The sequence below is a fragment of the Corella eumyota genome, chromosome 2, assembly GCF_963082875.1.
Source record: "Corella eumyota chromosome 2, kaCorEumy4.1, whole genome shotgun sequence".
NCBI lineage: Eukaryota > Metazoa > Chordata > Ascidiacea > Phlebobranchia > Corellidae > Corella > Corella eumyota.
The window spans coordinates 730,461-867,995 of NC_137491.1; the positions used below are offsets into that span (position 1 = coordinate 730,461).

General features: G+C 27.2%; 20 protein-coding genes and 9 non-coding genes across 37 annotated transcripts in view; 14 read left to right on the forward strand and 15 right to left on the reverse strand.

The window, feature by feature from the left end:
- Positions 1–1,366: 1,366 nt before the first annotated feature.
- On the reverse strand, positions 1,367–1,456 carry Trnai-uau (transfer RNA isoleucine (anticodon UAU)). The gene is given in 2 exon segments: positions 1,367–1,402; positions 1,419–1,456. It is a non-coding gene; the product is annotated as a tRNA-Ile (tRNA).
- Positions 1,457–1,757: 301 nt separating this feature from the next.
- On the reverse strand, positions 1,758–1,847 carry Trnai-uau (transfer RNA isoleucine (anticodon UAU)). The gene is given in 2 exon segments: positions 1,758–1,793; positions 1,810–1,847. It is a non-coding gene; the product is annotated as a tRNA-Ile (tRNA).
- Positions 1,848–2,652: 805 nt separating this feature from the next.
- Trnai-uau (transfer RNA isoleucine (anticodon UAU)) lies at positions 2,653–2,742 on the reverse strand. Its single transcript is given in 2 exon segments — positions 2,653–2,688; positions 2,705–2,742. It is a non-coding gene; the product is annotated as a tRNA-Ile (tRNA).
- A 72-nt stretch (positions 2,743–2,814) lies between these two features.
- Positions 2,815–8,555, forward strand: LOC145741866 (acetylcholine receptor subunit alpha-1-A-like). Its single transcript, XM_082559534.1, has 11 exons — positions 2,815–2,876; positions 4,031–4,203; positions 4,604–4,758; positions 5,182–5,290; positions 5,516–5,619; positions 5,857–5,966; positions 6,111–6,305; positions 6,784–6,944; positions 7,105–7,222; positions 7,497–7,618; positions 8,177–8,555. The coding sequence occupies exons 1-11, from the start codon at positions 2,861–2,863 to the stop codon at positions 8,354–8,356; spliced, it is 1,443 nt and encodes a 480-aa protein (XP_082415660.1). The 5' UTR covers positions 2,815–2,860; the 3' UTR covers positions 8,357–8,555.
- Trnai-uau (transfer RNA isoleucine (anticodon UAU)) lies at positions 3,532–3,621 on the reverse strand. Its single transcript is given in 2 exon segments — positions 3,532–3,567; positions 3,584–3,621. It is a non-coding gene; the product is annotated as a tRNA-Ile (tRNA).
- On the reverse strand, positions 4,962–5,051 carry Trnai-uau (transfer RNA isoleucine (anticodon UAU)). The gene is given in 2 exon segments: positions 4,962–4,997; positions 5,014–5,051. It is a non-coding gene; the product is annotated as a tRNA-Ile (tRNA).
- A 1,057-nt stretch (positions 8,556–9,612) lies between the features above and the next one.
- LOC145744121 (uncharacterized) lies at positions 9,613–19,662 on the reverse strand. The gene is made up of 24 exons (XM_082562233.1): positions 19,596–19,662; positions 18,922–19,110; positions 18,369–18,491; positions 17,851–17,979; positions 17,630–17,752; positions 17,198–17,346; positions 16,729–16,827; positions 15,924–16,635; positions 15,406–15,573; positions 15,140–15,250; positions 14,745–14,866; positions 14,321–14,402; positions 13,944–14,168; positions 13,398–13,688; positions 13,079–13,168; positions 12,613–12,712; positions 12,408–12,482; positions 11,871–11,947; positions 11,588–11,685; positions 11,141–11,228; positions 10,704–10,852; positions 10,456–10,557; positions 10,175–10,241; positions 9,613–9,720 (listed from the first exon to the last, which is right to left on the reverse strand). The coding sequence occupies exons 1-24, from the start codon at positions 19,660–19,662 to the stop codon at positions 9,692–9,694; spliced, it is 3,465 nt and encodes a 1,154-aa protein (XP_082418359.1). The 3' UTR covers positions 9,613–9,691.
- Positions 19,663–23,065: 3,403 nt separating this feature from the next.
- LOC145743525 (uncharacterized) lies at positions 23,066–24,350 on the reverse strand. Its single transcript, XM_082561511.1, has 5 exons — positions 24,246–24,350; positions 23,948–24,065; positions 23,642–23,680; positions 23,534–23,569; positions 23,066–23,199 (listed from the first exon to the last, which is right to left on the reverse strand). Exons 1-5 carry the CDS (start codon positions 24,316–24,318, stop codon positions 23,118–23,120), a joined length of 348 nt encoding a protein of 115 aa, XP_082417637.1. The 5' UTR covers positions 24,319–24,350; the 3' UTR covers positions 23,066–23,117.
- Positions 24,351–27,481: 3,131 nt separating this feature from the next.
- LOC145744122 (arylamine N-acetyltransferase 2-like) lies at positions 27,482–29,146 on the forward strand. Its single transcript, XM_082562234.1, has 3 exons — positions 27,482–27,838; positions 27,963–28,146; positions 28,749–29,146. The coding sequence occupies exons 1-3, from the start codon at positions 27,506–27,508 to the stop codon at positions 29,144–29,146; spliced, it is 915 nt and encodes a 304-aa protein (XP_082418360.1). The 5' UTR covers positions 27,482–27,505.
- An 892-nt stretch (positions 29,147–30,038) lies between these two features.
- On the forward strand, positions 30,039–31,918 carry LOC145743376 (uncharacterized). Its single transcript, XM_082561321.1, has 3 exons — positions 30,039–30,452; positions 30,657–30,840; positions 31,382–31,918. The coding sequence occupies exons 1-3, from the start codon at positions 30,120–30,122 to the stop codon at positions 31,777–31,779; spliced, it is 915 nt and encodes a 304-aa protein (XP_082417447.1). The 5' UTR covers positions 30,039–30,119; the 3' UTR covers positions 31,780–31,918.
- A 717-nt stretch (positions 31,919–32,635) lies between these two features.
- On the forward strand, positions 32,636–34,101 carry LOC145743139 (arylamine N-acetyltransferase, pineal gland isozyme NAT-10-like). 2 transcript variants are annotated; one of them, XM_082561044.1, is made up of 3 exons: positions 32,636–32,981; positions 33,092–33,275; positions 33,590–34,101. In XM_082561044.1, exons 1-3 carry the CDS (start codon positions 32,649–32,651, stop codon positions 33,985–33,987), a joined length of 915 nt encoding a protein of 304 aa, XP_082417170.1. In that variant the 5' UTR covers positions 32,636–32,648; the 3' UTR covers positions 33,988–34,101. The 2 variants fall into 2 exon arrangements, with proteins under 2 accessions (XP_082417170.1, XP_082417171.1); XM_082561045.1 differs by having other exon boundaries at positions 33,155–33,275.
- Positions 34,102–34,489: 388 nt separating this feature from the next.
- On the forward strand, positions 34,490–36,526 carry LOC145743137 (uncharacterized). Its single transcript, XM_082561043.1, has 4 exons — positions 34,490–34,581; positions 34,667–35,020; positions 35,224–35,407; positions 36,019–36,526. The coding sequence occupies exons 2-4, from the start codon at positions 34,688–34,690 to the stop codon at positions 36,414–36,416; spliced, it is 915 nt and encodes a 304-aa protein (XP_082417169.1). The 5' UTR covers positions 34,490–34,581; positions 34,667–34,687; the 3' UTR covers positions 36,417–36,526.
- A 745-nt stretch (positions 36,527–37,271) lies between these two features.
- On the forward strand, positions 37,272–38,634 carry LOC145744126 (arylamine N-acetyltransferase / N-hydroxyarylamine O-acetyltransferase-like). Its single transcript, XM_082562239.1, has 3 exons — positions 37,272–37,612; positions 37,867–38,050; positions 38,237–38,634. The coding sequence occupies exons 1-3, from the start codon at positions 37,280–37,282 to the stop codon at positions 38,632–38,634; spliced, it is 915 nt and encodes a 304-aa protein (XP_082418365.1). The 5' UTR covers positions 37,272–37,279.
- Positions 38,635–39,537: 903 nt separating this feature from the next.
- LOC145743423 (arylamine N-acetyltransferase 1-like) lies at positions 39,538–41,001 on the forward strand. The gene is made up of 3 exons (XM_082561380.1): positions 39,538–39,879; positions 40,154–40,337; positions 40,483–41,001. Exons 1-3 carry the CDS (start codon positions 39,547–39,549, stop codon positions 40,878–40,880), a joined length of 915 nt encoding a protein of 304 aa, XP_082417506.1. The 5' UTR covers positions 39,538–39,546; the 3' UTR covers positions 40,881–41,001.
- Positions 41,002–42,178: 1,177 nt separating this feature from the next.
- LOC145744128 (arylamine N-acetyltransferase, liver isozyme-like) lies at positions 42,179–43,712 on the reverse strand. The gene is made up of 3 exons (XM_082562240.1): positions 43,377–43,712; positions 43,026–43,212; positions 42,179–42,904 (listed from the first exon to the last, which is right to left on the reverse strand). The coding sequence occupies exons 1-3, from the start codon at positions 43,710–43,712 to the stop codon at positions 42,504–42,506; spliced, it is 924 nt and encodes a 307-aa protein (XP_082418366.1). The 3' UTR covers positions 42,179–42,503.
- A 1,971-nt stretch (positions 43,713–45,683) lies between these two features.
- LOC145741310 (beta-1,3-galactosyltransferase 1-like) lies at positions 45,684–53,514 on the reverse strand. The gene is made up of 5 exons (XM_082558879.1): positions 53,422–53,514; positions 52,272–52,647; positions 50,848–51,026; positions 49,548–49,731; positions 45,684–47,325 (listed from the first exon to the last, which is right to left on the reverse strand). The coding sequence occupies exons 2-5, from the start codon at positions 52,563–52,565 to the stop codon at positions 46,837–46,839; spliced, it is 1,146 nt and encodes a 381-aa protein (XP_082415005.1). The 5' UTR covers positions 52,566–52,647; positions 53,422–53,514; the 3' UTR covers positions 45,684–46,836.
- Positions 53,515–53,991: 477 nt separating this feature from the next.
- On the forward strand, positions 53,992–57,423 carry LOC145741311 (uncharacterized). Its single transcript, XM_082558880.1, has 7 exons — positions 53,992–54,241; positions 54,365–54,490; positions 54,753–54,927; positions 55,407–55,518; positions 55,889–56,031; positions 56,710–56,908; positions 57,314–57,423. The coding sequence occupies exons 1-7, from the start codon at positions 54,098–54,100 to the stop codon at positions 57,399–57,401; spliced, it is 987 nt and encodes a 328-aa protein (XP_082415006.1). The 5' UTR covers positions 53,992–54,097; the 3' UTR covers positions 57,402–57,423.
- Positions 57,424–57,490: 67 nt separating this feature from the next.
- LOC145742140 (WD repeat, SAM and U-box domain-containing protein 1-like) lies at positions 57,491–64,460 on the reverse strand. The gene is made up of 15 exons (XM_082559908.1): positions 64,165–64,460; positions 63,538–63,716; positions 62,842–62,978; positions 62,505–62,631; positions 62,222–62,315; positions 61,916–61,999; positions 61,309–61,436; positions 60,681–60,819; positions 60,503–60,546; positions 60,067–60,124; positions 59,738–59,905; positions 59,490–59,669; positions 58,949–59,047; positions 58,613–58,687; positions 57,491–58,405 (listed from the first exon to the last, which is right to left on the reverse strand). The coding sequence occupies exons 1-15, from the start codon at positions 64,247–64,249 to the stop codon at positions 58,215–58,217; spliced, it is 1,788 nt and encodes a 595-aa protein (XP_082416034.1). The 5' UTR covers positions 64,250–64,460; the 3' UTR covers positions 57,491–58,214.
- A 38,592-nt stretch (positions 64,461–103,052) lies between these two features.
- On the reverse strand, positions 103,053–113,516 carry LOC145741803 (uncharacterized). 7 transcript variants are annotated; one of them, XM_082559458.1, is made up of 16 exons: positions 112,368–113,516; positions 112,210–112,282; positions 111,685–111,768; positions 109,118–109,298; positions 108,957–109,029; positions 108,605–108,660; positions 106,856–106,983; positions 106,668–106,704; positions 106,426–106,604; positions 106,121–106,273; positions 105,846–105,891; positions 105,576–105,729; positions 105,196–105,243; positions 105,025–105,132; positions 104,834–104,923; positions 103,053–103,531 (listed from the first exon to the last, which is right to left on the reverse strand). In XM_082559458.1, exons 4-16 carry the CDS (start codon positions 109,123–109,125, stop codon positions 103,391–103,393), a joined length of 1,221 nt encoding a protein of 406 aa, XP_082415584.1. In that variant the 5' UTR covers positions 109,126–109,298; positions 111,685–111,768; positions 112,210–112,282; positions 112,368–113,516; the 3' UTR covers positions 103,053–103,390. The 7 variants fall into 7 exon arrangements, with proteins under 7 accessions (XP_082415584.1, XP_082415583.1, XP_082415582.1 ...); XM_082559457.1 differs by having other exon boundaries at positions 112,210–113,516; XM_082559456.1 differs by having other exon boundaries at positions 111,995–113,516.
- Positions 113,517–115,629: 2,113 nt separating this feature from the next.
- Positions 115,630–117,640, forward strand: LOC145744132 (sialate:O-sulfotransferase 1-like). Its single transcript, XM_082562246.1, has 5 exons — positions 115,630–115,672; positions 115,827–116,034; positions 116,372–116,625; positions 116,680–116,880; positions 117,279–117,640. Exons 1-5 carry the CDS (start codon positions 115,630–115,632, stop codon positions 117,638–117,640), a joined length of 1,068 nt encoding a protein of 355 aa, XP_082418372.1.
- Positions 117,641–117,842: 202 nt separating this feature from the next.
- On the forward strand, positions 117,843–119,382 carry LOC145743746 (Golgi apparatus membrane protein TVP23 homolog B-like). The gene is made up of 2 exons (XM_082561782.1): positions 117,843–118,302; positions 118,628–119,382. Exons 1-2 carry the CDS (start codon positions 117,956–117,958, stop codon positions 118,899–118,901), a joined length of 621 nt encoding a protein of 206 aa, XP_082417908.1. The 5' UTR covers positions 117,843–117,955; the 3' UTR covers positions 118,902–119,382.
- Positions 119,383–119,422: 40 nt separating this feature from the next.
- LOC145743745 (zinc finger protein ZPR1-like) lies at positions 119,423–124,847 on the reverse strand. Its single transcript, XM_082561781.1, has 10 exons — positions 124,718–124,847; positions 124,339–124,500; positions 123,917–124,078; positions 123,567–123,653; positions 123,278–123,399; positions 122,695–122,824; positions 122,282–122,403; positions 121,695–121,851; positions 121,498–121,615; positions 119,423–120,557 (listed from the first exon to the last, which is right to left on the reverse strand). Exons 1-10 carry the CDS (start codon positions 124,829–124,831, stop codon positions 120,409–120,411), a joined length of 1,323 nt encoding a protein of 440 aa, XP_082417907.1. The 5' UTR covers positions 124,832–124,847; the 3' UTR covers positions 119,423–120,408.
- A 1,058-nt stretch (positions 124,848–125,905) lies between these two features.
- Positions 125,906–125,977, reverse strand: Trnaa-ugc (transfer RNA alanine (anticodon UGC)). Its single transcript has one exon. It is a non-coding gene; the product is annotated as a tRNA-Ala (tRNA).
- A 372-nt stretch (positions 125,978–126,349) lies between these two features.
- Positions 126,350–126,431, forward strand: Trnas-gcu (transfer RNA serine (anticodon GCU)). The gene has a single exon. It is a non-coding gene; the product is annotated as a tRNA-Ser (tRNA).
- Positions 126,432–126,434: 3 nt separating this feature from the next.
- Positions 126,435–126,506, forward strand: Trnaa-cgc (transfer RNA alanine (anticodon CGC)). Its single transcript has one exon. It is a non-coding gene; the product is annotated as a tRNA-Ala (tRNA).
- Positions 126,507–126,987: 481 nt separating this feature from the next.
- Positions 126,988–127,075, forward strand: Trnay-gua (transfer RNA tyrosine (anticodon GUA)). Its single transcript is given in 2 exon segments — positions 126,988–127,024; positions 127,040–127,075. It is a non-coding gene; the product is annotated as a tRNA-Tyr (tRNA).
- Positions 127,076–128,055: 980 nt separating this feature from the next.
- Positions 128,056–131,735, reverse strand: LOC145741465 (serine protease HTRA2, mitochondrial-like). The gene is made up of 8 exons (XM_082559059.1): positions 131,422–131,735; positions 131,075–131,189; positions 130,787–130,901; positions 130,342–130,428; positions 129,970–130,173; positions 129,503–129,647; positions 129,211–129,391; positions 128,056–128,762 (listed from the first exon to the last, which is right to left on the reverse strand). Exons 1-8 carry the CDS (start codon positions 131,693–131,695, stop codon positions 128,594–128,596), a joined length of 1,290 nt encoding a protein of 429 aa, XP_082415185.1. The 5' UTR covers positions 131,696–131,735; the 3' UTR covers positions 128,056–128,593.
- Positions 131,736–131,743: 8 nt separating this feature from the next.
- On the reverse strand, positions 131,744–133,613 carry LOC145741466 (box C/D snoRNA protein 1-like). Its single transcript, XM_082559060.1, has 2 exons — positions 133,491–133,613; positions 131,744–133,118 (listed from the first exon to the last, which is right to left on the reverse strand). The coding sequence occupies exon 2, from the start codon at positions 133,079–133,081 to the stop codon at positions 131,999–132,001; it is 1,083 nt and encodes a 360-aa protein (XP_082415186.1). The 5' UTR covers positions 133,082–133,118; positions 133,491–133,613; the 3' UTR covers positions 131,744–131,998.
- A 219-nt stretch (positions 133,614–133,832) lies between these two features.
- Positions 133,833–137,535, forward strand: part of LOC145742861 (tetraspanin-13-like) — a 4,145-nt gene continuing 442 nt past the window's right edge. Inside the window, exons 1-8 of one of the 2 annotated variants that reach the window (XM_082560689.1) lie at positions 133,833–133,941; positions 134,474–134,557; positions 134,944–135,022; positions 135,322–135,410; positions 135,626–135,706; positions 136,047–136,184; positions 136,538–136,669; positions 136,994–137,535. The exon at positions 136,994–137,535 is cut by the window's right edge and continues 442 nt beyond it. In XM_082560689.1, the coding sequence (XP_082416815.1) occupies positions 134,498–134,557; positions 134,944–135,022; positions 135,322–135,410; positions 135,626–135,706; positions 136,047–136,184; positions 136,538–136,669; positions 136,994–137,068 (654 nt within the window). In that variant the 5' untranslated portion in view covers positions 133,833–133,941; positions 134,474–134,497 and the 3' untranslated portion in view covers positions 137,069–137,535. Of the gene's footprint in view, positions 133,942–134,272; positions 134,374–134,473; positions 134,558–134,943; positions 135,023–135,321; positions 135,411–135,625; positions 135,707–136,046; positions 136,185–136,537; positions 136,670–136,993 lie in introns of those variants that run through there. The other variant, XM_082560691.1, reaches the window with a different exon arrangement.

Consider the following 137,535-nt stretch of genomic DNA (forward strand, 5'->3'; position numbering starts at 1 on the left):
TAACAAACATAACCAGATTTGTTTTATGTTAGTCTCTAATTGTATTTTATATTTCAAGTTTTCAATTTTAAACACAGTCTACCATTTCAAATGCTAAGCCACAAGTGAACAATTTTATAAAATCCAAAACAAACGCAAACACGTTACTTTGTTTACAGTTTGAAGCAAAAGTTACTTCAGGTCATATTTCAACTCGAGTTAATCGAATAAGTTTGTAAACGTAATCTTTGTGTTGCATTTTTATTCCAAAATTAAATTTTAAATTTTTTTGAAATCGCATGCAATACTTTATAGTTTTATATGTTTCGCTACATCCTAAACCATTTCAATACTAAAAAAATACAATATAATACTACTTTATATGAGTTTAATAAATATCGGAGTCATATTTTTTTGTTATTATACCCAAGCGAAACTTTTAAATACCAAATCCCTGGAGACGATATACAATTTTAGCAGCTGTTTTATAAAGCGTAAGTTAATATACTAATAACATTCATAAATATGGTGAAAACATATTTTTGGTATTATCTATTTGAAAGGAAAGTTATGATTTAAAAAAATTAGACAACAAATATGTTTCTATTTTTTTTTACTAAATTTTAATCAGTTTAGGCAGGCTGTCGTTTTAAAATATAATTATTTTAGGTAGAGAATTAATTTTAAAACATAACTAAAACTTTAAAATTTTATAATTTAAAGCAGAGTTTTAAGAAGTTAATCTTTGTGCTTAGCGTTATCAACTTAAACTAAGGGTAATATATGAAACGTAAAAGTAGTAAGAAGAAACAAAAACCAAAAAAGTAACAGAATCGATTTCAATTGTTTTTGCGATTTTTGCCATCAACGTTTTGACAATTTACGTAAAGTTAGATTATACTTAAACTGCTGTAAAGTATTTAAATAAAACGAACAACTTCGTAAAATTTACTTATTTAAAAATTGCGATATCCGTTTTACTAATCAAAGTAAAAGTTCAAACACTTTACAGAAGTGTTAATTATCTGCTAGAATTTATTAATTTTTGACACTTAAAATGCCATCTGGTATTGTTTGATGTTAAGTGGTTGTGATGTCATAATATGGTATTGTCTTATCAGTTGTTTAGTGATAGGGTCTGTTCCATGAAGTTGTGGGTTTGATATATATATAACTGGCAAAAGTTAAAGTGCTTAAACTTTGAAAAGAAAAATATTTTAGATGTTTAGTCAAGTTTTTTTGTTTTAAAGCTTTAGACATTGTACATAGTGTTTTAAAAGTAAAATAAGTTTATTTTTTATATGTAAGATAAATTAATTTATCATTAATTTTTTTATACTTTGGTGGAAATAGCTAAACAATAATTATTAAAAAAAATCAAAAAGTTTGCTCCAGGTGAGGCTCGAACTCACAACCTCCGCATTACTCCGTAACTGTTATATAAGTACGGCGCGCTAACCGATTGCGCCACTGGAGCTGATGTTTAGAACGATTTAGTTTTTTAAAACATTACCAATGCGCCATTTATTCAGTTTTAAAAAAATTTAACGATTATAATCAAAGTTTTAATTCGTTAAATATCTACAAAACAAAATATTTTTTAAAATAATTATAATCAAAAATGAAAAGGTTAAATAACTGTATTTATTTCGAGAAAATTTTGGCCTAATTAATGTTATAATTATTTAATTAGCAAAAAATAATTATTTAAATCCTATAAAGATGTTAATTTAAAGTTAATTTATATAAATCAAGTCAAAAAATTAATTTAAAAAGTTTGCTCCAGGTGAGGCTCGAACTCACAACCTCCGCATTACTCCGTAACTGTCATATAAGTACGGCGCGCTAACCGATTGCGCCACTGGAGCTGTTACTAACAATAATTTATATTTTAGAAAATTACGAGTTTTAGAAAGACTTAAATTTTATTTTCTTTTTAGAATTGTTTAAATATTAAGTAAATTCGGGGTAAAAATTTGGACCAGAATGAATTTGTATTTATGTAAAGAAATAAATTATTTTCTTATTTTTTCTAGCATTAGAAATATTTTTTACCGATTTAAATATTTAAAAGTAAAATACCATAAAAGTACAAGTCGACTGCTACGTCAAAATAACCAAATTATGACAATTTCGGTCTTTTCATTAGTTATAAAGTACCTTTAGCAGAAATGTAATAAAAACGAAATAATTTTAAAATTGTGAACACATATTCGCCTATAGTGACGTCATATTAGACTTAAACTTATTCATATAAACGTAAATGCAAGCTTTTTGAACGAATATAAACTGCTGGTAGTTATTTTAAATCAAAAAATTTAAAATAATGATATCTAAAACCTATTGAATTTGATTACTAAGTTATAAAAAAAAATTTCAAAAAAAAGTTATTAATTTTGGGTTTATTTTTACATTAAAAGTTCTTATAATAACTTATACGGTTTTACACAAAGTTTTAATTCGTAAAATACTTACAAAAAAAATAAAATGTTATTTTAAATTAGTAAAAGTAAAGGTAAAAGTGTTTAATAACTGTATTTAATTCGAAAAAATTTTGGCCTAATTAGTGTTATAATAATTTTATTAGCAGAAATTATTTATTTAAATTAATTAAAAATTGTTAATTTGAGGTTAATTAATAAAAATCCAGTCGAAAAAAAAATTTAAAAAGTTTGCTCCAGGTGAGGCTCGAACTCACAACCTCCGCATTACTCCGTAACTGTCATATAAGTACGGCGCGCTAACCGATTGCGCCACTGGAGCTGATATTCTGAACTAATTTTATTTTTAACGAAATTACGAGTTTTAGAAAGAGTTAAATTTTACTTTTTTTTTAGATTTGTTTTAATATTAAGTTAATTTTGGGTAAAAATTTAACGAAATGAATTTGTATTTATGTAAGTAAAGAAATTATTTTCAAATTTTTTTGTAACATTTTAAATTTTTTTTATTAATCTATTTTCAAAGTATAAAATAAAACAACAGTACATATCGACTGTTACGTCATAATACTCGAATAATGACAATGCAACACTTTTTATTATGTGGTAAGTACATCTAGCAAAAATATGACAAAAACGAAATAATTTTAAATTTGTGAACGCATATTCGCCTATAGTGACGTCATATTAGACTTAAACTGATTCATATCAACGTCAATAAACCCATTTAAACAAATATAAACTGTTGGTAATTATTTTAAATCGAAAAATTCTAGATACAAAAATTTAAAATATAATTAATTTGATTACGAAAATATCAAAAATATTTGTCATTAAAAAAGCATTTTGATTTAGAGTTTATTTTAACATTAAAATTTATTTGTAACCCTAAGTTTTTACACGAAGTTTACAAAATTAAATAAAATGTATTTTTAAATAAATATAACTAAAAGTAAAATGGTTTAATAACTGTATTTAATTCAGCAAAAATCTGGCACTATTAATGTTATAATTATTTAATTAGCGAAAATTAATCATTTAAATTAATTAAAAATTTTTAATTTAATGTTAATTAATAAAAATCAAATAAAAAAAAATAAATAAAAAAGTTTGCTCCAGGTGAGGCTCGAACTCACAACCTCCGCATTACTCCGTAACTGTCATATAAGTACGGCGCGCTAACCGATTGCGCCACTGGAGCTGGCGACAAACGCTAACAAAAATGCGGCTTTGTTCGGCAAGCAACAGATGCGTCATATTACGAGCTGGTTTCATAATATCGCGGAAATATATTGTGACGTAAGAATTGCAAACATGAATAGTTGTAAAACGTGCATTAAATTCTTGCGCGTCATTTTATAAATAATAAATTTTAACAGACAAAAATAAATTGATATTAGTTTAAAATTATATCAAAATATTGCTTTGAAAAAAATTAATGAAAAATTAATTAATTTAATTATTACTTAATTGATTTTTTATTTAAGCGTAAAATTAGATAACATTTTCTTTTAAAATTATATTTATTATATTAAAATTTAGTTTTATATTTTATTTTTAGTAAAAACGCGCATAATTTTTTATATTCTAACCCTTTTTTTTCTTTTTAGGTTTCGCATGCTTTATTTTGATTGTTCCATATTGTTACGTCACAGCCAAAAGTCGTTATGCGCTAACAGAGGACCTTATGTCGACATATGACAGCAAAGTTCGGCCTAGTTATAGTTATAACGACAGTGTCCGAGTTGTTTTTAAATTGTTTTTGAATCAACTAATAGATGTGGTAATTTCGGTTTACATTTTTTTCACATTTTTAAGAATTTTGTTATAATAATACAATACATATTGATATACTTAATTTTGGTTATTTTTTCTACATAATTAAGCTTTAATTTTTACCTAAAAATGAAATTTAACATTTTTTTAGGTAAATTGTGACTTATTATCCCCAAATTTTACTATTTTGAAATATCCTTATAAGTTCCTAATGTTCTATAAAGTGAATTAAAATTAAAATTTATAAATTTTTTTGCAAAACGCTCTGTATTTTTAAAATTATTTAAACTTTCGATTTTAAAATTTTCATTTTTTTATGGCGAAATAAATAATTAAATATGTAAAGTTTTCTATGGAGCGAAGTATTTTTATCCAATTATTTAAATTTTAATTTTAATATTTTTTAGAGCGAAGTAAACCAAAAAATTGAGACTAAAATGTGGGTTCTGCATATCTGGGAGGACCCCAGGTTAGTATGGGACCCAGCCCAATATGAGGGAATGGAATATATTTATTTACCCACCACTGAGTTATGGTTTCCTGAGCTCGTACTATATAATAAGTAAGCTGGGTTTTAAATGAATTTCTTTTTTTGATTTAAATACCTAAAAATTTAATAAGTTTGTTAAATTTAATTTGCAATTAAGTAACCAAAATTATAAAAATCAAATCTTATTTTTTATTTTAGTTTTTACATTCACAATCATACAAAAGTTTATTCTTATTTTATTTTAAATTTTCGACGAAAAAATAAATTAAAAAGTTTGCTCCAGGTGAGGCTCGAACTCACAACCTCCGCATTACTCCGTAACTGTCATATAAGTACGGCGCGCTAACCGATTGCGCCACTGGAGCTGATGTTTAATTCCAGCAATTTACACGTTTTAGCCAAAATTAAACCGATTAAAAAAATTAATCTAAAAAACACGCCAACACTTGAGCCAATTTTAATAAAAAAAAAACAATTAACCTTATGACGTCACAGTGCTGATGGCGACTTCGCGATCTCTCAGTTCACAAAAGCGAAAGTTAGTTACAAGGGGAAAGTTGAATGGAAACCTCCTGCAATCTTTAAAAGCTTTTGTGAGATTCAGGTTCGACCTGCAAATAAAATTTTATTACACTTGTGTTTAAAATATTTTGCTAATGACGTCATAATTTGACGTCAATAGGTGCTAACGTCATCATAATTCGTATTAAGTAACGTAATAGTTTAAACCCATAAAATTCTGTATTTAAAAATCAAGTTAAGCTAAATCCCGCAATATTTACATTTTTAAGTCATATTACGTCATAGTTTAATTTTCATGACGTCACAGGTGGCGCAGTTTCCGTTCGACACCCAGAATTGCACGATGAAGATCGGACCTTGGTCTCAAGGTCAAGATTTACTCGACATGGTTAACGCCGATGGAAAAGTGACGTGAGTAAATTTAGTGTGATGTAACAGGGTTTACTTATGACGTCAATAGTATACGTGTGACGTAATTCGGCCGAAAGTAGGTTAAAATAAAATTAATGTAAACATCTAAGTCTAATTATTTGTGACGTTCGTCGGGTTATTTGTGACGTAGGTAAATGATTTTTGATGTAGTTAGATTTCATTGTTACGCTTTTTTAAATATCACGCAAGTTATGACGTATGTGATGACGTATTTAGGGATCACAAATGCGATTTGCCGGATCTAACGAGTTATGAACCGAGTGGGGAATGGATCATCCTTAAAGTTGGATGCCACAAACATTATATCAAATACGACTGCTGTAGAGGTAAACACTTTTAGTAGATACTTTTTAATGTTTATCCTCGATCGTGTTTAATTTTTGAAGTTTTTATATTCAAATTTAAGTTATTTAGTTTATTTGATTTTTTTTTAAATTTTGTTAATTTTCTTAATTAAATATTCTATTCAGGTCCCTACGTAGACATGACGTATTATTTCGTCATACAACGTCGTCCCTTGTATCTCGTCATCAACATTTTATTTCCCACAATGCTCTTTTCGTTTCTCACTTGCGCTGTCTTTTATCTTCCTTCGGACGCTGGTGAAAAAATGACTTTAAGTATCTCTCTCCTGCTGTCACTCATCGTTTTCTTGCTCGTGATTGGTGGGTCTAAACCACGCCCCTTTTAGTTTTTCCTTAACCTTTATTTTTGTTTATAACTTCATCTTTAAATATTCTTGATAGATCCAATAAAATTAAAACATATTGTAAGGTTTAAAAGAAATATTTAAAACTTTGTCTAGCTGTTTCTAGGGTTTGAAAAAGACGTCTCTTTTTATAATTTCTGTTTATCATTCTGTTAAAATACTTATACAAAATGGTAAATCAATTAAGGAGTTACCTTAGACTTAACATTTAAGCTGTACCTAATGCAAAAGCTTAATTCTACCTTATTTGCCCATCTACAGAAATTTCAACATACATTTATCATACATTTTATGCTACAAGTAACTGTTATTAAATTTTTTTCATTAAAACCAAACTGTATGGCATTGATGCGAATCGAACCCTAGATATCTGATCAACTATAATTTGATACTATAGCCTATATCATCTAACTTAACATTTTAATTTATATTAGTTGAAGCGATCCCCTCAACAGCTAAAGGTGTCCCGTTATTATGTCAGTACATTGTATTCACTATGTTGTTGGTCTGCCTGTCTATTATGATTACTGTTGCTGTGCTGAACGTCCACTACAGAGGTCCTGCTACTCATGTGATGTCGGATCGGACAAAAAAGGTAAATTTCGTATTTATTTAAGCATTGTGAGTACTCACTTTTTTAAGGAATTGTTATAATGTATAAAATCTAATTTGTGATATCTTTACAGTTAAGAAAAATGTATAAAAACTATCTAAAAATTAAAATCTTAAATTTATTTTTAAATTTTTTTTCCTAGATATTTATGGTCTGGCTTCCCAAGCTAATGTTTAGTTCAACAGTTAAACGAATGGATCCCTATGCTGATAAGGCGGCAAAGAAACTACAACCAAGTCTTAATTTCCCCGATATAACAGGTAAGTATTTAATTATTTACAATTTTTGTGTTTTAACTTCTGCGTAAATAAATTTTTTTATACCAAGCACTTTTTTTAAATTTTTCCCACGCTAATGACGTCATTGAAACGCAGTACAATAAGTACTAGTTAGTATGCGATTAATGCAACATATTCTACGAATTCAGAACGTTAAAATACCATTAACATTAACCAGAAAGCCTATTTTTATTTTAATTAAAGTTTCGATATTTCGTACAAGAGATCCTTTAAATTTTTTAATATTTTTATTTAGATTTATCAGGTCGGGAGCCAAGTTTAGACGAGCCAAGAGTAATGAGTGGTGACGTCAAAGCTGTGGTGGATGGGGTAAAGTTTGTGGCCGAATATTTTAAAGATCAGGACGACAGCCAAAAGGTAAATATTATTTATCAGTTATTTTGTCAAGAGATTTAATAATTGAAAATTAGGGCATTTTGTCGTTGTAATTTTAAGCAAAAAAGATATCGCAGTATAACGTTATATATTTTAAAATATCCAAAATTTGTAAGCCTTTAAACAAACTATTTAAAAACAAATTCTCTTATTTAAGCTTCACCTTAAATTAAGTAAATTTTGTACACTGTCAAAGTATTAACATCAACTTTTTAAAATAACTGAAAAAGTATTGTTATCGCATAACTCAAAACTAAAACCGCACAGTGGGAATCAAACACAGACCCTAACATAGTAATCGCTAGAACCTTAATTATTAATTGCACAATGCGTTTCGTTATAAAAAATTTGAGTAAATTTTTCTTAAACGCTTTCACTCAAATTTTACTTAAGTGCACTAACCGTATATTTAAATGCTTATATTTTAACGCGACGCATATACACTTATTTAAAGTTCACTCAAATGCTTTAACTTAAACTTCACTCAAATGCTTTTGATTAAAGTTTACTCAAATAACAAAATTTTGACTCAACTCACAGAAGGAAGATGAGTGGAAGTATGTTGCTATGATCCTGGATCACTTTCTTCTCTACATCTTCATCTTGGCTTGCTTGGTTGGAACAGTTGGGATCTTCGGAGGAAGATTAATCGAGATGAGCAAGGAAGAGGATAAATTCGGAAGCTCCTCCGATCAATGTCTTCTCGGATGCGGAACTTAATCTGGAAAAAAATTTTAAAAAAATTAATAAAACAACTTTTTATAATTTTGTTGGGAAAAAATGTAATTAAAATATTTTTTTACATTTCATTAATTTTTTTTCAAAATTTATAAATTTTCTTAAAGATTAACTTTTCTGTTGGTTTATTCTTACTATATTGTTTGTGTAATATTAAATAAACTCACCAAGCAGGATCAAAGGTAAAATTTAATTCACTTTAATTGCTCTAATTTTAATAAAATATTAAAAACTATTAAACGAAAATTAAACAAATTTAAAAACTTTATATTGCAATAAATCCTTCAGCAACCTAACTTTTTTTGTTAAGGAATCTTTGGCAGCGTGATGAAGTAGTCAGAACACTTGGCCTCACTACATGAGGTTCGATTTTTATTGCTTTCGTGCTTTAGTGCCCTTAAGTAAGGTTCTATAAACGATATTAACTTTATAACAAAAATAAAACCTAACATCATTAATCTTTATAACTACATAGTAACGTAAAAATACTTAATACTCAAAGCTATACTCGTTATAAACACACAAAGTAATTAAAAATTTTGCGCTTTAAAACATCAAAATATACAAAATACTTTATTAAACTACTTCTTATTCTAATATTAATTGACAATTAATATATTGAAGTAACTACATCTAAATAACGATATATTAACGTTATTGTTTACTTCATATACCTATTAACTCCATATAGCTGTATCTATACTAAAGCACAAACCCTTCACAACAGACTAGTTTATAAAATCCTATGCTGAGGTTAAAAAGAGAAAAAAGTTAAATCTTGCCTAAAACTTAAAGTAAAGAACGTTTGTGACGTCACAGACTGTGATTGACTTAAACAATGAAAAGAAATCTAATCATGATAACAATTACTTAACAGATATCTTATTATGACATCATAGCTGATTATTGTGTAGATTTTAATAACTAAAATAAAATAAACAAAATATGGTAAATAATCCTTTATTAATAATTCAATAAAACCAAAAATATTTTTGATTTTTAAATTTCATTATTAAAACAATGGAACAAAAATAAAAGAAAATAAAGAAAAAAAAATTTTTTATTTAAATTAAAATATTAAGAAAATTAAAACTTATTAAATTTAGTTTTTTATATCCTAAGAAGTTATAAAAGTTTAGTAAATATATGCAAATAATAATAAATATTTACAAATATCTTTATAAATTAGATTCAAAATATCAAATAATTTTAAATTTTGAAAGAAATGTAAATTTGTTGTCAGGGTATAGCATTGTGATGTCATAGAAGAATAAATTGTGACGTCATAGGTAAAAATTTCAATAAAAATTGAGGTTTTTATTTTTTTCCTCTTCCACCAAGTACAGCTAAAAATAAAATTTTAAAAAATGTAAATTTTTATTTTTTATGGATATCAAATTTAACAAATGTTTTACTAAAAACTATTAGTCCAAAAATGCTATTTTTTTTCTATTTTTGATCCTCGATGTGGTAAGGTCAACTTCACGACGTAAACATAGAGTAACATCAGTTACTCCGACCCAGTCTCGAGTTGCCTGTGGCAGTTTGAGATATTATAGATTATAATTGCCCGATAATTTTGCTGCTGATTAAGTGTGAGCAGGAGTTCATACCATTTATAGCACCTTACCTAAGGGCGCTGCAGCATAAGAGCAGTGAGGATCGAACCTAGGACCTTATGTAATACAGCCAAAGGTTCTGACTACTACACCACACTGCTGGCGTTTTTAATGATTAAATAAATTTTATTTTTATAGCCAAGTAAAAAACAGTTATAAAGCAAAATAATTTATAACTTACTACAACATTGATTCGTTGTTCTTCTGATCCAACCAATAAATACTGCTGTGTCCAAAAATACAAGGGGCTAAAAAAATTTAGTTAATTAATTAAAAACTGCAACAATAATGTTTTATAATTTAAATTTAATATAATTAAATATGAAATCTTTTTTAAATTCTAAAACAATTAAAAAAAAAAGTTTTTTGGTTTGTCAATAATAAAAAAAAGTGTTTCCCCAAATTAAAAAGTGATTTTTTTTTCTAAAAACATAAAACTTTTAAAATTGAGGATAAACTAACCTTGGAACCATCACAGTTTTCACTTCCAGCAAAATTGATCCCAACCAGTGTGAAAGTATCAGAAGTTGCGTCATATTCTAAAGCTGGACTCCCACTATCGCCCTGTTAACATTAATTAATTAATTAGGTAATTAATTAGTTACACAATTTAGAATTTTCAATTAATAATTAAAATGTATACAAAGTTTTAACAATTTTTAATTAGTTTTATTTTTAATTTAAATATTTTTTATTAGTTTAAAACTTACCAAACAGGTGTCTTGACCAGTGGTTGTAAAAGTTGGCTCGGCACAGAAAACTCCACTAATTGGCAAACTAGTTTGATAAATAATCCGACACAAATCAGTGCTGTAAGTTTTCAGTTGGATTTCTGATAAAGTTCCTTGTACCACTCCAGCTAAACAAAAAATAATTAAAATTTAAAAAAGAGAAACTTTACAAAGAGTTTAAACATTTGTCTTTATTATAATTATCTTAATTTATTACTTGTAATGTTTAAATTTTGTTTAAATTTTAACATTTAAGTGCTGGTAACAATTTAAGTAGTGTAAAAATGGCCAATATGTAACAATAAACAATTATAATGTCACCACTAACAGACCTTTTGGTTTCTTATTTAATTAATGTTAATTGCTAAGGTCTGGTTTAATTTTAAAATATTAAATCTTGTTAATTTTTTACTCACGAGCTTGTTGACCATACCCAGCTACATAAATATCCGTTCCATCAGAAACTGGGTCAGCTCGCAATGCTGGCAGGCATATAGGTTGGATCTAACAATTAACAATAAATAATACAGAATTTTTATTCGATACATTTAAAAAGAAATCAATTTTTTGGAGATTTTACACATTTGGTTTATACTAGTAAATCAATTATTACATGCTACTAGGTGATAGCCCTATGGTCAGAATTTTAATTGTAACAATATGGTTGCAACTTGAAATTAATATTTGCTTGCAATGATAACTTAGGTACCACAAACGGCAGTTTTATTTATTTGTAGGTCTACAAGTTTGACCTTAATTTATAGATTGTTCACTAAGCAACATTATATAATAATCCACAATATTTTAAAGGTAAAGTGATCCATTTTACATGAACCTTAAAAAAATGAAGTTGTAATACTTACATTAGATTGAAAGGTCAGTTGGTTAACTTGTATAAGAGCAACGTCGTTGTAGTTTTGAGTTACGACATATTGTGGATGGGGAACTATGGCATTTACAGCTAAGTAAAAAAATTAGAATTTAAACAAAAAATATTTTCAGCTAGAAAAAAATTCCTTTTTTTGTTTTAATTTGATTTTTTGATTTTTTCCAAGGTAAAATAAATGACCTAAACATAGAGTAACATTTGTAACCCCAATTCAGTTTTACATGAATTTTTAGTAAAAGTTAAAAATAAATATTTACTTGTCCTAATTCCTGATGATAATGGATTAAATGGATTAATTGTTCCAACATAAACTTCGAGTGAGGCTGGGTTGAGACTAAAAAATATTGAGGATAAATTTTATTCACTTTTGTTTTTAGAATCAAATTCTTGGAAAATAAATTAAAAGTTATTCATAAATTATTGTAATCCATAAAAGTAAATATTTTAGTATTTTTTATCCTCGATGTGGGAAATTCGATTGCACGACCTTAACATAGAGTATTATTAGTTACTCCGACCAAGTCTCAAGTTGACTCTTACAGTTTGAGATATTGTAGATTATAATTGCCTGATAATTAAGCTGCTGATAAGGAACCGACTCAGCAGGAGTTAATAAAGTTTAAAACCCCTTACTTAAGGACACTACAGCCTAAAAGCAGTGGGAATTAAACCCAGAACCTTTTAAACCGTATAAAACCAGGTGTTTTTATTAATACACCATGCCACAAGTACTTTGAATCATTTTGAGTTACATCAAAAAAATAAAAAGTTTTGTAAGATACTTAAAAACTTACTTAAGTGAAAACCTGAGTGGATCCAAATCGTTTTGAATTTTGAGTAAACAGGAGGCAGTTGTTAGAATCCATTGTCTAAAAAAAATAGTTTAAAATTAAATAAAATATTCTTTTAAGGAAAACTTGCGAAAAATGAAAAAAAATAAGAAAAATGTTAAAAATAATTAAATTTAATAAATAATAAAAAAAATTGAGGTTAACATACTGGCAAACAATTGTTCCGGTACAGCGCACTTCACTTGCCCCAGTAGGTCGGATAAGTGCTTGCCAAGGTCGATCAACACTAGAGGTCGCTGGTATGCCACCTAATGGAAGAAAAGTTTTAATTTTAAAATCTTTTCTTTTATTATAATTTAAACCTTAATTTAAAAAGACTTTATTTAGAATCTATTAACAACTTTTGATGAAAGATATTATATATTACTGAATTATAAAGTTATCATTCATATATAATGAAGCCTAGTTAACATTGTATATATATCTATGTGGATGTTCAATTTAAATGCATTTAAAATAAAATAAAACAGTTGTTTGTGGTGTGCATGTAAATTTTGCAAGCAAATATTAGTTGAGGGTTGTCACCATATTATGACAATTAAAATGCTATAGAACGGGCTATGGACAAGTTTTACTAAAGAACTTGAAAGAGGACAGAAGTTGGGATAACTTACTAATCACTCTTCTTAAGATCCCAGCACTGGATTTCCCACAAGTTATACTCGCTGAACAATCCTCTCCTGTGTCTGTTGTTTTCGGGAATTCTAGAAACAACAACAATTAGAAATTTAACTCAAATAATAATATTTAAAATGAATAATAGAAGTATTTTAACTTATATATATATATGTTTATGTGGTACTTAATACAAGTTAGTTAATTCTTTTAAAATATGTAAAAAAATTGTAGAAAAACTGCAAACAGAATAGAATTAAAATTTAACAAAAAATAAACCCATAGAAATATAAAGATTGAGGACAAACATAAATTTACCTTTCTGATAACAGGAGTCAGCAGCAGTGAAAACATTATTACTAGCATCCCAGCAACAACCTAAATCCTCGCATCTATTCTGCAACAAACTGTTCGAAAAACCTCCCCCTAGACCCCCAAAACCACCCCCTAATCCTCCTAAGCCCCCAAGTCCTCCTAAACTACCAAGTCCTCCTAAACCACCAAGACCCCCCAAACCTCCAAGACCCCCTAAAGCCCCCAAACCCCCTAAAGGATTGTTTCCCCCACTAAAACTTCCAAGACCATTAATAGCAGCAAGACTTCCCAAATCTAGAAAAAAATAAAAATATTTTTAATTTAAAAATGGAAGAGTTAAAATAGAAGAGTTTTTAGCCCTATGATAACTAAGTTTACATAATTTTATTTGTAATTTATTAGTTTTTTTATACTTTAAACAAAAAAATATTAAAATTTAAAATATAAAGTTAACAATATTTTTATCTTAAACAACTTAACATTGTGTTAGCAATAAAAATAAATTTATTTTAAGGTTAAAAAACATAAAAAAAAATGTTAAAACCTCACCTAATTGTCTGGGGACAGCCGCCCTCGAAGCTAACCCATTATTTTGGTATGCAGCAGGTACATCCCCTAAATTGGAAGTGGGGTTTGAGTTTGAATTTACGGGTGAGGTGGTGTCACTTCGTGATTGAATGCCCCCTAAACCCCCTGAGAGTAGGGTACTGATAAGGTAGGTGGATTGGAAACCCTCGCAATTGACCCGGTCATCCCTGTCCACTTGGCAGGTCCCTAAGTGAGGATAAAGAATAAATTGAGAATAAACTTTACTAAAAAATCACTATTTTAAAAAAGCTAAAAAACCTTTAAAATTGAGTTGTAAATGTTACATTAAGTTTTGTAACATTATTTGTACATCTAAAAACCAAAACTATTTCACTTACTGACTGCACGCTGGTTAAGTTGAGATGAAGTTGTAATCAAGGGACATCGAAAACATTGAAAACCTTCAGCAAATATGCAACCCTGCAACAAAAATATTTATTTAAATTAATTTATCCTCGATGTGTAAAGGTCAACTTCACAGTCCAAACATAGAGTAACATTCGCTACCCCAACCCAGTCTCGAATTGATTTCAGTAGTTTGAGATATTTTTGATTATAATTGCCCGATAAGAAAGCTGCTGATTGGTTGATTTCTTGCTCAGCAGGAGTTTGTACAGTTTAAAATGCTCTACTTAAGAGCATTTTAAAACATGGAATAATCAGGAATTAAACCCAGGTCCGCATGAAGTAAAGTCAAGTGTTCTAATCACAACATCACATCCAAAAAAATCATTGAAAAATAAACTAAACTTGATCACATACCACATTAAGACATTCAGCTTCCGTTCTTATGTTTGCATGTATTCCAACCTTACAATTATATTGACTGTTAAACTCATTCCTTCTGTTCATACACTCCTGCAATACACCAGATGGAATCAAACCTAAAAACACATTTGTAAGTTTATTTAAAGTTCACAAAAAAATAAAAAACTTTTGAATATATAACGTGGCTTGGTGGATGTTGTATAGACCAATTTATAAGACTACAAAACAAATAAACTACCATTTGTGGTGTGTAGGTTAATTATCACCAGCAAATATTAGTTAATAGTTGCAACCATATTATGATCACTATATATGATAAAAATATCAAATAATATATATATAGGGATTAAAAATAATGAAAATCAAGGGTAAACAAAAATAAAACAAACTTGGATCTAAACTTCCGAACGCTTGGTCTCCTGTGCTCTCCTCGTTTGTAGAACTTGTGAGTCCGAGAAGAGGACCCAAGGAGTCTCTGATCGCATCAATTCCACCCCCACCTAGTGGTGAAAACATTATCTTTAGAAAAGTTGTTTTACTTTAAGAATAAAGTTTTTATTTCGGGGATAAAGTTATTTTTCATTTTGTAGATAAAGTTTTCATTTTAAAAATAAAAATAGCAAATATGAAATGAAAATGTAATGTAAAAACTTACCAGACAACAGAAGCAATGGGTTACTGAGCAGGCTAGTAAGACAACCGTTCTGGCTCAATAAAGAAGTTTTAAGTAACCCACTAATCGAGCTATCATCCCCGTTATCACCCAACAAAAATTGGCAAAGAAGTGGGTTTGATGTTGGTCTTGAAACTTGCCCGACAAAATCTACAAATAAAATATTTTGTTATTAAAAATTTGTGTTATTTTTTAAGTTAATAAAATATATTATGGCAATCTATGTATAATAAAGCCTGGTGAACAATATATACATTTATATCTAATTTACAAGAGTACAAAATAAATAAAACTGTTGTCTGTGGTGTGCGGGTAAATTATTGCTGGCAAATTTTAGTTAAAATCCCCCCAAAAAAACAATAAAAATCCCAACACTAAGGTAGGCTTGACTAGTTTGTATAAAGTATTTAAATTTTTTAACCCAAGTTAAATATAATTCCTTAAAATATATTTACCATAAAGTAGTTTTAAATTAAAAGTATTTACTTCAAAGTGCCTACCTGGTAATTGTGATCCAACGACAGTATTCACCGGAACCTGAGGTCTTGCACTTTGACTTAACAGCAAACTGTTCAACAAACTACTCGTACCCCCACCCCCATTGTTACCACCCCCCAGAAGTGACCCCAATAAGTTAGTAGTCTGGGTATTACTCCCCCCTCCAAGAAGACTTGAGATTAGGCTGTTCGAATTTCCGCCACTTCCTAGAAGGCTAGTTAGTGCATTGTTGTTATTTCCACCCCCTAGAAGGCTAGTTAGGGCATTATTGTTATTTCCACCCCCCAGAAGAGATGTCAAAGCGTTGTTGTTATTTCCACCCCCTAGAAGGCTGGTTAAAGCGTTGTTGTTATTTCCACCCCCTAGAAGACTGGTTAAAGCGTTGTTGTTATTTCCACCCCCCAGAAGACTGGTTAAAGCGTTGTTGTTATTTCCACCCCCTAGAAGACTGGATAAAGCGTTGTTGTTATTCCCACCCCCCAAAAGACTTGAAAGGGCATTGTTGTTGCTGCCACCTAGCAAGCTCGTAAGTGGGTTGTTGTTGTTATTGTTGTTATTGTTACCCAGTAAACTCAACAATGGGTTTGTTGACCCCTGGCTACCCCCCAATAAAGATAAAAGAGGGTTAGGGGTGTTTACTACAGGTGGTCGAGTGGGGAGTGCCCCTCCTACTGAGTTTGATGGGGTGGTTACCCCGTTTGAAGACAGGATATTCTGGAAAAAACAAATTATCAATTTAGAATACAAAAACTTTTATATAAATCTAAACCTTTCAAAACAAAACAAGATTTATCAGTCACAACTCACATTAATTTCTTGTTGAAGGAAAGCCGAGGCAACAGCAGGAGAAACTGTCGCAGTTACTCCTTTGCATCTTTCAATTTGGTCGGCAAAAACTTGGGCAACCTGAAATAAAATAAAACTTATTTAAAAAGCAAAGTTTTTGCAAATAAATGCTTTTGTTATCTTCTCTATGTGGAAAAGACTGGACAAATTTAGAGCTAGTTTATTAGTAGCTATAATATACTATATATTGAAGCAATTGATTAAATGGTTATCAAATGGACCAAATGGATTACTTGTATCAAGTGTGTTCTAAACAGGTAAGGGTATAAGTTAGAATTTAATTTGTGCAACATTTTTTCTTTTATTTAAACCTTGCCATTTATTTAAACCATTTGATATACACTAACCCATTCGATTCAGAATATTGTATGTAAACAGTTTATATTTTAAAAATTTAATCTTGAAAATAAAATAAAATTAAAATACTGACCTCTGCTGACAACATGTTCTGGTTGAGTGCAGAACAAAGAGCAATATCACGATCTACTCCTGTAAGGTCAACACTAGAGGTCACTCCTGTTGCAGGTCGTTGAGTTGCCTGGATGTTGGTTCCCAAGGCTCCTCCACCTCCTCCAGTACCTGGGCCAAAAAATTAAATTTTAAAATATTTCTTAATTGTTAATTAATAAAAATTGTAAGTTTAGACACAGTCATCATTTTTTGCGTTTACTTGTTGTTTTATTGTAACATGGATGTAATTTAACATTATATATAACCAAGCCTAACTTAACCACTTCTTTATCATTATGAACAAAAACTTGGGCACTTTGCAGTTCTTACAACTTTTTACTTTTGCCATCTAAATTTTATTTTCAATTTTTCATTTATTATTTATTTCGAGAAATTTAAAAATAAAGCTCACCGGTTTCTTCAACAGAGACTTCAATACCCAAGCTATCAAGCAAGTTATTTAAGTTGTTGCTTGATCCAGAAGAGGGAGCTCTTGTGACATCCGGACTTGGAGGAGCTATCGTGTTAGAAGACCCTATAATTAAAAGTTAATTAATAATTAATTTAAAACATTTTTTTATATCAAAAATTTTATTATTTGATTTTAATTTTAATAAATAATAAACCACCCACCAGGGGGAGCAACACCAGGAAAACGATTGTTAAAATTTGACGCAGGTCTGGTTGATTGTGTCGGAAAGATTGCACCAGTAGGAACCTCGTTACCAAGAACACCGATCGTTACAATGTGACCCAACTCACCTATTTATATTTCATTTTAGCATTTTTTCATTTTTTTTAACTAAATGTTTGATTATTTCTTTTTTTGTATCACCCTAAAATGACAGAGTTTTGTGTAGTTTTATTTTAAAAGAGTGTGCTTTAGTGGTGTGTTTGAGCTATCTATAAATGCAGGGCTTGAGGGCAAAAAGTGTGGCATTAGTGCGACTTGAACACGAAACCTTTCGACTTGAATCCAATGCCACGACCAGTATACTACACTACCTTTTATTTATTCTTTTTTATACATTTTTATAAAATGTTTGGTACTATTTTTAATAACTCTTTATATCTTTTAGATATTTGTTCACAGAATTTGTAAAAAGAACTATCACCAGTTTAAAGCAAGCAATAATTAAGTTAAAACTTACGTCTTTCAGTTGTGGTTTGTGCAGGGGGTGGTTGGGTGAATGGGTTTGGGGTTGCTGGGGCTTGTGTGAACACAATGCCTGGGTTAAAGTTTCCATAATCATTATCAAAAACTGATTCGTCAGCTGAAAAAATAGATTTTAAATTAACTAAAATCTTAAAAAAATAAAACTTTAGAAACCTACCCTAAAATTCCTTTATAGCTAATATTTAAAGTAACATTTTTTACCCACACACAGTCTTAAGTTACCTAACAATTAATTTTTTTTGGCCCAGCAGAAGTTTGAACCGCTAATTTTACATCGCTTTAAAACCACTAATAAGCAGTGGGAATCAAACGCACAACCCTGACAACCTTAATCTGTTAATAATCGAAAAAAATAAGCATTTTACCAAGTGTACTTTTTTACTAAAAACAACATTTCACCAATAAAAAGACATTTTTTATTATCCCCCTTCTCCCTAATCCTCAGAAAAATGATTTATTTGCAAAAAAAACATTTCGTGAAACTGATTTTTGTTATAAGAGTGAATTCTACTGCAAATTTACTATACCTATAAAGCAGAAGGGCGGTGGTCGAGCCACAGAATAAACTGAATCATCGAAACAGCAAGGATAACCAGTAGCTGGGTTGTAAGCTGTAGTTTCGCAAGTACTTCGGTCAATTCCTGGGAATCCACAATTTTGTCGATTTTCAATCGGAACCGCGGTGCAGTCGAGCGAATCGGTGAAACCTTCGAAGCCTGGAAAATAATATTTTGATTTTATAAATATTTTTGTTTATCCTCGATGTGGAAAAGTCAGCTTTACGACCTAAACATAGAGTAACAACAGTTATCCCAACCCAGTCTTAAGTTAACTTCAACAGTTTAAGATTATTAATTATTATTTTTGCTAATTAAAAGCTGCTAATTAAGTATTGGGTCAGAAAGAGTTTATACTGTTTATAGCACCTCGTTCAAGAATGCTACAGCATGAGAGCAGTGGGAATTTAACCCAGAATCTCATGTAGGGAAGCCAAGTGTTCTGACCAATACACCACCTGCCGGTTTATTTAACTTTGTTAAAAACCTCTGTGCTTAAAGTTAGTAAAACAAAGTACTATTACCAATACACTTAAAATAAAGATGGAACACTGGACGCCAAGTATATAGCCAAGTACCTAACCCTTACACGACAGCGGGCGCTAAAACACGTTTTTAACAACTTTGATTAATATTAAACTTACCAGCTTGTGCAGTAATTTGTTGAGTTGTAACTAAAAGAATTAGTATTGTGACGACATAATTCGCCATTTTTAACTGTCGTCTGCTTAGTTTATTTTCTTATTGTTGCAGCTATTGTCTAAAAACAAATCAGAATACTTTTCATATAACTTAATTTTTGATTGAATTTAAACAAAGTGTTAACAAAAAATATATGTTCTAAAATTTTTGACTTCATCTATTTTACTTAATTTCGCCTATATATCTGCAGTTTAAATAATTAAACTAAATATAATCTAAACAATGTTTAAATAAATATTTTTTTTCTTATTTTTGAAATTAATTTAGCATATAATCTCAATTAATCGCTGTTACTTTAGTTTATATATTGCCGCCTTTTTCTATTTAAATAATTGACAATCAAATTTTATTACCTTTGAACAATACCGAATAAAAGAAACGAATTTAAAATAAAAATTACAAAATGTCATAAAATCTAGAACCGATCATTATCAAAATTTTACAACTTTAAGAAAGAAAAATTCGCGAATACTCGATTTCCAGAATGTTTGTGTTACGTCATAATAGAAATGCGTTTCTAATAGAATTTGGTTTCGCACAAAATGTTGAATATTTTTGCGTAAATATTTAAGTTAACAAAACATTAAAAGATAAGTTGGTTTTAAATTTTAGAAATTTGAGAATTCTACGATTTTATTTACAAAAAAAATTAAATAAAACTTTGAAATATTTCCTTTTTTTCAATAAAAACAAATGTAAAACATTATTTAAAATTATAAATATTAATCTTTTTTTTTTCAAATAAATAAATATTTAACAATTTTTTTATTTTTTAATTATTTATTTATTAAATTATTTACTTGTTTAATCACCACAAACATGTGTTAACAATTGAACCCCCGTGTGTGATGTCATAAATACAAATGTAACGTCACATTAAACGAATTTACCGCAATATGTAATCGAATAAAAGAATATAGAACAATGGTATAACAATGCTTCTAATTATAACGTCATAAAATGTTTGTTAACAAACAATTGAAATTCGATTAACGCGATAAATTCTCGAATTTTTAATTGTGTTTATAATCGACGTAAACTTTTGACTTTAATTCTCGAGTAATTCGTGATGTCAGAAAAAATTATAGAATGTAAATTGTGACGTCATAACATTTGTATTATATTGTTAAGAAAATGAGACACTGTTAACTATAACGTCATATTTAATATGGTAACACAGCTCTGAAAACCAAATTAACTTCTAAAGTCGTCGATAATTTTTTAAAAGATTTTTTTTCGGTAATTTAAAGCAAAAAGGAAATTTAAGTCAATAATTGTAAAAGTTTTCTAAATCTGTGACTAAAATTAAACCGGTTAAACATTTACCACGTTTCGTTTTATTTAAATTTAGAAGTGTTAAAACTTATTTGCATATTAAAGCGAGGTCTAATTACTCCGGTTTGTTAGGTTTAAAGATGACATTAAAGAAATCACCAAACACCTTAAAACCTTGGTCACGTGGTCTTTGGATTATTAATTAAAAAAATAATAAATTGATAAGTTTTGTTATTCAGATTAAAATAAAAAATGTTGCGACCTTCATCGGTAATTACAAAAAAATGTTTAAAACGATTTTATTTTTAACTTAAAGTATTTCAGTAATTAATTATTCGCAATTAATTCGTATTCCTAATTGAGGTATTTTAGTAATAAATTTTTTAATTTTTGCGGTTACCCAACTTCTTGGGAACAAAATTTTTAATATTTTGAGATAAAATCAAAAATTAATTTTTTGTTTATTTTTACTAAAACCGAATCCGGTCGCACCTATCACCAACCAATGTGACGTCACAATTAAACATATAACCCCAGGCATTGTCACGTCACAATGGTTTGCCGCCAAAATAAAGCGGATACCAGACCACGTGATTAACTTAATAATTATTAGTTTATTCATTTTGAGGAACCTACGAAGTTGTAATTTAATTGTGAACACATTTAAGATAATAATTAATTATTTAATTATTAGAATTTGCAATTAATTTTTACTTAACTATTAATTTATAATTTAAATTATAAAATTAAAAAAAACTTATTAAAAATTTACAAATTCTTAATAAAAAAATTTTTTTAAATTAATTTTACGTTTTTATTAATTAGTTTTATTTTAATTAACTAAATATAAAGAATTAATTAAAAAGTTTAAAATTTCACCTTTATTGAAATTCCCCGAATTACCCTTTCTTCACCTTTTGTCTACAAACTAATATAGCCTATAGCACTAAACAAAAAAAATTTCGAGTGAAAAAATATTTATTTTTTGAGCAAAATTTTATAAAATTATTTTAAATTTAATTTTAAATTGCAAAACATTAAAAAAATTTAAAAAAAAATTAAAACAATAATTAGTTTAGGCACTATCTTAAAAGTTTACATTTAATTAGGTTTTGCAAAAAAATAGTAATATTTAAAAACATTTTTTTCAAATTTAACAAAAAACTGACAAAATTTTATTTAATTGTTTTTTATTTAAAAAAATGTGCCAAAAAATGTAAATCTTTGCATTCAATAAAATTAAATCTTGCAAGTTAAAATCTTTATAATAAATTAAAAACTTCAAGTTTAAATTCTTAAAAGTTTTAACCTTTTAAATTCATTTTTACCTAACCTTAACATTCTAATAAAATTAGCAAGTTTGAGTAAGATTTTGCAAAATATTTTCTTTTATAAACTCAGGTTCAAAGGCACGGACTTACACTGTCGCCCAAGGCCCCGGATCTAAAATCCCAAACAATCACGCCTATATGACGTCACAATTCACATTGTGTTCGAGTAACTTTAGGTGATAATTGGCACCAGTAAGGTAAAATTAAACATACAAAAATATTCTCGTTTTAAATTCGGTTTGCGACGTCGCGCGGTTGTTTATTGTTACGTAAAAATAACGATTGTGACGTCATCAGTTTGTTTAAAAACATTTTGTTTCAATTTTCCGGTTTTTAGTTTAAAAATGCACATAACCCTTTCGCGACAAAATTCTAAATTTTTTAATCAAATTTAACGTAAAAAATGTTCATTCGTTCGGAAAGAGTTAAAACAAAAAATGCTTTTAAATAGAACGATATTTCCAATATGCATTGTTTTGGTATTATGACGTCACAATATAACCGGCTGTTCTATTATGCTTGTTAGACATCACTTTACTTGTCAAAATCGATTTTTAAAAACAAACAAAAATAGGAAAAAGTAAATAAACTAAAATTGTTTTAAATATTTATTTTTTGCGTAAAAATATAATTTCTAATCACAAAAAGTGTAATGCGGAGTAATATTTGTTTAAAAATAGAATCATTCTGCTTGAAAATAGATCCCATCATTGTAGTTAATTAAAATTGTGATAAATTAATTAGCATCTCTAATTAATTAAGAAAATAAAATTAAATAATTTCTACAAATTATAATTTTAAGTGATTGCGCGTTTAATTTTTTTAACAAATAACATCATAGTTGATGACGTCACAACGTTAGAGTTGAGTGACTTCTACGTCATCAGGTTTAAAACTATTGTTGACGTAATGATTTTCGGGTTCTTCAACATATTCGTTGCTTTAAAAAATAAATTTAAAATTTTATATTTTTAAATTTAAATTTTTTTTATTAAAAAAAATATAGTTTTAGAACGTAGTTTACTAAAGTTGAACCATTTAAATATAAAGTAGCTTAATGGACTATACTATATTACATCTATGCCCAATTTATGAGCCTGCAAAATAGTTTTAAAAAGAAGTCTGTGGTGCGCAGGTAAATTATTGCAGGCAAACATTAGTTGAGGGTTGTGACAATATTATGACAATTAAAATGCCAACCATAGAGCGAGGGGCAATCATTTTGTTTAGATAGACACTAAAACTTCAAAAACAACTTAAACAGTTATACTTACACACTCAGCCCTTTAAGGTAACTACTTCTTGGTTCTCTGAAAAACAAAAAAGTTTAAAAATTAAATAAATTTAAAGTTTATTTAAATTAAAGTCGATATTTAACTTACCCCCCGTTTACATCTTCTATCATATCTTCGTCGTAATCACTAAAAATATTCAAAATTTTAAATAAAAAAGTAGTTAAAGCTGAAAAATTTAATTTTTTTGTTTTTTAATTTATATTTTTTAATTATATTACACCCGTTATTGATTGAGTATATAATAACGTTTTGACGTAACAATACACATTGTGACGTTATAGTCACGTGACAAATCTTGGTACTATTACTAATAAAGCTTAACGTCGACATATAAAGTTAGTTTGACAGTGGTGTCTATGACGTAAATTTAGATATTTATGACGTCATACTTACTAGAATTTCTCGCACACGTAATGATTGAAAAGAAGAAACACGAAAGCCAGCACCAAGAAAACCGCTACAGCGATTATTCCAACCAACCAGGGTTGCAAGTACACCGTACCACCACTTTCTACGTAACAATATAACAATTGTGACGTCATTATTTGATTAGGTAAAAAATATTTCTTTGTGACGTCACTTGACTTAAGTATTTTCTCGTTTTAACTAATTATTATATTAGTATGAATAGTATTGTAACTTTAAGCCTTACGTCATGTTAGTTTATACTATGACGTAATAAATAACTTACCAGCTGCTGAAACAGTTTCTGGACATCCAAAAAATGCAAAAATCAAAACCAGGAAAATAATTTTTAAATTCATTTTGATATTTTTATTTTAAATTTAAGTTAATCTGTTAAAAAAACATTTAAAACAAAAATAACAACTTATATTTCTTATTGTTTTATTTGTAAAAAATTTATAAAAAAATTAGTTAAAACTGTTTAGTAATTAAATTGCCACAGTTTAAATAGTAGACTAGATTCCTAAAGGTAATAGAGAAAAATATATGAATATTGAGTTTTAACAGCTTAAACTTAGATAAATGATCACACATACTATATATAAGCTGTAAAGAGCATAAAACCTTAATTAATATATTAAACTAGAGTTTGTTTAGTAAAGCGTGCACGTGACTTATGGAGTATTTGTTCAACTTTTATGCTAAAGTACTTGACCATATTTCTAATAAACACTTTATAATATCAAAATTTTAAATAACTTTTTAACTGGCCTCAGGTTTATGCTGATATTATGATATTTTACTGTTTTTAGTTTTATTCAAAACTTTAACTTTAGTTCTATTTACCTATTAATAAAGCTTGCAACTTTAATAAGACTTCTTTTTTTAAACTACAGTAAGTTAAACAAAACGTTATTGATGAAATACTAGACTTCATATTTTTTTAATGAATCTTTTTATAAACATTTAATTTTTTTAAATGTTTGACTTTAACTTGCTCACTTTAATAAGTTGTATTATAACTCTTCAAACCTAGAATTTAATTGTTTTAGATCTTTAAAACTAAGGTCGGTTTAAGTTTTCTGCATCAACAAATATCATTTTTATACTTTTTACTTTATCTTTTTTACCATCTGTGACTTCAACTTAATAAACTTCGCCCTACAAATAAGGCTACCTGCAAACCCATCAACTAATATAAAGGAAATTCAGTTGTGTAAATACACATACTGCACCACTTCGCTCTAACTCCCAATAAAACAAACAATATTTCTTGGTTTAACCTTTATGTTATGTTTGCTTTGATTAATGTTTAACTTAATTCTTATGCTTTATGTTAGGCTCTTACACAATAATAAATAAGTCGTTATAAAGTGTTAACAAAATAACCCCTTTTCACTTTTTAAGTCAATCAGCAGGTTAATTAAAAAATTCTTATTATATATAAATTATTAAAACGCTAATATATTTTTTTTTTACATTTCACAACACCAATCCTATTTAGATATAGTCTTATATATACTTTCTTAATAGGTTATATATTTTATTGGGAAAAAGTGTGCTGTTGTGACGTGTTTAAGATATCTATAAAACCTGGGCTCAAGGGTAAATAGTGTGGCATTGGTGCAGTTCGAACCCAAAACCCTTGGGTCGTATTCTGATGACATAACCGCTATTACACACTACAGGACCTTTTAACGACCCCAAAACGCTTTGTATATTTAATTTTATGTGATTCAAGTAACGTTATTGTAGGTATAGAATGACTTTACAAATTTTGCGTACGTGATATTTTGTGCGGCCAAGAATATGCTGATGTCAGCAAAAATGTAATATTCGGCAAAACGTAGAAAATCCCCTTTTTCAAACTCTCTCATTTTTAACAACCGAGAGAGTTTTGCTTCGGTTAACGAGCGAATAGCTTGCTGCATTTTTACACTCTAAATAGTTAAGTTTAGCTTAAAAAGTTTTATTATACAGCCATTATAGTAAAGACACAACATACTTGCATATTATGTTAGATACCATCTAAAGTTTAAATATAGGTAGACAGTTGAACGCTTTTAAGTAACGTATTTACGTTGCGTAGCCAAAGATAAACAGGAGGTTGGGTAACTACAATTTCAACTATTTTTTTTTGCATTAATCAACCTTTTATTTTGCAAATAAATTAAACAATAAGTTAACAAAATGAATGTTGATGACTACTTGTCAAGAATAAACTGCAAGGCCTGTTCACACGACAAGGTGAACAGGCCTGCGCTTTCCTTACGTAACTTTACGAACTGTAAGGATTTTTTTAAAATTTCAATAAAAAATATCTAGTAAAAGTATACCGCTTACGAAATCTTGCGTAAATTTCGCTCCAGCCATAAAACTTTACGAAATCTTACGTAACTTTCGCAAACTTTCGTACGTATAAACAACTTTGTTCATTTTAAATTGTTGCGAAATCTTACATTACGTTACGTTGCGTTCGCCGTGTGAACGGGCCTTTATAATACAGTTTTTGCAAATTTTTTTTTTAAATTTAATCATTATTTACATTTGCTTTAGAAACATTTTAAAAGAGGGACCGTGTAAAACTGGATTTAAAGATTGTCAAAAAAATCCAGAATGCCAAAAAGAAGAATCTAGCCACTGGGGGGCGATGTTGGTTATAGATCCCACACCAAGAGAGTTGAAAGACTTTGATGCAGTTTGGCATGACCTTGAAACCTACCCAACGAGCGAACTAAGAAAAGGGATAGTTCTTTTCTTTACATGTTAAAACCAAAACCTTACTTATGTATAGTTTTTGGTGAAACATTCGACAAAAAGTTGGCAGTTGACCCAATAATTGATCAAATTGTTTATTCTAAAGAGTTAAAAACAAATTCTGATGTTGAAAATCTTGTTAAGGAGGTTTACAAGTTTAAAATTGGGCATCCAGTTAAATATTTTAAAGAGTAAATACCTTATGAAATATGGTTAAATTTATTTGTATATAAATGAGACTTTTCGTTTTTAAATTTAATGTTGTTGGTTGGATTTGTAAATTAATTTGATAACAAATCGCAAAAATTTAAAAATATAATCTGTACAGAATCGTTGTTGTTTTTTGGGCTTAATTCAAACCACAAAAACATGAAGTGCAAGCATAACCTAGCCGCAAGCTATAAGTCTTACTAATACATTGTGTAAAAAGCACAACAAATTTGATAAGTCAACTTGTAAATTGTTAAAACGAGCAACGTTAATGTTAAAAATGAGATGGAAGTAGATATTATAGTAGGTTGTATAAAGCAAAAAATATTACAATGCTATTAACAATCACTATTTAAAAATTTAATTAAGATGTAAACTTTAAAGAGAAGGGCCTTGAAAACATTGGAAACAGAATAATAGTTTAAACTGGCAAAAAAAATGTAAACAGGAAATAATTAATAAAAACCTTGTCAACAAACTAAAAATCAGTTTTCTTACAACAACAAATATTTAACATAAATGTTGTTACTGTTTTTGTCAGCAAAATATGTCTTTATTTAATATAGGATAACCAAGAACATGAATATTGATGACTACTTGGCAAGAATAAACTACAAAGGTTCAAAAGAACCGAATTTAGAAAACTTAAAAGCATTACTTGCAGCTCATAAAACAGAATTGTGTTTTTCTAACTTACGACTACATGGAGCTGATGACGACAACAAAATACAGCTTGATTTAAAGAAGATGTACGATCACTTGGTCAACAAAAAAGGCGGGGGAATATGTTATGAGCTGAATGCCTTGTTTGTATGGGCGTTACAACAATTAGGTTATGATGCTTATTACACTTTCTCAGCCTTTAAGGACGAAACAGGCTTAACCCGAGATGATTTGCACATGGCACCATTTGTAAGTTGTTTAACATACACTTATGTTACTTGAAATCTATTTGCTCCGCTTTACCCAATTTGGCTTAAAAGCAATTTCTGTAAATGTTTCTGTGTATTTGAAACTTCTTATTTAATATTTTAAGGTTAAAATTGATGGTGAGTTGTACTTCGTTGACATTGGTTTTCCCACTTTTGGAACTTTCAAGGTTAAACATATGGAGGTTACTGCAGGTACATTCAATGCACATCGGTTCAGGGTAATCCCCTCTAAGAACGGGTCAAAGTTCATTTTTGAGCGACATTCAAAAACAGTTTTTGACGCTGATGGTAAATATTTGTTAAAATTTATTTAAACTATTTGTATTTAACGCAATTTCGGTATTTTCACATATCGTTATATTAGTTTAAGTTAATAACACTACAGCAAGATGGCAAATGACATAAGTTTAGTTTAGGCTGTAATAAAGTATATAGAGCCTTTAAATACAAACCCAGCGCCCTCTATATAGGTAAAGTCAGATTAAAACGTGGTATTCTTATATAAAAGTCTAACTTAATCGTACGACAATTCAATTTTAAAATAAATTTAAAGAAACGTAAAAATATCATCAGTTACAATCTGACATTAGTGTAGAAATTATAGGCTAAAACAAAAATCTTAGGCTAACAAAAACACAAAATTTAATTTATTTTAAAGTAAATTTAACTTTTATGTAATTTAATCGTGGTTCTTCAACACAGCAACCAGTATAACAGGAAAACTTTAAACTTTGTATCGAGTCTAACTTTAGGCTGGCCAGTCGCATTTTGCATTTGTTTGTTACCATAACAACCAGATTTTGCTGATTTGTGTTAATAATTTCGCTGTAGCGAATTTTTTTGTTTTAAATATAACTTTTGAAAAAATTTTTAAATTTTTCTTTTTTTAGGAAACATTTTAAAAAAGGGATCGTGTAAATCTGGATTTGAAGATTGTCAAAAAAATCCAGAATGCCAAAAAGAAGAATCTAGCCACTGGGGGACGATGTTGGTTATAGATCCAACACCAAGAAAATTAGAAGATTTTAATGCAGTTTGGCATGACCTTGAAACTGACCCAACAAGCGATCTTAGAAAAAGAATAATTCTGGATCTTTACATATTAGAACCAAAACCTTATTTTTGTGTAGTATTCGGTGAAACATTCGATAAAAAGTTGGCAGTTGACCCAATAATTGATCAAATTGTTTATTCTAAAGAGTTAAAAACAAATTATGATGTTGAAAATCTTGTTAAAGAGGTTTACAAGTTTAAGATTGGGCATCCAGTTAAATATTTTAAAGAATAAATCCTGTTTTTTTACGTTAGTAAAATTTCGTTCGAGTAACGAATAATATGTATTGGTAAAACTTTATTTTTTGTTCAACTTAATTGTTATTCTTTCTATTAGGTTCTTACACAATAAAAAAACGTTATAATTCGTTCACAATAATAAATTAACCCCTTTAATTTGAAGTGTTTTAGACCGTAAAGGCCCGTTCACACGGCGTACGAAACGCAACGTAACATAATGTAAGATTTCGCAACCATTTAAAATGAACAGAGTGGTTCACACGTACGAAAGTTTGCGTAAGTTAGGTAAGATTTCGTAAAGTTTTGTAGCCGAAGCGAAATTTACGCAAGATTTCGTAAACGGTATACTTTTATTAAATATTTTGTATTTGTTAACCCCTAGAACTCGTAAAGTTACATAACGCAACGCAGCGCAACGCAAGCTTGTCGTGTTAACAGGCCGTTAGTTGGATAACTAATATATCGTGCAACACTCATGTTATATTTGAATATTGTCTGTAAATATAATAAGGTATTGAAAATGCTTTAATTAAAAAAAAATACATAGAGTTTAATATGTTATGTTGATACATTTATTAACACCTGATTTTAAAATAATAGTTTTATTTTTAATGTGTATAAGGTAAAATTAAAGCTAAATGTTATAAGAGTAACTAATTAACAACTTTAATTTTAAATGCTTTATATGAACAGCGTTATTTTAAAGTCACGTTGTAATCTGTATAAGATAACGTTGTTAAATTTGGCATTTTGTGAGAAAGAGGAAATGCTGACGTCAGCAAGAACCACGAGACATGCTCGACTTACTTTACCACAAAGAAAAGAGAAGAAAGCAATAAACTTGTTCAACATTACTGCATTTGTAAGTTTAATTTGTATATTGTAACTCTATTTAACAAAATTGTTGCATATAGAGTATGTAAATTCATCAGTATTTAAACAAATAAGTAAAACAATAAGTAAACAAAATGAATGTTGATGACTACTTGTCAAGAATAAACTACAAAGGTTCTAAAGAACCGAATTTAGAAAACCTAAAAGCAATACTTGAAGCTCATAAAACAACGATTGGTTTCTCTAATCTACGACTACATGGAGCTGATGACGACAACAAAATACAGCTTGATTTAAAGAAAATGTATGATCACGTGGTCAACAAAAAAGGCGCGGGAATATGCTACGAGATAAATGCATTGTTCGTATGGGCGTTACAACAATTAGGTTATGACGCTTATTACACTTACGCAGCTTTTGATTTTGAAGATGTACTTTCCCGCGAAGAATATCATATGGTACCATTTGTAAGTTGTTTCTATTTACTGTTTAAATCATCGCAGCCGACTTTATTAATGTTATACAGCACTTAAATACGATCGAACCTATTGTTTTAATTATACAAGGCACCTTCAGGCTAAAACGTCAATAACACTATTCTAAGCGTATAAACTCTCTTGTATCTAAATTAAACCAAATCGGTTTTCTCTAATAAAATAAACTACTTTTAGGTAAAAATAGAGAACGAGTTGTACTTCGTTGACCTCAGTTTTTACGTTTATGGAACTTATAAAGTTAAACATATGGAAGTTACTGCATGTCCTTTTAATGCATATCGGTTTAGGGAGATGCCCTTCGAGAACGGGTCAAAGTTCATCCTTGAGCGACATTTGAAAACAGTTTTGGATGCTGATGGTAAATATTTGTTTATTTTATCTTTAATTAACCTCACAAGTTAAAGTATTGCCAGAACTACAGGTCTTGCCTGACTGCATAATGACATATTAGTATAGCCTACTAGTACTAGATATAAACGGCTGTGTTTTCGCCAGATGGAATTGTTTTAAGATTAAATTGGCTTTTTTTCTAGTCATTACAGTTTGTCGGCAGTCGGCAAAAGTCGGCAACTAAGTACTTAGGCAGTAGACTGCTTTTACTGTATCGTTACAAAACACTTTTTTATTTAGGCTGACGAACATTGACAATATTTTACTCTTTTATCAATATAAAGGTTTTAAAATTAATTTATTTTATTGTTTATTTTAAACTTTTTAGCATAGTTTTCTGTAGCATAATTTTAGGCTACCGGTTGTATTTTAAGGTTTGTTTGTTACTATAACAACGACAACAAAGATTTTACTAATTTGAGTGGCGCTAAAAAAATTTGTTTCAAAGAATTTTTGGACAATTTTTGCACGGATTATCAAAGATTTAAATTTATAATTATTTTTTTCAGGAAACATTTTAAAAGAGGGTCCGAGTAAAACTGGATTCGAGGATTGTCAAAAAGATCCTGAATGTCAAAAAGAGGTATCTAGCCACTGGGGAAGACTGTTAGTCATAGATCCAACACCAAGGAAATTGGAAGACTACGATGCAGTTTGGCATGATATTGAAAGCGACACGAAGAGCGATCTTAGAAGAAGGATAATTCTCACACATTATATATTAGTTCCAAAACCTTATTTCTGTTTAATATTAGGTAAAGAATTTGACAAAAAGCTGGCAGTTGACCCAATAATTGATCAAATTGTTTATTCTAAAGAGTTAAAAACAAATTCTGATGTTGAAAATCTTGTTAAAGAGGTTTTTAAATTTGAGATTGGGCACCCAGTTAAATATTTTGAAGACTAATTTCTCTTTAAATGTAAATAAATTGTGTTTGGGGTACCATGTTGAAGCATAACTTTACAAAGCATCATAAAATAAAATGGAAGCTAACTGTTAATAAATTTAGTTATAAAACATGAATATGCAGAAGAATTTTCAAAATAACGAAGTTTATTTGTTTGCGTTAACTCAATAAAAGTTTCCTATTTTAAAAATAAAATTAATTATTTTTTTATATTAGCTTAAAAAAATGCCAATAAGAACAAGTAATTTTAGAGTTTCATAAATAGGTTTTGCTTCTTTGGTAAGGACATTAAAATTGCTGACGTCAGCACAAAATGAGTTATACTTCATGGTTCAGCAGCGATAAGAAAAAGGGGATACGAAGTACTAACAGGAAATAGTTTGTTAATTCTACATTCACAGTTGAATGTTTAAAGTATTTTTATTTTGTTTAGCAATAGATTTGTAGAGTAAGCTCGGTATTTCATTTTTATCAAGGTTTTAAACAAAACATTTTGAGTAGAAGATGAAATGTTTACGGTAAATCACACGAACCTAATACATATTTTGTTGTATCATACTATAGAATGGTAATGTAACTTTAAAAATACCAGTTTAAGAATTGTTATTTATGTAAAGGGTTAGTTCGAGATTTTGCACAAAAATGATAGAATTTTATGAATGCGAAGCTAATTCTAAGTAAATAATGCCTTAGGGTAATGTGTTGTTTAACAAATGTATTTGCAAAACCGCATGTAAGTTATTGATTAACAACTTATTAAGAATGCCTATCCGAGATTAGATGAATCACAATCTAAGTTTTTATTTTACCTTTAAACTTACGTATAATTTGTTTTTTAAGTAAATAAGGAAAACAATAAAGTGATAAAATGAATGTTGATGACTACTTGGCAAGAATAAACTACAAAGGTTCTAAAGAACCAAATTTAGGAAACTTAAAAGCAATACTTGCAGCTCATAAAACAGAATTATGTTTTTCTAACTTACGACTACATGGAGCTGATGACGACAACAAAATACAGCTTGATTTAAAGAAGATGTACGATCACGTGGTCACCGAAAAAGGCGGGGGAATATGTTATGAGCTGAATGCATTGTTTGTATGGGCGTTACAACAATTAGGTTATGACGCTTATTACACTTACTCAGCATTTAAGGACGAAACAGGCTTAACCCGAGATGATTTGCACATGGCACCATTTGTAAGTTGTTTTTAATTTGGTGTTTAAAATAATATGAACCACATAAGTTTGTCTCTATTTAAATTTTGCTACAACCTGAAGCGTACATAACTGCAAAAAAATGTTTTTAGGTGAAAGTAAAAGATAAATTATATTTTGTTGATGCTGCTATGTTTGTTTATGGAACTTTCAAGGTTAAACATATGGAGGTTACTGCATGTCCCTTTAACGCATATCGGTTCCGGGTAATACCCTCCGAAAACGGGTCAAAATTTATTTTTGAGCGGCATTCGAAAACAGTTTTAGATGTTGATGGTAAGTTGATGGTTCATGACACAATTATTATTTTGTTCAATAACATTAGTTTTACTATTCACTAGTTAGTCTAAAAAGTCAAAACAAAGGTAAATTTAAGATAACAAAGGCTTACTAGTAATTTCATAAAACGTTTTTTCAATTTTTTGTAAACACAAAGTAAGACCACAGTTAACTAGTTTATTGATTGCGCCAGCCTAACTTTCCAACCAGAATCCTATTTTGATTCGATTGTTACTATAACAACAATAAATAGTGCGCTGTTTTCGCTGTAGCGAAGTTTTTGTAAACATTATCTTAATTAAACTTTAAAGGAAACATTTTAAAAGAAGGACCATGTAAAACTGGATTTAAAGATTGTCAAAAAAATCCAGAATGTCAAAAAGAAGAATCAAGCCACTGGGGGGCGATGTTGGTTATAGACCCAACACCAAGAACATTAGAAGACTTTGATGCAGCTTGGTACTATAATAAATCCGAACCAACAAGCGATTTAAGAAAAAGGATTTTTCTCACCCGGTATATGTTAAAGCCAAAACCTTATTTATGTTTAGCGTTTAACGAAACGTTTGATAAAAAGCTGGCAGTTGACCCAATAATTGATCAAATTGTTTATTCTAAAGAGTTAAAAACAAATTCTGATGTTGAAAATCTTGTTAAAGAGGTCTACAAGTTCAAGATTGGGCATCCAGTAAAATATTTTAAAGAGTAAATTCTGTTTTTTGTTACTAAAATTGTGCTAAGTAACAACTATTATGTATTGGTAAAACTTTATTTTTTGTTCAACTTAATTGTTATTCTTTCTATTAGGTTCTTACACAATAAAAAAACGTTATAATTCGTTCACAATAATAAATTAACCCCTTTAATTTGAAGTGTTTTAGACCGTTAAGTTGGATAATTAATATATCGTGCAACACTCGTGTTATATTTAAATATGGTCTGTAAATATAATAATGGTATGGAAATGCTTAAATTAAAAAAAAATTCATAGAGTTTAATATGTTATGTTAATACATTTATTAACACTTGATTTTAAAATAATTTTATTTTTAATGTGTATAAGTTAAAATTAAAGCTAAATGTTATAAGAGTAACTAATTAACAACTTCAATGTTAAATGTTTTATATGAACAGCGTTATTTTAATGTCACGTTGTAATCTATATAAGATAACGTTGTTAAATTTGGCATTTTAAGTGCAAGAGGAAATGCTGACGTCAGCAAGAACCACGAGACATGCTCGACTTACTTTACCACAAAGAAAAGAGAAGAAAGCAAAAAACTTGTTCAACATTACTGCATTTGTAAGTTCAATTTGTATATTGTAACTCTGTTTAACAAAACTTTTGCATATAGAGTATGTAAATTTATCTGTATTTAAACAAATAGGTAAAACAATAAGTTAACAAAATGAATGTTGATGACTACTTGTCAAGAATAAACTATAAAGGGTCTAAAGAACCGAATTTAGAAAATTTAAAGGCAATTGTTCAAGCTCATAAAACAACAATTGGTTTCTCTAATCTACGACTTCATGGAGCTGATGACGACAACAAAATACAGCTTGATTTAAAGAAGATGTACGATCACGTGGTCACTAGAAATGGCGGGGGAATATGTTATGAAATAAACGCGTTGTTCGTATGGGCGTTACAACAATTAGGTTATGACGCTTATTACACTTACGCAGCTTTTGATTTTGAAGATGTACTTTCCCGCGAAGAATATCATATGGTGCCATTCGTAAGTTGTCAATTTACTGTTTAAATTATTGCAGTCGACTTTGTTAATGTTATACAGCACTTAAATACGATTGAACCTTTTGTTTCAATTATACAAGGCCCGTTTAAGCTAAAACGTCAATAACACTATTCTAAACGTAAACTCCCTTGTATCTAAATTAAACCAAATCGGAAAAATTTTCTAATAAAATGAACTACTTTTAGGTAAAAATAGAGAACGAGTTGTACTTCGTTGATCCCAGTTTTTACGTTTATGGAACTTATAAAGTTAAACATATGGAGGTGACTGCATGCCCTTTTAATGCATATCGGTTTAGGGAGATGCCCTTCGAGAACGGGTCAAAGATCATTCTTGAGCGACATTTGAAAACAGTTTTGGATGCTGATGGTAAATATTTGTTCATTTTATCTTTAATTAACCTCACAAGTTTAAAGTATTGCCTAAACTACAAGTCTCACCTGGCTGCATAATGACATATTAGTATAGCCTACTAGATATAAACGGATGTGTTTTCGCCAGATGGGATTGTTTTAGGATTAAATTGGCCTTTTTTCTGGTCATTACAGTTTGTTAGTAGTTACAATTAAACCGTTACATTTAAACAAAACTAAAGATTAACATGCTTTTGGTCTAACAAATACCGCCTTTGTTTATTTAAAATTTAAAAAGTCGGCAACTAAGTACTTAGACTGCTTTTACTTTATCGTTACAAAACACTTTTTTATTTAGGCTGACGAACATTGACAATATTTTACTCTTTTATCAATATAAAGGTTTTAAAATTAATTTATTTTATTGTTTATTTTAAACTTTTTAGCATAGTTTTCTGTAGCATAATTTTAGGCTACCGGTTGTATTTTGAGGTTTGTTTGTTACTATAACAACGACAACAAAGATTTTACTTATTTGAGTGGCGCTAAAAAAATTTGTTTCAAAGAATTTTTGGACAATTTTTGCACGGATTATCAAAGATTTAATTTTATAATTATTTTTTTCAGGAAACATCTTAAAAGAGGGTCCGAGTAAAACTGGATTCAAGGATTGTCAAAAAGATCCTGAATGTCAAAAAGAGGAATCTAGCCACTGGGGAAGACTGTTAGTAATAGACAAAACTCCAAGGAAATTGGAAGACTACGATGCAGTTTGGCATGATATTGAAAGCGACCCGAAGAGCGATCTTAGAAGAAGAATAATTCTCACACATTATATATTAGATCCAAAACCTTATTTCTGTTTAATATTAGGTAAAGAATTTGACAAAAAGCTGGCAGTTGACCCAATAATTGATCAAATTGTTTATTCTAAAGAGTTAAAAACAAATTCTGATGTTGAAAATCTTGTTAAAGAGGTTTTTAAGTTTGAGATTGGGCACCCAGTTAAATATTTTGAAGACTAATTTCTCTTTAAATGTAAATAAATTGTGTTTGGGGTACCATGTTGAAGCATCACTTTATAAAAGCATTATAAAATAAAATGGAAACTAACTGTTAATAAATTTAGTTATAAAACATGAATATGCAGAAGAATTTTAAAAATAACGAAGTTTATTTGTTTGCGTTAACTCAATAAAAGTTTCCTATTTTAAAAATAAAATTAATTATTTTTTTATATTAGCTTAAAAAAATGCCAATAAGAACAAGTAATTTTAGAGTTTCATAAATAGGTTTTGCTTCTTTGGTAAGGACATTAAAATTGCTGACGTCAGCACAAAATGAGTGATACTTCATGGTTCAGCAACGATAAGAAAAGGGAGATACGAAGTACTAACAGGAAATAGTTTGTTTATTCTACATTCACAGTTGAATGTTTAAAGTATTTTACTTTTGTTTAGCAATTCATTTGTAGAGTAAGCTCGGTATTTCATTTTTATCAAGGTTTTAAACAAAACATTTTGAGTAGAAGATGAAATGTTTACGGTAAATCACACGAACTTAATACATATTTTGTTGTATCATACTATAGAATGGTAATGTAACTTTAAAAATATCAGTTTAAGAATTGTTATTTATGTTAAGGGTTAGTTCGAGATTTTGCACAAAAATGATAGAATTTTATGAATGCGAAGCTAATTCTTAGTAAATAATGCCTTAGGATAATGTGTTGTTTAACAAGTGTATTTGAAAAATCGCATGTGAGTAATTAATTAACAATTTATTAAGAATGCCTGTCCGAGATTAGATGAATAACAATCTAAGTTTTTATTTTACTTTATGTACAATTAGTTTTTCAAGTAAATAAGGTAAACAATAAGTTGACAAAATGAATGTTGACGACTACTTGAAAAGAATAAATTACAAAGGGTCAAAAGAACCGAATTTAGAAAGCCTAAAAGCAATCATTCAAGCTCATAAAACAGAATTATGTTTTTCTAACTTACGACTACATGGAGCTGATGACGACAACAAAATACAGCTTGATTTAAAGAAGATGTATGATCACGTGGTCACCAAAAAAGGCGGGGGAATATGTTACGAGCTGAATGCCTTGTTTGTATGGGCGTTACAACAGTTAGGTTATGACGCTTACTTCGTTTACTCAGCATTCAATTTCGAAACGGGACTTTCCCGACCTGATATGCATATGTCACCACTAGTAAGAACTGTTTTGTTATTTAAAACTAAAGGTTTTAAGTTCAATTACCCCTGTTAGCATTCTGTGACCCAATTCGTCAAAGTTTAAAAAAAGATCTGGGTTTAATTAACAAGTTAAAACATGGATTTATTGGTCATATTTTGTAACCAAAACGTTGTTAGTAATCCCTACAAAGTCTTATTGGGTAAAACTTAATGCAAAGTTAACTTTCTTGCATCTGATTTGCACTTAAACAACAACATATTTGTTTTTAGGTGAAAGTAGAAGGTGAGTTTTTTTACATTGACCCTGGCTTATTTGTTTATGGACCCATTAAGGTTAAACATATGGAGGTTACTGCATGCCCTTTTAACGCATATCGGTTCAGGGTAATATCCTCTAAAAACGGGTCAAAGTTCATTTTTGAGCGACATTCGAAAACAATTTTGAATGCTGATGGTAAATTATTACAAAAAAACTTTAAATTATTGTTTATTAACTTTATATTTACTACATTAGTTCAATGAAAGCTAAAAAGAAGGTTGATTGTTTTCATAACAACAACAACAAAATTTTTGCTGATTTGTGATGAAAAATTCACTGCAGAAAATTAATATGTAAAAAATTTTAAATTTATTTGTTAAGGAAACATTCTGAAAGAGGGACCCTGTAAATCTGGATTTGAGGAATGTCAAAAAAATCCAGAATGTCAAAAAGAAGAATCTAGCCACTGGGGGACGATGTTAGTCATAGATCCCACAACAAGGAAATTGGAAGAATTTGATAACGCTTGGCTTAGCCTTGAAAGCGATCAAATGAGCGAACTAAGAAAAAGAATAATTCTCAAACGCTACATTTCACAACCAAAACCTTATCTCTGTTTAGCGTTTAATGAAACGTTTGACAAAAAGTTGGCAGTTGACCCAATAATTGATCAAATTGTTTATTCTAAAGAGCTAAAAACAAATTCTGATGTTGAAAATCTTGTTAAAGAGGTTTACAAGTTTAAGATTGGGCATCCAGTTAAATATTTTAAAGAATAAATTCTGTTTTTTTTTTGTTACTGAAATTGCATTGAAGGCATTACGTAAAAACTTCGTATTATTATAAACGCATAATTTTAAAAGAAGTATTAGATTAATATATAAACGATTAGTGTTTTATTATAATTTAAAGCTAATTGTTACCTTTTATTATAAAAAATAAATGCAATAAAAGCATTTTGTGAGACGGTTTTATCTGTATGGGTTAAGTCAATAAAAATATCGTATATTAAACTCATACAATTAAATTCCTTTTTTATTATTACTAATAAATATAAAATTTTCTGAGAAGGATTTTAATAATAGCTATAAAAAAGGTAAGTATCAACATATATGTACGGCCTTAAGGGCATTTAGAATGCTAATATAGAATTAAAAATGCTGACGTCAGCACGAAAAGGATCTTTTATGGTTCGCTGACGATAAGTAAAAGGGGATACGAATTGCTGATAGGAAGTACTCGGTTTATTTAATGTTTGCAGTTTAATGTTTAAAGTATTTTAGTTTTGTTCAGTAACAAATTTGTAGAGTTAGCTTGGTTTTAAATTTTAACTAAAGTTTTAAAAACAAACGTTAAACAGAAGGTCTTAAATTCAGTAAAAGATAGAATTTTTGCCATAAACCAACAATAAAAAACATATTTTGTTCCATCATAAAATAGAATCTACTTCAGTTTGTAATTGTAAAAAGATAAGCCTGAGTATTAAATTTAACTTAAAAATAAGATATAATAATATGAAGCCAACTCTTAGTAAGTGAAGTCTTAAGGTAATATTGACCTAGGTTTGTTGTAGATGGGTATGTCGAAAACCGCAGATAAGTAAATGATTAACGACTTATTAAGTTTAGAAAGTCTATCTGAGATTGGTTTATAAATTTATAAATAATTTTTTCAGCAAATAAGTAAACAAAATGAATGTTGATGACTACTTGGCAAGAATAAACTACAAAGGTTCTAAAGAACCGAATTTAGAAAACCTAAAAGCAATTATTCAAGCTCATAAAACAGAATTATGTTTTTCTAATCTACGACTACATGGAGCTGATGACGACAACAAAATACAGCTTGATTTAAAGAAGATGTTCGATCACGTGGTCACCAAAAAAAGCGGGGGAATATGTTATGAGCTGAATGCATTGTTCGTATGGGCGTTACAACAGTTAGGTTATGACGCTTACTTCGTTTACTCAGCATTCAACTTTGAAACGGGACTTTCCCGACCTGATATGCATATGTCACCACTAGTAAGTAATTCTTTTGTTATTTAATACTGAAGGTTCTAGGTTCAATTACCTTCGTTGGCATTCTAAAATAAACTTGTCAAAGTTTAAAAAATACTTCTGGTTCAAAACTTTGTAAAGCATGCTACTAACTGGTTTTAATTCCCACTGTAACTTAATCTTAACATTCTTGACGTTAAGAACAAAAACTTGGATGTTATGTTGAGTCCCATTTGGTAAAAACAAGTGTAACGTTTGTTAACTTGCATCTCTAAAACTTTAAAATAACTGTTTTTAGGTGAAAGTAGAAGATCAGTTATATTTCAGCGATCCTGGCTTATTTGTTTATGGACTCATTAAGGTTAAACATATGGAGGTTACCGCATGCCCTTTTAACGCATATCGGTTCAGGGTAATACCTTCTGAAGACGGGTCAAAGTTCATTTTCGAGAGACATTCAAAAACAATTTTGGACGCTGATGGTAAATTATCACAACAAAACTTAAAGTTCTAGTTTAATAACATTACAAAAAGGTCGATTGTTACCATGACGACAATAAAAGTTTAACTGATTTGTGATAAAAAGTTTGCTGCAGAAAGTTTTTTTTAATTTGTGATTTTTTTAAGGAAACATTCTGAAAGAGGGACCGTGTAAAACTGGATTTAAAGATTGTCAAAAAAATCCAGAATGCCAAAAAGAAGAATCTAGCCACTGGGGGACAATGTTGGTTATAGATCCAACACCAAGAAAATTGAAAGATTTTAATTCAGTTTGGCATGACCTTGAAACTGACCCAACAAGCGATCTTAGAAACAGAATAATTCTAGATCTTTACATATTAGAACCAAAACCTTACTTATGTATAGTATTTGGTGAAACATTCGACAAAAAGTTGGCAGTTGACCCAATAATTGATCAAATTGTTTATTCTAAAGAGCTAAAAACAAATTCTGATGTTGAAAATCTTGTTAAAGAGGTTTTTAAGATTGAGATTGGGCATCCAGTTAAATATTTTAAAGAGTAAATATCTAATAACAAATCGGGCAAATTTAAATGTAAATAAATAAGACTTTGTGTTGTTAATTTTAAAGGTTAATGTTATTAATTAGTTTTGTAAATAAATTTCTAAAAAATTGAAAATAAAATCTGCACAATATACTTTTTGTTTTTGCTACAACATAAAACTTTAACATTAAGAACATAAAACGCAAACATATTAGGATTAAAAACTACGAACCCAGCTTCATTCAATGAACCAAAAAACTAAGGTTGCTATTTTTGTATTGCTAGAGTAAACAAAACGTAATTACGCTTCACTAATGTTACACTGAACTGCAATTTGTAGTTGATTTATAACTTAAGTTTTGCAGAGTAGCAAAAAACTTGGCATTAAAAACTTAAAAATGTTGTTCGGTTAACTTTAAACATATAGAGGTTACTGCATGCCCTTTTAACGCATATCGGTTCCGGGTAATTCCCTCCGAAAACGGGTCAAAGTTTATTTTTGAGCGACATTTGAAAACAGTTTTGGATGCTGATGGTAAAAATAACATGACACAATTAATATTTTTGTTCAACAACATTAGTTTTACTATTCACTAGTTAGTCTAAAAAGTCAAAACGAAGGTAAATTCAAGGATAACAATGGCTTATTAGTAATTTGATAATACATTTTTACAATTTTTTGTAAATGTAAAGTAAGACCACAGTTAACTAGTTTATTGATTGCGCCAGCCTAACTTTCCAACCAGAATCCTATTTTGATTCGATTGTTACCATAACAACAATAAATGGTGCGCTGTTTTCGCTGTAGTGAAGTTGTAAACTTTTATAGACACTGGGGGACGATGTTAGTTATAGATCCAACACCAAGAAAATTGAAAGACTTTGATGCAGTTTGGCACTATAATAAATCCGAACCAACAAGCGATTTAAGAAAAAGGATTTTTCTTACCCGGTATATGTTAAAGCCAAAACCTTATTTATGTTTAATATTTGGTGAAACGTTTGATAAAAAGTTGGCAGTTGACCCAATAATTGATCAAATTGTTTATTCTAAAGAGTTAAAAACAAATTCTGATGTTGAAAATCTTGTTAAAGAGGTCTACAAGTTCGAGATTGGACATTCAGTTAAATATTTTAAAGAGTAATGTTTTACTAATTATGTTTGTGTTGAAGTTAAAGTGTTAAGATAAAAAATTGTTAAGTTGTAATCAAACGTAAGTGTATTTGACCTTTTCGTAAATAAACGTCGTGTATAAAACAAGTTTGAAAGGAAATTTGATTTCTTATATATTGTAAAAAGTAAAAAAAAACGCCAAACAGTTAACTTTTATGGGTAAAGGCCTGTGCACATGACAAGGTAACGTTGCGTTACGTAACTTTACGAGTTCTAGGGATTAACAAATACAAAATATTTAATAAAAGTATACAGCTCACGAAATCTTGCGTAAATTTCGCTTCGGCCACAAAACTTTACGAAATCTTACGTAACTTTCGTACGTGTGAACGACTCTGTTCATTTTAAATGATTGCAAAATCTTGCATTACGTTGAGCTGCGTACGTCCTGTGACCGGGCCTTAATGAAAACTTGTTTTTGTTTCCAATTTCTAAAATTTAGCAGTTTCTTTTTTAAGAATCTATTTTTTAATTTTCTTTAAAATATTTGACCGGGTGTGTAATATTAAAATGAAATATTTCTTCCACAACATTTTCTACGTCTTCGTTTGTCCTCAATTTCCTGGTAACCGCAATTTTGTCGATTATCGGATCCACAGCTTCTTTACGTTCATAACACTCTCCAAACACGCTATGCAAAACCGGGACCGGTTCTAAATCGTATCGGATTAAAATAACTCTTCTCAACAAATCACTTAATGGACAGGTTTGTAGAAAATCCCAAACATTTTCGAAGTCTTCGAGCTTTCTTGGTGTGGTGTTAAAGTTGATGTATTTAACCCAGTGGGTGGAGTCTTCTTTCTGGCAATCTTCGGTTTTTGAGCAAGAGTTGTAACCAATCGTGGAAGGACCTTTCTTTAAATAATTACCTAAAATAACAATAAGTATCACACCGTTTATGTTCGTTAGTAAATAACAACGCTAATCAACTAATAAAAGTTTAACAGTTTTAAAAACCGTTTTTTTTTGGCTGTTTACAAAAACTTTTACCTTCAGCATCTAAAACCGTTTTTAAATGTCGTTCAAATATAATTTCCTTTTCGCCATTTTCCTTGGGATAAACTTTAAAACGAAACACGTTGAAGGGTGTCACTACTGCCACCATGTGTTTAATTTCAGCCACACCAAATTGATAAAATCCCGGATCAACAAAATATCTTGAACCATCAATTTTGATCTAAAAAAATAAATATTGGTTTATTACTGTTCGAAAAGAAAAAAGAATAAATAGTTAATGGAAAACAGCATGTATTTTATTTTAAAGTGTTTGGCAAAAATAGGCACTTTTTTCTATACAAAATGCCTTCCTTTTATTACAAAAATACATTTAAAAGTACTTACTACTGGATTCATATGCAAATCTTCTCTACTCAAACCTTGGCCAGGAATATAAACTCCTGAATGTGAGTAACAAGCGTCATAACCTAATTGTTGTAACGCCCATACAAACAATGCGTTTAACTCATAACACATCCCCCCGCCATTTCTAGTGACCACGTGATTGTATATCTTCTTTAAATCAAGCTGTATTTTGTTGTCGTCATCAGCTCCATGTAGTCGTAGGTTAGAGTAAGCCAAATTAATTTTGTGAGCTTGAATAATTGCTTTAAGGTTTTCCAAATTCGGTTCTTTAGAACCTTTGTAATTTATTCTTTTCAAGTAGTCGTCAACATTCATTTCGTTAACTTATTTTACTAGACTTTTGCTTAAAAGGGAATTTTTAAACTTAAAATCTTTTTATAAAATACAAAAACACTTTTTCCAAATTCTGTTGCTACCCCTTTGTTCATAAAAAAACCTTTATGCACTTTCTTACTATCTTCTGTGTTAGATTTATCGTCCGACATAAAGAATATAACTTGTTAATTTTATCCCTGCTAGCTACTTCCTTATGTTTAGAATACAAATTCAGGGCCATTTCTTTTATAAATAAACTATTTTTATCTAATTGTGATCTTTATTCGGCTACTTTTTCGTACAAGGTAATTTATTGCCCCAAGGCCTTGCATGATTAAAAAAATTCGGAGGAAGTTATTGAAAGCAATTGGTCACCACAAATGACGTCATATTTAAAAAGTTGGTTAAATAATCTCATTTCTTAAAAGTTGGTCTATGTACAGAAATAAAAAATAAGCTAAAGTGCCTTAAGCATCAAAAAAACTTTATACAATCAATGGCTTGAAAAGCGATTTTTTTAAAATAAATACCACCTTTTTTTTTTGATTTAGCTACCTTGGGATTTCTTTAATTCAACGACTTAGCTACCTTGGGATGATTTAGCTACCTTGGGATTTCTTTAAAAAAACATCTTTTTGTTGTTTGTTAAAAATCATTGTAACAACAAACAAGCTATTGTTTTGTAGATAATACTCGCTTTATGTCACTAATTAACCGAGTAATTAATCTATTTCAACTGTATACCGGAATAACTTGTAATTAATTTTAAAATTTTGTATAATTCCACATGGAAGCAATACATGTAACGATTTATAACACGAGTATGGGTAACATGGGACCCAACATTACTTTAGGCTGATTGGGGTATTATTTTTGTGGGTAAAAGGCTGTGACGTCATGCCCATGGGTCACGAGAAAAAAGGGGCACTACCCTCCCCAGAAATGACATTTCTTAGTTTTTATCAATATATTATTAAAAAATCCTTTTTCATAAAATTACAAAAAAATACAAAATTAAATAATTTTTAACGGTCTATCACTATATGAAAGTGCATATACATTTAACTATGTACATATCACCTATATTAACAAGTTATATTTCACTTTAAAAGCTCTTTTATTATCCCAGCGTTAAGTGTATTTTTGACATTAGTGCGACTCGAACCCATATGCTCGATAACCCAACTCCACAAGCAGGATTCCGTACTACCCATGGGTTAAACGGTATTCTTAGTGTTGTCGTATTCTTATTGCACCAATAAAAGTCGTTATATAGTTTGACGTTTTTCGTGCGCGTGCAAAAAATTAAAAAAAAGATAATAATGTTTAAACTTGAACTTGTTTTCCAGGTTTTAAAATTATATTTTGGGATAAATACGTTAAACCCTTATTCCCCAAATATATTATAATTTTATAATAATTATTCACCATAATTGTTTAAGGTTTAAATTCTTAACACAGCACATTTATATATAAATTGGTTAATATTGGTAATTTTATAACGCAAAAAATCAAAATAAATTTAATTCTTTTAAAAACTATTTCTTAGTTTTAAAACCAAACAAAAATTTAAATTAGTTTATATTAAAGTTTACTGCCAATAAAAACTTTTGACAAAAAGCAATAAAAGATAAACATAAGTAACAAGAGCTAGTTAAACTAATGACAGCAATTAGTATAAAATAAAAAGCTGCCAAATAATTAAAATCATTTTATTTATTATTATATCATAAATATTGTTAGCAAGATAAGACATTAGGTAAAAATGTCGTTGGAATAATTACTATTAAAACTACATCTACAAGTTATATAAAACTTTGTTAACAATAATTTCAAGAAGTGTATTAGTTAAACAACTGCAAAATAAAATGGAATGACTGCAAATTCTAAAAAAATGGATTTTCTAATTAGTTATAATATATAAATAATAATATAAATAACAATATAATATGTTTATTATTATATGGGATTATTATATATTTTTTTAAAATACACACAAAAAATAAATAAAAGAAAGTTGACTTAAAAGAAGGATAAAAACAAAAAAAGGATTTCTTAAAACAATATTTAAAATTTCATTTTTGTACATTATTTTACAGTTTTTTTTGTGAATTTATGTTTGAAATTTTAATATTTAAGGAACTAATAATACACCATTTAAAAGAACCAAAATGGACCATTTAAAAGAACCAAAATGAACCATTTAAAAGAACCAAAATGTACCACTTTAAGAGATCAAATCGGCCATTTTGAGGAACCAAAATGAACCATTTTAAGGAACCAAAATGGACCATTTTAAGAAACCAAAATGAACCATTTAAAGAAACCAAAATGGACCACTTTAAGGAACTAAAATGGACCATTTAAAGAAACCAAAATGGATCACTTTAAGGAACTAATAATAAACCATTTAAAAAAAAAAATTAACCATTTTAAGAAACCAAAATGAACCATTTTAAAGAAACCAAAATAGACCTATTTACCTAACATAAATCAAATTATAAGAACATTAAAGATTTGATTTAAGTTTTAGCCAAAAAATATTTTAGACTAAATACAATAAACCATTTACAGAATAATGTTACTACAGAAAAAAAATTATTTAAAGTTTAAGAAAAAGTTCAAAGATTATTTTAAACTTTTTCTGGACTTTGTTTTAAAATAGAATTAAAATCAAATCTTTTAGATCAATAAACTTAACTACATACAAACCACCAGTATGCACCTTTACAGTTAGTTTCGGATTCAAAGTTCTAATTATTTGAAAACTAAACATTGCTAACATTTTTGGGTTTGTGAAATAGCTGTTAAAGTTATAAATTGGTATCGGATTATTTTATATTCATTTAGTTTAAATATTGGGCAGTTTGTTGAATTAATCAATAAACGTGCAAAAAAAATAAGAAAGAAATTGAAGATATGTTAATTTTTTGGGGAAGATTTTAGGAACTCAAATAAAGGACGATTTTAAACAAGATTTACTTGTTTTTACCAGGAATCATAAAAAGTTTTTTAATTGTTTTGTAATCTCGTTTATTTAATATATATTTAAAAATAAAATTTGTAACAACATATACATTCTAATAAATATTTAACCTAATTTTATATTAGTTGGATGTTCATTTTAAGTTTTAACTTTAAATGCGGTGGCACAGTCGGAAAATTTTGAAGTATGCAATTCCTTCCACATAGTAACCATTTCTTCGCTGTTTAATTTATGCAAAGTCATAATTTCTCGATAAATACAAATATCCTTAGGTCTCTTAATTCCCCAACTTTTAAAACCTTTATGATTTTGTGGCTTCATGCCAAGTTTCTTTAAACAAACCCCGAGAAACGCATCGTCGATCGGAATTATCGGCGTTACCTTAGTAACCTCAAATATTTTCTTAGAAACGAGTGATGACATCACAAACCCCCCTCCTGAGACATAGGGGGGGTAATATTTTTCGTTCCAAAGGTTCGTTGAAACATAGTATTTACTTTTTGGGTCAGTTATGCGGGGTGAGGGGTACAAAACTGACCCCGCAAATAAGTTTTTAGCTTCCTCCGAGTTTAAGGAGAGGAGATAGTCGACGATGTTGTGGATGTTGACGAAAACGTCGTCGTCGCCCTGGGTAACAAAATTGGGGTTAAAAATATTTGAATTTTTATAAATTTCGCACGAAAATTTTGGGATTATTTAATATTGACAAAAAACCTGTTTTTAACTGAAGCAAAAAATTGGGGATTTTTGAATTAAAAATCTGTATTAAAATGGATTTAAAATTAGGTTTAGAATGTTTTAAAAATCTTCTTAAATGGGTAAAAAAATTGGGGCCAAAAATTTTGACATTTATTATTGTATAATTAGGATAATAATTTAGATGATCTTCTGTAAAAAAAAATTTTCTCTGTTTTTCTACATTAATACAAGACAAATATTGCTTATTTCCGTTTTAAATATTAATTTAAATAGAAAGGAAGTATTAGTGTTAATGTATTTTATAGTAAATTGTATATATAAAATTTTTTCATCAAATTTAAAATTTAATATAGTGTTTTTTATGTTAATTTAACATTTTGCAAATTTAAATGTGATTTATTTTGGTAATTAATTTAAAATAATAAAATAACAACATTGTTAATAACACAATGTTTTTATTATTAGATCATAACTTTTTTTTAAATTAGTCAAAAAATAAAACATTTTAAATTCAAAACATAATCAAAAACTGGCCATTTAATAAATGGTTTTATAAATATGTTTATAATTCTAAAAAAATGTAGACTGTATCAAAATAAAACTATTCAATTATAAAATATTGTAAAACTGAGTAAAAAGGGTTTTAATAAGCCTAAAAATTATATAAATTAAACCAATTTAAAATAAAACAAGACTTTAAAGTTACAACTTTAATTTTCAAATTGTTAGAAATAAAGTTTTTCAAGTTCTAACGCCCAAACTACAAAACCAAAATAAAATTCACGTTTTAGTTCAACCACAAAATCCACAATTCCCAGAATCTTAAAATCACAAAAAATTGACATTTCATGCTACTTGGGTTGTGTAATTCTTTAATAAAAACAAACTTAACTTAAATACACTTCACGTATTGTTATAACTAATATAGAAAGTGTTTAAAACTTCAAATAATTTTGTCTTTATAACATATAAACCAATGTTTAAAATATACTAATTATGGGATGTTTTAATTATGTTATTTTGTCATTTTCTTAATAACTATATTATGTACACATTGTTAGGTTGCTTATATTGCTTATAGTGTTAATATTAAGTTTAGAAAACAAGAAAAGAATTGACAAAGTTGTTTAAAATAGAAATAAAACAAGAGGGGCCACTAAAACTAAAACATACTTAGTATAAATTTAAACAATAAGACTGTTTTGTAGTTTGAACAGAATACTGTATGGAGATTGGAGACAATAAACCACTTCCCGCTATTATTCTGCCGATATATATTAAATATAAAACCTATTGTAAATCATATTTTTGTTTAAATATTTAACAGCTCATAGGCAAAATTAAACAAAAATTTGCACCATTGTGCTAATACCACAAAAATAAGTTAAAAGTAAAAGAACTAAAAAAGTAAAGATATTAAAACTGAATTCTTTTTTAAATTTAGGTAAAGAAAAAATATTTTCTATTTAGCCCTCTTAAAATATAGGTTTAACTTTTACTGAAGGTTTACGTGGAACCACTTAATACGTAATGGTTCTATAACATATAAAATCTCTGTTTTAAGTTGTTTTTAACATTTTACTTTTACTGACATTTAACCTACTGTAACATTAGTTTATCATTATTCATTAGTTTTTTACATTGTTTTTAAAATATATGTGGGAGTTTGTTACACATTAAACTAACTTTTTAGTTATAAATAAAACATAGTTTTAATGATTATTTTAGCTAGATGGTCCCACTCAATTAGAACAAAATACAAAAACTCATTCATAATCTATATACCAATAACTATAATATATATAGTAAAGAAATTTCAAAAATATTTAAATATGAGTACAAATTGTATAATTACTATTTGTGGTGCACGGACAATTATTAATTGCCAATATATTATGACAGTTAATTAATAGTAACCAGGCAAATGGGGTAAAATACAACCTATAGGAGGTTTTTACAGCCTATAACATAGCCTATAATACAGCCTACAAAATACAGACCAAAATATATTAATTATAAGTATACATAAACTAAATAATAAAATAACTTAAAAGTATAAAATACTAGTTTTTATCTTTTAAAAACTAATATTAAAAAAAATATTTGTATTTAAAATTAATTTAGTCATAAGTTTAATATTAAAAACTTACTTTAAATATAAATCTAGTTTGAGGACAGTAAGTGGTCATCCACTTCATAAACATAATATCTTTGATGGTGAGGTTTCGAAACGAGTCATGGAAATCCCCTTGTATGATGTCATGATACTCCTCAACTTCTCGCTCCAGGAGGAACTGTTTCTTGTCATCCGGACCCACAGCTACAAGGAATATTCTGAAGAAGATTTAGGAAGGAATTATTTCAATTTAATATTTTTTAGGTTGACTGTTTTTTTTACTTTATTTTAACTATTCGATAGCCTGCCTTATAGTCGGTATTTTAATTCTTGTAATATGGTCGCAACTCTCAACTAATTTTCGCATGTGATAATTTACCCACGAACCACAAACTGCAGTTCAATTTATTTTGTAGGATTAATAATTGGACTTACAGAATCATCCCCTAAACTCTATTATATATTTATAGATTAAATATTTAAACAATTCTAATAAAATTTTCTTTTTACACCCACACAAATAATTAAGATCAAACTTCATTGAAATCCATTACTCAACATTTAAATTTATTTTAAACAAAACAAAAAACTAAGCACTATAATGCTTTCAATGGACAAAAAACATAAATATATGTGTGTTTAATAACTTAGAATTAATACTGTAAGTAGACTAGCAAAATAATAGTAAAAAATATTCCGTAAACAGGCTTTCAACTAGTTGTTTAATAAAAATTGAATGTTTTTATTAACCTTTTTTTCCAGTCAAGGAATCTTATGTTTTTACTATAACATTTATTTAATTGAAGTTGTTAATCATCCATTTAGGGGTATAACTAAAATATTTAGAACTATAACTATATTCTCCTAATGGTGATAAAAAAGCTTTTAAAAATGTTACTATGATTTTCAATACAAAAATAAATCTAATTATAGCAATTATAAACTTTTATAAACCATTCAACTTTGAAAAATCTTATTGACTATTTTATTACCTTTTCTAAAAAACACAAATTTAATAAAACCTAATTATAGGTCATTAGGAAACTGTAATGCTTATATCGCTTTTTCTAAACAAACTTTTCTTACAACACAATACAACAAAAACTTTAGAATATATTAATAATAAAAATTCTTTATTTAACCTTATCTTGAAGTTTACTACAGGCATTATATATTTTAAACAATTAAGAAACAATACCCAAAATTAACTGCAAATTATGATAATAATTCCTTCATAAAATTACTAACATTATAAAGTAATTATATCATACACTTCAAAAGCAATAGAACCCTTAAAACCACTTTAAGTAAAATCTACTTAAAAAACTACCAACCTTCTGATGATAATTCCTTCCACGTTACTTTCATTCCCCCATGTTTCCCTGATTGATTTTCTTCTGTCGAACTGGGAGGTGGTTGATTTGATGACAATAAGTAGAAACACAGGTAGGGGGTTTAAGTCTTCACCCCTGCATTTGTCTGGTTCATTGTAGATATATGGGTAATATTTTTGCTGGAGATATAATAAAAATTGTGGTTATAACTAGGGATGGGCTGAAATCCAAATTACTCGGATTCGACGAACCCGAGTATTTTGTCGCGATACTCGGCCGAGTCCGAGTACTCGGTTATGATGTCATTTAAACGTATATAACTGTTCACGAGAACCTTTCCCGCATAATTTTAAAACTGCAAAATTTGCCAAAAAACACGTATTTATGGATTATAAAAGGTTTAACGTTGGCAAAACTACTTACCGCTGATAGCAATATCATTTTAAGTCCAAACGAAAATGTTAAAGTCTCAAATTTATTATGCGTAAAATTTAGTAAAAATAGTGTAGTAAAAAGTGTATTAGTTGCGCAATTGTTGCTTAAATAACGTAATATAATTAAGAGTAGATTATAAATTATTAGAAAAAGGCAAACCTCGTGTTTTTTTATGTTTAGTAAATCGTATACGATCTTAAATGACAAATTATTACTCGGCGTCCGAGTACTAAAAAATGCTGCTCGACGAGCACGAGTATTAAAATATGCTTAATACTCGGGCCAAGTACTCGGACTCGGATTCGATTGGCCCATCCCTAGTTATAACTAACATATTTATTTTTTTTATAAAGCTTGAATCACAAAAAAAATTGGGCAACAAGAATACAGCCTTTAAAGAAAAGAATATTCGTTGTTTTTTATCCTTTACCTTAAAAGGTTAACTTTACGACGTAAACATAAAGTAACATTTATTACCCCAACCTAGTTTTAAATTGACTTTGGCAGTTTTGGATATTAAAGATTAGAAATGCTCAACAATAAAAATGTATTGTTACGTCTTAATTAAGGGGGCTACAGCATAAGATCAAAGGAGATAGAACCCAGGGTCTTATGTAGTCCAGTCTGAAAAGTAGGGCAGTTTTCGATGAGATCTCGAGCATGCAAGCATAAAAAATGGCGTGACCATGCGCGCCGCGTACTACAATTTTCGGTCTACGCATGCATGCATGATTTATGTTGGCGTGTTTTACTTAAATCTAGCTTAAATATACAAGGAGTCAGTATTGCGCAAATGTAAATTTTTTTAAAAACCAAACGTGTAAAACGTTAATTTCGGGCGTGCATTTTTTCACCGAAAAAAATGTTGTGTGTGCACGCTGCCCTACTTTCCAGACTGGCATGTAGTGATGCCAAGTGTTTCAACTACTATATTATGCCACCTGTAATTCTTATAAATATAAATTGGAAATTTTTAATTTAAATAATACCTGAGAATATTCTAATTGTTTTTCTGGAGTTGCTTCTTTTTCTTTTTTCTCAGATTCTACTTCACGCGTCACCGATTTCTCGGCATTTCTTAAATACTCAACTTTTTCTGATTCCAGTCGACGAACAGTGTTCGTTAATTCAATAAATCGAGCCGCAAAATAAAACATATTAAGTAAAAAAATAACAACAATAAATCCCTTCACGAAATTAACTCGATGCTTCCATAAACAATTTGCAACTGAAAGTGAATTATTGCTCGAGTAAGTCCAGTTGGCACCATTTTTTACAGCCATTTAAAGTCTTTTTAAGCACCTTGGTTGTTTTGGAACAATATCATAAAGAAGTGGTGCACCAATACCTGAGATTGTTGATAATCTAAAATAGAAAAAATATTAAGTTTATTATTGTAGTCTTAAGTGGACAGCGTGATGTAGTGGTAAGAACTTTTGCTACACCACACATGAGGTCGTGGGTTCAATCCCCACTGCTCTCATGCTGCAGCACCCTTGAGTAAGGTGCTATAAATGGTATAAACTTCTGCTGAGCCAACACTTAATCAGCAGCTTAATTACCGGGCAGTTATAATTTATAATATCCCAAACTATCAAAGGCAACTCGAGACTGGGTTGGGATAACTGTTGTTACTCTGTATTTAGGTCGCGCATTTGACTTTTCCACATGGAGGACAAAGATATATACAAAACAAGTTCAGGTCAGTAGTGTGGTGTAGTGGTCAAAACACTCGGCTTTTATGTTGAACTGAACTTAATAAGGCGTTATAAATGATGTAAACTCCCACTTAGTCAACACTTATTTAACAGTAAAATTATCGACGAATTTTAATCTATATTATCCAAAACCGACAAAGGGAGGCTGGGTTGGGGTAACTAACAGAACTAATGTTACTCTAAGTTAATGTCATTAAGTTGCCAGTTTACATATATTATAAGTATCAAAGTACCTAAAATTAAACTTAGGATTTATACTATCCAGCTATCCGACTATCATTTCTTTACTTTTTACGTTAAAAAAATTATAATAAAGACAAAAAAAACAAAAAAATATCGAAAAAAAATATTTAGATTAAAATTACAAAATTTAACATCTTAATTTAATAATGACTAGTTAGCTAAATTATAAAATACTCACCATTAATTCTTTAAATCAAATAAATCTTGTATTTCATGAATAAAAATGTAAAAAGGTTCAACTTTTTCCCATTCCTAACACCGGTGTTAAGAAATACGTCATAATTAAACAACAATAGTATTTAATTTTTGTTTATCCTCAATATATTAATGCATTTTAGGATTTAAATTTAATAAAACAAAACTAAATTTGATTACTTAAATTTATTAATTATATTGTAAATAATATTTAATTTATCAACTTATAAACTTTTAAAACTAGTAAATTAAATAAACACTAAGATTCTGTTAAAAATAATTAATGGCAAAGTGATTGATAATCGCATTTCCGTTGTTTGTGTTTACATTTCACAAAAATCAAATTTCCTGAACAAAAATAAAACCTGTTGCATCAAATTCTAAAATATTTTTAAACAAAAAATAAATTAAAGTCTTAGACCAGTCATGGGTAAAATAAAAGTTTTTCGTATGTAATAGACAGGTTTTTGTGACGTCATACTACTATCCTGTTTAGTCATTATGTATGTGTGGTTTCGTTAACATAAAAACATATGTAAGCTAAGATTAAAGATTGAAAGTCAAAAACGAAAAAATATTTGAATATTTAGCATAATCTGTAAAATAGTAGAAATATTTATATTCAAACTAAAAAGAATTTAAGTAAAAACTTGAAGTAGATGTCTACACGTTCTAGTATTCAATTAAACCCAGTTGTTACAAGGCAAAACAATGATAATGAACAAACAATGAATCAACAATCAACAAGTGACAATACAACAACAATCACAATCGAACAAGAACAAACGACCATTGTTCCAAACGTAATTTAAATAAGAAATAACTTAAAATTCATTTTGAGAAAATAAATCTCATATCATAAGAATTAATATTGTCTATGACGCCATAGTTATTATTAACATTTAACAATGGTTTATTGTTGACAGAGACATCTGAAAGTGTTTTGGGGATTGTTTGGATTCTTCAGACGATGTTTAATTTTTTTTTTAATAATTATTTTGACAAATTCTAAAATTCTTGTCATACCAGGAATCGTGAAATCGATTTTCAAGGTATGTGACGTCATAAGTAAATGAAACTTTTTGTGACGTAATATCCGGTTAAAATATTTATTTTTAAATGTCTTAACTTAAAAATTAGTAATTTTTTAAAAGCATTTTTTAAGTAATTAAGTTTTTATTTTTTTGTATTTTTATTGTAAATTTATTTTATGTATTTAACTTTTACAATTTTATTTATTGTTACGTTTACGTAGTTCAAAATTAAAGCTTTTATTGTTACGTCATATAAGCCTTTAAACCTGTTGTTGTTTAGTGCCTCCCTATTATTACGTTGCAAGTATTCGTCTCGAAACGAAACAAAACAATTAGAAATTTCTGGAAAAATAAATTCGCGGTTTTTGTTTTCGCTGGATTGTTGATTTCCTGGCTTTCCGATGCTTTTCTAGAATTTAAAGACAACGAAGACACACAAGTTCTTTTTACAATCGGTGGGTTTGTGATGTCATTACACTTTATTATAACGTCATAATTTTTTTAAATTCTGATTGGTTAATTTTAACAAACTTTTTATTTATTTATTATAAATTAATTGCGGTAATTAATTAAATAACCTATTTTTTTTAATTAATTAACTTTTTTATTTAAATAATTATTGTTGAACCGGCAGCGTGGTGTAGTAGTCAGAACACTTGCTACACCACACATGAGGTCGTGGGTTTAATCCCCACTGATCTTATGCTGTAGCGCCCTTGGGTAAGGCGCTATAAACGGTATGAACTCCTGCTGAGCCAGCACTTAATCAGCAGCTTAATTATCGGGCAATTATAGTCTCTATAATATCCCAAACTGCCACAGACAACTCGAGACTGGGTCGGAGTATAGTTGTTACTGTATGTTAAAGCTGTGAATTTGTCCGACATCGAGGATAAAGTTATATACCAAAATAAATAAATAATTTTTTTTCTAGGATTATTTATCGCAAGTTTGGGTTTATTTTTTTACTCCTGCGCTTTCGGTTGGAAACCGTTTAAGTCAAGGTTATTATGGAGGAGTTGTATCGCCACTGCGTTGAGTTTAGCGTGAGTATTATGACGTCATAGTTAGTGTTATTCTACTTTATTGTATTAGTGTAAGTAGTGACTTTTTAATCTTATTTGCAAAAAGAGATAAAAAAACTAAAAAAAAGTTTTGTGACGTCATAAACATTTTATTACAACATAATATAACTAAAAGGCATCTGCATACTTTTTGAAAACTATGATTCCGAAGACGGCTTTTTACTGAAATTTAAGTTTATATGTATTTTAAAAAATTAAGGGCATTCAGGGTAGGGTTGGGGTAAGCTAGGATTAATAAAAAATGTATAAATAAAAGTTAAATCGTGTTTTTGGACATTTTCGGAGAACCGTCCATTTAGTAACAAAAATTTCGGTAAACTACATTTTCTAGTTTTGTATACACGACAAGTAGTGCAGGATCACTTAAAGATAGAGGATTAGAAGTTCAAATTGGGATTGGATTTTATGTTGTTGGATTATTCTTGGTACAGTGGAGAGGGTGGGCCAGAATCTCACTTTACGATTTTGTGGATGGTAAGTTTTAAGGTTTTTATTAGTACGAAAAATTTAATATAAAAAATAATAGTTGAAGGCCAGCTTGTGGTCGAAATTTTAATTGTTGTAATATGGTTGCAACTCTTAACTAATATTAAACCGGCACCGTGGTGTAGTGGTAAGAACACTTGCTAATCAGCAATATGATTATCAGGCAATTATATTCTATAATATCCCAAACTGCTAAAGGCAACTCGAGACTGGGTCGGAGTAACTGATGTTACTCTATGTTTAAGTCGCGCATTCGACTTTCCCACATCGAAAATAAAGATATATACGAAAAAACTGCAGTTTTGTTTATTTTAAAAGCCTATGGATTAGACGTACATATATATGTATGTCATTTAAACAGGGGGGAAAAAAGCTAAACATATTTTTATTGATAACAAATTTACCTTTTGCGTTTTTTTTTTTAATTTTTATTACATTTAATGCGGCTCATTTACATTAAAGTTTAGAAATTAATTTATTTTTAGCAATTTTTATGACGTCATAGTAAGCGACAAACAAAACATCTGTTAACAATTAACTATTTTTTCCCGATTTGTAAAAAAAACTGCTTCGTCATTGTGTGTAAAAATCGAAAAAAAAATTTACATTTTTTAAAATTAATTTTGAAATTTTTTTACATAGTAATTAAGAATAATTTTTTTCCAGGTCGAGTTTATGAAATATTTGGAGCCTTTGGATCGACTTTAAACCTCATCTACGGAGGCTTACTTTTAATGTTTCCGTTGAATGAGTTAGAACTTATTAGAACAATTATTTTCTACTTGACTCAACTTCTGATCGCACTCTCAGTACTCGATGGAGACAATATTGAGTGGACTCAAGATATTAACGACGCAAAGAAAAAGTAAAACTTGAAAATTTAAGTAACTTTTATTTAAGACAATATCAATAGTTTTAAGATAGTCTCTAAACATTAAGATGTTGTTTATTTATTTTTAACAAGAAAGGGAGGTATATAGAAAGTTTTTGGCCAAATAGCATGACATTGCTGGTAATCGAACTTTGAGACCTTTACTCAATGCAATACCCACGTTTCCTTCTTCCTTGATGTTGTGGAACAGTAATGGGACTTACCTTATTGCCGTAACATCACCCGATCTTGGGTTTTAAGTTTGTATATAAAGAAAATGCAATTGTATAGCGTTGTTGTTTAGACAGGGCCACAGCAAGAATCGAACTCTGAACCTCATAAGGCGATTTTTAATATCATAAAACCCTTGAAACAACAACCAAAAATATTTTTTTCCAGAAAAATTCGATTAGAATCAAGTACAGAAAACGCGAAGTCGTTTTTCCGGGAATTCCCTAAAATATTATTTGGTTGGATATTTTCATAAATATTTCAAATATTAAACTCAAATAATTAAAATATTTTTAAACATTTTAATTGTAATTATTGTTTTATATGTTAATGTAAATTAAAAAGTTCAATCATTTTTATTTTATTTTAAATATTGGTTAGTTTTTTTACATTAAATAAACATAATAAGTTTTATCAATTTTTAAACTTTTAACATAGTTTAATAAATTAAATATATGAGAATTAATTAATAAAGTTAAATGTTTAACTATAATATCATAAGCTTAAAAATAAACACTCACATAACAAAGATAAAATATAAGAGGATAAAATCCATAAAGAATAAAAATATTTTAAAATAAGGGGTTTGTTAATAACAGAATAATAAGCCTAGGGTAGAAATAGGTTAAGTAAAAGCACTTTAAGGTAAGGTGAAAGATCTCTTTTGCTGGTCCCAATAAAATAAAGGTTAATAAAGATTTTTTAATTTTACAAAGTAAAGAATATCTCGGATTAAAATTAGAAATTAACACAATATTGGTACATAGCCAACAACTATTGTCATAAATACATAGTAACCTATACACTTTTTTATAAGTAATAAATCAAATGATTAGCAGGGTGTAGTGTTTAAAACACGTTACTACATATAATTATTGGTTGAATCACCACTGCTTCTATGCTGTAGTGCCCATAAAGTGTACTTATAACCAAATATATAATGTAACTAGTGAAGTCAACTTAAGACTGGGTTTGGGTGATAAATGTTACTCTATTTGAAGTTTGTATTCTACATCAAGGATAAATTAATACAAAGAGCAATTTTTTTTTGACCAATTTCAACAAAATTTTAATCCAAATCAAATTGAACCCAATCAGGATGGATACTTTTCTGTTTCTGAACAAAAGTGGAGATCAAGGATTTTAGAGTGTGGTTCATGACTAACTTTTTATTTGGTAAATTAACATTGGTCATCGGACTCAAGTTCTTTCCTCTTGAAATCCAATTCTCTATCTCATTTCTTTCATAAGTAAAACCATCTAGAAAATGTAAGTTGGTTATTTAAAACAGTTAAATCCTTTGTTTTTGTGTTTTATAAAAATTTAGGCAGCAAATATAAAAATGTTGAAATCCTAATTTAATAGGATTTAACAAAAATGAAAATTTTAAAAAATTTATAAAAAAGAACACATTTTTTAACAAAAGTTACCTGAATAATAGTATACTAGATCAAATAGTAAACTTACCTGCAGCAATGACCGGGTCCCTCATAATTTGTCGAGATATCGGGCACAAATATTCATCGGGAATTTTTTGTTCAACTTCAAATTTTAGTGAAAAATGGCAAAAAAAAATAATTTTAATTAAAATAAAACAATAAAGTTTGTAATAGTTACTTGAAATACTGACAAAAATAAACACAAAAACAGATTTAACAAAATCTATAATTAAATAAGGTTTGGTCAAGTTGATGTTACCTAATTAGGTCATAAAATTAGCATTTGCATATTAAGAATTTTTTAATAAACAATTATTGCATAAAATCACCATCTAGGTAAATATTAAAATATAAAATAACTCACCACTATCTCGTTGCTTCCTCACATCTCGGATCGAAACATCTTGGGAAGTCGAGACATTTTTCCATTGGAGGGAGCCATCTGATTGGTTTGTTCCACCTACTAGAAAAATGAAAACACAAATTAAGTCTGGTAGCATTAAGCAAGAGTTTCACTTAATTTATCTTATGAAAAAAGGTCGCATAGATATCAAATGGGTAAAGGTTAGGGTTTAATCTATGTAAGGTGTAATTTAATATCCATTTGATATACATTTGAATCATAGAATTCATTAAACATGCTAGTTTTATAAGGTGGGTTAAGTAAGTTATGTTTACAATTAGGATAAAGAACAACATTCTGGTAGTTCAAGGTAGTTTAATAAATATGACATTCAATTACAAATCAAAAGATTCTAGGTTTGATCCGCACCAGTGCCACACTGTTCACCCTTAAGCCTGTCATTTATTGACTACCACATTACAACAGCACACCCCTACCCTTCAAGAAAAATAATAATTTAAGATAATATAAAACAAAAATTAAAAGTTTTTACAACAAAAACCTTGTTGATTAATCACGTTGTGAATAAAAGTTGGGGCAAGTTGTTGTAAATTTGGCGGCAACGCTGCAACTAATGAACTTAAGTTGACCTCTGGTGACCCCTTACTGGCCCCTGGTGATCTTTTTGCCTCTTTCATCGATGTTATCGCTCGTATTATCTTATTTCTATGGCCAAGTGGAGCTAAAAAAATTATAAATTTTTAATAAATTTCTAGTTAATTATTTTTCATTATTAATTAATTTTTTCACCTATTCCGAGATCTTTCTGTAAAATATCTGAGGATAAACTCGTCAGTTCTGCTCCATCGATCTCGTTTAAGCGAAACGATTCCTCATATTGTCCGAGTTTTACTTCATCGATCAACCACGATGCTACTTGATCACATGACCAATCTTGAAACGGGATTCTGGGGTGCACTAAATTGAGGATAAACTAGTTTTAATGTTGCCAAAAAATTTAAAAAATTTTCAATATTTTTATTTTATAAAATTGGTTTTGAATATAATACATTTACAATAAACATTAAATGAATAGAAGTTCAATAAATAAATTTTAATGTAAATAATATAACAATTGCCTTCTAGTTGGGTTTGTTTATTTGGTGTTTCCTCAAAACTTAGAAGATCTTCAGATTTCTAAAACAACAAAAATTATAAACATGTTAAATATTAAAACATATAATGCTATCAGTAGCTTAAAAACACAAACTTTTTATCACAAAAATAATTCTAATTCTATATATATTTATTTTTCATTAATGCGAAAAGGTCGACTTTACGACCTAAACATAACATCAGTTACTCCGACCCAGTCTCGAGTTGACTTTAGCAGTTTGTGATATTATATGAATTATAATTGCCCGATAACTAAGTTGCTGATTTGTTTTGTTTTGACTTAAATAAAGTTAATGTTGTTAAAGCCTCTCTCAAGAACATTATGGCAGGGAAGCAGTGGTAATTGAACTTCAGAATCTAAATAGTTTAATTAAAAACTCTCATAAATTTAAAAAAAACCTGATGAACTTTATTGTTTTGTGCTGACATCAGTGTTTGAATATCTAAAAATTTAAAAAGATTTTAATGAAAAAAAGCAAATATAAAAATAAGAATATTTTTTAAAACAAATTCGAACTTTTTATCAAATTATTTAAAATCCAAAACAAATTATTTAAAATCCAAAAACAATGTTTACCATTTTTATTCTCAAAGTCCCAAATAATTGCAGTTTTATCATAAGATGTAGAAGCAAGCAGTCGGTCGTCCGAATTATAACAAACTGACGTCACAATGGCTGTATGTCCATCCAACACCATTATTTGTTCCCCTAAAATCTAATTTTAAAAATTAAAAAATAACATTTATAAACATTCTTCTTTTGTACACATTATCCTTGATGTGTGAAAGTCGAATTAGCAACCCAAACATAGAGTAACATTAGTTACCCTGACCCAGTCTTAAGTTAACTTTTGTAGTTTAGGATATTATTATTTTAATTGCCGATAATTTTACTGCTGATTAAGTGCTGGCTCAGCAGGAGTTCATAACGTTTATAGCATCCTATTTAGGGCACTACAGCATAAGAGCAGCTCTTATGCTGTAGTGACCAGGGACCTTGAAGCTTAAGTGAAATAATAAATTTGTAACCCTTTAACAATGTGTTTTATAAATTATATAAAACAGAACATATTAAAAGGAGTTTAATATATGGAAAACATCGCACAAAAAACCTAAAAACTTTAATGTTTTTGTCTCTTTTTTTCCCAATAAATTTATTAAAAAAATAAATAAAAACTAGTTTACTTAAAACTTCAAGTACTTACTGGGTCCCATATAATCACACTTTTATCAAAAGAACTTGAAGCTAATTGTTTTCCATTGTTACTGAAACAACAGCAACTTATTGGAGCATTGTGACCCGATAGTTCATGGAAAGATTGAAGAATTTTTGCTAAAATGTCAAATTTCTGATTTTAAATATTTTTACAGTTTGTTTTTTTTATTATAAATTGCCATTGTTAAGCATTACCGCCTTAACATGAAATAACTTGACCCCAAACGAAGACCAAAGTTTTTTTGTTTTTGGGTTATATAATAATTCCACTTGCGATTGTTTTACTCAGTATTTAATAATTTTTTCAGGTTCTAGATATATGTATATCTATATAGATGTCCAATTTATAGGCTTACAAATTAAGTAAAACTGTCGTTTGTGGTGTGTGGGTAAATTATGGCAGGTGTACATTAGTTGAGAAACCATATTACAACAATTAGAATGCTGACTATATCGTGGGCTATAGACCAGTAATATTAAAGAAAACAAATACTGATCAAAAGCACTTTAAAATATTATTCTTAAAATAAAAAGGTTTTGAAAACCACAATTTAAATTATTCATTTACGAGGCTCAAAATAATTGAAGGTACTTACAAGATTTGGTGCTGAAAATCCATAATTTAATTTTGTTATCCTGACCACACGAAGCCATTAAATAACATTGATTGTTTGGTTCATCTAGTAAAAATAAATTAAAGTTTAAAACATATTAAGAGTGGTAAAAAGTTATAAAATATTAATACATTGTTACTTTAAAAGTAATAGCAAGGTAACAAAAAAGTAGGGTTAAAATGTTTATTAAAAATGTTTTAAAAAATATTAAACAATAGTTCAACAAACATGAAGTGTATAATAATAAAAAAATGTTTTAAATGTATATACATATAATATAGTAAATACCTTGATTATTTTGATGAAAAGTTTTAGAGAAAGTTATGCAGGAAACACCGCATGAAGATACCCCTTCATCATGAGCTTCTATTTGAAATAGGGGCTGCAAAAGAAATTTTAATTTAAAACGACAAAAAAAATATATAATAAGTGTTTCAAAATTTAGGCTGATTTTAACAGAATGTGTTAACAGATAAATATTTAATTTAGTTTGAACAAAAAGTACAAAAACATAAGTTTTTTTGCCACAAAATCTGAATTTTTTATTTTTTTAAATAATTATGATATTAACCTTCATTGAATTATTCCTCATGTCCCAAACCCTGATATCTCCCAATCCTGACCCAGTGATCAGGTAAAAGTCGCAAGGTGTTGGGGTTATTGCATAAACATTTCCTTCGGGGTGGCCAGAAATTTCCCTGGTAACCCCCAAAAAAAATAAATTAAAAAAAAAAATTTATATATATACAACAAATTTTCCAAAATAAATATTAATACAAGCTAATTTGTAATAACCACACCGCACCGATTTTTTTATGTAATAAACTTTTAATTTTAACAAAATGCACAACAATTATTTGTTTATTTAATTAAATTAGTAATGCAACTAAAAACTAAGAAATCTTTACTTGATAAGTTTCTTTTTATTAATATCCCACAAAGCTATCGAACCATCAGCAGATCCAGTTAAAAGATAATTTGAATCATTTGTAAACGAACAAATTTGGACGATGTTACTGTCAGAATGACGAAATATTGCTAATATCTAAATAACAGATAAAATGCAGTTTTTAGAATAATTGGTCAAACTTATAACCCACTAACTTCATTTTTAATCAACCGTTTACTAACCGTTTACGTCAAAATGTGGTACAAAAAAAATTTATCCATGCAACACAACAGCATTTTTTAAATAATAAAAACTTATAATTAAGAAGTAAATAGTATTGTTAATATTGTTTAAAACATTAATTTTTTTTTTGTAGATATCTTTATCCTTAATGTGGAAAATCGAATGCGTGACTTAAACATAGAGTAACATCAGTTACTCCGACCCAGCCTCGAGTTACCTTTAACAGTTTGGAATATTATAGATTATAATTGCCCGATAATTATACTGCTGATTAAATGCTGGCTCAGCAAGAGTTCATACCGTTTATACCACCTTACTCAAGGAAGGGCGCTACAGCATGAGATCAGTGGGGATTGAACCCACGACCTCATGTGTGTTGTAGCAAGTGTTCTCACCACTACACCACGCTGCCGGTTTATATATGTCAGGCTAAAAAATTGTTTATAGAATGACTTTGACCAACAGATCAAACCTTATAATCTTTGTCAGATAATTGAAGCAAATGGGCTTTACCATCACTACAAGCTGTTGAAAGTAAATTCTCCTCCGTATTAAAAGTGACAAAGTTGACCCCGTATTTAAACTCCTTAATGGGGGAGTAGGATAATTCTTTGAAGTTGTTTGTAGAATAAACGCGAAGTGTTTTGTCACCTTAAAATAAACTTTATTTATCAAGTTTTTGTTATGTTAAAACCTTTAAATATAATAAATTTTAAGGACCAGCAGCATGGTGTAGTGGTAGGAACACTTTCTATACCACATGAGGTCGTGAGTTGAATCCCCACTGCTCTATAGCGCCCTTGAGTAAGGCGCTATAAACTCCTGCTGAGCCAGCACTAAATCAGCAGTATAATTATCGGGCAATTATAGTCTAAATAATATCCCAAACTGTCACAGGCAACTTGAGACTGGGTCAGGGTAACTGATATTACTCTAAGTTTAAGTCCACATTCGACTTTCACACATCGAGAATAAAGATATATACAAAAAAAAGGTAAATAACTTAATTTAGAAAAAGTTTTATTTTTTTTTTACTTTTACAAATAAAAAAAAATTTTGCAAAAAGTTAAAAAATAAAACAATAATAGCAAATACAAACCTGAAGAAGTCACAAAATAAAGTTTTGAGAAAGTGCAGCAACTAACTTCTTTGGAGTGATTTTCCAATTTGCAATAAGAATACATTTTAAACAGTCAAGACTTAAGGAACTTGCAAGTTTACAACTGACAAAATTTCCTATAAAATATTAAGCGCTTCGTTTTTTTTTTACGACTTAGTAAGTTATTGCCGTGGTTTTTACAAAATGTCCAAACTAACCTTCAATACCTTCTTGTAAACTGTATTTTAACTAACAAACCCTTTAATAACTTGTTAAATTCTGAAAATTTGATACAACTTTGCTCTTATGACGTTTAGACATTGAGGAGAAAATAAAAACAAACACAGACCACGTGATGTCAATATCTAGTATACTATCATATTAATAAGACAACGACTTTGATTTAATTTTGTTTATGAATTTCTTATAATATTTCGGTTTGTAATTTTATATTCATATCTATAAATAATAACACATTTATTTCACAAACTTCGCAGTTATGTAAATAAGTTTTCTAATATAGTTTCAAACACCAGCAGCGTGGTGTAGTGGTAAGAACTCTTGCTACACCACACATGGGGTCGTGGATTTAATCACCACTGATCTCATGCTGTAGCGCCCTTGAGTAAGGCGCTTTAAACGGAATGAACTTCTGCTGACCCAGCACTTAATCAGCAGCATAATTACTGGGCAATTATAGTCTCTATAATATCCCAAACTGCCACAGGCAACTCGAGACTGGGTCGGAGTAACTTATGTTACTCTATGTTAAGGTCGTGCATTACATCGAGGATAAAGATATATACAAAAAAAAACAATAAGTAACATAAAATTAAGCATTGACGTTCTGTTTTTTTACTTAAAATAACAAAAAAAAGTAACTTTTTTGCAATTAATACACCATTTATATTGTAGTCAGGGGCCCTCAGACACGTCATAATGGCCCTTGCAGGATTTTGCGCAATGCTAAGTTCAGCGGTAAATTTTTAATAAAATACGTCATCAAAATTTTTTTTTTTGTTATTTTTTTAAAATTTTTTTTAACTAAACTATTAATTAAAGAAATGTTAATTTTGCATGTTGCAGGCCCTTTAACATAATATTTCATGCGTTAACTTTTATTGCATCTTCATACAACTATGTTTGTTGGCATGGCAACAAGCGAAATAAAAATTAAACTTAAATTTTGATACGACCAAATTGACTTTCAAGTTCCCTTTTAAAACTCTACCACATTGCAACAGCAATAAATACGTAAAATTCTTAATAAATATGCTTGTATTAAATAAAACTAAATATTATTTACATACTACAAAATTAAAAATTTTAAGTAAAAAAAAGAAAGTCATTTAAAAGGTAAAAAGAGTAATAGGTAAGAAATTAGAAAGTAGAATTCGCAAGAAATATTGAAGACGATATTAATTAATACAAATCATTAAACATAACAAAGATTGCCCCTTTTATTTTATGTCATTCAGAAAGATTGTCCTTTTTTTATTTTATGTCATTCGGAAAGATTTTTATTTTATGTCATTCAAAAAGATTTTATGTCATTCAGAAAGATTTTATGTCATTCAGAAAGATTTTATGTCATTCAGAAAGATTGTAAACCATTAAACATTACAAAGATTGTCCCCTTTTAATTATATTTTATGTCATTCAGTAAAAATTTCCTATTACTTTAACACATATGAGTCATTTACACGTTATAATTGGATTGTACACCCCAACATTTGTCACCCTCAACAATTTAAATTTGGTCCGAACATGAAATAATATTTACAGAATCTCTGGCAAATTTAAAATAATTAACGGCGATTATTGTGAATAATTATATTTACAAACGACTAAATATTTACAATACTCATACGCGTAAATCCATATTAAATCTAATCGTTATATAGAACATTTTTTTTTTGTTTTTTCTTACGCAAGATTTTCATCTTCTCTAACTGTTTCTTCTTCAATCTCCAATTCTTGAAAAAAAGATGTAATTAGCGCTAATAAAAAAATTGAAAACATCATTTTTGTTTCATCTTTTTATACCTATGTGGCTATTTAATACACGAATTAGTAACTTTTTTGTACATGCAATTTAAAATATATTTAACACAACTTACCAATCGGAGTAGTTCCCCGATAATCTGCAGGTAAATTCCAAATCCCCAGAACAGGGTCGTCTAAAAGTATCCAAACACGAACTTGATCATCAATAACCCAACTTGTGTACCCAGAGGCCATATTATTAAAAACCAAAATCCAGTTTTGAAGACCTACAAATGTTAAAAATATATTTAAAAGTTAAACTAAACTTTTTAAACAATTTAAATTATTATTTGGAAAACGTTTTTAAACGTCTTTAAAACCTACAGGAATGTTTAACAGTTGGGGAAAGTATTCACTATTATGGTCAGAACCGTAAAACTTACCCAGATATGGTTCTGTACCCAAATCACAAGTTTGAACCTCCAGATTGGTTGGTTCTGATGATTCTACTGAAGGACCACTTAATTCATAATTTAAATCCATTTGAACATTGTTGGGTTGCCCACCAGATGCAGCGTTTTGGTTAAGGATAACAGCATATTGAGGAATTATGCTATGGAAAAATAAGAAAACTTAATGTATTTAAAAAATAAAATGGTGAGCTAAAAAATCCATTTAAACCTTACCTATCGGAAGTACAATGCGAACTAACAGCTCCATCAATATTGGAATGGCCTAAAAAATATATATTTTAACTTAAAGTTGACTTTTATATGATGTATGTTTAACTAGTTATTAGGTCACTTAAATTTAAACTTACAATGATTATTTTCCTCTGGAGTTGCCTTTGTTGGCGTTTCCCCATTTCCACTACTTGTAAAAAATGCGTTCATTGTTTGATTTTGCAAGTTGGGATTTGTCTTTAGTTGATTTAAATTCTGTTGGGTATACTTCTTGTTTTTGCAGCCTAAAAAGTTGTTTTTTTATTTTTGTATATTTAATTAACTACCTTTTACTCTAATTACAATATATATTACAGTGACCCACTTTGTTTTATATCCAAACTACTTTTTTAGTTACCTTAAGTTTTACAAATTTTACTTTCCATTACCTCAAATTATTGGTAATTCTTCTATGGTAAATGACAACTAAATAACTTAGGTAATGGCAATAAATTTACCACAGTACATTTACTACAGACCAACATATAAACGATGTGGTACATTACCCATACATACCTGTAGATTAGCCAACCTCACATTATTAAATCCCCAAGTACATACAAAGTAAAAATTAAATGTTTGTTTATACACTTACCTATGACAGCTTTTGCAACTTCAGTTTTTAAAGCTTGGAGGTCAACTATCGGGACTGGAGGTGAGGGGCCTTGCATCCTAAAAAAATAGTTTAAACAATTTTTTACTAAATATAAATTTAAAAAAAAATTTAAAACATTAATTATAACCCGAACTAACTAAAAAACAAAATTTATCCCCAGAAGATATTCCCAAAACTTACCCGGAAGGTGGTACATCTTGTCCTGGAGTTCTTAGCGTAGGTCGATGTAAATTTGGAAATCTCTCGACGACTGAATTAACAAAATCAAGTCCCTTGTTTTGTAGCAGAAATTCACAACTTGGATACCACTTTGCATGATCTGACCAAGGGTCATCATGGTAATCCCAATTCTGTAATCCACCATTACAGTACCAACATTTTACACGATCTCTACTGCCTGAAATTTAACCAATTTGTTTAATGAAATAATTTCTATATAATTTAATATAATAGTAGCAATAAAGTTTTAACTTTTTTACAGAAAAAATACAAACCTAAATAATAGAATCCTGCAGCAGCTATATCACTAACAGATGCATCGGTGTAACTCCAATCTGTGAACGTATTAATTCGATTTTGATGGTTTTCCATGTGGGGAGAATTGGCATACAAACAGGGAAACATAGTCCTCAGGTTTTCTCTTTGTTGGCTGGTAAAAAAAATAAATTAAAAAATTTACTTTATTACGAGGTATAAAAGAAATTTTTTTATTTAAAAAACAAATTGTTTAATAAATATTTACCTTACTGAGTTTGCAAAAAATGTTAAAGATAGCAAAAGCAGATATTTCCAAAAAATTTTTTTTGTAAAATTTATCTTTCATTAAACAATTACCTTGGCTTTTTAAATAATACAACTGTATAACATTAACTGCAAAACCCTTTTTGTAATTTAAATTTTAATTTTGTCTTTTTTAAATCAAATCTATAACCGACTGTTGCTTGCTCAAACAACGTCTATCTGTGATATCTTCGTATTGCTATGTAAAGTTACATAATTGTCAAAATAGATAAAGAAATGTGATTCTATAGCGCCATGTAGCGACTTCAATATTACAGAATAAAGTTACATAATTGTCAAAATAGATAAAGAAATGTGACTCTATAGCGCCATGTAGCGACTTCAATATTACAGAATAAAGTTACATAATTGTCAAAATAGATAAAGAAATGTGACTCTATAGCGCCATGTAGCGACTTCAATATTACAGAATAAAGTTAAATAATTGTCAAAATAGATAAAGAAATGTGACTCTATAGCGCCATGTAGCGACTTCAATATTACAGAATAAAGTTAAATAATTGTCAAAATAGATAAAGAAATGTGACTCTATAGCGCCATGTAGCGACTTCAATATTACAGAATAAAGTTAAATAATTGTCAAAATAGATAAAGATATGTGACTCTATAGCGCCATGTAGCGACTTCAATATTACAGAATAAAGTTAAATAATTGTCAAAATAGATAAAGAAATGTGACTCTATAGCGCCATGTAGCGACTTCAATATTACAGAATAAAGTTAAATAATTGTCAAAATAGATAAAGAAATGTGACTCTATAGCGCCATGTAGCGACTTCAATATTACAGAATAAAGTTACATAATTGTCAAAATAGATAAAGAAATGTGACTCTATAGCGCCATGTAGCGACTTCAATATTACAGAATAAAGTTACATAATTGTCAAAATAGATAAAGAAATGTGACTCTATAGCGCCATGTAGCGACTTCAATATTACAGAATAAAGTTAAATAATTGTCAAAATACATAAAGAAGTGTGACTCTATAGCGCCATGTAGCGACCTCAATATAACAGAACAAAGTTAAATAATTGTCAAAATAGATAAAAAAATGCTACTCTATAGCGTGACATCGAGATAATATTTGTTTTAAAATTATATTTATATTTTAAAGATTTTTTTTACAAGTACATTTTTAATTTTGATTTTTTTTTTAAATATTTAAAATGACGTTGTCAACAATTAATAAAATATGGTTTTTTTAATGAAGACTAAAATGTTTAAAATTTAAGAAAAAATAACAATTTCAAGAAAAATACTCATATATTACCATTTATCTGTTATTTTATTCAGGCATTTCAAATAAGACTAGTTCTAAAAAGTTCTCTTTTAAGAAACATTCAATTTTACAAAATTTCCATAAAAATAAAATATATTTTCTTACATTTTCAGCGAATGTGCAGCAGCAGTTTTCATAAAAGAATTCACATTGATCACCTTATATATTTTTTTAAACATTTCTTTGTGCTTTTTAAAGTATACAACTGTATAACATAAAATGCAGCCCCCTTTCTGAAATTTACTTTAAATCAAATCTATAAAAAGTAAACACTAGGAACAAAGTTTTAACCGACTGTTGCTTGCTCAAACATGCTCAAACAACGTCTATCTGTGATATCTTGGTATTGCTATTCACTTATGTTGGCATAATAAAAAAAAGGAGCAATGGCGGGTGCGCAGCTCATAAATATCATTAGAGCTTGTGTTTACTTTACCGATTTGACTTTTCTGTGTTTGCATTTCAGAAAATGGTCAAAATAATGTTCAACTATTAATAGGTTTTCATGTTATTTTACAACATTTGTTTTAACAATATTTAGTTTTTCAATTCTTAATTTTGAATTTACGATTAATATAACAGTAAATGTAGTCAAACTAAATATTAATACTTTTCAATGTAACTGTTTTTATATTAAAATAAGATTAATTAATATTTATTTAGTTTGTAACATTTTTTTTAAATATAGGTGTGTTACATTCTTCTTTTAATAAGATTAGTTTTCTGCGAACTGTGTTAAAGTGATGTTAAAAAAAGGTCTCCCAATAAACTATTTGCTTTTAGGCATATAGTTTTGGTTAAATGTTAATTTGGCGGTCTTGTTAAGAGATTGACAATTGTTAATAATAAAACATTGCTTGATATTTACTGAAAAAAGTTGGAACAATATCAATAAAAATTACCCATATTGCAAACGAAGTTGTCCGAAATGCATTTTACTTGAACAAACTTTGATTAGATATTTGCCAAGCCTAAACTCACCGTTAATGTTTACTTTAAACATAACTAAATAAACAGCTGAACCATTTGAACAAAGTTGATCACAATTTTCGTTAAAGTTGTTTTTATAAATATGTGTGACGTAATAATGTTAGTTGTTTTATAATGTTATAAACAACCCTTTAATTATTAATTAAACTTAACAAAGTTAAACTTACTTATATAAGCAGTAACTCCGTGGTGCAATAACTTTAACATGATTAGAATGAATATATATTTTATTAATTATTAAAAAAAAATAATGAATGCCTTAATTTAGTAAATTTCAACTGAAATATAACTTTATAAAAACAATTTAAAAACAAACAAAAGGGAATCCAATTTATTGTTTATATACTGTATGACTTTTATTAACAAATCACTTGATTTAAATTTACATTTTATTTATTTATATTTATTGTTTACAGAAGTTTGGTCAAGGAAAATAAGGATGGCCAGACATTTGAACCACTTTTATTTAAACCCCTTACATTTAAACCCCTAACATTTTAACCCCTTACATTTTAACCCCTTACATTTAACCTCTAACATTTTAACCCCTAACATTTAAACCCCTAACATTTTAACCCCTTACATTTAAACCCCAAACATTTAAAACACCTAAAATTTTAACCCCTAACATTTAAACCCCTAACATTTTACCCCTTACATTTAAACCCCTTACATTCGAATCTCTTACATCCGAACCCCTTATATTTAAACCCCCTTTTACTTGAACCTCTTACATTCATTTTATATGTGAGGGGTTTGAATGACGAAGTTTAAGTGTAAAGAATTTAGATATAAGGAGTTGAATGAAAGCAGTTAAGTAAAAGGGGCTTAAAAAAGGTTTTAAATAAGAAGGGGTTCAAATAAGGGGTTTAAAACTCATAAAACAAAAAATAAGATAGTAAGAAGGTGAATAAAATAAAAATAATTATTTTATTAATGAAAAAATCTTATAATAAAATTTTTTTCTTTTAGTTAAATAATATTACGATTGGCAATTATATGAAAATCAAGAAAACTATTATAAATAATCCAACCATGCGTTATTTTTCTAAAACAAAGTCCAAAAATTGGAACAAAATCAATAAAGTTACCCATACTGAAACAAGGTTATTTAAAACGCATTTTGTTCAAACAAATTTTATTTACCAACTTATATTGCGCAGGGGACTCATATTTGCCAAGTTTTAACTCGGCTTTGTCATTTTTACCCAAGCACTAACAATTTTTAACTAAATTAACAAAACAAAGTTAAACATAATTCGAAGTTGAATGTGTGACGTAATAATGTTAGTTGTTTTATAATGTTATGGACAACCCTTTAATTATTAATTAAACTTAACAAAGTTAAACTTACTTATATAAGCAGTAACTTCCGTGGTGCAATAACTTTAACATAATAAGAATGAATATATATTTTATTAATTATCATTTAAAAAAAATAATGAATGCCTTAATTTAGTAAATTTCAACTGAAATTTAACTTTATAAAAACAATTTAAAAACAAACAAAAGGGAATCCAATTTATTGTTTATATACTGTATGACTTTTATTAACAAATCACTTGATTTAAATTACATTTGTTTTATTTATATTTCACAAATATAAAAGTATAGTGATAGAAGTTTATGGGAGTTCGTTTAGTAAATGTTTATTATTTGAGCGTACAATATCTTTGAAACTTGTTTTCACTGTTTAGTATTTTATTACAAAAACAGCTTTTAAATTTTTTTATTTTTTTATATTCACAAGGTCCAATCAAAATGCAGTTTTTTATGGTAAGTTCTGTTTAAAAAAGAACCGCTTATAGTTTACCTAAATATATCTGCCCACGCGAAACTTGGGAACAAAAAACTTTAAAAGTTTGATCAATAACGCACTTTTATAATTTATAGCTTTAATACCCGAACACTTACATACGTGGATTAAAAAACACATTTTATATGCGTGGTCTATTTTTCCTTGACAAAATGGTTTAGCTTACTCCTGCATTCTAATAAAAGGAATAAATCTAACAAATACATTTGCTACAATTTGGTGTAAAAAATACTTGAATTAAATTATTTTCCATAATTACATTGTAATCTATCATTATTGTTCACTTATTAATATTAGATTATTTACACAATAATCATGATAAGGGAAATTACTGCGTTATAATATCAAGCAATAAGGAATCTTAATTGTTTAAATACAGCATGGCTTTAACATTTAAATCGTTTGGTTTAACACTTATATTTGTTTTATTTATATTTAATGTTTACAGAAGTTTAGTAAAGGAAAATAAGATAGTAAGAAAATAAATATTATGAAAACACCTATTTTATTAAATAGTTCAACAAAAGTATAATAAATTGTATATAAACATTACTAACTTTAATTTAAGTCTAACCAAAACTAATAATAAAATATATATTTAAATGACGTAAAATTTATTAAAAAATAAAAACACCCGCCACTTAATTTGGATTATCGATTTTTTTATTTAATTTTTTTGAAAACTTTTATGTAACTATAGCTTTTTTATTCTTTACTGTACAAACAATAAAGCTCCCAAAAAAACAAAGCGCGCAACCACGTAAATTAAGTAAAACCAAGATTTAATTATTTTTGATTTAATAACAACATGATTTGATTTAATAACAACATGGCTCGTAAAATAATAAAACGCACAACCACGTACTAAGTTTAGTGTAAAACCAATATTTAACTAGCGATATGTTTAACGAGAGACTAAGGTTGTAAATATAATTTTAATATTTTGTTCAAATGTTAATGAAAACAACTCAAATGTTAATGAAACATAACCAAATATTTATTTAGTGTTTTGTGAAGGTTTAAGCTAGTCGTAAACACCAGGCTTAAGGGCGAATTAGCATAATTTTTGCAACTCAAAAAAAAACTTTTAACAAAAAAAATTTTCTAAGCTGTTAAATAAATCACAATTAAACATATTTTGTAACATAATTTTATTTAAATATTTAAACAAACCTTTAATAAGCTTTGTATTCCATGACTGCATCCAACAATGCAGAACAACGGGGGCGCTGTGATCCTCTATTTGTGACCTCATGACCTCTTGAACAGAGGCTTCATTAAACCCCATTCCTGGTGAAAAAATAAAAAAAATTTTAATAAAAAAATGTAAAAATAGACCTGAAAGAAAAAACTATTGTAAAGACACTTAAAAAAATTATGGCTGAAAAAAAAGATTGGCATGTAGAGTAGTTTGTTAGCTAAAGTGTCAAGTTAGGAAGATTTAAAATATTTAACATAAAAAACCAGGCTAACATATTTTTTGGTGTGACGTAGAGAGTACCAAGAAGCGTAGTGGATATATACAAGCTAGTACTTTATACGTCATCGCAAACAGGGATTTTCTTTTTTTTAAATTAATTTTTTTTTAAAGTTGTGTAACTTAAAAAGTAGGTGAAATTATTTAAAGTTAAATAAATTTTTGTGTTCAGTGACATCAACTTTATTAATGTTTGAGTATAAAAATATCGCTAATGCAAATATTTAAACTTAACAACAAAAGTTATTCAATGGGCCACAATGTAAATAAATTAAGTTTTTATGGTACCTTGAGTATAAAAATATCGCTAATGCAAATTTTTAAACTTAACAACAGAAGTTATTCAATGGGCCACAATGTAAATAAATTAAGTTTTTATGGTACCTTGAGTATAAAAATATCGCTAATGCAAATTTTTAAACTTAACAACAGAAGTTATTCAATGGGCCACAATGTAAATAAATTAAGTTTTTATGGTACCTTGAGTATAAAAATATCGCTAATGCAAATTTTTAAACTTAACAACAGAAGTTATTCAATGGGCCACAATGTAAATAAATTAAGTTTTTATGGTACCTTGAGTATAAAAATATCGCTAATGCAAATTTTTAAACTTAACGACAGAAGTTATTCAATGGGCCACAATGTAATTAAATTAAGTTTTTATCGTACCTTTTCAGATTAAAAATATTTTAACATATTTATTGCTACAAAAACAAGAAAGTTTCTCTTGTTGATCATCAATGTGCTGTTTGATTCTAGAGTTAATTAATTTAGCTAGTATTTTATAGTCTGCATTTAATAGGGTTATAGGTCTATAGTTTATGGCAAAAAGAGTATCTTTGTTCGGTTTAACTATTAAGGTAACCACACCTTGACATTGTGATTCACTTAAAGTGCCGGTGGCCTGCGAATATTTATAACATTTAAGTGATGGGTCCTACACGCTGACCAAAATTTTGAATAAAATTCAATAGGAAACCCATCAGGGCCATGGGGATTTGTTTGTTTTCATACTTTTTATACTTTTATGGCACTCATTTTTACTTATAGGAGACTCGGTGGTTGTTATTTCGGCATTTGATAACTTCGGCAGATTAAGATTTATTAAAAAGTGTCTTATTTTATCTTGTAGACATATATCTTTTTTACAAGCAAAAAGGTTTTTATAAAATAGTTTATTTAAATTAGAATGTTGGTCGGTTGAAATGAAATTTTAAACTTTTAATTAGTTAATGATTTTACTTAGGCCGTGCGACCATTTTATTTCGCCACCATATTCTATTTGCCACACAGTTTTTGATCTTGAAGTGTACAGTTGGTTTCTTGCAAACATGCGATATGGACTTTTTTATCAATAAGTAAACCCATACAAAATAAATAGTTAAACTTAATATCTAAAGACTGAGGTAATATCGTTTTATGCCTTCCTCAATATCATGCTCATACTCAAATCCACATGAGCAAACATATTGGTTTGAGTTACTTATGTTAATTGTCGAGTGTTCAAAATAGATAAAGAAATGTGACTCTATAGCGCCATGTAGCGACTTCAATATTACAGAATAAAGTTAAATAATTGTCAAAATAGATAAAGAAATGTGACTCTATAGCGCCATGTAGCGACTTCAATATTACAGAACAAAGTTAAATAATTGTTAAAATAGATAAAAAAAAATGCTACTCTATAGCGTGACATCGAGATAATATTTGTTTTAAAATTATATTTATATTTTAAAGATTTTTTTTACAAGTACATTTTTAATTTTGATTTTTTTTTTAAATATATAAAATGACGTTGTCAACAATTAATAAAATATATTTTTTTTAATGAAGACTAAAATGTTTAAAATTTAAGAAAAAATAACAATTTCAAGAAAAATACTTATATATTACCATTTATCTGTTATTTTATTCAGGCATTTCAAATAAGACTAGTTCTAAAAAGTTCTCAAAATTTACAAAATTTAATTAAAAATAAAAAATATTTTCTTACATTTTCAGCGAATGTGCAGCAGCAGTTTTCATAAAAGAATTCACATTGATAACCTTATATATTTTTTTAAACATTTCTTTGTGCTTTTGAAAGTATACAACTATATAACATAAAATGCAAAACCCTTTCTGAAATTTACTTTAAATCAAATCTATAAAAAGTAAACACTAGGAACAAAGTTTTAACCGACTGTTGCTTGCTCAAACATGCTCAAACAAAGTCTATCTGTGATATCTTGGTATTGCTATTCACTTATGTTGGCATAATAAAAAAAGGGAGCAATGGCGGGTGCACAGCTCATAAATATCTTTAGAGCTTGTGTTTACTTACCGATTTGATTTTTCTGTGTTTGCATTTCAGAAAACGGTCAAAATAATGTTCAACTATTAATAGGTTTTCATGTTATTTTACAACATTTGTTTTAACAATATTTAGTTTTTCAATTCTTAATTTTGAATTTACGATTAATATAACAGTAAATGTAGTCAAACTAAATATTAATACTTTTCAATGTAACTGTTTTTATATTAAAATAAGATTAATTAATATTTATTTAGTTTGTAACATTTTTTTTAAATATAGGTGTGTTACATTCTTCTTTTAATAAGATTAGTTTTCTGCGAACTGTGTTAAAGTGATGTTGAAAAACGGTCTCCCAATAAACTATTTGCTTTTAGGCCTATAGTTTTGGTTAAATGCATTTTTTTTACTTACTTGAACAAACTTTGATTAGATATTTGCCAAGCCTAAACTCACCGTTAATGTTTAATTTAAATTTGAACAAAGTTGATCACAATTTTCGTTAAAGTTGTTTTTATAAATATGTGTGACGTAATAATGTTAGTTGTTTTATAATGTTATAAACAACCCTTTAATTATTAATTAAACTTAACAAAGTTAAACTTATTTACATAAAGAGTAACTTCCGTGGTGCAATAACTTTAACATGATTAGAATGAATATATATTTTATTAATTATTAAAAAAAAATAATGAATGCCTTAATTTAGTAAATTTCAACTGAAATATAACTTTATAAAAACAATTTAAAAACAAACAAAAGGGAATCCAATTTATTGTTTATATACTGTATGACTTTTATTAACATATCACTTGATTTAAATTTACATTTTATTTATTTATATTTATTGTTTACAGAAGTTTGGTCAAGGAAAATAAGGATGGCCAGACATTTGAACCACTTTTATTTAAACCCCTTACATTTAAACCCCTTACATTTAAACCCCTTACATTTAAACCATTTACATTTAAACCCCTAACATTTTAAGCCCTAACATTTTAACCCCTAACATTTTAACCCCTAACATTTAACCCCCCTTACATTTAAACCCCTTACATTTAAACCATTTACATTTAAACCATTTACATTTAAACCCCTAACATTTTAAGCCCTAACATTTTAACCCCTAACATTTTAACCCCTAACATTTTAACCCCTAACATTTAAACCCCTTACATTTAAACCCCTTACATTTAAACCATTTACATTTAAACCCCTAACATTTTAAGCCCTAACATTTTAACCCCTAACATTTTAACCCCTTACATTTAAACCCCAAACATTTAAATCCCTTACATTTACACCCCTAACATTTAAACCCCTAACATTTAAACCCCTAACATTTAAACCCTTTTCATTTAAACCCCTAACATTTAAACCCCTTACATTTAAACCCCTTACATTTAAACCATTTACATTTAAACCCCTAACATTTTAAGCCCTAACATTTTAACCCCTAACATTTTAACCCCTAACATTTTAAGCCCTAACATTTTAACCCCTAACATTTTAACCCCTAACATTTTAACCCCTAACATTTTAACCCCTAACATTTTAACCCCTAACATTTTAACCCCTAACATTTTAAGCCCTAACATTTTAACCCCTAACATTTTAACCCCTAACATTTTAACCCCTAACATTTTAACCCCTAACATTTTAACCCCTAACATTTAAACCCCTTACATTTAAACCATTTACATTTAAACCCCTAACATTTAAACCCCTTACATTTAAACCCCTTACATTTAAACCATTTACATTTAAACCCCTAACATTTTAAGCCCTAACATTTTAACCCCTAACATTTTAACCCCTAACATTTAAACCCCTTACATTTAAACCATTTACATTTAAATCCCTAACATTTTAAGCCCTAACATTTTAACCCCTAACATTTTAACCCCTAACATTTAAACCCCTTACATTTAAACCCCTTACATTTAAACCATTTACATTTAAACCCCTAACATTTTAACCCCTAACATTTTAACCCCTAACATTTTAACCCCTTACATTTAAACCCCTAACATTTAAACCCCTAACATTTAAACCCCTAACATTTAAACCCTTTTCATTTAAACCCCTAACATTTAAATCCCTTACATTTAAACCCCTAACATTTAAATCCCTTACATTTAAACCCTTTTTATTTAAATCCCTTACATTTTAACTCCTAACATTTAAACCCCTAACATTTTACCCCTAACATTTAAACCCCTTACATTCGAATCCCTTACATCCGAACCCCTTATATTTAAACCCCCTTTTACTTGAACCTCTTACATTCATTTTATATGTGAGGGGTTTGAATGACGAAGTTTAAGTGTAAAGAATTTAGATGTAAGGAGTTGAATGAAAGCAGTTAAGTAAAAGGGGCTTAAAAAAGGTTTTAAATAAGAAGGGGTTCAAATAAGGGGTTTAAAACTCATAAAAAAAAATAAGATAGTAAGAAGATGAATAAAATAAAAATAATTATTTTATTAATGAAAAAATCTTATAATAAAATTTTTTTCTTTTAGTTAAATAATATTTACGATTGGCAATTATATGAAAATCAAGAAAACAATTATAAATAATCCAACCATTATTTTTCTAAAACAAAGTCCAAAAATTGGAACAAAATCAATAAAGTTACCCATAGTGCAAACAAAGGTATTTAACCTTATTCAAACAAACTTTATTTACCAAATTTTAGAAACTCCGCTTTATCGTGTTTACCCAAGGACTAAAAAAATTTCTACGACAACTAAACCAACAAAACAAAGTTAACATAAAAAAGTTGAGTGTGTGACGTAATAATGTTAGGTGTTTTATAATGTTATAAACAACTCTTTCATTATTATTTAAACCTAACAAAGTTAAACTTACTTATATAAGAAGTAACTTCCGTGGTGCAATAACTTTAACATGATTAGAATGAATATATATTTTATTAATTATTAAAAAAAATAATAAATGCCTTAATTTAAAAAATATTAACTGAAATATAACTTTATAAAAACAATTTAAAAACAAACAAAAGGGAATCCAATTTATTGTTTATATACTGTATGACTTTTATTAACAAATCACTTGGTTTAAATTTACATTTTATTTATTTATATTTATTGTTTACAGAAGTTTGGTCAAGGAAAATAAGGAATAAAGAACAAAAAACTTTAAAAGTTTGATCAATAACGCACTTTTAAAATTTATAGCTTTAATACCCGAGTACTTACATAGGTTACATGGGCGGATTAAAAAACACATTTTATATGCATGATCTATTCCCTTAACAAAATGGTTTTGCTTACTCCTGCTTTTATTAAATAAAGTAAATTTAACAAATACATTTGCTACAATTTAGTGTAAAAAATACTTGAATTTAATAATTTTAAATAATTCAATTGTAATCTATCATTATTGTTCACTTATTAATATTAGATTATTTACACAATAATCATGATACGGGAAATTACTGCATTATAATATTCAGCAATAAGGAATCCTAATTGTTTAAATACAGCATGGCTTTAACATTTAAATCGTTTGGTTTAAAACTTATATTTGTTTTAAGCCCGGTTTACACAGGACGCGAAGCGCTAAACGGAAACCTTGGAACTGTCACACCAGACGCGAACTTGTCGCGATTACATATAAAATTTCTATGTAGAATTTTTTATTTGTTTTGTTTAAAATTGACTTTTATGCATTCATTTCATACTTTAGAATTAAGTCGCCTTTTAATAGCCTTTTTTGCGTACCATTTCGAATCCGTTTAATTCTCTCAAATACGTGAGTCAACAAAAATAGGAGAGAGTCGCGTTCGCAACCCGTTTCGGAACGCGATGAAATGACTATTCTCGTTTGTCGCTTCTAGAGCGACTCGCTTGCGAACAACGCGAAAGGAAAAATAAGAGAATTTTTCAGAATGAATTCTTTTTAGAGAATTCCCAAACATAATAGAACAAACGTAAAATTTTTCGTTCCTGGCGGGCGCTCGCACTTGGTGTAAACATGCCTTTATCCCCAGTTTACACAAAGCCCTTTTACACTGCTGAAAACAAACACAACATAATAAATGATTTACCTAAATTTCAACAAACGTTTGTAAATAGGTTTGTGAAAAGATAGAAATAGTTGAATAATGGTGTTAAATATTTAACTACAACAAGTAAATAAGCCATGCCGTTTTTAAATTTGTTTTTGTCGATAATTATGGTTCGAAATCTTCGATTTCGAAACATATTGTTATTGTCATTATATTTATTATGGTTCGAAATCTTAGATTTCGAAACATATTGTTATTGTCATTATATTTATTATTATTATTATTATTATTATTATTATTATTATTATTATTGTTTTTATTCTTATTTGACGAATTTTGAAAGACGATAACTTTTGTTCTTTAAAACTAAAAGTTCTGAATTTTTAGTATGTTTGTTATTATCCCAACGAATCGCAAACCTCCTATTAACGACATTTAATTATCACTAATTACTAATTAATATATTTTATTATTAAAATTTAAAGATTAAATTTGCTGAAATTTTAATATGTTGTTGGTATTATTATTTTGTATGTTGCTATTTAAAATGAAGATTTAACTCTAGCTAAATATCGTTTAATCATTATTTTTGTTTTTTATAAAATAATGAATCAGTGTGAGTTTAACGCTTGAATAATTTAATAGCGTTCTGGTCGCCGTCAAAAATCGTCCTTTTCGCTGTCCATTAAAGTAAAAAATATTGGTTGAAAATTTAAGTAAAATGTTAAAATATAAGTAAAAAATGTGTAAAATTTTTGTTTTAATTGTTTTGTTATTATTATATTTTAATACTTGTTTGATTACTAAAAAATTAAGATCGGTATTTTGCTTTTAAATTTAGTTTACTTTTATATTACAATATCAATAAGTGCGTGTTCGCTTGTTAAAATTAGGTTTAAATATACAAAAGTTTATATTTAAATTTATAATTTAATTAATAAACCTACTAAATAAATTATATTTATAAAAAAGAATCAAATAATTTCGAACCATATTTTATTTATCAAATAAATCTAGTTATTATTATGGTTCGAAATCTTAGATTTCGAAACATATTGTTATTGTCATTATATTTATTATTATTATTATTATTATTATTATTATTATGGTTCGAAATCTTAGATTTCGAAACATATTGTTATTGTCATTATATTTATTATTATTATTATTATTATTATTATTATTATTATTATTATTATTGTTTTTATTCTTATTTGACGAATTTTGAAAGACGATAACTTTTGTTCTTTAAAAGTAAAAGTTCTGAATTTTTAGTATGTTTGTTATTATCCCAACGAATCGCAAACCTCCTATTAACGACATTTAAATGTCACTAATTACTAATTAATATATTTTATTATTAAAATTTAAAGATTAAATTTTCTGAAATTTTAATATGTTGTAGGTATTATTATTTTGTATGTTGCTGTTTAAAATGAAGATTTAACTCTAGCTAAATATCGTTTAATCATTATTTTAGTTTTTTTATAAAATAACGAATCAGTGTGAGTTTAACGCTTGAATAATTTAATAGCGTTCTGGTCGCCGTCAAAAATCGTCCTTTTCGCTGTCAATTGAAGTAAAAAATATTGGTTAAAAATTTAAGTAAAATGTTAAAGGATAAGTCAAAAATGTGTAAAATTTTTTTTTAATTGTTTTGTTATTATTATATTTTAATACTCGTTTAATTGTTTTTATTCTTATTTGACGAATTTTGAAAGACGATAACTTTTGTTCTTTAAAACTAAAAGTTCTAAATTTTTAGTATGTTTGTTATTATCCCAACGAATCGCAAACCTCCTATTAACGACATTTAATTATCACTAATTACTAATTAATATATTTTATTATTAAAATTTAAAGATTAAATTTGCTGAAATTTTAATATATTGTTGGTATTATTATTTTGTATGTTGCTATTTAAAATGAAGATTTAACTCTAGCTAAATATCGTTTAATCATTATTTTTGTTTTTTTTATAAAATAATGAATTAGTGTGAGTTTAACGCTTGAATAATTTAATAGCGTTCTGGTCGCCGTCAAAAAACGTCCTTTTCGCTGTCCATTAAAGTAAAATTGAATATTTTAACCATATTATTTGTTTTTTATTTTCAAAATAATAAGGATAAAATATTTAATTCTGAGAGAAACTCACGGGTTTATAATTATTATTATTATTATTATGGTTCGAAATCTTAGATTTCGAAACATATTGTTATTGTCATTATATTTATTATTATTATTATTATTATTATGGTTCGAAATCTTAGATTTCGAAACATATTGTTATTGTCCGTATATTTATTATTATTTTTATTTTTATTCTTACTAATCCGAATTTTGAAATCGAATAACTTTTGTTCTTTAAAACTAAAAGTTCTAAATTTTTAGTATGTTTGTTATTATCCCAACGAATCGCAAACCTCCTATTTACAACTTTTAATTATCACTAATTACTAATTAATATATTTTATTATTAAAATTAAAAGATTAAATTTTCTGAAATTTTAATATGTTGCTGGTATTATTATTTTGTATGTTGCTATTTAAAATGAAGATTTAACTCTAGCTAAATATCGTTTAATCATTATTTTAGTTTTTTTATAAAATAACGAATCAGTGTGAGTTTAACGCTTGAATAATTTAATAGCGTTCTGGTCGCCGTCAAAAATCGTTCTTTTCGCTGTCCATTAAAGTAAAAAATATTAGTTGAAAATTTAAGTAAAATGTTAAAATATAAGTAAAAAATGTGTAAAATTTTTGTTTTAATTGTTTTGTTATTATTATATTTTAATACTTGTTTGATTACTAAAAAATTAAGATCGGCATTTTGCTTTTAAATTTAGTTTACTTTTATATCACAATATTAATGAGTGCGTGTTCGCTTGTTAAAATTAGGTTTAAATATAAAAAAGTTCATATTTAAATTTACAATTTAATTAATAAACCTATTAAATCAATTATATTTATAAAAAAGAATCAAACAATTTCGAACCATATTTTATTTATCAAATAAATCTAGTTATTATTATTATTGTTTTTATTCTTATTTGACGAATTTTGAAAGACGATAACTTTTGTTCTTTAAAACTAAAAGTTCTGAATTTTTAGTATGTTTGTTATTATCCCAACGAATCGCAAACCTCCTATTAACGACATTTAATTATCACTAATTACTAATTAATATATTTTATTATTAAAATTTAAAGATTAAATTTGCTGAAATTTTAATATGTTGTTGGTATTATTATTTTGTATGTTGCTATTTAAAATGAAGATTTAACTCTAGCTAAATATCGTTTAATCATTATTTTTGTTTTTTATAAAATAATGAATCAGTGTGAGTTTAACGCTTGAATAATTTAATAGCGTTCTGGTCGCCGTCAAAAATCGTCCTTTTCGCTGTCCATTAAAGTAAAAAATATTGGTTGAAAATTTAAGTAAAATGTTAAAATATAAGTAAAAAATGTGTAAAATTTTTGTTTTAATTGTTTTGTTATTATTATATTTTAATACTTGTTTGATTACTAAAAAATTAAGATCGGTATTTTGCTTTTAAATTTAGTTTACTTTTATATTACAATATCAATAAGTGCGTGTTCGCTTGTTAAAATTAGGTTTAAATATACAAAAGTTTATATTTAAATTTATAATTTAATTAATAAACCTACTAAATAAATTATATTTATAAAAAAGAATCAAATAATTTCGAACCATATTTTATTTATCAAATAAATCTAGTATTTATTATTATTATGGTTCGAAATCTTCGATTTCGAAACATATTGTTATTGTCATTATATTTATTATTATGGTTCGAAATCTTAGATTTCGAAACATATTGTTATTGTCCGTATATTTATTATTATTTTTATTTTTATTCTTACTAATCCGAATTTTGAAATCGAATAACTTTTGTTCTTTAAAACTAAAAGTTCTAAATTTTTAGTATGTTTGTTATTATCCCAACGAATCGCAAACCTCCTATTTACAACTTTTAATTATCACTAATTACTAATTAATATATTTTATTATTAAAATTAAAAGATTAAATTTTCTGAAATTTTAATATGTTGCTGGTATTATTATTTTGTATGTTGCTATTTAAAATGAAGATTTAACTCTAGCTAAATATCGTTTAATCATTATTTTAGTTTTTTTATAAAATAACGAATCAGTCTGAGTTTAACGCTTGAATAATTTAATAGCGTTCTGGTCGCCGTCAAAAATCGTTCTTTTCGCTGTCCATTAAAGTAAAATATATTGGTTGAAAATTTAAGTAAAATGTTAAAGTATAAGTAAAAAATGTGTAAAATTTTTGTTTTAATTGTTTTGTTATTATTATATTTTAATACTTGTTTGATTACTAAAAAATTAAGATCGGCATTTTGCTTTTAAATTTAGTTTACTTTTATATCACAATATCAATGAGTGCGTGTTCGCTTGTTAAAATTAGGTTTAAATATAAAAAAGTTCATATTTAAATTTACAATTTAATTAATAAACCTATTAAATCAATTATATTTATAAAAAAGAATCAAACAATTTCGAACCATATTTTATTTATCAAATAAATCTAGTTGTTTTTATTCTTATTTGACGAATTTTGAAAGACGATAACTTTTGTTCTTTAAAACTAAAAGTTCTAAATTTTTAGTATGTTTGTTATTATCCCAACGAATCGCAAACCTCCTATTAACGACATTTAAATGTCACTAATTACTAATTAATATATTTTATTATTAAAATTTAAAGATTAAATTTGCTGAAATTTTAATATGTTGTTGGTATTATTATTTTGTATGTTGCTATTTAAAATGAAGATTTAACTCTAGCTAAATATCGTTTAATCATTATTTTAGTTTTTTTATAAAATAACGAATCAGTGTGAGTTTAACGCTTGAATAATTTAATAGCGTTCTGGTCGCCGTCAAAAATCGTTCTTTTCGCTGTCCATTAAAGTAAAATATATTGGTTGAAAATTTAAGTAAAATGTTAAAGTATAAGTAAAAAATGTGTAAAATTTTTGTTTTAATTGTTTTGTTATTATTATATTTTAATACTTGTTTGATTACTAAAAAATTAAGATCGGCATTTTGCTTTTAAATTTAGTTTACTTTTATATCACAATATCAATGAGTGCGTGTTCGCTTGTTAAAATTAGGTTTAAATATAAAAAAGTTCATATTTAAATTTACAATTTAATTAATAAACCTATTAAATCAATTATATTTATAAAAAAGAATCAAACAATTTCGAACCATATTTTATTTATCAAATAAATCTAGTTGTTTTTATTCTTATTTGACGAATTTTGAAAGACGATAACTTTTGTTCTTTAAAACTAAAAGTTCTAAATTTTTAGTATGTTTGTTATTATCCCAACGAATCGCAAACCTCCTATTAACGACATTTAAATGTCACTAATTACTAATTAATATATTTTATTATTAAAATTTAAAGATTAAATTTGCTGAAATTTTAATATGTTGTTGGTATTATTATTTTGTATGTTGCTATTTAAAATGAAGATTTAACTCTAGCTAAATATCGTTTAATCATTATTTTAGTTTTTTTATAAAATAACGAATCAGTGTGAGTTTAACGCTTGAATAATTTAATAGCGTTCTGGTCGCCGTCAAAAATCGTCCTTTTCGCTGTCAATTGAAGTAAAAAATATTGGTTGAAAATTTAAGTAAAATGTTAAAGGATAAGTCAAAAATGTGTAAAATTTTTTTTTAATTGTTTTGTTATTATTATATTTTAATACTCGTTTAATTACTAAAAAATTAAGATCGGTATTTTGCTTTTAAATTTAGTTTACTTTTCTATTACAATATCAATGAATGCGTGTTCGTTTGTTAAAATTAGGTTTAAATATAAAAAAGTTCATATTTAAATCTATAATTTAATTAATAAACCTACTAAATAAATTATATTTATAAAAAAGAATCAAATAATTTCGAACCATATTTTATTTATCAAATAAATCTAGTTATTATTATGGTTCGAAATCTTAGATTTCGAAACATATTGTTATTGTCATTATATTTATTATTATTATTATTATTATTATTATTATTATTATTATTATTATTATGGTTCGAAATCTTAGATTTCGAAACATATTGTTATTGTCCGTATATTTATGGTTCGAAATCTTAGATTTCGAAACATATTGTTATTGTCAGTGTATTTATTATTATTATTATTATGGTTCGAAATCTTAGATTTCGAAACATATTGTTATTGTCATTATATTTATTATTGTTTTTATTCTTATTTGACGAATTTTGAAAGACGATAACTTTTGTTCTTTAAAAGTAAAAGTTCTAAATTTTTAGTATGTTTGTTATTATCCCAACGAATCGCAAACCTCCTATTTACGACATTTAAATGTCACTAATTACTAATTAATATATTTTATTATTAAAATTTAAAGATTAAATTTTCTGAAATTTTAATATATTGTTGGTATTATTATTTTGTATGTTGCTGTTTAAAATGAAGATTTAACTCTAGCTAAATATCGTTTAATCATTATTTTAGTTTTTTTTTATAAAATAACGAATCAGTGTGAGTTTAACGCTTGAATAATTTAATAGCGTTCTGGTCGCCGTCAAAAATCGTCCTTTTCGCTGTCAATTAAAGTAAAAAATATTGGTTGAAAATTTAAGTAAAATGTTAAAGTATAAGTCAAAAATGTGTAAAATTTTTTTTTTAATTGTTTTGTTATTATTATATTTTAATACTTGTTTAATTACTAAAAAATTAAAATCGGTATTTTGCTTTTAAATTTAGTTTACTTTTCTATTACAATATCAATGAATGCGTGTTCGTTTGTTAAAATTAGGTTTAAAAATAAAAAAGTTCATATTTAAATTTATAATTTAATTAATAAAACTACTAAATAAATTATATTTATAAAAAAGAATCAAACAATTTCGAACCATATTTTATTTATCAAATAAATCTAGTTGTTTTTATTCTTATTTGACCGAATTTTGAAAGACGATAACTTTTGTTCTTTAAAACTAAAAGTTCTAAATTTTTAGTATGTTTGTTATTATCCCAACGAGTCGCAAACCTCCTATTTACGACTTTTAAATGTCACTAATTACTAATTAATATATTTTATTATTAAAATTTAAAGATTAAATTTTCTGAAATTTTAATATGTTGTTGGTATTATTATTTTGTATGTTGCTATTTAAAATGAAGATTTAACTCTAGATAAATATCGTTTAATCATTATTTAAGTTTTTTTTAAATAACGAATCAGTGTGAGTTTAACGCTTGAATAATTTAATAGCGTTCTGGTCGCCGTCAAAAACGGTCCTTTTCGCTGTCTATTAAAGTAAAAAAAATTGGTTGAAAATTTAAGTAAAATTTTAAAATATAAGTCAAAAATGTGTAAAATTTTTTTTAATTGTTTTGTTATTATTATGTTTTAATACTTGTTATTACTAAAAAATTAAGATCGGTATTTTGCTTTTAAATTCAGTTTACTTTTCTATTACAATATCAATGAGTGCGTGTTCGTTTGTTAAAATTAGGTTTAAATATAAAAAAGTTCATATTTAAATTTATAATTTAATTAATAAACCTACTAAATAAATTATATTTATAATTGTTTTTATTCTTATTTGACCGAATTTTGAAAGACGATAACTTTTGTTCTTTAAAACTAAAAGTTCTAAATTTTTAGTATGTTTGTTATTATCCCAACGAGTCGCAAACCTCCTATTTACGACATTTAAATGTCACTAATTACTAATTAATATATTTTATTATTAAAATTTAAAGATTAAATTTTCTGAAATTTTAATATGTTGTTGGTATTATTATTTTGTATGTTGCTATTTAAAATGAAGATTTAACTCTAGATAAATATCGTTTAATCATTATTTAAGTTTTTTTTAAATAACGAATCAGTGTGAGTTTAACGCTTGAATAATTTAATAGCGTTCTGGTCGCCGTCAAAAATCGTCCTTTTCGCTGTCTATTAAAGTAAAAAAAATTGGTTGAAAATTTAAGTAAAATGTTAAAGTATAAGTCAAAAATGCGTAAATTTTTTTTTTTTAATTGTTTTGTTATTATTATATTTTAATACTCGTTTGATTACTAACAAATTAAGATCGGTATTTTGCTTTTAAATTTAGTTCACCTTTCTATTACAATATCAATGAATGCGTGTTCGTTTGTTAAAATTAGGTTTAAATATAAAAAAGTTCGTATTTAAATTTATCATTTAATTAATAAACCTACTAAATAAATTATATTTATAAAAAAGAATCAAACGATTTCGAACCATATTTTATTTATCAAATAAATCTAGTTATTGTTTTTATTCTTTCTAGTCAGAATTTTGAAAGACGATAACTTTTGTTCTTTAAATCTAAAAGTTCTAAATTTTTAGTATGTTTGTTATTATCCCAACGAATCGCAAACCTCCTATTTACGACATTTAATTATCACTAATTACTAATTAATATATTTTATTATTAAAATTTAAATGTTAAATTTTCTGAAATTTTAATATGTTGTTGCTATTATTATTATTATTTTGTATGTTGCTGTTTAAAATAAATATTTAACTTTAGCTAATTATCGTTTAATTATTTTGGGTTTATTTATAAAATAATGGATCAGAGTGAGTTTAACGCTTGAATGATTTAATAGCGTTCTGGTCGCCGTCAAATATCGTCTTTTTCGCTGTCTGAGTTGAAGTAAAAAGTATTGGTTGAAAGTATAAGTAAAATATGAAAATCTAAGTTAAATGTGTGTAAAAGTTTCTACTCAAAAACGGTATAAAAATTAATTTTTGGTTGTTTATAATAAATATTAATTGCTTGTTTTTTATTAAAAATCAAATCAATATTTGGTTGTTACATTTTTATTGATTTAAAATCATGATACAAATGGTAAATTTTATAAAATCTCAATAATATTGTGCAAAGAACATTTATTCGATAATTATATTATAAAGTTTAATACATAAATTGGAATTTTGTGTTGGTTAAATGAATTTTTATCGCGTTGGTTATGCTTTATTTTTTCTTTGTTTAATAAGTTTTATCTTTTCTTATTTTTGGGGTCGCCGGACTGGACTAGTTTTATTTCTATTGTTCTAGGGTCTAACTTAATTTTAAGGTCGCGGGTCTGGACTAGTTTTATTTCTATTGTTCTAGTATTTAAATTTATAATTTATTTAATAAACTTACTAAATAAATTATATTTATAAAAAGAATCAAACGATTTCGAACCATATTTTATTTATCAAATAAATCTAGTTATTATTATTTTTATTTTTATTCTTACTAATCCGAATTTTGAAATCGAATAACTTTTGTTCTTTAAAACTAAAAGTTCTAAATTTTTAGTATGTTTGTTATTATCCCAACGAATCGCAAACCTCCTATTTACAACTTTTAATTATCACTAATTACTAATTAATATATTTTATTATTAAAATTAAAAGATTAAATTTTCTGAAATTTTAATATGTTGCTGGTATTATTATTTTGTATGTTGCTATTTAAAATGAAGATTTAACTCTAGCTAAATATCGTTTAATCATTATTTTAGTTTTTTTATAAAATAACGAATCAGTGTGAGTTTAACGCTTGAATAATTTAATAGCGTTCTGGTCGCCGTCAAAAATCGTTCTTTTCGCTGTCCATTAAAGTAAAAAATATTAGTTGAAAATTTAAGTAAAATGTTAAAATATAAGTAAAAAATGTGTAAAATTTTTGTTTTAATTGTTTTGTTATTATTATATTTTAATACTTGTTTGATTACTAAAAAATTAAGATCGGCATTTTGCTTTTAAATTTAGTTTACTTTTATATCACAATATCAATGAGTGCGTGTTCGCTTGTTAAAATTAGGTTTAAATATAAAAAAGTTCATATTTAAATTTACAATTTAATTAATAAACCTATTAAATCAATTATATTTATAAAAAAGAATCAAACAATTTCGAACCATATTTTATTTATCAAATAAATCTAGTTATTATTATTATTGTTTTTATTCTTATTTGACGAATTTTGAAAGACGATAACTTTTGTTCTTTAAAACTAAAAGTTCTGAATTTTTAGTATGTTTGTTATTATCCCAACGAATCGCAAACCTCCTATTAACGACATTTAATTATCACTAATTACTAATTAATATATTTTATTATTAAAATTTAAAGATTAAATTTGCTGAAATTTTAATATGTTGTTGGTATTATTATTTTGTATGTTGCTATTTAAAATGAAGATTTAACTCTAGCTAAATATCGTTTAATCATTATTTTTGTTTTTTATAAAATAATGAATCAGTGTGAGTTTAACGCTTGAATAATTTAATAGCGTTCTGGTCGCTGTCAAAAATCGTCCTTTTCGCTGTCCATTAAAGTAAAAAATATTGGTTGAAAATTTAAGTAAAATGTTAAAATATAAGTAAAAAATGTGTAAAATTTTTGTTTTAATTGTTTTGTTATTATTATATTTTAATACTTGTTTGATTACTAAAAAATTAAGATCGGTATTTTGCTTTTAAATTTAGTTTACTTTTATATTACAATATCAATAAGTGCGTGTTCGCTTGTTAAAATTAGGTTTAAATATACAAAAGTTTATATTTAAATTTATAATTTAATTAATAAACCTACTAAATAAATTATATTTATAAAAAAGAATCAAATAATTTCGAACCATATTTTATTTATCAAATAAATCTAGTTATTATTATGGTTCGAAATCTTAGATTTCGAAACATATTGTTATTGTCCGTATATTTATTATTATTTTTATTTTTATTCTTACTAATCCGAATTTTGAAATCGAATAACTTTTGTTCTTTAAAACTAAAAGTTCTAAATTTTTAGTATGTTTGTTATTATCCCAACGAATCGCAAACCTCCTATTTACAACTTTTAATTATCACTAATTACTAATTAATATATTTATGGTTCGAAATCTTAGATTTCGAAACATATTGTTATTGTCCGTATATTTATTATTATTTTTATTTTTATTCTTACTAATCCGAATTTTGAAATCGAATAACTTTTGTTCTTTAAAACTAAAAGTTCTAAATTTTTAGTATGTTTGTTATTATCCCAACGAATCGCAAACCTCCTATTTACAACTTTTAATTATCACTAATTACTAATTAATATATTTTATTATTAAAATTAAAAGATTAAATTTTCTGAAATTTTAATATGTTGCTGGTATTATTATTTTGTATGTTGCTATTTAAAATGAAGATTTAACTCTAGCTAAATATCGTTTAATCATTATTTTAGTTTTTTTATAAAATAACGAATTAGTGTGAGTTTAACGCTTGAATAATTTAATAGCGTTCTGGTCGCCGTCAAAAATCGTTCTTTTCGCTGTCCATTAAAGTAAAAAATATTAGTTGAAAATTTAAGTAAAATGTTAAAATATAAGTAAAAAATGTGTAAAATTTTTGTTTTAATTGTTTTGTTATTATTATATTTTAATACTTGTTTGATTACTAAAAAATTAAGATCGGCATTTTGCTTTTAAATTTAGTTTACTTTTATATCACAATATCAATGAGTGCGTGTTCGCTTGTTAAAATTAGGTTTAAATATAAAAAAGTTCATATTTAAATTTACAATTTAATTAATAAACCTATTAAATCAATTATATTTATAAAAAAGAATCAAACAATTTCGAACCATATTTTATTTATCAAATAAATCTAGTTGTTTTTATTCTTATTTGACGAATTTTGAAAGACGATAACTTTTGTTCTTTAAAAGTAAAAGTTCTAAATTTTTAGTATGTTTGTTATTATCCTAACGAATCGCAAACCTCCTATTTACGACATTTAAATGTCACTAATTACTAATTAACATATTTTATTATTAAAATTTAAAGATTAAATTTTCTGAAATTTTAATATGTTGTAGGTATTATTATTTTGTATGTTGCTGTTTAAAATGAAGATTTAACTCTAGCTAAATATCGTTTAATCATTATTTTAGTTTTTTTATAAAATAACGAATCAGTGTGAGTTTAACGCTTGAATAATTTAATAGCGTTCTGGTCGCCGTCAAAAATCGTCCTTTTCGCTGTCAATTGAAGTAAAAAATATTGGTTGAAAATTTAAGTAAAATGTTAAAGGATAAGTCAAAAATGTGTAAAATTTTTTTTTAATTGTTTTGTTATTATTATATTTTAATACTCGTTTAATTACTAAAAAATTAAGATCGGTATTTTGCTTTTAAATTTAGTTTACTTTTCTATTACAATATCAATGAATGCGTGTTCGTTTGTTAAAATTAGGTTTAAATATAAAAAAGTTCATATTTAAATCTATAATTTAATTAATAAACCTACTAAATAAATTATATTCATAAAAAAGAATCAAACGATTTCGAACCATATTTTATTTATCAAATAAATCTAGTTATTATTATTATTATTATTATTATTATTATTATGGTTCGAAATCTTAGATTTCGAAACATATTGTTATTGTCATTATATTTATTATTATTGTTTTTATTCTTATTTGACAAATTTTGAAAGACGATAACTTTTGTTCTTTAAAAGTAAAAGTTCTGAATTTTTAGTATGTTTGTTATTATCCCAACGAATCGCAAACCTCCTATTAACGACATTTAATTATCACTAATTACTAATTAATATATTTTATTATTAAAATTTAAAGATTAAATTTGCTGAAATTTTAATATGTTGTTGGTATTATTATTTTGTATGTTGCTATTTAAAATGAAGATTTAACTCTAGCTAAATATCGTTTAATCATTATTTTTGTTTTTTATAAAATAATGAATCAGTGTGAGTTTAACACTTGAATAATTTAATAGCGTTCTGGTCGCCGTCAAAAATCGTCCTTTTCGCTGTCCATTAAAGTAAAAAATATTGGTTGAAAATTTAAGTAAAATGTTAAAATATAAGTAAAAAATGTGTAAAATTTTTGTTTTAATTATTTTGTTATTATTATATTTTAATACTTGTTTGATTACTAAAAAATTAAGATCGGTATTTTGCTTTTAAATTTAGTTTACTTTTATATTACAATATCAATAAGTGCGTGTTCGCTTGTTAAAATTAGGTTTAAATATACAAAAGTTTATATTTAAATTTATAATTTAATTAATAAACCTACTAAATAAATTATATTTATAAAAAAGAATCAAATAATTTCGAACCATATTTTATTTATCAAATAAATCTAGTATTTATTATTATTATGGTTCGAAATCTTAGATTTCGAAACATATTGTTATTGTCATTATATTTATTATTATTGTTTTTATTCTTATTTGACGAATTTTGAAAGACGATAACTTTTGTTCTTTAAAACTAAAAGTTCTAAATTTTTAGTATGTTTGTTATTATCCCAACGAATCGCAAACCTCCTATTAACGACATTTAAATGTCACTAATTACTAATTAATATATTTTATTATTAAAATTTAAAGATTAAATTTTCTGAAATTTTAATATGTTGTTGGTAATATTATTTTGTATGTTGCTATTTAAAATGAAGATTTAACTCTAGCTAAATATCTTTTAATCATTATTTTAGTTTTTTTATAAAATAACGAATCAGTGTGAGTTTAACGCTTGAATAATTTAATAGCGTTCTGGTCGCCGTCAAAAATCGTCCTTTTCGCTGTCTATTGAAGTAAAAAATATTGGTTGAAAATTTAAGTAAAATTTTAAAATATAAGTGAAAAATGTGTAAAAATTTTTTTTTTAATTGTTTTGTTATTATTATATTTTAATACATGTTTGATTACTAAAATATTAAGATCGGTATTTTGCTTTTAAATTCAGTTTACTTTTCTATTATAATATCAATGAATGCGTGTTCGTTTGTTAAAATTAGGTTTAAATATAAAAAAGTTCATATTTAAATTTATAATTTAATTAATAAACCTACTAAATAAATTATATTTATAAAAAAGAATCAAACGATTTCGAACCATATTTTATTTATCAAATAAATCTAGTTATTATGGTTCGAAATCTTAGATTTCGAAACATATTGTTATTGTCATTATATTTATTATTATTGTTTTTATTCTTATTTGACGAATTTTGAAAGACGATAACTTTTGTTCTTTAAAACTAAAAGTTCTAAATTTTTAGTATGTTTGTTATTATCCCAACGAATCGCAAACCTCCTATTAACGACATTTAATTATCACTAATTACTAATTAATATATTTTATTATTAAAATTTAAAGATTAAATTTTCTGAAATTTTAATATGTTGTTGGTATTATTATTTTGTATGTTGTTATTTAAAATGAAGACTTAACTCTAGTTGTTTTTATTCTTATTTGACGAATTTTGAAAGACGATAACTTTTGTTCTTTAAAACTAAAAGTTCTAAATTTTTAGTATGTTTGTTATTATCCCAACGAATCGCAAACCTCCTATTAACGACATTTAATTATCACTAATTACTAATTAATATATTTTATTATTAAAATTTAAGGATTAAATTTGCTGAAATTTTAATATGTTGTTGGTATTATTATTTTGTATGTTGCTATTTAAAATGAAGATTTAACTCTAGCTAAATATCGTTTAATCATTATTTTATTTTTTTTATAAAATAACGAATCAGTGTGAGTTTAACGCTTGAATAATTTAATAGCGTTCTGGTCGCCGTCAAAAATCGTCCTTTTCGTTGTCTATTAAAGTAAAAAATATTGGTTGAAAATTTAAGTAAAATTTTAAAATATAAGTCAAAAATGTGTAAAATTTTTTTTTAATTGTTTTGTTATTATTATGTTTTAATACTTGTTATTACTAAAAAATTAAGATCGGTATTTTGCTTTTAAATTCAGTTTACTTTTCTATTACAATATCAATGAGTGCGTGTTCGTTTGTTAAAATTAGGTTTAAATATAAAAAAGTTCATATTTAAATTTATAATTTAATTAATAAACCTACTAAATAAATTATATTTATAATTGTTTTTATTCTTATTTGACCGAATTTTGAAAGACGATAACTTTTGTTCTTTAAAACTAAAAGTTCTAAATTTTTAGTATGTTTGTTATTATCCCAACGAGTCGCAAACCTCCTATTTACGACATTTAAATGTCACTAATTACTAATTAATATATTTTATTATTAAAATTTAAAGATTAAATTTTCTGAAATTTTAATATGTTGTTGGTATTATTATTTTGTATGTTGCTATTTAAAATGAAAATTTAACTCTAGATAAATATCGTTTAATTATTATTTAAGTTTTTTTTAAATAACGAATCAGTGTGAGTTTAACGCTTGAATAATTTAATAGCGTTCTGGTCGCCGTCAAAAATCGTCGTTTTCGCTGTCTATTAAAGTAAAAAAAATTGGTTGAAAATTTAAGTAAAATGTTAAAGTATAAGTCAAAAATGAGTAAATTTTTTTTTTTTAATTGTTTTGTTATTATTATATTTTAATACTCGTTTGATTACTAACAAATTAAGATCGGTATTTTGCTTTTAAATTTAGTTCACCTTTCTATTACAATATCAATGAATGCGTGTTCGTTTGTTAAAATTAGGTTTAAATATAAAAAAGTTCATATTTAAATTTATCATTTAATTAATAAACCTACTAAATAAATTATATTTATAAAAAAGAATCAAACGATTTCGAACCATATTTTATTTATCAAATAAATCTAGTTATTATTATTATGGTTCGAAATCTTCGATTTCGAAACATATTGTTATTGTCCGTATATTTATTATTATTTTTATTTTTATTCTTACTAATCCGAATTTTGAAATCGAATAACTTTTGATTTTGTGTATATAAATTTTTAAAATTTTAGTATGTTGTTTATTATCATATTGTGTTTCAATCCTCCTATTTTGATAATTTAAGTATTATTAATTAATAATTAATAGGTGTTTGTTTATTAAAATTTAGAGATCGTTATTAAGTTTTCAAATTTTGGTCAATTATATATCATAATATTAATAACTCGAAAATGAATTAAAAATTTAATTTTTGTTTGTTTATTATATTTAAATTCTTGTTTGTTCATTAAAAATAAAAGTTTGATATTAGGCATTTAAAATTTAATATAGTGTATTTTATAATATTTGTAATTAAAATACATGTTTAAAAAATAATTTTTGGTTGTTTATTTTATTTAAATGCTTGCTTATTTATTAAAAATCAAAAATCAATTTTGGGAATTTAAAATTTAGTAAAATGTATATCTTGATATTAACAACATAGAACTGGGTTAAAAAATTAATTTTATTTGTATAATATATATAAATGCTTGTTTGTTTATTAAAAATCAAAGATATGTAAAATTCTTAGTTAAGGTGTAAGCATATTTTTTTATTTATAAAAATTTATGCTAAACATAATCAAATAATTTCGAACCATCTTTTATTTATCAAATAAATCTAGTTGTTTTTATTCTTATTTGACGAATTTTGAAAGACGATAACTTTTGTTCTTTAAAAGTAAAAGTTCTAAATTTTTAGTATGTTTGTTATTATCCTAACGAATCGCAAACCTCCTATTTACGACATTTAAATGTCACTAATTACTAATTAACATATTTTATTATTAAAATTTAAAGATTAAATTTTCTGAAATTTTAATATGTTGTAGGTATTATTATTTTGTATGTTGCTGTTTAAAATGAAGATTTAACTCTAGCTAAATATCGTTTAATCATTATTTTAGTTTTTTTATAAAATAACGAATCAGTGTGAGTTTAACGCTTGAATAATTTAATAGCGTTCTGGTCGCCGTCAAAAATCGTCCTTTTCGCTGTCAATTGAAGTAAAAAATATTGGTTGAAAATTTAAGTAAAATGTTAAAGGATAAGTCAAAAATGTGTAAAATTTTTTTTTAATTATGGTTCGAAATCTTAGATTTCGAAACATATTGTTATTGTCATTATATTTATTATTATTGTTTTTATTCTTATTTGACGAATTTTGAAAGACGATAACTTTTGTTCTTTAAAACTAAAAGTTCTAAATTTTTAGTATGTTTGTTATTATCCCAACGAATCGCAAACCTCCTATTAACGACATTTAATTATCACTAATTACTAATTAATATATTTTATTATTAAAATTTAAAGATTAAATTTGCTGAAATTTTAATATGTTGTTGGTATTATTATTTTGTATGTTGTTATTTAAAATGAAGATTTAACTCTAGCTAAATATCGTTTAATCATTATTTTTGTTTTTTTATAAAATAATGAATCAGTGTGAGTTTAACGCTTGAATAATTTAATAGCGTTTAGGTCGCCGTCAAAAATCGTCCTTTTCGCTGTTCATTAAAGTAAAAAATATTGGTTGAAAATTTAAGTAAAATGTTAAAATATAAGTAAAAAATGTGTAAAATTTTGTTTTAATTGTTTTGTTATTATTATATTTTAATACTTGTTTGTTTACTAAAAAATTAAGATCGGTATTTTGCTTTTAAATTTAGTTTACTTTTATATTACAATATCAATGAGTGCGTGTTCGCTTGTTAAAATTAGGTTTAAATATAAAAAAGTTCATATTTAAATTTATAATTTAATTAATAAACCTACTAAATAAATTATATTTATAAAAAAGAATCAAACAATTTCGAACCATATTTTATTTATCAAATAAATCTAGTTGTTTTTATTCTTATTTGACAAATTTTGAAAGACGATAACTTTTGTTCTTTAAAAGTAAAAGTTCTAAATTTTTAGTATGTTTGTTATTATCCCAACGAATCGCAAACCTCCTATTTACGACATTTAAATGTCACTAATTACTAATTAATATATTTTATTATTAAAATTTAAAGATTAAATTTTCTGAAATTTTAATATGTTGTTGGTATTATTATTTTGTATGTTGCTATTTAAAATGAAGATTTAACTCTAGCTAAATATCGTTTAATCATTATTTTAGTTTTTTATAAAATAACGAATCAGTGTGAGTTTAACGCTTGAATAATTTAATAGCGTTCTGGTCGCCGTCAAAAATCGTCCTTTTCGCTGTCCATTAAAGTAAAATATATTGGTTGAAAATTTAAGTAAAATGTTAAAGTATAAGTAGAAAATGTGTAAAATTTTTTTTTTAATTGTTTTGTTATTATTATATTTTAATACTCGTTTGATTACCAAAAATTAAGAACGGTATTTTGCTTTTAAATTTAGTTTACTTTTATATTACAATATCAATGAATGCATGTTCGTTTGTTAAAATTAGGTTTAAATTTAAAAAAGTTAATATTTAAATTTATAATTTATTTAATAAACCTACTAAATAAATTATATTTATAAAAAAGAATCAAACGATTTCGAACCATATTTTATTTATCAAATAAATCTAGTTGTTTTGTTATTATTATATTTTAATACTCGTTTAATTACTAAAAAATTAAGATCGGTATTTTGCTTTTAAATTTAGTTTACTTTTCTATTACAATATCAATGAATGCGTGTTCGTTTGTTAAAATTAGGTTTAAATATAAAAAAGTTCATATTTAAATCTATAATTTAATTAATAAACCTACTAAATAAATTATATTCATAAAAAAGAATCAAACGATTTCGAACCATATTTTATTTATCAAATAAATCTAGTTGTTTTTATTCTTATTTGACGAATTTTGAAAGACGATAACTTTTGTTCTTTAAAACCAAAAGTTCTGAATTTTTAGTATGTTTGTTATTATCCCAACGAATCGCAAACCTCCTATTAACGACATTTAATTATCACTAATTACTAATTAATATATTTTATTATTAAAATTTAAAGATTAAATTTGCTGAAATTTTAATATGTTGTTGGTATTATTATTTTGTATGTTGCTATTTAAAATAAAGATTTAACTTTAACTAAATATCGTTTAATCATTATTTTTGTTTTTTTATAAAATAACGAATCAGTGTGAGTTTAACGCTTGAATAATTTAATAGCGTTCTGGTCGCCGTCAAAAATCGTCCTTTTCGCTGTCCATTAAAGTAAAAAATATTGGTTGAAAATTTATTGTTTTGTTATTATTATATTTTAATACTTGTTTGATTACTAAAAAATTAAGATCGGTATTTTGCTTTTAAATTTAGTTTACTTTTATATTACAATATCAATAAGTGCGTGTTCGCTTGTTAAAATTAGGTTTAAATATACAAAAGTTCATATTTAAATTTATAATTTAATTAATAAACCTACTAAATAAATTATATTTATAAAAAAGAATCAAATAATTTCGAACCATATTTTATTTATCAAATAAATCTAGTTCCTTTTAAAATTTGTTTTTGTCGATAATTCCTTTTAAAAAAAACACAATTAGTGGTATTTATTTCCTTTAAACAAACTCCCGTTACAAAAAAATAAAATTAGTAAAATTACATTGAACGGAAACGCGAAATTCGAGGAAATGAAAAATAAAAAAATCCAAAAAAGGAGAGGCGGAATCTTAAAAAATAAAACGCGGAAAACCCGGTAAGTGTTTGTTTGTATTAAGGTCAATATTATTTAAAAGATTGAAAGGCATGACCTAAAAAAGGGTAAAGGTAAGCTTGGGGTTTGTAAAAAGGCCCTTTTGTCGGTAATTGGTTATTTATCATGTGACAACAACTTTAAATAAACAGCAGACAAAATTTTCGCGTTTTCCCCCTCGTTGTTATTTAAGATTCCGCCTTGTTGGAATTTAAGATTCCATTTTTATACGCCCCCCCCCCCCCCCCCCCCCCCCTGACAACTAGCGGAAGTAAAAAAAAAATACATTTGCAATAATATTTTTGTTGAATATTCTTTAACCTAATGGTTTTACGTAATTACTTTGTAGTCTCTTATTATAGTTAACAGATTATTATTTACGCAATAATCATGATACGGGAAATTACCACATTATAATATTAAGCAATAAGGAATCCTAATTGTTTAAATACAGCATGGATTTAACATTTAAATCGTTTGGTTTAAAATTTATATTTGTTTTATTTATATATATATATATTTTTTTTTTAATTTTGTTTTTTCGCGCATTGATAAAAGTAAATAATAAATACGATATACAATTAATATTACAACAATGCGACGGGAATAAATGACAAAATCAATTTAATGATTTAAAACATGCCAAAAGTATTAATGTTTACACAAAGATTTTAATTATTTTATGGCATGGTCACCAAACCCAGTATAGATTATATTATTAATAAATGCGATAAATAAAATACATTTTACAGAATATACACCAAAAAAATAAAACTATTTAATGTTTATAAAAGTTTAGTAAAGGAAAATAAGATAGTTAGAAGGTAAATCAAAATATTTATATTATAAAATAGTTCAACAAAATGTAATAATTTTTATCAACAAATCTTCCTTGATGCTGCGGTAAAATGAAACGGAACTTACACGTTTACAACTGACAACATTTTGTATGAATATAGTTGTCAGAGGGGGGACTAAAAGCTTCGGCCGTGAGAAGCTTCGGCCAGAAGGTTCGGCCTGCAAAAAAAACGCGGGGGGTCGGTAACGAAATGCCGCGTAAAATGTCAGTTTAAGACCACATTTTACCGATATTCGAAATAAAATTTGACAAAAAGTATTATACATAAAAAAAATTTAAAAAGTTGTTACGAAAAATGTAAATGTTAGTTTTTAGATTATTTTATTTTTTTTTTAAATTTTTGTTTCAAAAATGTATTTTTAAAACGGATTAAAGACGGGCGCTTATGGCCTGCACAATTTTTCATCTAACTGCGGGAAGTTTACGACGTAAAGCCCGCGTTCAAAGTAAGACCGTATTTTATCGAAATTAAAATTTGACAAAAAGTATAATATTGTAGTAATCAAAGTTAAACGATTTTACAATATTGTGCTTCTTATTTTGTACTTTAAAGTAAAGATGACAAAATGGAAGGAAGCGCACCAAAAGGCTACATAAAAAGGAAAAAGGCAAAACGCACCGATACGCGTGCGCAATAAAACACACAAGCTTCGGTAATAATAATTACGCCACAATATATAAAAAAAAATTTAATTAGTTGTTACGTTAATGACATATGTTAGTTTTTAGAAAGGCCTATGTTTCAAAAACTAATTTTAAAACGCATTAAAGACAAGTGCAACGTAAAGCCCACGTATACCTTTAACGCAAGATCATATTTTACCAAAATTCAAAATGGAATTTGGCAAAAAGTACAATAGTTAAAAAAAGTTTTAACCTGTTGTTAAAATAAATATTACGTTAATTTTTAGAATATTTATTTTTTTTAAATCTTTTCTGAAAAACGTGATTTTAAAACGAATTAAAGACGGTGGCTTTTTTGGCCTGCAAAATTTTACGACTAATCCTTCATTTTCCGTTTCTTCATTTTCCGTTCCTTCATTTTCCGTTTCTTCATTTTCCGTTCCTTAATTTTCCGGTTCCTTCATTTTCCGTTCCTTTATTTTTCGGTTCCTTCATTTTCCGTTTCTTCATTTTCCGTTCCTTAATTTTCCGGTTCCTTCATTTTCCGTTTCTTTATTTTTCGGTTCCTTCATTTTCCGTTTGTTCATTTTCCGTTCCTTTATTTTTCGGTTCCTTCATTTTCCGTTTCTTCATTTTCCGTTCCTTAATTTTCCGGTTCCTTCATTTTCCGTTCCTTTATTTTCCATTCCTTTATTTTTCGGTTCCTTCATTTTCCGTTCCTTTATTTTCCGGTTCCTTCATTTTCCATTCCTTCAATTTTTGCGTCCCCATACCAAACGTCAAAGTATACATTTATAAGACAACAACCTAGATTAAATTTTGTTTATGAATTTCTTATAATATTTTGGTTTTCTAAAATTTAAAAATAAGATTTTTAAGGCTTGTTCACACGACAAGGTAACGTTGCGCTGTGTTACGTAACTTTACGAGTTTTAGGAATTTCTTTTTAAAATTTTAATACAAAATATCTAATAAAAGTATACCACTTACGAAATCTTGCGTTAATTTCGCTTCGGCTACAAAACTTTACAAAATCTTACGTAACTTACGCAAACTTTCGTACGTGGGAACGACTTTGTGTTCATTTTAAATGGTTGCGAAATCTTACATTACGTTGCGTACGCCGTGTGAACAGGGCCTTTAAACTAAAACGTTTTATTTATAAACAAAATTGTAACATTTTTATTACCTCATTAAAATAATTTTTCATGCGTTAACTTTTATTGCATCTCCATACAACTATGTTTGTTGTCATGACAACACACTAATGCATTAATCAGACGGTGTCAAGACGGAGACGTCGAGTATATTGAAGACATTGTTGGAACGGAGAAGTAAAAAGAAAACAAATGAAAAAAAATAAAAAAAGTGCAGTAACCTATATCTAAAAGACACTTTAGCTCATGCAGGTATTTTATTAAACTAACATCACATTTAAACTAAACACAATCTATACAGTAAGAATATACCGAAAAGAATTAAAATAAATTTGGGTTTAGATTATTAAACACTACAAACAAACTTAAGTTTGTTAAAACAACAACACCAAGTTATTAACCTTACGATAAAATAAACACTTCTTTAAGAAAAAAAATTATGTAATTTAATCATACAACTAAACAAAAAAGTAATTTGCAAGAAATGTCGTCGACGACACCGATAAATACAAATCAGTTACTAAACATGGAAAAGAAAATGACGCAAAAATTGTTTATTTAACATGTTAAAAAACCACAAAAACAACATATTTTTATAACATTAAAAAAAAATGTAATAAGCAAAATAAAAAGAAATAAACCAAAATGTTACATTCTTATTTATCATTACTAAAAAATTTTAATAAGTTTTTATACTTAACTTTTTTTTTGTTTTTAATTTTTTTTCTTTTTATAATTTTTTTCTTTTTTTTTAATATATAATTTTTTTATTTTTTTAAATTTTTTAACTTTTTCTTTTATATAAAATGTATGTCATTTATTCCAGATTCACATCAGTAGAAACTTAGAAACAAAGCAGTCATTTACACGTTATAATTGAATTGTACACCCCAACATTTTGGCAAATTTAAACAATTAACGGCGATTATTGTACTACTAAATATTTACAATACTCCTTACTAGAGCCAAAAGTGCCAAAAAAAATTGACTACATTCAATTTATCCTATTAAGATATTTATATGCTTTATAAAAGCTACACAAGAAAGATAATACTTCACAAGGTATGGCAAATGCTGGAATGTACAACCCAATTACTAAGACGTATATGTTTTGACCGCTTGCTGGATCTTTTTTCGGCAAATGGGACAATGTCGCAGAGCTTTTGTGCAATTCATACAACAGCAAATATGACCGCATGGTATAAAAACCATGTTTGCCTGTTGGTCAAGACATACCTAAAATATAAAAATTTAATTTGAAAAAATATCCACAAAATCAAAAATCAACAGCTTTTGTTTTTTTAATTTAAAATTAACAAACATTCACTTGCAAATATTTACAAAACCCGTATTTAATTTAAATATATTAACTGAATTCTTTTATTAAATCTTATTAATATAAGATTGAAACAACAATTTTCCATCACTTAAAAACAGGAGTCGGCAACCTTTTTCGCAATGCTGACCGATTTAAAAATGAATCTTTTTTTGGCGGACCAGCATTTGAAAAACCACAAATGTTCACCAACAAAAATGTAATAAGTTTACAGCATTGTAGCGGACTTTGTGCGCTTTTTGGCGCTAACACCTGCTCGGGGGCTCTAACTTACTTATCTTGTTATCTATGAGCCACTTCTCTTATCTTTTTTGTATAGTGTTGGTACTTTTAGTGTATGCTACTTTCTATTTGATAGTTTAGTATGATATTATTTTATATTGTATTATTGTTATTGTATATATTTATTGTGTTTAACCTGGATTCTATTTGAACAAGGGACAATAAAGTAAATAAAACTGTGATTACATAATAAAAATGAGTGATTTTATAACAAAACCCGTTACACAATTAATTCCTTTATCAAATCAATGATTAACAAATGAATAACTTAAATTAATAATTGAATTTTAATAAATAAACAAGCATTTTAATATAATAAACAAACAAAAATTATTTTTAAATATGTTTTTTAACTACTTATAGTTTAAAGTTTATTATACTAAATTTTTAATGCTTAATAACAAACAAGAATTTAAATATAATAAACAAACAAAAATTTAATTTTGAAACTATTTTTGAGTTATAAATATCATAATATATAACTAACAAAAATTTGAAAAATTAATAACAACCTTTAAATTTTAATAAATAAACAAGCAATTAGTAATTAGTAATAATTAAATTTTGAGAATAGAAGGATTGAAACACAATATTATTATAAACAACATACTAAAATTTCGGAACTTTATATAAACAAGATCAATAGAAAATTTTCAGATAAGTAAAAAAATAAAAATAACTAGATTTATTTGATAAATAAAATATGGTTTGAAATCATTTAATCATTTTTAAAATAAATTTTTATTAATAAATAAAATTATGCATAAAATTTACTTAATTAAGAATATTAACTAAATTAATTCAAAAAATTTCTTTTCTGTGTTTTAATAAGTTTTCTATTTTTATTAAAATTAATTTTTTTATTTACAAAATAAAATTTTTTAATGAATTTTGAAAATAAATATTAAGCAAGTATTTACCTTGCAGAGCATTTCATCTTTATGTTGCTGAAGACGTTTTTGTAATTTCTGTTTTTCTTCCTCTGTTGGTTCTGGTACTTCTTCCGAACCCTATAAGTTGATTTGTTATTTTCATATTAATAATTTTTGGTTTTGCTTAGTTTTGTAGTTAGACTTCAAAACTAAAAATAAATCTCAAATATTTTTCTTACGTTATTTTGTGCAGAATTTAACTGATTGTTAGACTCGACTAAATGTGATTGGTTCGTCATACTTTCTTGTGATGTCATAACCGAAGCCTCTGATGAACTTTGAGTTGGCTTTAAATTTTAAAACAAAATTTTCAAAAATACTAAATTTGAGTAACTCTACACTACACTCACCAAATTTAGTTGGTTTGCTGCTATAAACAAACACAATTGTCCATTAAACTGTAAAAAATTATATTAGTTCATAGAGCCTCATTCTAATTCAAAACAATTCCGATATATATCGCAATACTTTATTTAACCCTAACCTATCATTAAAATACATAATCACGTTGGCATTTCTGTTTAATCTCAGAGGCAATAATAACCCCAAATAAACAAATGTAAAAAGAATTATGGCCTGATATCAGGGTCTAATATAATGCCCCCTCAAACTTTTAAAATTGCAACACATTTTGTTAAACATTATTTAATGATTAAGTAAAGTTAATCTTAAACTTAGACATTAAAGAGCATACAAAAAAGTCCTATGTCCTCTCCTGACTTTAACTGACCTCATTATTCATCTCCACATCAGTTTGGTCGACCAATTCCATGCTTTCTTGCGTCTCCATTAACTCTAGGTTTTGACTTCCACTTAATGGTGTTTGGGTGGTTGTAGGGGGTAAATTTGACACCCTTTCGGGGTTTAGCTGATTTGCTGTTCTTCTAGAAAGCAAAATACAGAGCAGAAATGAAAGAAGTAAAGCCAAACTAGGCGTATATAATACAAACTAAACAACATTAAATTTAATCATTATATATAACAGTTTTTTTTTCCTTACCCAAAATCTTGATTTTCTCTGATTGTTCCTTCCTCGCTATCAAATTCTTAAAAAAAACATTATTTAAAAAAATTACTATTGTATAAATTATCATCAATTTAAAAAAAAAATTTTAATTTAAATAACAACACATTATTGATTAACACTGATAAAAAAAAATTAAAACTTCAAAAAATAAATTTTTGTCTTTATTTTTTTTAACTCTGATGCAATTTAATACACAAATTATTAACTTTTTCGTACATGCAATTTAAGTTATATTTAACACAACTTACCAATCGGAGTAGTCCCCCGATAATCTGCAGGTAAATTCCAAATCCCCAGAACAGGGTCGTCCAAAAGTATCCAAACACGGACTTGATCATCAATAACCCAACTTGTGTACCCAGAGGCCATATTATCAATAACCAAAATCCAGTTTTGAAGACCTACAAATATTAAAAATATATTTAAAAGTTAAACTAAACTTTTTAAACACATAATATTGTTTTCATGAAACGTATGTAAAACCTGCAGGAATGTGTAACAGTAACTGTATAAGAAAATTATTCACTATTATAGTAAAAGCGAAAAAGCCTACCTAGATATGGTATTGTGCCCAAATCAGAGGTCTGAATTGCCAGATTGGTCGATTCCAATATTTCAACGGAAGGACCACTTAATTCATTATTTAAATCCATTTGAACATTGTTGGGTTCTAAACAATGCCTGCAAAATGCAGCGTTTTGGTTTGGGATAACAGCATATTGAAGAATTATGCTATAAAAAAGTTTAAGTTAAAAGTATTCGAAAAATAAAATAGTGAGTAAAAAATTCAGTTACCTATCAGAAGTAACAGCTTCATTCATGTTGTAAGGACCTAACAAAATAATATATTTTAACCTTAAAGTTGGCTTGTATATGATGTTATAGTTGCTTTTATTTTGTTATGCGTCCAAATTCCCAATGTTAAAAAGTTAACAATTTATAGATGTTCAACCGGTTATTAAGTCACTTTAAGTTAAACTTACCATAGGTAATATGCTCTGGGGTAGCTGTTGTTAGAAGTGGGTTAACATCACAAGTGTTTACTGGTTGTGTAGTCTGGTAAACAGGGTTGTTTTGTCGATTTGTGTTGTTTGCAATGTTAATGCTGGTTCTGTTAAGATAATTACAACATGCTTAAATTTAAAAAAAATGGCAAAAGTAAACCACAAAACAAGCACTTCTTAAAGCCTAAACCCAGAACAAAAGTTGTAGGTGTCTAAATCATCTTATTATCCTACACTGGAAGGAGTTTGAAACCGACACCCACAATTTTACTTAATAGGCCTGCAAGTCAGTACAGACTAATTATTTGCAACCCTTTGTAAAATTTAGTACACATGTGTGTCGAATCAGTTTATTATTGGGTATATTTACAAGTATATTAACTTAGTAATACTTCGTATTTGTTGATAAATTTTTATAAAAATTAAAATTTAAGCACATATTTGTACCCACACAAATTTTTTATAAGAATGTTTTATGTTTTAGAAAACACAGGAAAATCAACTTTATATAAAATGTGTATTGTGTTATTGTTAAATGTTGTTTTTAATTTATAAACAGAATTTTTTGATTGTCCCAAAAAATACCAATTTATCAGGAGAAAAACATTGTTGTTACAGATAGATTTAGTATTTCTATGTTTTAATATCTTAGTGTCCCGGATGTGATTCCAGCATGTCACTTTACCTTTTTCGTGTTTTTTGATACTTGCAAGTTTTCATAGCATTTTTGTATAGATTTGAGGTCCCAATGAGCCAGTGTTAACTGTAATCCATGTATATATGTTAAGTGTTATTTCTTTGAAGTGTATAACAACTAACTTTGTTTTTATTTAAATAAGGTAAAATAAGGAAAGCTGGCAGCATGGTGTAGTGGTAAAAAAACTTGCTACACCACACATGAGGTCGTGGGTTCAATCCCTACTTATCTCATGCTGTAGCGCCCTTAAGTAAGGCGCTATAAACGTTATAAACTACTGCTGAGCCAGCACTTAATCAGCAGCATCATTATCAGGCAATTATAATCTATAATATCCCAAACTGCCACAGGCAACTCGAGACTGGGTCGGAGTAACTGATGTTACTCTATGTTTAAGTCGCACATTCGACTTTCCCACATCGAGGATAAAGATATATACAAAAAAAAAAAAAGTTATATAGGACATGTGTGTTTGCTATTATGTGAGATGTTTAACCTTTTTTTAAAATCGAATTTAAACGATTTTGTCATTGAACTTTAAAATCAAACTGAATTGTGCCGAATTGACTGACTATTAATAAAGATAAAGCAAAGGACACATCTTGTTCGTGTTTTTACTGTAATTACATGAAAATCAGCCACAAGCATATACCTTATTATTACTCAAGCTGTATGATCACAACTGTGAGACTACAATCGTAGTCATGTTTTTAAATCCTAGAATTTCTAGTACGAATACACTTGGACAAATAAGTACAACAATACTAATATACATACAGTAACTATAGTACATATATTATTAATTTAAAAAAATTAAAAAAAATATTCATTCTTGAACAAAACTCCTAGAAAAATTTACCCTATTTTGTTATCCTTAAACACACACAGAAATAAACAAATTTTGGAAAAATATAACTTTATTTATAAAAATCTATCAATAAGCAATTATAAATAATAGTTTCTCTTTAGAGGTTTTAAGACTATTACCATATTTAAGAATACAGAAACTTTAAAAAGTGATAAAAACTCACCCATTTTGGCCGAAGTGGATATTAACGTTGTTTCTAGCAGGATGTTGTTGAAAGATCTAAATTAATGTTTGATTGTAAATTTTTTAAATTTAATATTTCTTGCCTATGATATTAAAAAAATAATACTCATTATGTTTTTATTCATTAGTGTTATTGTTTCATATTTATCTTATTAGTTTAATATAATTATAAAGGTTAATGAAATTGAAGTAATACTAACACCACTTGACTTAAGCATGCTTAGATAGTAAATAATTTAAATATCATTCGTATTTGTTGTAAGTTTAATTTTCTAAAGTTTATCAAACATAAATCAATGCTGACAATCATTTATTAAAATATAAAAACCTACATTTCCAGCAGGTGTTTGATTAATTGGAATATTCCCACAGTCGCTCAAACGTTGGGCAAATCCACAAGATTGACTGAAAAATAAATATTTTTATTTAAAATATTAAAATAAAATTGGGTTTGGCCTGTATTTTTGTCTTCCATTTATCACAACTCACTTACTTGTGCATACTAAGACCAAATGGATCATGACTGGGCTGCAAGTTCTCCTTGGAACCTCTACAAGCGAAGCAAATAACCTTGTCCCGTGTACCTCCATAGTAGAAACCTCCTCGAGCATAATTTTCTTTGTTAATCTCCACAAAACTTGGAAAGTTTTGAAAAGTTGAAAGCCGATACGATTCTAAAATTTTTGTATTTTTTTTATAACATGACCCAATTTTTTAATCACAGATGATAAATATTTTAAAACTTAGACACACCACTCATTTTATTTCGATTTTCTTTTATCTTAATAGAATTAAACAACATTAACACCACAACATGTCCAAATGGGTAGTATTGTTTGCATAACATGGTTGCAATTAACATATAGTCATTGGAGGTAATTATTTGTTTTTGACAAACTTGGCCATAAATTTTTTGTTTTAAACTTTAAATCAAATATTTTTTGTTCCTAAGATAGTGTTATCATTCATTATTAAAAAAAAATAGTATTTAAATCTCAATCTACACATGTTTGCCTAAAATTCTAGATTAAAAATGTCCAATAATTACCTACACAAATGGGGTAATTACTGGACACCGTGGGGGTAATCGTCGACTAGTGTTAACAATTGCCACATTTTAAAATATTTTTGTGATAAAGGGGGTCTTTTGGATAATTTTAGGCTTCAGGCAGTCTCGACGCAAACTTTTTGTAGGACTATCAGAATCTTTAAGAAACTGCTTAAGTGCCTTACCCTAGTAAAAATTTCCCTTTTTTAAAAAATTGTCTACATAAATTTTAGTCTTTTTTAGCGTCTTCCATTTCATTGTAGGTTATATACCTGCAGGCCAAACTTTTAATATCATTTAAAGTTAAAGCAAATTTAGCGTCAAAGAAAATTTAGCTTTTAATTGTTTGTATTGAACGGTGTTAAATACAGGTTTTACACATGTTCTGAGGGAAATGTACCTTCATTACTAAGATAATATTAAACTGTTGATTTTGGTATGTTATATTCTTTGGATAAATTTGTTTGTGTTCCTTTAATAATTCCTGAATTGCACTTTTTTAAGCCTTTAGAGGGGGGGTATATATTTTCTTGGCATTTTTATTTTAAATTTATTTCTACCCCAAATTATTAATACACCTTATTGCAAAAACCTAACAAATTAAAATCTGTTATGTTTTTGTAATAAGTGTGACTAAAATTGACTACAAGGCTTATTTTTGGCCTTTAAAAGCAAATAAAATGTATTCACAAGTGTCCAATAATTACCCCCAATTACAATAATAGGATGGAGGTAAACATTGGACGCATTTTGTATAAAGTGTAATGAAGATAGAAGTTTAAATTAGGGCCTTATAGAAAGATCAATGCATTTTTAGTTAGTGTTGCCAATCTGAAAATTTAGTAATTTAAAAATTTGGTAAATTTTAACAACTTACTTTTTGCCTTTATTTTCGAAAAAATTTAAATTTTTTTTTGAAATTTCAAAAGTGCGTATTTTTTTTTCCAGGCAATTTAGATTAAAAAAAGTGACATTTATTTAAACCTTATGATATAGACAATGTTCTGGCAAATTATAGGTAAAAAGTGGCAACCCTAAAAATATTTGGAATGTTGTCCACTAATTACCTCCAAATTTTAACTGTCCAATAAATACCTCCATTGACTATACAGGACCACCCTTTACGACCTACATGCATGACTTAAAATGTTTAACATTTGCAGCACTTCAAAAATTATCTCGCTTAACCACAAACCAAGTGAACCAGCAAGAGTTAAAGATAAAACAAACTGACTTACCGTAAGTTATTTTAGACATTTTAAAACTAAAATTAAACTCTTTGCAGAACCTAATGGAAAAAAGTGAATATTTTGCCTTGACAAAAAAGGGGAACCTTTGTCATGACAAAAAAGCGGAACCTTTGTCATGACAAAAAAGCGGAACCTTTGTCATGACAAGAAAGGGAAACCTTTGTCATGACAAAAAAGCGGAACGTTTGTCATGACAAAAACGCACTAAAACTACCAAGATGAAACACCAGGTTTCAAACAACAAAGTTTGATAGTTACGAGCAATTTTTAAATGTGTTTTTGAAACATGTTAATTAAGTGTTAGGTAACTGATTTACCATTTTTTTTGTTTTTAATAACAAAACAGCTTCCATAGGACCAATATTTATCCACAATATTTAAACAAAGTTTTATTGTTTAATTACTAAGTTGAAAATATTTGAAACAATATTTATCTAAAAATAAACCCCCACATGGTATCCTGAATATATCATTCGTAACAAATATTGATTTTTAGTCTCTCAATATAACTTTTATTTATTTAAAGTTGATACTAAAAATTATTTACATGCTATGCAAACGAAACAGAATATGTTATTTTAATTAGTTTTTTTCCGTGTATTTTATTTAGTTTCTTTTTATTCAATAAAATTCATTTGTTCAACTTATTTTTTATCTCAATATAACTTTTAATTTAAACTATATTTTCATTTTACCATTTTGATATAAAAAATAAAATGTTTAATCAACTTTAGGAATAAAAAACTATTTATAAACACAAACCTTGCAGAGCATTTCATCTTTAAGTTGTTGAAGACGTTTTTGTAACTTCTGTTTTTCTTTTGGTGTTGGTTCTGCCTCCGAACTCTATAAGTTAGTTGGCAGTTTGGTAAAACATTAAACATCAAAACATTAAACATTAAGTTTGGTAAAACATTAAACATTTGGTAAAACATTAACATTAAATTTCTAATATAATAAATTTTTTTAAATATAGTTAAAATCACTGTTAGGTAAGTAAAAAAAACAAAGCATAACATAGCAATATATTTTGTAAAAGTGTTACTTTGAAACCAGTTCGTATAAACTTTACCTTTACTTTTCAAATATGAATGGGTAGTTGGTTAGCAACCACGTGACTATTTGCTCTAAGCGTATATTTGGTATACGAACGGGCAAATTCAAGCAAATATACAATTGTGTTGGTAAAAACAATTTTTATTAACAATTTTATTATTAAACGATTTTATAAAAAAAATTGTACAAATAGCTTTAACTAATAATAGTATTTAACATCGGTAAACTTACGTAAAGGAGAAGTAACTCCGATGGTGTATGATACTTTTTATCGTGATTAGTATGAAATTTTTATCTTTTAAATCTTAAAAATTTAATATAATGTTTTGTTTAATGAAGTTTGTAAAATATAAAAAGATTAATAAGCCTTTTTGCTGTAATTTACGTACGTTTTTCGTCATCGCCGGGGGTAGTACTAAAATACGGGAAGCGGGAAGTTGCGGGGTGCGGGAAATACCGAGGCCGTGTGTAAACGTTAACAAAAAAACGCTGAATGCGGAAAAGGACGGACTTTTTATATCCTTCCCTAATTTTCCCTTGTGCTTTATATTCAATTTCTCATCATTTCTTGACCTTTAAAGTTAACCCCGCATCACCCCTTAGCCCTTCAGATAAAAACAGCAATCATCCCGCAGAAAAGTACAAAAATTCTGTTCCGTCCCGCATTCCGCGATTTTTGTTAACGTTTACATACGGTCCCGCACTATCCCGCATCCCGTACTTTAGTAGTGTCCATCGCCGGTAGGTTTTTGCTATTGAGGTTTTTAAATAAACCGAATTTGACCATTATCACACGGGTTGAACTAATCCAAAAAAGGTGGAAATAATCCAAATAAAAATAAATATCAAAAAAAATAAAAATCTTTTACATTAAAACCTGTAGCTAAGCAAAATAAAAGTTGACAACTGTAATAACCAAAAACACTATTTTAAAATATGGTAGGTTTACTTTATCATTACACACATTGAATCTAAAACTCCACACATAACGGGTTTAATACAAATCCAACAAACAGAAACTGCGATAGAAAAAAACTGTTGTCTACATATCACCAAAGTATATAAATGTTTTCTTATTCTGCATATTTATAAAGCTTATACTAACCAAACTCGATTTATTTTTATATTCTTTATAATGTTTTATTTTTCATTTTTGTACTTATTTGGTTCACCCTATTACTTCCCAAAATATTTGAAATTAGTGCTGTCCTATGTTAATACACTTCCTTGTAAAAAGTGAAATGGCGTGCGATAAAAATGTTCAGTAGACTATAAAGGCGTCGTACCTGGTGATGGAAAATAATTTTCTTCTTACAAAAGAGGTATTTGTCTAACACAACTTAAAACTAGCGAACCGTAAATTCAACGTTTTTTTTAAGCGTTAATGTTACAACCACGTACTAAGTTCTTAATATTAATTCACAATATCACAATATTCAACAGTTTCTTATTTTAATAACGGTAAACCCTTATTCAAATGGATCCATTAATATTTACATAAACAATATCATAATTAATCTAAAGCAACCTCAAATCTCAAGTCAACCTTTAACTAACATAAAAAGTGGCGGTAAGCTAAAAGGGGAAGTGACGTAAGGGTGAAGGCGTCAGACCAGAAAGATAATAGCGAGGATAATAAAACACAGTATGTTCCATTATTTAGATTTTTATACTTTTGTATTAATTAACAACCAAAACTCAAGGTTAAACTTACTTATTAAGAGTAGTGCTTAGAGTGCGATAACTTCTTTCATCACAATGGAGGAATATTTCATCAATAATAAAGATTTACAATTTTGTAACAACAATATTTAATAAGTATAACAAAAAATAAAAATCCAAGATGAACACAAATAAATTTGTATTAAATTATTTAAGGAACAGTAAATGTGACGAAAAAGTCATATAATTTTAAAATTAGGTGATTTTTATCATTACAATATCTAAATCTAAAACTCCAAATATAAAAAAGTTAGTACGAATATTACAGTTTTAGCCTGACAGTTGTTTATTTTGAAATTTAAATATTATTTGTTTGGATTTGAACTTAAACAAAATATAGAAACATTTTTTAATCTCATTTTACATACTTAGTTTATATGTTAAATTTTATTCAAAATTTTATATTGTTGGGTAAACGCAATATTTTTTTTTGGTGAAATTCTATGTTATTAGAAAACTTGATTTTATACTCTTATTTTAGTTTAACTTATCAGTTTAATATTTTATCTTTTTCAATGTAATGTATAACAATATATTTCGTAATTTAATTATTTAATAAACTATACCAAAATGTAAAGCTTATGTTTGAAAACCTTATTTTAAGTTCAACTTTAAATATTTAATCATAATAAAAGCGTGTTTAGAATATTATATTAACATAATCTTGAATTTTGCCAGTAGTATTAATAAAAAACGCAACGTGGCAAAATAAGAAAACGGTTAACAGATTATTATTTACACAATAATCATGATACGGGAAATTACTGCGTTATAATATCAAGCAATAAAAAATCTTAATTGTTTAAATACAGCATGGCTTTAACATTTAAATCGTTTGGTTTAAAACTAATATTTGTTTTATTTATATTTAATGTTTATGAATGTTTAGTAAAGAAAAATAAAATAGTAAAAAGGTAAATAAAACAAAAATCTTAAAAAATTTAATAATTTTTATATAAACTTTATTAACTTTAAATAAATGTAACTAAAATTAATAAAGAGTTTATATTGACGTAACAGTTACTAACGTGACGTAACAATTTTACCCTTATTTAAATAATGTTTAACACAATACTTATAAAGTGATAACTAGTTCTTAAAATATATTTATTTTTAGATCAATAACAGAAAGAGAAGAAATTTTAACAATTAATATTCGACCACAATTTACAGATAATATAACGAGAACAAAAAGTAATTGCTATTATAGAAAATCAAGCCATACTTTTAATTGAGTTTTAAGTGCTCAATTTTGGCAATATTTGGCATTTTATATCAAAAATTGATGTAGTTGTCCTATAGTGTAGTATACAGGTCATGGCATTGAATTTAAACCCAAAAGGTTTCAGGTTCGAGTCGCACCAATGCTACATTATTCGCCCTTGAGCCCGGTGTTTACAGATAGCTTAAACACACCAAAAGGTTTCGAGTTCGAGCCGCACCAATTGTCCCAATAAAAACATATTAATTTACAGTAATATAAAATGAAACAAGATATTTTATGTTGTAGCTCTTTGCATTTAAAAATAGTTTTTTTAACAACAATATTAAATTTTATTATTTATTTTATTTTTATATTATAGTTAAACATATGGGCTGTTATAATATTGCAAATCCTAGAGTTAATACGAAAAGAATAGATCATAATAACCAATCTATGACGTCACAATGGTGTGCAGAACAATGCTCAATGAAGTATTTAATCTACTTGTATTGCCTAAAATTTTGAATTAATCTTAATTACTATTATTTTTAATTAACAATTTATCATTTTTTCTTAGTTTTTCAAATTCGACAAATTTATATTTTACACTTCAAAAATCACTTTGCGCATGCGCGGAAGATCCTTTGGCGCTAATTGGCTTGGGATCAAGTTTAAACTGCCAATCAAAATGTGGCGGGTACAAATTTAAATTTTGTGGCGGAGAAATGGCGGGAAATTTGTACAAAGTTGAAATGAAAAGTTTTAAAGGTTTAAAATACTTGATTAATAAAATAAATTTGTTATTTTAATTAGTTAACATTGCTTTTTGTAAAGAATAAATCCACAGTATAACAGTATTGGCTTACTTTTAAATAAAAACAAATTAAGAGTCAAATTTTCTAATGATTTTTCCTTTTTTTAGAAACTTCTTTATCGACAATATTCGAAGACTCATTTCTAGGTTGTTTTTCTAGTCCGCTAGACGGCGCCCCACCCACTAACAACCACATCCATTTAATCCAAAACAACAGCGCTCACGTGTGCTGGCAAGTTTGTGATGACCTCGGGTTTCCAATGGCAACGTACAGAACAAAGGACAGGGATTGTCACTGCGGGAGTTTCAACAAAAAGTAATTCGTTTGTCCTTAATCAGAAATTTTTAAATATCGGGTATTAGCCCAATTAACCGAAAAGTATTTTACCGATTAAACCAATTTCTGAAAACCAGAAATCCAAAATTACGTTTAACCGAAATTTAGCTCAAAATTCCATCGGTACTTAAGTTTTTTTAAGAAAAAATTTAAGGCATAAGAGAGTTAATAAGGATGTAATATTGTAAGTAAAGTGGCCGTTTACAGCATATGGTTTTTAGTAAAACGTTCATTCGGTAATACAACAGCAATACTTGCATTTTTTTTTACTTGCAATCAAACATTTTAATGGCGATTTGAATATTTTAAAATTTAGATTTAATCTTGATCACAAATTATCCGACAAAGCTTGTGACAACAATGACAACCACGACGTGTACAGGACTCTTAACTCCGATCCACGATGCCACGTCATGAAGTTTTTAACCAAGTCACGTGGTGTGCAAAACGTCAGAACCTTGCTGACGTCACAGCCCGGAGCAGGTGTTGAGTGGTTACGACACCTTCTCGATCAAGCGACTGGGATTTTTACGGAAAGTGTTTACCGTAACCAAAGAGCGTTCCGGTCGGGTGAGTTAAGAAAAAAGTGTTTACTCCAAAATATTTTTAAAATTATATTTTTAGGTTTACTTGGAGAGTATTACAATCAAGGAACTGGGATGATTCAGGACAATATGTTGTTGGGGCCAACAATCAATTACTATGACGTCACAATCCTTCTTATTCGCGACCCATACGAAGCATGGATGCTGGAGTTTTATAAAGAGTTTAATGGAAATAATGAAATATTAGTCACCCCGTCCGAAGAGAAATATTTAGGAGAAGGTCAGTTTAGTTGAAAAATGTTGTTATATTGAAGCTTACACAAATTGATAAAAAATAATTATTAAAAAAACTTATTTAAAATAACCGACAACGTGTTGTAGCGGTCAGAACACTTGGCTTTACTACATGACGTCCTGGGTTTGATCCCCACTGCTCTTATACTGTAGCAGCCCTTGAGTAAGGTGCTATAAACGGTATTAACTTCTGCTGAGCCAATACTTAATCAGCAGTTTTTTTATCAAAAAAAAACTAAAGTATCCTAAACTGACAAATTCAATTTGAGACTGGGTTGGGTTGACTGATGTTGCTCTATTAGGTCGTAAAGTCAACTTTTCCATTCAGAATAAATTAATTTAAAAATTCTACGTATTTTTAATTTAATATGTTAACGCTTCTAGATTTTCGTGCGACCGTTTTTGGTGGTTTTGATCACGTTCTAACAACTATAGTTCATTCTTTGGTAACTAGCGACAAACCATTTCTAGTTGTTTTCTATGAGGACATACAGAAAGATCCAGTATTCGAGATAAAAAGAATAATTGACTTTATCCCCGATGCTCGAATAAAGCCAGAAAATCTGGAAGAGCGCCTTTTGTGTTTAGAATTTGAGTTTAAAAAGTTGGAAAATGATTTATTTGATGATTTTACGTTTGATCCATTCACGCCAGAGTTAAAAACTAAAACTAATTCTGATATTGGAAAAGTTAGAAATATGTTAAGTCCGTTTGATATCGTACTGCCAATTTATGAAAGATTGTAATAAAATAATACCCAAAAATACATTTTGTTTTCTACAACGCGGTAAGCATAGTGGCAAATTAAAACCTAAAATTGATAAAATTAGACCTCTCCGAGGATAAATAATAAAATTACAACTAAATCGCTGGAGCGAAAAAGACACGCAGTTGTTTTTGTATTTTGATGAAATGGTAAACAAACGTTTTAGCTAAGGCTGATTTTTTACCAATTTATACTTTTTTACAGTACATTTAAAACTAAACCAGGCTTTATTATTTGTTTAAAAGTAAATATAATTTTACAATTAATTTTTTTTAGATAAATCAGTGTAGAAAAAATGAATTCGGACGAAACAGTTTTAGAATTCGGGGCCGAAAACGAAACGCGAGTTAAAAAACGGATAGTTCACCCAACAGCTTGTTTCTTTCATATTTTCTTTCGTTTATCAGCGCTTTTGGTTTATTTATTCTGCGGGTTATTTACCGATAACTTTGTGACGAGTTTTGTTGTCATTTTGTTGCTGTTATCAGCTGATTTTTGGACAGTTAAGAACGTAACTGGAAGGTTATTGGTTGGGTTAAGATGGTGGAATAAAGTTGAGGAAAATGGGAAAAGTAGTTGGGTTTATGAGTCAAGAAAACCAGAAGCTTTAAAACGAAATCCAGTGATGCCGTCAGAATCAAAGTAAATTTTTTTAAACTTTGATTTAAGGTTTTATAACCACACTACCAGAATACATAACTAAAATTTGCTTTGTGATTAAAAAATACCAAAGGGTGTAAGTGTCTTAATCAAGCATAATTTACCAATTTCAGTAAAACTAAGGCCATTTTGATATAATTGGCAAAATCCATGGGCTCAGCTGACAGGTTTTCTAGTTATAGAATACTTATCTGTAATGTGGGATAGCTGACTTTTAATTTGTTGGAGTTTAAACTTTATCTTTATGTAAATCATTTACATAACTTTTTTTATTTAAATTGTGTAACAATCCTGCTTTGTTTTACAGAATATTCTGGCTTGGATTATTTATCTTTCCAATTCTCTGGTTTGTGATGTTGTTTAGCACTTTATTTGGATTTAAACCAATCTGGTTAGCAGTGGTTGTCATTGCTTTAGTATTTAACGGTGGAAATGTTTTCGGGTATGTTCGATGTAAGTTTAAAAGTCGAAAACAGATTGGAAGTCTGGCAACCAAGTATATTGGAGCGCAGTTGTTTAAACAAATGACAACAGAGGCAGAGACAACATCCCATACACCTTTGTCATCTGGCCAGTTTTAAAAAAGGATCATCACCAAAAATATCATTTCCTTAAAAGTGTCATCAACAGTGTGTATGAGTTTTTGTGTTTATTTATTAGACACCTTTGGTAAATTTTTGATCAAGGTTTTGTTTTTAAGTTCCTTTTACGAAAATATTTATGAAATTAAAAAGATGTTTTTGAATAATTTAAAAGTTTTGTATATGGCAAATTTACATTGGATAAAAAATAAACTTTTTCACAACTCGTAATTTTTTAAAAATGAGTTTGTTTAAAGTTTTAATAAAAAAAAAAACGACGTAAATTTTTAACTATCTTTTGTTATAAATTAAACGGGCTTTTGCAATAAAGTTATGTTTATTAAAACACCATTAAATTTAGGTTTTTATTTAGCATGAACTTTTAAAAAAAAGCTTTTTGTTTAAATATTTTTATACGGTTATATTTTATCAGGTGTGCAACATTATTTATTAGTTTTATTGTATTATGTGTTAATAAAAATATATTACAGTGTAAATGTTTAAAAACAAATTGGGCTTTAAATTAAAAAAAAATTGGCACAGTTTTTTAAAATTTTTCCAAAAAAAAGTTTTATGTAACAAATATATCAAATACTATCATAACTAAGTACAGTTTATTTTACAAAAAAAATGTTGTTTTATTTAAACTTAGACCTAATTAGGTTCTAAAATTTTAATTACTCTTAAAATTGAAATTAGTTGATGTTATAAACATGCTTATTTACACAATACAGTAGACAATCAATATATACAAAAACTATGAACTTTAAATGTACTAAATACCTTATAATGAATATCACAAATATTACAATTTAACCTTTAAAAAAAGGTAAACTTCTTACAAAATATGAGATCTAAGATGTTATAAATCTTTTTAAATTTAAAATTTGACTGCCAAGAATGAGAGAATAAGTTTTAAAATAACACAAATTTTTAGCTGTTTATACATTTTTTGTAGTTATTTAGATTACTTTAATTTTTTAACAAATTTACAAACTAAATGTTAATGAATTAGGTTGAAAAGTTGGTCTTTCTACATTTTTAAAGTTAAAATTATTTAACAATTTTTTTTCTAAAACTAATAGCTTTTCTCAATATAAACAAGAAATAAAAAGTACGTACAAGTTGATAGAAATGTCACCTTATTAAGAATGTTAGGATTAACTTTTCTACCCAAAACTTACCTTGAAATATTTACGGAATATAGTTGTAAAAACTTATAACAGAAAATTTTTAATTAAACTTTAAAGAGTTTATAAAGTATGTTCAATCACCTGCATAAGCTTAGAGCATAGGTTATGACCACCAACACAAAAAGCAGTGGTTATTACTCTTAAAATAAAAAGCAAAGAGCATGGCCGCTAAAATGTAGAGCAAAGCTTGTAACAAAGAATGAAAAAAGTTTTGACCTCTTTAAAGTAGAAAACAAAATAAAAAAATTTAAGAGGAAAAGTTATGATCACAAAATGGAGAGTGAAGTTTGTCACCACAAATCATAGAGCAAGGGTTATGACTCATTATAATTCTCTGTTTTCATATCGTTTAGTCCCAACATTTCATTTTGTTCAAAAGTACGCTCGTATATTTCTTGGGTTAAGCGGGGGTCAACCTCAGGGCTGTAAAGGTCTTGAATGTAGCTGTTGTTGTTTGGGTCATCTGAAAGTTTGGGGATTAAGATCGGATTTAATTAAAGTTTGTTAAACACACGAGGGAAGAACACTTTCTACACCACCATGAGGGCGTGGGTTTAATCCCCACTGATCTCATGCTGTAGCTCCCTTGAGTAAGGCGCCATAAACGGTGCAAACTCCTGCTGAGCCAGCACTTAATCAGCAGCATAATTATCGGCAATTATAATCTATAATATCGTAAACTGCCACAGGCAACTCGGGACTGGGTCGGAGTAATTAATGATACTCTCTCTATGTTTAAGATAAAGATATATACAAAAAAAAGCAACAAAAAGTTTTATCCTTATTGTTGCTTGATAATTAATCTGTCAAAATGTTTTTGGCAGGAGTTAACACTGTTTATAGCACCTTACTTTAGGGCCCTACAGCGTTGAAGTGGTGGGAATCAAACTAAAGATCTCATGTAGTGAAGCCAAGTGTTCTGACCACCACATTATGTGACATTCAAATATTAACAAGATAAATAACCTGTTATAAACTTAAACCAAATACTTACCTGTTTTTGTTTATGATCTTATTTTTGATTTTAAAAGTTAAATACAATGTTTACCGGCAGCGTGGTGTAGTGGTAAGAACACTTGCTACAATCCCCACTGATATCATGCTGTAGCGCCCTTAAGTAAGGCGCTATAAATGGTATGAACTCGTGCTGAGCCAGCACTTAATCAGCAGCAAAATTATCGGGCAATTATAATCTATAATATCCTAAACTGGCAAAGTTAAATTGAGACTGGGTCGGAGTAACTTATGTTACTCTATGTTTAAGTCGCGTATTTTACCTTCCTACATCGAGGATAAAGATATATACAAAAAAAAATTTGAACAAACTAGTAGGCCTTATAAATATGAATTATGACCAAATCAAAAAAAAGTAAAATAATATTAAATTAAAGTTTTTAACCCACCAAGAATTAACGTGAAATGAGTGTTTCCCTTTGCAAATGTTTCCAGTGTTTCCCCCACACTTTTTAATTTGTTTTCTTTCTGGCTGTCACCTCCAAGAAAAGGATTTGAAGTGACCAACTTAATAGTTAAAAAAAGACAATAAAATAAAAACAGATTTTTCTAAAAATGATCCACGAACAAATACAACACAACCCACCAGGGTTTTTAGGTCCATTAATAATCCCTCAACTGTTGTGAACTTTCCACTGATTGCCATCCCTCCCATCTCTAAATCTAACTCCGGTATCTCGATGAAACAAGTCTCGGATTTCAACACATCTCGGCTAAGATCAATGCTATCCGAGACTTTGAGGCTGTAAAGAAATTGGGAAAGATGTAAGAAATAAAATATTAAATACAGATGCTTTACGAGACTTTGAGGTTGCAAAGTAAGCAGTTACATATATAGGAAAGGAATAGATAATATATATACAGATGTTCAAGTCGTTAAAATCTAAAAATATAAAGGACAGCAAACAAGTCTACCTTTTAAAATAAAATAGTAACTGATGTACTTAACCTAATGTAAAAACAAATCTACAAATATTAGGGCTTGGTGGATACATTAGTGTTTGTCAAAATCCATAACCCTGCAAAAATTTTGTCATATATTGGGGGATACCTCTAAAATTTATAGAAATGGACCCAACCCATTAGGAATTAATGCTATTTATTAGTTTAATTAAAATCCATTTGATACCGTACATTTTACCCCATATTGAAAAACAAATTTCTCTAACTTACGTAATTTTTTTGCCTTTAGGTTCAAACCCCGACCCTGATTTGACCTCGTTATTTTTGTAACCACAATTCTCACACGAACTTGCAAACAAAATAACTTCTTTAAAGTGAGGAATGTTCACCGACTAAAAAGTATTAAATAATATTTTTAGTTGATTTTTAAACATTAACAAATGATAAACTGAAGTTAGTAGCGTGGTGTAGTAGTTAAAACCCTTGGCTTCACTACATAAGGTCCATGGTTTAATCCCTACTGCTTTTGTGCTATAGCACCCTAAAGCAAGGCGCTTACGCTATGAAATCAAATAAATATTTTAAAAAAATATATAAAAAATTTTGGCAACTTTTTTAAAGTAGAAAATAATGCTAAGATCTAAAAGCTGTAAAAAAAACTGAACAAAGTTAACAAAACCAACCTTCATATTAGTTTGATTTGGTGCTTTGCAGTTTGAACAATTTGTGTTAAAAGATATAACTTCGTTCCTTAAATCTAATCCTTTATGAGGTTCTGGGATTCCCTGTTCATTAGATTCTTCATTTTCAGGTCTGTGTTAGAATAAGTGTAAAGGTTAGTTTTACTAATTTTGACTGATAAGTTTGACAAAAAATAAACTTAGAGAAACTATGCCAACATTTCATTAATAAAATGATTGTTAAGTTAGTTTTAAAATTTTAATTGGTTTATGGTATGGGTAAAACACTATGACTATGTGGTAAAATGGAAAATATGACAATAAAGTATTTGGGTTTATAAACACATTTTGTTTGCAAAAAAAAACAATTTAAAAGTAACTACAATGCCATTATACAAATAAATATTGAAGTTTTGTTAATAAATCTTTTGTAGATTAAAAAAGTATTTGAGAAAATAAAAAAGGAAAAAAAAAATCATTTTTCTCATCTCATTTATTATTTAATTTTTTTGTCATTTTAATGTGCAAAAAGTTTAATTTAAAAAAGTTTAAAAATTTTATTTTATTCCAAATACTTTAAACTCACTTAATACACAAAGCCTCATCTTGTTCCTTGTTCCTCTTAAAATGTTTAATCTTCAAGTTTTTGTCCAAACTTGGAGCGTTCGGGTTTTCAATAAAACTATTTCCAGATGGATCTTCTATTACCTGGAGTTAACATTTAAAAGATTTTAATAAAGCTTGTAGTTTTTGTTTAAAAATTTAAAAAAAGTAATAGTTGTAAAGTAAAGGGTATTTTTATTGTCGTTAAAAAAGTAAAAATAGTTAAAAAAAAATTTTTTTTTAAATTAAAAATTAAAAACTAATTAACTCACTAATGTGAAAGGCTGGTGTTCCAACAAAATAGTTTTCATTTTTTCAACAAATTTCTCTATTTTATCAGCAATCTCAGGGTGTAAGGCCTAAAAGAAAACAAAAAAAAATTTCTTCAAAACAAAATTCTTTACTTTGAGTTAAATTATTTATATATAAGTAATTAAATATTACTTTGAAAAATAACAAAAAACGGCAAATAAAAATCAATACTTGTAACTTTAAACTGACAAAAAATGTAAATGATTTGGTTTTCCAAAAAACATATTCCATTTGATCCTTTTTAAAAGGTCCCACTTTTCTGGAACTTTTCTTTTAAAAGTCCTACTTTTTAAATACAACAATTTTTCACCTTTCTGACAGGTTGTTCGAACATCAATCCTTCGATTGTTCTCTGAATTATTCCCTCAACTGTTGAGAAAGTTCCTTTTTGTGTCGATGCAGGGATCTCAAACTCCAGTTCTGGGATGAGGACTTTTGCTGAGTCAGCACGGATGACTTGTCTGTTCAAGTCCTGGAAGAAATTAGGGATAAATTTATAAAAATTATAATTAATTTAAATGATTGTTTGATATTTCTGAATTTGATTTTAGGAAAAACTTTTGCTACCAAAAATGATTCCAATATCAATTTAAAAGTTTCTATAAAAGTTTTACATAAAAATTTAAGATTAGTAATAAATAAATATGTAAGTAAAAAAAACAGTTTTAACAACAAATGTTAGGTGCTATTCCAAAATCACTAGACATTTAAATGAACTGTTTAAAAACTTACTTCAACGGTTTTAACACTTAAAGTTAAGGTGACTCCTTTTTCCTGAATTTCGTTTGCCGACTGGATCTCGTTATTGGAGTAATTACAGTGCTCACATCGGAACGAACTTATTATCACTTCTTTGTAGAAGGGAATGTGTACCAACAATAATTTGGTTAAACCCTTGAAAAAATTGAGTAAAAAGATTTAAAGTTTAAAATTAAAAATAAACCATTTTGAAAAAAAAACAGTAAAAAAATGAACGAAAACCAACAAGTCTTTAAATGTTAGAAAAATTAACTAAAAAAACTAAGAAATAGCATGATAGAAAAATTTGCTAAATAAGCAAATAAATAGTAAAATTATAAACTGTATTGGAATATAAATATTGTTTACTTACATTATTCTTACAGTTAAAACACAGACTTTCAATCTCAGTAACTCCTTCGCTATCATTCTCTCCCGAGATTGGAGCAAATATTTCCTCCTTGCTTTCATTTACTTCACATGCCATGTTTAAAGTAACACTAAAATCTAAATATTAAAATAATTTAAATTAGAGACAATATATAGAAAACTGAAGAATGCTTTGTGATGGTTTAATGCACATATAAACTGGCAGCGTGGTGTAGTGGTAAGAACACTTGCCACAACACACGTGAGATCATGGGTTCAATCCCCACTGATCTCATGCTGTAGCGCCCTTGAGTAAGGCGCTATAAACAGTATCGACTCCTGCTGAGTCAGCACTTAATCAGCAGCTTAATTATCGGGCAATTATAATCTATATTATCCCAAACTGCCACAGGCAACTCGAGACTGGGTCGGAGTAACTGATGTTACTCTATGTTTAGTTCAAGCATTTGACTTTTCCACATCGAGGATAAAGATATATACAAAAAAACGAGTCTGCTAGAAACGTTTTGTACATTTCTAAAACAATATAAAACCGTTTAAAATATTTTTTTTGCTGTTTAACTATAGTAGCCTACTTTATCAATGCGCGAAAAACCAAAATAAATAAAAAAAAAAATACTTCAAAGTTATATTGAACAGTAAGTTTCTCAAACTAATTACATTCTTTGGTATATTTTAGCTTTTTGTAATAGTTTGGTCTACGTTTAACGGTTCAAAGTTTTTTGCTACAAAACTAACAAATAAATCACATTTTTATACGCAACTATTTTTAAAACAACATCAACATGTTTACTATATTGTTATTACGTCCCAAATTGCGCAACATAACAAAAGCGTTTTTCTAAATTCTAGAATATTACACACACATGGGTTTACTCTATTATAAACACGTGACTTTGTCTGTGACGTCAATTTTCGTCGACATTTTTTTATTACGCAATAATGATTTGTTTATGAAAGTAGATAAACAACAATTAAACGAATCAAACACTCATTTAGTTACTCAATATTTTTTAAATAAAATAATGAATTATATAAGACATTCGTATTAAGTTCCGGTATTAGAAAGGAATTGTATATTTATAACTTAAAGTATTAAGTAAAAATCAAAACAAAGATAAAATATATAAGCGATTTGTGATCTGGTTATATTATATCAAAAATAAAAACGTGGAGATGCCGGGGATTGAACCCGGGGCCTCATACATGCAAAGCATGCGCTCTACCACTGAGCTACATCCCCAGTCGAGATTATGTCAACGAGATTAGGTACTGGACGGAAGGTTCAACTGTTTGAAGTGGTACTTAATATTAATTAATAAAATTTAGAATAACATAATTTAAAAAGCATATTTGGTTTATTTTTAAACTGTTTATTTATATCTACGTTTAAAAATGAAAACTTTTGTTTTATTTTCTGTTTTCTTCCTTTTTAAACCGTTAAAAATTAATAAAATTTAAACTAAAAATTAAATTACATTTTAACAAATTAATTTAGTAATTTTTAGTAAAAATTATTGAGTAGGTACAATTTATATTATTTCTATGCAGTAATTTTACACGCCAAATAAAAGCGCTACCAATATGATCGTGTTTTAGCATCGCGTTCCCGACCGACGAGGTGGCCGAGTGGTTAAGGCGATGGACTGCTAATCCATTGTGCTCTGCACGCGTGGGTTCGAATCCCATCCTCGTCGAGTGGGGATGTAGCTCAGTGGTAGAGCGCACGCTTCGCATGTGTGAGGCCCCGGGTTCAATCCCCGGCATCTCCATGTTTTTGATTAATGTTGTTACAATTTTTGTTTAACTTATTTTCTGCAATTTTGTTAAATTTAATTAAACTATTAAACTATTATTTTATACAGTTATAATGGTTTTTAAATATTCCTTTTTATACCTGTTAAACTAAACGGATTTAAAATCGCTACAAGACTAACTAACAAATACCTAAAGTTTTAACGTCATCAATTGACTAATTACAATTAAATTGTTTTTTTAGCTAGTTAGGCACTTTAAAATGGCGTCATGGATAAATATATACATTTATTTAATAAATAATATTAATTTTTTAATAAAAAAAAAAATTTTTAATAAAAAAAAATATTTAAAATCTTTGTTATTTAGGGTAAAACAAATTAAAAGTTTTATTTAAAAAGTAAAAATTTGTATCGAGGATAAATTAAAATCAAAATTAAGCGCGTGTTTATCAAAGCGCTCGCTCTAAGTACGCAGTTTCGCAGTCGTTTGAACGTCCCTTCGATAGCTCAGTTGGTAGAGCGGTGGACTGTAGTTGCTTACAATAGAAATCCATAGGTCACTGGTTCGAATCCGGTTCGAAGGAACTTTTTTATTTTTGTAAATTTAGTTTGCATTTTAGTTTTTAAGCTAGTTTTAAATAATAAATAACAATTTTATTATTACTTTTAAGGTAAATTTTTACAACAACTGGATATGGTCAAATTAAAATGGCTTTTAAAATTATTTTAAAGATATATTGCAATAAAATTTTAAATATTGGTTTTGAGTTAAATAAATCGTCTATTTTTTTCACGTAATGTTTACTATATTTATTTTTGTGGCGTGTTCATTTCTAAAGTTATTTTAAAAGCTATTAATTAATATACTCTAAATAATTCTTTTAACCTATTATAGGCATATATGTTTTATTATAACGTAATTTAAATAATATTAGTTTAAGGAGCTAAAAAAACGGAGTTTAAATTTAATATAAAAACGAAAAAGAAAGCGCCCGATAAGGGACTTGAACCCTTGACCGTTGGATTAAAAGTCCAACGCTCTACCGGCTGAGCTAACCGGGCTACGTTTAAAATCTCGCTTAAATACATAGTAGAAAAAAAGCGCAGTGATTGAAGTGGTTCTACAAACCACGTGGTCGTAATTTTAGGCAAAATATTACAAGGGTCGCATGTGGTATTTTATGAATTTATGTGAATATTAAATTGTACTTAAATAGTACAAAATTTTTAACTTTTTATGTATTTGTTTTTTTGCATATTTTTAAATAATGATTTGTGGTATAAATAAATTTCTATTTTTCAAATTTTGGTCAAACGAGCATTTACAATTCCACAAATAATTTTGAAATTTATTTCACTAGCTTGTTTAAACAAATTTTAAATCAATTTTTTTTATATTTTTAATATTATAGAAATTTCTAATATTGGATTAATATACAAAGGTGAAAAATCAATTTTCAAGTAAGTGTAATAATTCTAAATCTTGGTAAGTTAAATTTAAATTTTGACTTAAATTTATTTTGCTTCTAAATAAAAATGCGATATTAAAAAAAACATGACAGTTCTTATAACTTCTTAACAGTTTACTAAAAAAAGTACAGATTTTATAAAGATTGCCTCACAATCTCAAAATCCCAAAAAATCAGAACCAAATTAAAAAATTTGGGTCAAAAAATACAAAATAGCAACACAATAAGTAAAAAGATTGAAATGTTTGATTTCAGTTTAAAAAAGTCAAGAACTACTAAATATAAATTATAACAAACTGTATATTTTGAAGAATATTTAGAAGAAATAAAGATTTTGTCAATTTTTATTGAATTATGTTATAACAGTACCTTAATTATTTGGTTCTGTAGAAAAAGTATATTTCAAAAGTTTTGTGTAGATTTTTTTAAAGTTTTTTGACTACAATAACAATATAAAGAAAAAAGTTGTTATACATTTTTTCGAAAATGATGATAAGCTAATTTTTAATTAAGTTTTTAAATCTTTTATTAGATTTTAATCATAATTAATAATAAACTCTTCTAATACAATTTTTTTTCCCATAATTTACCAAGTAAACGGGGGTCATGACAGAGTTGTGCACATTAAATGTGTCATGGGTTAATATCCTCGGCCTCGACCCGCATCACCATTGTGGCACTACGCCTGCGCACGGTCACGGTTAGTGATTTTTGTTGTCGTAATATATCAAAAACATCTTTGGTTGAGCGAACATGACGACCGTTAATACTAATTATGACATCACCATCCTGTATTCCAGAACTAAATATTTGGAAATTAAGAAATTATTAAAATGATAGAAAAACAAGTTTAATATGCTTTGAAACTTTATAAAGCAAAAAAACAAATTGATTAAATAACAAAACTGAAAAATGCACAAAGTTAAAATAGAAACAAGTCCAGCAGGGTGGTATACTGGTCATGGCATTAAATGAATATTTGAAAGGTCTCGGGTTTAAGCCTTACCAATGCCACACCATTACCCCTTAAACCCGGCATATCCAGAAAGCTTAAGGAAGTCACAACACCACACCCTTACCCCCAAAAAAGGATTTTGTTTTTAAATATCAGGTTTTTAGTTCGAGCCACATCAACGTTATACTATTCACCCATGAACCAAGCTGTTACGAATATTTTAAACATGTCATCCTTTTCCAATAAAAAATTAGAAACCTTTAACCTTAAAGTGATATAAAAATAAAATACTTACTTATATGCTGGTGAGTGAGCTTGAACTTGATGAACTAAAACCCCCTCGGTCACCCCTAGAGGAAAGTTGGAGTTTCGTTGTCGCAGTTGAGCGCATATATCCGGGGTTAACGTCAACATTGTAATTCCTATCCATCTTCGGGTTGAACCCGATGCCCGGAAAGGGGTCGTGTGCGATCGACCTTAAAATTCAGAATTTTTATTCTGACAGTTAAATTTTTGTTACTATGGCAACTGGTGACCAAATTTTTGTTGCTATGGCAACTGGTAACCACATTTAAACAATAATTTACCCCTGCCATCTAGTGGTATATGGTTCATGAATTCTTTTACGAGATTAACAGGGATGGCAAACCCAATTCCAGCTCCTGCCATCATCGTGTTTATTCCAATCACCTGACCATCCAAGTTAACTAAAGGGCCTCCTGAGTTACCAACCTAGATGAAAATAAATAAGGTTTTTTGTCAATTTATTGATATGAAAAGACCAGCTTTACAACACGGTTTTAATATAAACTTGATTGGATTTAAATGGGTAAAGGTTTAATTTATTTAACCCAGTATATTTTACAGGTACCCACTTTTTTTTTATAATAATTTAGCAATTGATAGATGACTTGGGCAAAATTAAACAGTAATAAAATTTTACTAAAGGTCTTCTTAATATAAAACAAAAAGGGCAGCGGAGCTAGAACCTTATTTTAAAATGCCCAATGTCTCCAACAATACTATATATAGCAAATTTAACATTTACACTTACATTAATAGTTGCATCAGTCTGAATATATTCCATATCACTTCTCTGCTCACCCCTTAACCCCAAGTCCTCCCCATGTCTTGAGATGTTGCTTATTATCCCTGCTGTGACCGTGTTTTTGAGGGCAAGGGGGCTTCCCATAGCAACCACCCACTCCCCAGGTCGAAGGTCATCGCTACGTCCAAGGGGAATAATTGGAAGGTTGTTCTAAGGTTAAGGTAAAATAAATATCAAGTATTTTAACTTAGGATAAGTTTTATGAAAGATATAGAATCTAAAGTAAAACAATTTATAAAAAAACACAAATATATAAAAAAATTTAGGTTTATTTGAATTTTTTTTATTTTAAATTGAAAAAACTAAGTTTTTACTCACACATTCAATTTTAACAGCTGCAATATCTCGTGCTTCATCGATTCCGATCACATAGCCTTCGTATTCACGACCGTCCTGAAGTCGAACCTGAAACAAATTTTAGGGTTTTACATTTTTTTAGATTTAACTTCTTATTGATTTTATTTTTATTTTTTTAATGGTTTCACATTTTATTAACACAATACATTTATTTTAATATTTTGTATCCACATGTACTTTAACAAGTTGGTTTTATTTTGTATTAGCAGAATAATTAACAGCAGATACATTCTCACTAACACAGCTTGCCAATATTCTTAAAAAATCAATACAACTCATGAATTATTAACCACATTTTAATAAATATTGTAAACCACCTAAAAAAACTAAAAAAAGCAAGTAACATTTAAAAATTAGAGTAAAAATTAATATCATAACAAATATTTGTAAGTGAATGATAACAAACCTGTAGTCTGGATTGATTGGCTACTACATGGGCGTTAGTGATTATAACTCCGTTCGACTTTACAATAAAACCTGACCCATTAGAGATCGGTATTGCACGCCGGGTGAAGGGAATACTGAGGGGGTAAACACAAATTGAGGATGAACTTAAACATTTTTAAACTTCTGCTTGAACGATTTTAGAGTATTAAGTGAGTGTAAATTTAAACAAAAAAATTGTGAATAAAATATTAAAAAATATAAATATTTAAAAATAAAAATTGTTTTTAAAAAATTATTTAAAATTTACTTTTTATGGCGTTCAATATAAACTACTGCAGGTCCAGTTGTTTCCACTACATCAGCAATAAAATTATTATTTCTCCTTCTTGGTCCCCCTCTGTTTGTGTTTGGAGGTCTACTTGCTGAAATGTACGGAAAAAAATCAATATATTACTTACAATACCATCATACTATACAAACAAAAAATATAAACATCTTTACAACAGCAAAAATAAATCAATTTTAGTATAATACTCTAAAAATAAAGATTAAAAAAATAAAACAATTGAGGCAATAAAAAGTATTCCTAGGGTTAGACTGTAATAAAAGACTTAGATGGACAGAAATTTTATGTAAAATAAAACAATTTTTTACCAATAAATGGACTTCTTGGATCTGGTTCAGCAGCATTTGCATTTTCATTTGATTTGAACCATAAATACGAGGTTAATAAAGCTCCAGCTGGTATTAAACCCCATATATATTTGTGATTGTTTTTTTTGTTTGAATTATTTGAGTATTCTCGATATAATATTGGTTGTAAGTTTATTGATGCAATTTGTAAAAGTTTTTTGTCCGGTGTTAATTTGTTGCCATGTTTTTGAAATTGATGTCTCCATAACTTTGTGAGAATTCGTCGTCCAGCCATTAACAATTTTAATTCATCAATATAATTTTAATAACTTTAATCTAAATGCTAAAAAATGATTGTTGTTGTTAAAATATTGGCAGTAAAAGTATAACAATGAACATAATTTTATAATCAAACTGAAACAGGATTTTTGTTAAAATTGGTAAAAGAAATAGGAAAAGAAAATTGTTTAAAAACCCAAAATTGGTTAACGTATCAAGTGGACTTAGAAGACATAATAAAACATCAGGCTAAAATAAACCAAATAAAAATCATTCTTGACTAATTGTAAAGTCAAATTAGGGTTAATTATTAATATTTTTATTCACTTATGTCAATTAAATTATTCTCAAATTGAGAACAATTCTCTGCAGACACAACATAAATTTGAGGAAACTCAATCACTACTTTTGAGTTTAAATTAGATTTTAATCCAAGTTTTCCATCCAATTTATAATATTTTACTTTATTAGCTGGTTGGTCTAACTTCTTCATATAAAAACTCAAAGTTTTCCCAGTATATTCATACAACCTTGAATCATACAATTTTGAACCCAATTTAACATCAATAAATTTCTGAACAGCCTCATTTAATGATTTTTCTTCGTTTAATTGCTTCTCAAAAATTGTGGTATAAACATCATTGAAAATCCATTCTACTCGCCATAAGAACTGCTTTGAACGTTTGCAGTAAAAAGTTGTATTCTGTTTATGCCTTGAAAAACCGTACGGCAAAAATCTTAAGTCAATGTTCATTTGTTTTGATTTGGAAGCCTTTAAATTCATCCCAGAATATTTTAAATTCTTTGAGTTATCATTATTTACTTTAGAAGCACATCGATTAACTTCCTCTAGAAAATAATAATCGTTTAATAAATTTGATTCCTGAAAGTTCTCTTTTGCAACATATGTTGTTTTGCATCGAATTCCATCGCAATTTTGTTGTTTTTTATGAAGTTTCACGCAGGCCACACTACATGTTCTTGTTAAACATTTCGGGCATTTATATTTTGCATCAATTTCTTTACAAATCCAACATTTTTGAGAAGTCAAATTTCTTTTTTCTGTTTCCATTTCATTTTCTTGATTGCAATTATCTTCAATACGAATGTCGTTGTTGTGATTTAAATTTTGGTCAATTTTTTTACCATTTTGAGAATTTAAATCATTTTCATTGTTTAATTTTTTCAGTATTTCATTTTTGTTCAAGTCTTTGATAATCCCATTTTCAGGTTCCATATTTTCATTATTTAAATCATTGCCCATATGATTATTATTTCCATTAATTAAACCAAATCCTGTTTCCTTTAAATCCAAATTATTTTCAATTAAATTTTCCTCAAAACTTTCATGATTTGAAATTTCATCTTCCGAGTCAGTGATCACAAAATCTAATTCATCCATCGTTGTTAATTAACAACTAATTATTATTAATTAATTTCTAACAAAATTTAAAAATTGTTAAATGATAAATAAAAATAAAACAATAATATTATTCTTAAAAAAAATTGTATTTATTTACAAATCTTAATTTCTAACACAAAAATTAAATATTCGAAATATTAAAGATATTATTTAGTTAACAATTATTGTTTTAAGTTAAACACATATTACGACAAATCTAAAAAATGTTTCCATCTAATTGTATTGGCACAACAACATGAAACATTTTATTACTAATTAAAAAACAAAAACACAAAAATTACGAAAGACCGGCACAATTTACAAATTAAATCGTTTGTATTTTTAGAAAGTCTTTATTTAACAGTTTAAAGGCATAAATATTAAATAAATCTTATAAAATTTATCAAACCTGCATGTATACGAAGATAAGGTGTACTAAAAAAACAACAACAGTTGCTTTGCAGAATAACCTGCTTAATAAACAAAAAGCGGAACTATAAAATTGCACCATACTACTCCAATAAGTTTGATTGACAGGTGACGTCACGAAAATGTGGTACAAGGGCAAGACTTTTAACTTTTTTGGCTTGTTTTTAAAAAACATTAAAAATTAGTTTAATAAATGCAAAAATTATTTTTTTTTTGTAAATTTTAGTTTTTCTAACAATATTGTAATTTTTAAAATGTTTTTGTTGTTATAAAATTAAAATATTTGTAGTGCCACGCGCCACAAAATTTAAAATCTGTGGCACTTGACTGCGTGTCGACCAGATTTATGTATACAATTGTGACGTCACTATCACGCGACAGATTTATTGAAGATTTTTGTACGAAATTAATTTAAAGAAAATATTGAAAAGGTAAGAAATCAATTTTAGAACAATTATTTAAAAATTATAATATCTATCTTTAGTTAAAACGTTATTTAGATATTTTAAAAGCTGACTTTGGACTTTTCAAAAGTGTTTACGTGTTGTTTTTGGTTTCTTTGTAACGTGTAAAATTTGTTGTTTTTAAGTTTGTAAATCTTTTGTTAGAATATTCAAAAGTTTTTACAATAAAATAATTTGTAAAATTCAGTTGTATATCTTATATAAATATTTAAAAATTGTTACTATAAAATTGTCAAAAGAATTAAATTTTAATAAACCTTTTTTTAATTTATTAATTTATATATTTTTGTGTATTTAAAAGCAAAAACTATAAGTTAGGATATAAAAATTATAATTTTGTTGTATATATATATATAAAAATCTGAAGTTAATATTTTATAGAATTGACATATTTATATGGTAATGTTTAAAAATGTATTATTTTTTTATCTCAGCAAAACTTTTATTTGATGACTTATATCAGGTTTATATAACTTTTAATTTTTGTTGTTAATTTTAGAAAATATAATTAACAATCTTGAAGATGTGCGGGGGATTTATTTGTTCCAAAAACTCGTTGGCAGCTTTAAACGTCTTGTTTTTGGTAAGTTTAGAAGTTAAAAAAAAACATAAAAGAATTTTTAATATTTTGAGTTAAATTTTTGGTATTAACTAAGTTTGAAGATGCTTTTAATAGTGTTTTATTTTGGTAACCTTAAACATATTGGATGCATATTAAGTTAATAAATTGTTTTAATGCAGTTTTGTTTATATTCTAAATGAAGGGGTATTTTTAAGGTTGTGTTATATATAACCTAAGCAAAAGGATATAAATAATTTATAAATAACTTATATATTAAAATAATTTTAAATTTATTTTGTTGAAGATTTGAAATACCATATTCTTACCAATTAACATTAGTGATGTTTTATTTACCTTGTTGAAATAAATATTAAATGTTTACCTAATGTGGACTTTAAACTTTTTAGTTGGTCTCCTTTTTACTGATTGGAGTTGCTTCTTATGCCAAAGCTGCAGCAGTTATTACATCTTTTCAAATAGTTGGAGGTAACTCTAAAATTAAAAAAGAAAATTTTTTCTATTATGTTTTTTATTTAAAATAAAAAACATAATTGTAAATCCAATTTCACGGGATAACTTTGCATTCTTATTGATTACTGTCGTCTTTAGAATTTAGTAAAAAAACATTAATATTATATAACCAACCATTCTTATTTATTATTAAAAATAAAGTGTAAAAATTCTGTATTCCCAATAAGTTTTTGTTTTAACTATGAAAACAAATCCAGTTTTTTATAAATGTGATTACCAATACATTTTTGTTTAAAGTTATATTTATGTTCCAGGTATTATTGCATCTGGAGTTTTTCTTTTCCTTGTTGCATTCCTTGGGTTGATTGCTGGCACAAAACATCACCAAGTTTTGCTCTTTTTTGTATCCTTATAATTTATCAAATTTATAATTATTAATTCAAACTCTTAGATAACTAAAATTAAAGATTTAAAACTGTTAACTTTCCATCTTAGTTTAAAAGAGTAAGTCTTAAAAAAATTATTTGAAAGTTTTAACTTAATAATTGTTTCATATTTGTTAAAATTATTATTAAAACTGAATAAATTGATCATTAATTTCCTTAACCCTAACTACAGTATATTGTAGTTTTGTTTCTTATTTTTGTCATACAATTTTCAGTTTCAATCGCCTGTCTTGCTATATCTGAAACTCAAGTGGTGAGTAACATTAATTTTTTTTTAAAGAAGAAATTATAAAGAGTAAAAACATGTTTTTAACTAACAAAATTTAACTAAATTATTTATTTTTTATATAAATAAATTTCCATTCGACTTTAGTTTTTATTGTAAATAATGTTGTAAATCTTAAAAAATGTAGAATCCTATTTTAAATTAATTTTTTCTTGCTCTTAAAACTTTACTGTACTTGCCCATTCTTCTTACTTTATGGTCTTAAACTTTTTGGTCCTCTAAAAAGTAATCCATTTTTGTAATTTAAATACTGCTTAAATTTTTTACCGAATTTTAAATAGATAAAATTTATTTTTACAAACTTAAGGAAACAACTTTGAGTTCAATATGGCACGCCAACACATCATTGACTGAACAACTGATTAAAAATGCTGAGATTGGATTCAACTGTTGTGGATGGAATGAAATGGACAACATGACACTCACTTATGATGTTTGCAAAAAGGTAATAATACTATTTCAACTATTGTTTAAAGTAAATATTATTTGATTTTCAACTTGTATTAAGACAACTGGTTGTAACATAATGGTAACAAATTTTGCTCATAAACCAAAAAAAATAAGTTTTTATGAAACGGCTTATTAAATGAATAATTTATTACAGAATATTTTTTTGTTATTATTTATCAATCTTTATTATGTATAAATTACTTTTAATGTTGTTCGAAAATTTAGAAAAACGTGCCTATTGTAAAAAATTTTAAACATATTATCGATTTAGTAAATAATATTTTTTAAGACTTTTTTAACTTAAGTAACTAATTTATAAAATATGTAAACTGATTTTTTTCCACACAGAATGGAGTCTGTGATATAGACGGGAAACCAAACTGCACCACATTAGTTTTATGCGGAACTTTTATTCCACAAACAGTTAGTGGAGTATTGGAGGCAACTGGGGGGATTGGATTGTTTTTCAGTTTCACCGAGGTATTATTTTTTGCTTAAGTTTTATTGTTGCAACTGGTCAATAGCCAACCCTACAATCAATCTTTTAATTGTTATAATATGGTCGCAACTTTTAACTAATATTTGTCTGCAATAATTTACCCGCACACCACAAACAGCAGTTTTATTTATGCTATATAAATTAGATATGTATATATATCATCCACTAACCTCCATTATATATAGATAACTTATGTATTATTCTTTATAAATGTTTTACATTAAAATCCCTTTACAAATAAATTTTTTTTTTTAAATTGTCATTTTTTTATCCCTAGGTTTTTAACTTATTTTTTTTCTGTTTAGATGTTAGGGGTTTGGTTGGCTGTTCGATTCCGTAACCAAAAAGATCCACTGGCCAACCCGAGTCAGTTTCTATAACAATAAAAAATTGGTTTCATTTTGCTCAAAAAATAGAAAAGAATAAATTGCCTGAAAGGATAAATGGTCAAACTGTTAATAATTTATTACCATATATTAAAAGTTTTATTAGGTTTTTATTTTAAAACCAATAAATATACACTAACCATTTACTTAAAAAAAAACTTGATATTAATAACTTGTGTTATATTGACAACATTCTTACAATAATTAAAGTTAAGGCTTTATGCAAATACTTCTATTAACATGAGATTACTTAAACCAAAATGTATTTACAGAATTTAAATTTTAAACTTATTTTTTAACTGCCTATTTTACTTTGCAATTGCCCAATTAGATAATGGTACATCTTATACATTAATTAATATTAGAAAATAATTATTTAAATTGTGAACTATTTTAAAAATTTATTTAATGAAGCTAAAAAAACAGAATGGATTTGTATATACCTAACTACTTAATAATAC

Coding starts and splice junctions, on each gene's coding strand:
- LOC145743525 (XM_082561511.1), bottom strand. CDS start 24,318: ATGAATTTAAAAATTATTTTCCTGGTTTTGATTTTTGCATTTTTTGGA. Junction 24,066..24,245: donor AGAAACTGTTTCAGCAGCTG/GTAAGTTATTTA, acceptor ATTGTTACGTAG/AAAGTGGTGGTACGGTGTAC. Junction 23,200..23,533: donor TACCTTAAAGGGCTGAGTGT/GTAAGTATAACT, acceptor TATTTTTTAAAG/CAACGAATATGTTGAAGAAC.
- LOC145744122 (XM_082562234.1), top strand. CDS start 27,506: ATGAATATTGATGACTACTTGGCAAGAATAAACTACAAAGGTTCAAAA. Junction 27,839..27,962: donor ATTTGCACATGGCACCATTT/GTAAGTTGTTTA, acceptor TAATATTTTAAG/GTTAAAATTGATGGTGAGTT. Junction 28,147..28,748: donor AACAGTTTTTGACGCTGATG/GTAAATATTTGT, acceptor TTCTTTTTTTAG/GAAACATTTTAAAAAAGGGA.
- LOC145743376 (XM_082561321.1), top strand. CDS start 30,120: ATGAATGTTGATGACTACTTGTCAAGAATAAACTACAAAGGTTCTAAA. Junction 30,453..30,656: donor AATATCATATGGTACCATTT/GTAAGTTGTTTC, acceptor AACTACTTTTAG/GTAAAAATAGAGAACGAGTT. Junction 30,841..31,381: donor AACAGTTTTGGATGCTGATG/GTAAATATTTGT, acceptor TATTTTTTTCAG/GAAACATTTTAAAAGAGGGT.
- LOC145744132 (XM_082562246.1), top strand. CDS start 115,630: ATGGCGGGAAATTTGTACAAAGTTGAAATGAAAAGTTTTAAAG. Junction 115,673..115,826: donor TGAAATGAAAAGTTTTAAAG/GTTTAAAATACT, acceptor TCCTTTTTTTAG/AAACTTCTTTATCGACAATA. Junction 116,626..116,679: donor CCAAAGAGCGTTCCGGTCGG/GTGAGTTAAGAA, acceptor TTATATTTTTAG/GTTTACTTGGAGAGTATTAC.
- LOC145743137 (XM_082561043.1), top strand. CDS start 34,688: ATGAATGTTGATGACTACTTGTCAAGAATAAACTATAAAGGGTCTAAA. Junction 35,021..35,223: donor AATATCATATGGTGCCATTC/GTAAGTTGTCAA, acceptor AACTACTTTTAG/GTAAAAATAGAGAACGAGTT. Junction 35,408..36,018: donor AACAGTTTTGGATGCTGATG/GTAAATATTTGT, acceptor TATTTTTTTCAG/GAAACATCTTAAAAGAGGGT.
- LOC145743139 (XM_082561044.1), top strand. CDS start 32,649: ATGAATGTTGATGACTACTTGGCAAGAATAAACTACAAAGGTTCTAAA. Junction 32,982..33,091: donor ATTTGCACATGGCACCATTT/GTAAGTTGTTTT, acceptor AAATGTTTTTAG/GTGAAAGTAAAAGATAAATT. Junction 33,276..33,589: donor AACAGTTTTAGATGTTGATG/GTAAGTTGATGG, acceptor TAAACTTTAAAG/GAAACATTTTAAAAGAAGGA.
- LOC145741465 (XM_082559059.1), bottom strand. CDS start 131,695: ATGGCTGGACGACGAATTCTCACAAAGTTATGGAGACATCAATTTCAA. Junction 129,392..129,502: donor TATACCACTAGATGGCAGGG/GTAAATTATTGT, acceptor CTGAATTTTAAG/GTCGATCGCACACGACCCCT. Junction 128,763..129,210: donor GCTCACTCACCAGCATATAA/GTAAGTATTTTA, acceptor CCAAATATTTAG/TTCTGGAATACAGGATGGTG.
- LOC145743745 (XM_082561781.1), bottom strand. CDS start 124,831: ATGGCATGTGAAGTAAATGAAAGCAAGGAGGAAATATTTGCTCCAATC. Junction 123,400..123,566: donor AACACCAGCCTTTCACATTA/GTGAGTTAATTA, acceptor TGTTAACTCCAG/GTAATAGAAGATCCATCTGG. Junction 122,404..122,694: donor CAAATCAAACTAATATGAAG/GTTGGTTTTGTT, acceptor AATACTTTTTAG/TCGGTGAACATTCCTCACTT.
- LOC145741311 (XM_082558880.1), top strand. CDS start 54,098: ATGTCTACACGTTCTAGTATTCAATTAAACCCAGTTGTTACAAGGCAA. Junction 54,491..54,752: donor TCGTGAAATCGATTTTCAAG/GTATGTGACGTC, acceptor GTTGTTGTTTAG/TGCCTCCCTATTATTACGTT. Junction 56,032..56,709: donor ACTTTACGATTTTGTGGATG/GTAAGTTTTAAG, acceptor ATTTTTTTCCAG/GTCGAGTTTATGAAATATTT.
- LOC145742140 (XM_082559908.1), bottom strand. CDS start 64,249: ATGTATTCTTATTGCAAATTGGAAAATCACTCCAAAGAAGTTAGTTGC. Junction 62,000..62,221: donor TTTTCATCAAAATAATCAAG/GTATTTACTATA, acceptor TATTTTTACTAG/ATGAACCAAACAATCAATGT. Junction 59,048..59,489: donor CAACGTGATTAATCAACAAG/GTTTTTGTTGTA, acceptor TCATTTTTCTAG/TAGGTGGAACAAACCAATCA.
- LOC145744121 (XM_082562233.1), bottom strand. CDS start 19,662: ATGGCGAATTATGTCGTCACAATACTAATTCTTTTAGTTACAACTCAA. Junction 16,636..16,728: donor TCCTTCAACAAGAAATTAAT/GTGAGTTGTGAC, acceptor TGTTTTTTCCAG/AATATCCTGTCTTCAAACGG. Junction 9,721..10,174: donor AACAACGAATCAATGTTGTA/GTAAGTTATAAA, acceptor TTTTATTTTTAG/CTGTACTTGGTGGAAGAGGA.
- LOC145744128 (XM_082562240.1), bottom strand. CDS start 43,712: ATGAATGTTGACGACTACTTGAAAAGAATAAATTACAAAGGTTCTAAA. Junction 43,213..43,376: donor ATTTGCATATGAATCCAGTA/GTAAGTACTTTT, acceptor TTATTTTTTTAG/ATCAAAATTGATGGTTCAAG. Junction 42,905..43,025: donor AACGGTTTTAGATGCTGAAG/GTAAAAGTTTTT, acceptor TTGTTATTTTAG/GTAATTATTTAAAGAAAGGT.
- LOC145741866 (XM_082559534.1), top strand. Junction 4,759..5,181: donor GAGCTCGTACTATATAATAA/GTAAGCTGGGTT, acceptor ATGACGTCACAG/TGCTGATGGCGACTTCGCGA. Junction 5,620..5,856: donor AACGCCGATGGAAAAGTGAC/GTGAGTAAATTT, acceptor TGACGTATTTAG/GGATCACAAATGCGATTTGC.
- LOC145744126 (XM_082562239.1), top strand. CDS start 37,280: ATGAATGTTGACGACTACTTGAAAAGAATAAATTACAAAGGGTCAAAA. Junction 37,613..37,866: donor ATATGCATATGTCACCACTA/GTAAGAACTGTT, acceptor ATTTGTTTTTAG/GTGAAAGTAGAAGGTGAGTT. Junction 38,051..38,236: donor AACAATTTTGAATGCTGATG/GTAAATTATTAC, acceptor TTATTTGTTAAG/GAAACATTCTGAAAGAGGGA.
- LOC145741466 (XM_082559060.1), bottom strand. CDS start 133,081: ATGGATGAATTAGATTTTGTGATCACTGACTCGGAAGATGAAATTTCA.
- LOC145743746 (XM_082561782.1), top strand. CDS start 117,956: ATGAATTCGGACGAAACAGTTTTAGAATTCGGGGCCGAAAACGAAACG. Junction 118,303..118,627: donor GTGATGCCGTCAGAATCAAA/GTAAATTTTTTT, acceptor TTTGTTTTACAG/AATATTCTGGCTTGGATTAT.
- LOC145741803 (XM_082559458.1), bottom strand. Junction 106,984..108,604: donor ATCCACTTCGGCCAAAATGG/GTGAGTTTTTAT, acceptor TTATCTTAACAG/AACCAGCATTAACATTGCAA. Junction 106,274..106,425: donor GGGCACAATACCATATCTAG/GTAGGCTTTTTC, acceptor TAATATTTGTAG/GTCTTCAAAACTGGATTTTG.
- LOC145741310 (XM_082558879.1), bottom strand. CDS start 52,565: ATGGCTGTAAAAAATGGTGCCAACTGGACTTACTCGAGCAATAATTCA. Junction 51,027..52,271: donor AACAATTAGAATATTCTCAG/GTATTATTTAAA, acceptor TTATATCTCCAG/CAAAAATATTACCCATATAT. Junction 49,732..50,847: donor GAAGGAATTATCATCAGAAG/GTTGGTAGTTTT, acceptor AATCTTCTTCAG/AATATTCCTTGTAGCTGTGG.
- LOC145743423 (XM_082561380.1), top strand. CDS start 39,547: ATGAATGTTGATGACTACTTGGCAAGAATAAACTACAAAGGTTCTAAA. Junction 39,880..40,153: donor ATATGCATATGTCACCACTA/GTAAGTAATTCT, acceptor AACTGTTTTTAG/GTGAAAGTAGAAGATCAGTT. Junction 40,338..40,482: donor AACAATTTTGGACGCTGATG/GTAAATTATCAC, acceptor GATTTTTTTAAG/GAAACATTCTGAAAGAGGGA.